The sequence below is a fragment of the Pithys albifrons genome, chromosome 24 (assembly GCF_047495875.1).
Source record: "Pithys albifrons albifrons isolate INPA30051 chromosome 24, PitAlb_v1, whole genome shotgun sequence".
NCBI classification, from domain to species: Eukaryota; Metazoa; Chordata; class Aves; order Passeriformes; family Thamnophilidae; genus Pithys; species Pithys albifrons.
In genome coordinates this window covers 5198056-5319951 of record NC_092481.1, presented here as the reverse complement: position 1 = coordinate 5319951, position 121896 = coordinate 5198056, and the positions used below count along the sequence as shown (strand labels likewise).

General features: G+C 54.8%; 11 protein-coding genes across 24 annotated transcripts; 4 read left to right on the top strand and 7 right to left on the bottom strand.

Moving 5' to 3' along the window:
* Nucleotides 1-593: 593 nt before the first annotated feature.
* TRAPPC3 (trafficking protein particle complex subunit 3) lies at nucleotides 594-6363 on the bottom strand. 2 transcript variants are annotated; one of them, XM_071576865.1, is made up of 6 exons: nucleotides 6237-6363; nucleotides 4784-4831; nucleotides 3796-3893; nucleotides 3010-3109; nucleotides 2592-2774; nucleotides 594-2126 (listed from the first exon to the last, which is right to left on the bottom strand). In XM_071576865.1, the coding sequence occupies exons 1-6, from the start codon at nucleotides 6276-6278 to the stop codon at nucleotides 2007-2009; spliced, it is 591 nt and encodes a 196-aa protein (XP_071432966.1). In that variant the 5' UTR covers nucleotides 6279-6363; the 3' UTR covers nucleotides 594-2006. The 2 variants fall into 2 exon arrangements, with proteins under 2 accessions (XP_071432966.1, XP_071432967.1); XM_071576866.1 differs by lacking the exon at nucleotides 4784-4831.
* A 2559-nt stretch (nucleotides 6364-8922) lies between these two features.
* LOC139682353 (uncharacterized) lies at nucleotides 8923-13352 on the top strand. Its single transcript, XM_071576635.1, has 14 exons — nucleotides 8923-9284; nucleotides 9353-9513; nucleotides 9621-9780; nucleotides 9915-10085; nucleotides 10502-10593; nucleotides 10685-10842; nucleotides 10969-11072; nucleotides 11166-11390; nucleotides 11513-11598; nucleotides 11766-11902; nucleotides 12073-12162; nucleotides 12279-12487; nucleotides 12621-12827; nucleotides 12946-13352. The coding sequence occupies exons 1-14, from the start codon at nucleotides 8967-8969 to the stop codon at nucleotides 13231-13233; spliced, it is 2406 nt and encodes an 801-aa protein (XP_071432736.1). The 5' UTR covers nucleotides 8923-8966; the 3' UTR covers nucleotides 13234-13352.
* A 2325-nt stretch (nucleotides 13353-15677) lies between these two features.
* On the top strand, nucleotides 15678-32822 carry MAP7D1 (MAP7 domain containing 1). Of its 3 annotated transcripts, none has more exons than XM_071576999.1 (18): nucleotides 15678-15770; nucleotides 22693-23352; nucleotides 23459-23527; nucleotides 24200-24363; nucleotides 24847-24961; nucleotides 26770-26880; nucleotides 28358-28480; nucleotides 28612-28754; nucleotides 28869-29002; nucleotides 29088-29437; nucleotides 29512-29686; nucleotides 29752-29902; nucleotides 30265-30378; nucleotides 30484-30537; nucleotides 30643-30700; nucleotides 31384-31501; nucleotides 31574-31764; nucleotides 32323-32822. In XM_071576999.1, the coding sequence occupies exons 2-18, from the start codon at nucleotides 22710-22712 to the stop codon at nucleotides 32331-32333; spliced, it is 2724 nt and encodes a 907-aa protein (XP_071433100.1). In that variant the 5' UTR covers nucleotides 15678-15770; nucleotides 22693-22709; the 3' UTR covers nucleotides 32334-32822. The 3 variants fall into 3 exon arrangements, with proteins under 3 accessions (XP_071433100.1, XP_071433102.1, XP_071433101.1); XM_071577001.1 differs by lacking the exon at nucleotides 15678-15770 and adding an exon at nucleotides 16423-16768; XM_071577000.1 differs by lacking the exons at nucleotides 15678-15770; nucleotides 26770-26880 and adding an exon at nucleotides 16623-16768.
* Nucleotides 32823-34064: 1242 nt separating this feature from the next.
* On the top strand, nucleotides 34065-60643 carry THRAP3 (thyroid hormone receptor associated protein 3). 3 transcript variants are annotated; one of them, XM_071576958.1, is made up of 13 exons: nucleotides 34065-34131; nucleotides 38984-39048; nucleotides 43573-43650; nucleotides 47021-47181; nucleotides 50206-51111; nucleotides 52473-53213; nucleotides 53945-54117; nucleotides 54528-54639; nucleotides 54880-54964; nucleotides 57189-57373; nucleotides 57926-58118; nucleotides 58738-58884; nucleotides 59160-60643. In XM_071576958.1, exons 4-13 carry the CDS (start codon nucleotides 47045-47047, stop codon nucleotides 59379-59381), a joined length of 2901 nt encoding a protein of 966 aa, XP_071433059.1. In that variant the 5' UTR covers nucleotides 34065-34131; nucleotides 38984-39048; nucleotides 43573-43650; nucleotides 47021-47044; the 3' UTR covers nucleotides 59382-60643. The 3 variants fall into 3 exon arrangements, with proteins under 3 accessions (XP_071433059.1, XP_071433057.1, XP_071433058.1); XM_071576956.1 differs by having other exon boundaries at nucleotides 58735-58884; XM_071576957.1 differs by having other exon boundaries at nucleotides 43573-43681; nucleotides 58735-58884.
* EVA1B (eva-1 homolog B) lies at nucleotides 60309-66596 on the bottom strand. The gene is given in 4 exon segments (XM_071576961.1): nucleotides 60309-64834; nucleotides 64952-65032; nucleotides 65035-65067; nucleotides 66471-66596. Coding segments are annotated over 4 exon segments (600 nt in total). The 5' UTR covers nucleotides 66550-66596; the 3' UTR covers nucleotides 60309-64427.
* LOC139682528 (SH3 domain-containing kinase-binding protein 1-like) lies at nucleotides 61992-63379 on the top strand. The gene is made up of 5 exons (XM_071576960.1): nucleotides 61992-62347; nucleotides 62477-62538; nucleotides 62626-62944; nucleotides 63039-63102; nucleotides 63176-63379. Exons 1-5 carry the CDS (start codon nucleotides 62034-62036, stop codon nucleotides 63212-63214), a joined length of 798 nt encoding a protein of 265 aa, XP_071433061.1. The 5' UTR covers nucleotides 61992-62033; the 3' UTR covers nucleotides 63215-63379.
* Nucleotides 66597-67948: 1352 nt separating the features above from the next.
* STK40 (serine/threonine kinase 40) lies at nucleotides 67949-85741 on the bottom strand. 4 transcript variants are annotated; one of them, XM_071576755.1, is made up of 12 exons: nucleotides 85638-85741; nucleotides 81849-81961; nucleotides 80287-80406; nucleotides 79247-79332; nucleotides 78677-78820; nucleotides 77279-77506; nucleotides 76440-76492; nucleotides 74204-74319; nucleotides 71499-71643; nucleotides 71048-71167; nucleotides 70699-70783; nucleotides 67949-70021 (listed from the first exon to the last, which is right to left on the bottom strand). In XM_071576755.1, the coding sequence occupies exons 3-12, from the start codon at nucleotides 80396-80398 to the stop codon at nucleotides 69803-69805; spliced, it is 1308 nt and encodes a 435-aa protein (XP_071432856.1). In that variant the 5' UTR covers nucleotides 80399-80406; nucleotides 81849-81961; nucleotides 85638-85741; the 3' UTR covers nucleotides 67949-69802. The 4 variants fall into 4 exon arrangements, with proteins under 4 accessions (XP_071432856.1, XP_071432858.1, XP_071432857.1 ...); XM_071576757.1 differs by lacking the exon at nucleotides 85638-85741 and adding an exon at nucleotides 85556-85590; XM_071576756.1 differs by lacking the exon at nucleotides 85638-85741 and adding an exon at nucleotides 85474-85494.
* A 677-nt stretch (nucleotides 85742-86418) lies between these two features.
* Nucleotides 86419-88748, bottom strand: LSM10 (LSM10, U7 small nuclear RNA associated). Of its 4 annotated transcripts, none has more exons than XM_071576880.1 (2): nucleotides 88689-88748; nucleotides 86419-87010 (listed from the first exon to the last, which is right to left on the bottom strand). In XM_071576880.1, the coding sequence occupies exon 2, from the start codon at nucleotides 87003-87005 to the stop codon at nucleotides 86634-86636; it is 372 nt and encodes a 123-aa protein (XP_071432981.1). In that variant the 5' UTR covers nucleotides 87006-87010; nucleotides 88689-88748; the 3' UTR covers nucleotides 86419-86633. The 4 variants fall into 4 exon arrangements, with proteins under 4 accessions (XP_071432981.1, XP_071432980.1, XP_071432978.1 ...); XM_071576879.1 differs by having other exon boundaries at nucleotides 86419-87080; nucleotides 88689-88744; XM_071576877.1 differs by having other exon boundaries at nucleotides 86419-87065; nucleotides 88689-88742.
* A 211-nt stretch (nucleotides 88749-88959) lies between these two features.
* OSCP1 (organic solute carrier partner 1) lies at nucleotides 88960-98134 on the bottom strand. 2 transcript variants are annotated; one of them, XM_071576875.1, is made up of 11 exons: nucleotides 98000-98134; nucleotides 96523-96552; nucleotides 93597-93751; nucleotides 92628-92795; nucleotides 92158-92238; nucleotides 91535-91638; nucleotides 91076-91204; nucleotides 90647-90716; nucleotides 90035-90174; nucleotides 89423-89486; nucleotides 88960-89163 (listed from the first exon to the last, which is right to left on the bottom strand). In XM_071576875.1, the coding sequence occupies exons 1-11, from the start codon at nucleotides 98109-98111 to the stop codon at nucleotides 89053-89055; spliced, it is 1164 nt and encodes a 387-aa protein (XP_071432976.1). In that variant the 5' UTR covers nucleotides 98112-98134; the 3' UTR covers nucleotides 88960-89052. The 2 variants fall into 2 exon arrangements, with proteins under 2 accessions (XP_071432976.1, XP_071432977.1); XM_071576876.1 differs by lacking the exon at nucleotides 96523-96552.
* A 977-nt stretch (nucleotides 98135-99111) lies between these two features.
* Nucleotides 99112-105044, bottom strand: MRPS15 (mitochondrial ribosomal protein S15). Its single transcript, XM_071576694.1, has 8 exons — nucleotides 104911-105044; nucleotides 104033-104095; nucleotides 103365-103440; nucleotides 102616-102664; nucleotides 101996-102080; nucleotides 101082-101140; nucleotides 99730-99921; nucleotides 99112-99350 (listed from the first exon to the last, which is right to left on the bottom strand). Exons 1-8 carry the CDS (start codon nucleotides 104984-104986, stop codon nucleotides 99150-99152), a joined length of 801 nt encoding a protein of 266 aa, XP_071432795.1. The 5' UTR covers nucleotides 104987-105044; the 3' UTR covers nucleotides 99112-99149.
* A 539-nt stretch (nucleotides 105045-105583) lies between these two features.
* Nucleotides 105584-111541, bottom strand: CSF3R (colony stimulating factor 3 receptor). 2 transcript variants are annotated; one of them, XM_071576729.1, is made up of 16 exons: nucleotides 111425-111541; nucleotides 110510-110602; nucleotides 109929-110228; nucleotides 109722-109845; nucleotides 109458-109627; nucleotides 108613-108767; nucleotides 108306-108459; nucleotides 108115-108197; nucleotides 107805-108018; nucleotides 107441-107629; nucleotides 107135-107236; nucleotides 106887-107033; nucleotides 106544-106684; nucleotides 106322-106412; nucleotides 106082-106163; nucleotides 105584-105977 (listed from the first exon to the last, which is right to left on the bottom strand). In XM_071576729.1, exons 2-16 carry the CDS (start codon nucleotides 110577-110579, stop codon nucleotides 105600-105602), a joined length of 2400 nt encoding a protein of 799 aa, XP_071432830.1. In that variant the 5' UTR covers nucleotides 110580-110602; nucleotides 111425-111541; the 3' UTR covers nucleotides 105584-105599. The 2 variants fall into 2 exon arrangements, with proteins under 2 accessions (XP_071432830.1, XP_071432831.1); XM_071576730.1 differs by having other exon boundaries at nucleotides 111413-111517.
* Nucleotides 111542-121896: the final 10355 nt, after the last annotated feature.

The window sequence follows — 121896 nt, the reverse complement described above, 5'->3', positions numbered from 1 at the left end:
CTGCAGGGTGACCCCTGGAGTGAGAGATGCCCACCAGCACAAAGCAGAGATGCCCACTGGCACGGAGTAGGGCTCCTGGGGGGCACTTACACAAGCAAGAGAGGCACAAACTCTTGCTCCTGGAGAGCAGCCATTGCTGTTCCTTGTCTCCACGCTCCTGGCAGCAGCCCCATGGGGCTGATGCCAGCAGTGAGCGGGCATGGGGGGCACAGATGCCTCTCGAGGTGATTTTTGACCACTGGGAATGCCCACAAACGGGCCCTGCACCAGCTGCCTCAGGCTGACAGCACGTCCTGGCCACTGGGCACACAGGAGCATTCACAGGGCAGAGAAAGGCCAGTCCCCAAACCAGCCACACTGAGTGTCTGCTGGCCCCAATGTCACCCTGGCCACATCCCTCCGTGTGTGGAATACTGGGCAGGTTCCTCCAGGCAGCAGCTCCCAGGAGTGCCAGCAGCCAGGAATTCTTGCTGTGGTGCTGCCGTTGCCCTGCCAGCCCTGGGCATCCCATCACCACTGTCACCCTGCCAGCCCTGGCTGCCACTCCACACCAGCACCCGCCACCAGAACAAAGGCAAGAGGAGACCAAAGAGTTGACACTGGGATTCTTTTAATGCAATTGCTTCTAAAATGTAGCTTTAAAGTGATGTGGAATGGTCAACAATGAGAAACAAGGGATGGTTTTGAGCTCTGCAACGTGGCTGTGCAGCACCTCTGCTCCCAACACCCACCAGCCACCACTGCACCTTCACATCAGTGACTCACTGTCCCTTCACAGGGCACACGTCACATGGGGCATCCAAAGGGACTCATTTGGGCCAAAAAGGGACAGGATGAGTCATTCAGTGCCAGATGACCCAAAAATCCTCCAGAGAACCCAAACAAGAGCAGCACAAGCAGCAGGTCACTCCCTCTCACCTCACACTCGGGCATCGACCAACACAGGTCCTGGAGCTCCCCTTGGGCCCTGTGGGGCTGTGCCTTCATGCTACATAAAGTGATTTGGGAACCCAATTTCTTACTGTGTTGTCTGGCATTGGGCAGCAGAGGAAGCTGATTTTCCAAACTCCTGATTTTTGTTATCTAACACTACTTTTGTGGATGTATTTTACAGAGCTGCAGGTGCCAGAAGCTGCCAGTCACGTAACAGGGGAAATTCTGTTCTATCCTGAACACAGGTGAGAACAAACCCCAGCACTGCCTCTGCACATGGTGTTTACACACCCCAACAGCAGAAGAGAGTATAAAGTGCTTTTAACACCTCCCAGGACTGAGCCTGAGTTTAGTTCTCACTCCAGGTCTCCCCACATAGCCCTGGGTTGTGCCCACTGTAGACCCCCAATGCCATTTGAGCCACTCTTTCCTTCTTCACATAAAGTACTTCCTGCTGCTCCACTCCCAAGAGGCTGCTGGGGAAAGGACACTGGAAAGGTCACAGGACTCCCAAATCAGCCCCCTGAGCAGAGCAGCCCCTGACCCAGTGCCAGCACTCCAACAGCTCTCCTGGGTCACCCTTTGGGTCAAGCTTGCATTTACCAGTAACCTCAGAATCAAGTGCAGAAGCCAGTTTGGTCTACAGACACACTACATGCTTATCTCCAAATTGATTTTAAACATCTCATTTAAGGAAGGACAGGGTTTAGCAGGGAATTGTGGGCTCCTGTGCCAATTCTGGCCATCCAGCACCGATCCAGATGTGAACAAACCAGAGCTCTCCTGGAGTCTGAGCAGGTGTTCTCACACAACCCAGGTCACAACTGGAAACTGAGGGTAGGAGCCTCCAGGGAGTAGGAAAAGGACATTACATTACCTGATGAAAAAGCTTTAGAATGAACCTGGGAAATAAACACCAACCAGAAAAATCATCTTCTACAGAGAAAATAACATCTGAAACAGTCTGAGTCAGTCTGAGAGTGCAGGGGCAGGAAATCCCTGCGGATCTGTGAGGAAAGCTCATGGCCAAGCCCAGCTGGTCCCTCCAGTTCCCAGGGAGATGGGGCTGTGGATCACTCTTCCCCAGCTGGAAGGTTGTCTTCAATCCTCCTGATGAACTTCATCCGTATTTCTGTGACACTGTCACCCTTCAGCGTGTCCTGAACGAACTTCACATCAACAGCCATCTGCACCTGGGGGAGGGAGAGGGGAGAGGAGCTGGGATCTCCCTTTCCACAGCAGCTTCTCCAGGCACTGAATGATCCTGGAGCACCAGCTTAAAGACTCTGTGGGCATGACATGCCATGCAGGGATCTACAGACTCTGAAATTTGAGACATGGTTGTTCTTTCATCCCATCCAGTTCCCAGCCTGGGGCTCACAGCAGTTACAGAGCGAGGATTTGGGAGCTTCATGCAAATTCAGGGAGATACAAGTGCTTGTACTCGTGTCATGAGCTGAGGGGGCTCAGGCAGCACCTCTGGGCCTCACAGCTGCCACACACAGCAGCAGCTGAGCTCCTGCAGCTCTGCTCCTCTCCTGGGAATGCACTCCAAGTCCAGAGCAAACCCAGAAGTCACAAACATGGACTAGAATCAAAGTACCTGCTGATACCTGGCTATGCACAGACCCATCCCATGGGAGAGGGGGGTGGCTCACCATTTCCAGGGCACCTCGCAGCACCCCACAGAGCAGGTTGGAGTAGATGAGGGTTGAGTGGTTGTCAGGGAGCTCCACAAAGTCCACTAAGGGATTGTTTTCCAGGATCAGGGAGAACTCGTCACCCCCAGGGCTCCAGTTGGTGATGCTGGGAGTGATGCCCAGGTACATCTTAAATGCAATCTGTTTTGTCAGAGGAGGAACAAGAACAGGTGAGGCAACAGCACAGCTTTATCTCTGTAAAATTACTGAAGAGGATTCCAAACACCTCTCCTCCCTCCCAATTCCCACCAGACAGCAGCAGTTGGGCTAAATGTCTTTTTTGACCCCAAAATCTCAAGCCAGATTCTCAGAACAGTCCCATGAGCAGTAAATAAAACCACAAGAAAACCTGAGAAGGCTGTGCTTGGACATTTACCTTTGCAATGACATCAGCAGTCTCACGGAAATCGTGGCATCTCCCAACATTGGAGCGGGCCAGGAAGTCCTCGATGAGCCGGACCCCGATGTTGTAACCCCTGGGAAGGGACCAAACAGCTTTTAGAAGGACAACAAACATTTATTATAAAATAAGGCAGCTGAGAAGAAAAATTAAATCAGAGAAATGACAGTATAAAATCACAGAACCATAGAATGGATTGGGTTGGAAAAGATCTGTGAGATCATCAAGTCCAACCCTTGGTCCAACTCCAGTCCCTTTACCAGATCAGCAAGTCCAACCCTTGATCCAACCCCACTGTGATCACCAGCCCAGGGCACTCTGTGCCCTGGGCTGGTGATCACAGTAGGGTTGGATCAAGACATGGTGGATTCTCACTCACTGCCACATCCATAGAATGACAGAATCATAGGATGGATTGGGTTGGAAAAGCCCTCCGAGATCATCAAGTCCAACCCTTGGTCCAACTCCAGTCCCTTTACCAGATCATGGCACTCAGTGCCACGGTCAATCTCAGTTTAAAAAAGTGAATCCACCCCCTCTCTGGGCAGCCCATTCCAATGCCTGATTACTCTCTCTGGAAAGAATTTTTTCCTGATCTCCAACTTAAACTTCCCCTGGCAGAGCTTGAGCCCCCTTGTCCTATTGCTGAGTGCCTGGAAGACAACTCTGGCCTGCCAGGATTCTGCTCCTGGAGCAGCACACAGGGATGTGCCTGCTGTGATTCTGGCATGGCAGATCCACTCCCACTGTGCATCCACTCACATTTTGTCCAGCTGCTTGTTGACGTCGTCGTCGTTCTCGTAGTCCTTGCAGAGCTGCGTCACCAGCGCGCCGTAGGTGAGCGTGAACAGCTCCGAGTTCTGCACAGGAAAAGGGACTCACCCAACAGAACCTCAGCCCCAGCTCCCTTGGCACAGAGAGGGGACAGAGACCTGCTGCATTCCCAAAGGAATCTCGTGCTTAATCGGGAGAGATCCCAGCTCCAAATCTGGCAACACGTTCAGTCTCCTCAGAACAGGGCTCTGAGCAACGTGGGACAGTGAAGGTGTCCCTGCCCATGGCAGGGGGTGGAACTGGATGAACTTTAAGGTCCTTTCCAAACCAAACCACTCTTGGATTCTGGGAAAAAGCTCCTGGATGGCTGGAGGTGTCATGCCAGGGTCCTGAATTTACCTGAGGTCTGGTTTAACCTGAGTGCACCAACATGTTACAAATGGGCCGTGCTCATTGGGCTCCAGCTCTGGTCCTTTCAACAGGCCAAAAATGCTCCTCCAGCCAGGGATTTACAACATTCTGTTCCAAGAAAAAAAGACTCATATGGTCCCCAGAAAGTCCTCTGGGCACAGAATTTGCTCCACAGACTAAATTCAGCTCCTCAGACCCAGCAGAGGATGTTCCCAGGCCAGCTCAGCACTCGGGTGCTGTGCATGTCCACTCTGGGCCCAGCCAGGACCAAAGTCACTCAGGTTTTCTTTGCACAGTTGTCAGATTTGCAGAAAATTTGCAGAAAAAGGGAAAAGTTCTCCATTCCCAGCCACCACCTTTGATCCTCACCCTGAAATGATGTCAAAGAGCATTTTTTGGGAGCCATCATGCCAGAGCAGTGACTAACAAGGTTGATACAGGCTGCAGAACAAAACTCTGCAAAAGGAAGTGTTTTGGGGGACAGAGAAAGCCCCAGCACTGGTTTCTGCTGTCAGTTTTGGCATGCAGGGGGATCAGAGAGGCTGACCTGGGATCTGTCACCTACCATGAGCTGCAGAGAGGCAGAAGGTGAAATGAATGGCAAATACCAATACTAGAGAATGAAAGCAGCAGCAGGCAGGAAGGGAAAAGAGACAAGATCAGAGTTAAGTGACAACACAGATCATGACAAGTTCACACAAAGCCACAACAAACACACGGAGGAATCACCCCCAAACAAACAGAAACTGGGTGTGTAGAGGACACAGGAAATTCCACCTTGTCTTATTCCTTGATTAGGAAGAAATTCCTCCCTGGGAGGTTTCCCAGAGGAGCTGGGGCTGCCCCATTCCTGGGATTGTCCAAGGCCAGAATGGAGCAACCTGGGATAGGGAAAGGTGTCCCTGCCCATGGCAGGGGGTGGAATTAAATACTCTTTAAGGTCCCTTCCAACCCAAACCATTCTGGGATTCTGGGACTGCCAATCACAAGGACAACAATGACCAAAAGGATTCAGGTAACAAAAGAACTATTTGGACTCCTTGGAATTTTTGCTCCACTTTGGATCTAAAGAATTGACACATTTGTTGTTTTTTACAGAAAATTCTGCTTTTTTTTCTTGGAAAACTAAAGCTTGGGCAAGTTCACATCATTTGGAAAGACGAGGTGGAAGTTCCTTTGGCTCAGCTGGACTCAGACACTTGGCAGAGAATTTAACAGACATGCAGAACAGGTTGTAAGGGTGTCAGTAGTTTTAGTACAGACAGAGGTGGAGGGCAGGGGATGGATGGGGGGATCCAGCTGTGCCCAGTCCAAGGCCTGGCACTGTGTGAGCCCATGGAGGGGTCACCTGCTGCTGTCAGCCCCAACACACCCAAACTGGGCACAGCTGCTGCTGTTCACTCAACTCCAAACCAGGCAAACTCCTAAATTTGTATTTGTACAGGAATCCTTCATTTTCAGCCCACTTGATGGAATTAAAGTGCCCAAAGCTTTTCCTCTTATTTGTATTATTTTCTGCTGCAGAACAGTGTCCACTCTTTGTGTCTGTTCTGCGGCTACGAAAGTGTCAGAACTCCAACGAATTAACGCCAATTCCTTAAATAATTGTATTTAAGGAGCTCAATCCTTAGAAGAGAATCTCCCACGGCACAGAGGAGCAGCCGAGCCTGACCTAGTCCCTCCACACGACCAAAGAGGGAGAAAAAACAACCCCAGATTTAATTTTTTATTACTGATTTTGCATTAAACTCCGCTTAATTCCACCTGGCTTGGCCCCGAATCCGAGCTGAGCTCTGCGCTCCATCCCTCAGCTCCCGGCTCAGCGGATAACGCGGAATGAGGTTGGAGAGGGGAAAAAGAGACGCGCCAGGGAAGCGTTTTGGGTGTGAAATCCCCAGGAACGGGAGCGCCCGGTGCCGGTGAGCGCTGATCGGGCCCCGCCGCACCGGGCCTGTTCACCCCCGCCCCGGGCCGCGCTCTGCGCTCGCCGCCCCGGCCCCGCCGGGTCCCGCCGTTACCATTTTCTTGCTCTCGGTGCCGCGCCCGCCCTGTCGCGACATCGTGTCCACCCGGCCCGGCCCGACCCGGCCCGGCCTCACCGCTCCGCTGCGTCCGCCGCGCGCGGGCACGCCGGGGGCGCGCGGAGCATCATGGGACTCGTAGTTCTCACCGCGCCGCCGCCCGCGTCCCGACAGCGCCAGCGAACTACAAATCCCAGCGTGCACCGCGCGCAAGACTGAGGGGGGCTGGCCCACCTTGGATACCGACCAATCGCGACGTGCGTCGAGGGTCAGGTGACCGCTCTGCGCAGGCCGCAAGGGGGCGCCCTCGTCTCACGTCGGGCCTGGTCGGTGCCGCTCCCCCCAAAGGCGGATTGAGCAGTAAAACAGGATAATAAAACCTCCTTTGAGTCATAGAATCATAGAATGAACTGGGCTGGAAGAGACCTCTCAGATCATCAAGTCCATCCCATGCTCCAACACCACTGTGATTACCAGATCATGGCACTAAATCGCCCCTGGAGCACATCCCGCCCATCACCTCCTTACGAACTGTATTCCACTCAATTATTTAATATAAAACCAAACTAAAGGTGAGGTAAGTCGTTTCAAGACGTAGCTATAGTAACAAAGCATTCAGCTTACACCTGAAATAATTTGCCACCCACTAGATAATCTTGAAGCCAAACTCCAGCCCAGCCATGGCTTAATCCAACCAAACCTGCTCAACCACTAAAACAAAACAATTTAATCAACCCAGTATAGGTGACAGAAAAGTTCAATCAAGGCACTACAGAGATCAGGCACTGCAAGGGAGAGATGAAACAACAATGACAAACCAAGCCACAAAGAGCAGAGAGAAACCCTTGTGTCTTTTGCATGATGATTTAGTGAGAATACCAAGCAAAATGACAATTTAAATTTGCCACTCTGAAACCCAAGTAAAAGCAGCTCTTTCCTGAGCAAACCTGTCTCTGTTGCAAAAGAGTGGGAAAACTTGTCAGTAGAGGTGAAAAGCCAACCAAGCTCACCCCTGCTCCTGCTCCACACCCACTCCCCCCTGTCCCATTCCACACCCCAGGCTCTCTTCCCTCTTTCCCACATCCCTCCCTGTTCCATTCACCCCCTGGTCCTGCTTCCAGCATGGTCCTACACTGCCACCTTGGAATGAGAGTCGAGTCATGGAATGGCCTGAGCTGGAAGGGTCCCACAAGGATTGAGTCCAACAATCCCACCTTGTGCCTGGGAGGGTTGTACAAATGCTCCTTGAGCTCTGGCAGGGTCAGGGCCGTGAGTGCTGCCCTGGGGAGCTGTTCCAGCACCTTCCCTGCCCAGCTGCCTGCTCGGGGCTGGTTCCCAGGGCAAGGGCAGCTGCTGTTCCTGGGGGGCACAGACTGAGCCCGGGCCAGGCAGGCTCAGAGCCTCAGGCTGCAGCTCAGTGTGGAACAGGAGCTGCTCAGAGCAGGTTTTCCTCCTCCATGAGACACAAACGGCCCTGCAGGAACACGGCAGGGGATGGGGTGCCACGGAAACCAGCCTGGCCCCAGCACCAGGCTGTGCTCCCAGACAGGCTCTGCCTGGTGTTCTCCCTTTCTTTCCTTCTTTCTGTCTTTCTCTCTTTCTCCCCTTCTCTCCTTCCTTCTCTCTTTCTCTCCTTCTCTTTTTCTTTCTCTCTCTTTCTCTCCCCCTCTCTCATTCTCTCACTTTCTTCCTCTCTCCCTCTCCCCCTCTCTCATTCTTTCTCTCTCTTTCTTTCCTTCTTTCTTCATTTATTTGTTTTCTATTCCACCCTGTCCCTGAGCAAGTCCTGCTTGCTGGGGCTGTGTCCTGGGGGCAGGACGTGCTCTGGAGTGCAGAGGGGCTGCCCCCCACCCGCTCCCTCCGGCTGCTCAGGAATCCAGCAGCTGGGAGCTGGGATCGTGGGGACTGGCTGTGCTGTGGTGACCCACTGGCATTGCCTTACATGGCTGGGACACACTGGTGGCTCTGGTGTGCTGGTGGCCACTGGAGATCATAGAATCATGGAATGTCCTGAGTTGGGAGGGACCCACAAGGATCATCCAGTCCAACTCCTGGCCCTGCACAGGAACATCCCCAACAATCCCACTGTATTCCTGAGAGGATCATCCAAACCCTCCTTGAGCTCTGGCAGCCTTGGGGCCGTGCCCACTGTCCTGTTCAGTGCCCACCACCCTCTGGGGGAAGAACCTTTTCCTGCTACCTGGACTAAGAAGACACCATGTCCCTGGTCAGGGCAGGGGTCCCTGGCAGTGTCCTGCCAAGCTGTGCTGGGGGGACATGTGGGTCACACAGGGCCACCTGCGCTGGCATCTCGCTCCTTGGATCTCCTGGACGCCCAGTGGGCACACGAGATCTTTCCCAGGTGGTGCAACTGCCCGGCCCCCGCTGAGGGCACTGGGAACCGGTTTGGCGGCGACGGGCGGCTCTGCCGGTCCGCGCTCTCAGACGGGAGATGCTCGAGGGGTGCAAAGCCGAGACCTGTCCCCGCGCGGAGCTCGGGGCTCGGCGCCCCCCAACCAAATACAGACCCCAACGCACGGGCTGCATCGGTCCGGGGGGCGGGCAGGATCTGACGGAGCCCCGCGACCACCGTCCCGTCCGGTCCTGTCCCATCCCATCCCTTCCCAGCGCGCTCCGCCCCGTCCGGGGGCGCAGGACCGGCTGCGCTGCGCTCCGCCCCGCCGCGCCCATCGCCGTGGCCTCGGTGTGCGGGGGCCGAGCTGTGCCATGCCGTGCGGGTCCCGGGGGCCGAGCCGTGCCGTGCCGTGTGGGTCCCGGGGGCCGAGCCGTGCCATGCCGTGCGGGTCCCGGGGGCCGAGCCGTGCCGTGCCGTGCGGGTCCCGGGGGCCGAGCCGGGCCGTGCCGTGCGGGGCCGGCCCGAGAGCGGCGCTGGGGTTGCGGGTCCTGGTGCTGTGCGCGGCGCTGTGCGCGGGGCCGGCCCGGGCGGGGCCGCCCCCCTTCCCCTTCTGGGACCCCTCGCTGCCCTGGCACCGCCGCCTCGACGACCTCCTGGAGCGGCTGAGCCCCGCCGAGCTGGTGCTGCAGGTGAGGGGGTAGCGGGACCCTCCCGGGGACCCCCGCGGGACCCCCCGCTCAGCGCCGCTGCCCCGCAGGTGGCGAGGGGGGGCACGATGGGCAACGGCCCCGCGCCCCCCATCCCGCGGTTGGGCATCGCGCCCTACAACTGGAACACGGAGTGTCTGCGGGGCGATGCCGAGGCGCCTGGATGGGCCACAGCCTTCCCGCAGGCGCTGGGGCTCGCTGCTGCCTTCAGGTACCGGCACTGGGGATGGGGCACACCGGGGATGCGGGATATGACCTTGTGCGACAGGCCCCCCCTGCCATCCACACCACACTGACACCCTCGTGCTGTCCCCGCAGCCCTGAGCTCATCTACCGGGTGGCCAACGCCACGGCCACCGAGGTGAGAGCCAAGCACAACAGCTTCGCTGCCGCCGGCCGCTACGGTGACCACACCGGGCTCAGCTGCTTCAGCCCCGTCCTGAACATCATGAGGCACCCGCTGTGGGGCAGGAACCAGGTGCCAGCATGGAGGGTGACCCCTGGCCAGAATAGGGCCATGCAGGACTGTGGCTGAGCAGCCGGACGTGGCAGTGGCTCAAGGGGGTGTTGGGCTATGGGGTCTCAGTGGTCACCTGCCTGCACCTCGGCCAGGAGACCTACGGGGAGGACCCGTTCCTGAGCGGGGAGCTGGCCCGCAGCTTCGTGCAGGGGCTGCAGGGCCAGCACCCTCGCTATGTCAAGGCCAGCGCCGGCTGCAAACACTTCAGCGTGCACGGGGGCCCCGAGAACATCCCCGTCTCCAGGCTCAGCTTTGACGCCAAGGTGAGCACGGCGGGGTCGGAGGTGGCAGGTGGGCAAATGGTGCTCCAGGTGCTGACCTGTCGGGATAGGGATGAGTTATGGCAGACAGAAGAGGTCAAAACAGGTTCAAGCAGCCGCAGAACAAAGAACAAAGAACTTTATTTTTAGTTACAACTTCACTTTTACCTACTCTTTTTCAACACCGTGTCATCACATAATTGGCTAGTCAGTTCTCTAAGCATAGATGGAAATGTTTTATTGGCTATAAGGTCTGCTACATTCTTCAGGTGGGTTCCTCTTCCTTAAGGGTGCACTCCAAACTGCTCTTCTTTCAAGGATACACCTTATCAATTTCCTTATCAATTACCTCAGACATTAGAGGATCTACAGACTCGCTGTCACCCCCACACTGACCCCGCTCTGCCACGGTGTTGCAGGTGCTGGAGCGGGACTGGCGCATGACCTTCCTGCCCCAGTTCCAGGCGTGTGTCCGTGCTGGTTCCTACAGCTTCATGTGCAGCTACAACAGGTTCGGAGCACGGCAGGGGCCGTGTGGGCTGCGCCGCCTGTGGTGTGTCCAGTGCCTGGCTCTCCAGGCTGCCCCATCCCCTCTCCAACAGGATCAATGGTGTTCCTGCCTGTGCCAACAAGAAGCTGCTGACAGACATCCTGCGTGGCGAGTGGGGCTTCGAGGGGTACGTGGTGAGCGATGAGGGGGCCATTGAGCTCATTATGCTGGGGCACCGCTACACACACACCTTCCTGGAGACGGCAGTCGGTGAGCTCGTGGGCTGGGTGTGGGGTCCCCGGGCGTGTCATCCCTGAGTGTGGGGTCCCTGAGTGTGGGGTCCCCAGGCGTTCCCACAGCCGTGACGGGTGTCCTCCCTTCTCTCCGGCACGGCAGCCTCGGTGAACGCTGGCTGCAACCTGGAGCTCTCCTACGGCATGAGGAACAATGTCTTCATGCACATCCCTCAGGCCCTGGCCATGGGCAACATCACACTGCAGGTGAGCTGAGGGGAGCAGGGGCAGGGGTGTGGGCAGGGAGCCTGGGTGTCCCTGCCAAGCACAAACGAGGTTTTGGGGTTGGGTTCTCCGCAGATGCTGCGTGACCGTGTCCGGCCCCTCTTCTACACACGGATGCGGCTGGGGGAGTTTGACCCCCCAGCCATGAACCCCTACAGTGCCCTGGACCTGAGCGTGGTGCAGAGCCCCGAGCACCGCAACCTCTCGTTGGAAGCCGCTGTCAAGAGCTTTGTGCTGCTGAAGAACATCCGGGGGACGCTGCCCATGCGGGCCCGGGACCTTCCCAGCCAGCGCCTCGTGGTGAGCCCCTGCACGGGGCGGGCAGGGGGACATGGTGACCAGGGGGCTGCTGGCTCTGTACCCCAGGCACACAGGTCACCCAGGGCTACCAGTGCCCACTGTCACTCCTCTGCCCTGTGCAGGTGGTGGGTCCTTTTGCTGACAACCCCAAGGTGCTGTTTGGGGACTATGCACCGGTGCCAGAGCCTCAGTACATCTACACTCCCCGGTGAGACAACATGGTGCCACCTCATGTATCCCTGTCCTTGGCACTGCTTGAGGCTGCTGCTGAAGCTGCTCATCCCTTCACTGGGAGCCAGGATAGGGGAGTCCCCCCAATGTGCCCTGACCCTGAGGTAAAGCAGCCCCCATGCCCTCTGCTCTTCCCTGGCACAGGAGGGGGCTGGAGACGCTGGGGACCAATGTCAGCTTCGCAGCGGGCTGCAGCAAGCCCCAGTGCCAGTGGTACTCCCGGGCAGAGGTGGTGAGGGCAGTGGGGATGGCTGACGTGGTGGTAGTCTGCCTGGGGACAGGTAGGTGGGAGTGTGAGGATGCTGGGTGGGCACTGCCAGGGAATGGGATGTGCTCTGGGAGAGGAGCAATGCCCATGAGCCCCCTCTGAGGCAGTCTTGCCCCTCTGCCCTGTCCACCTGCGATGGCCCGTGTGGGTGTAAGAGGCTGTTCTTTGGCTGTCCCCACGCAGGAGTGGATGTGGAGACAGAGTCAAAGGACCGGCGTGACCTGTCCCTGCCGGGGCACCAGCTGGAGCTGCTGCAGGATGCCGTGCAGGCAGGTAGGGGCCCATGGAGTGGGGCCATAATCCTTCTGGGTGTTCCTCATCCATGAGACACCCTGGAGTCATCCCAGCAGTGCCAGCTGGGGCTCTCAGTGACAGCCACCTCCCTGCAGCCGCTGGGCGCCCCGTCATCCTGCTGCTGTTCAACGCGGGGCCCCTGGATGTGAGCTGGGCACAGGCACACGATGGCGTGGGGGCCATCCTGGCCTGCTTCTTCCCTGCCCAGGCCACTGGCTTGGCCATCGCCAGGGTCCTGCTGGGTGAGGGAGGGGCCAGCCCAGCAGGGCGGCTGCCAGCCACGTGGCCTGCGGGCATGCACCAGGTAAGGCCAGGGGTGCTGGTGGCACCTGTAGCCCTTCCCTACATCGGTGGCCAGAGCAGTGGCAGGATGCTGGCCTGGTGCTTGCCCATGCCCGCCTAGCCCTGCCCTGCTCCACCTGCCCTGTATACCGCAGGTTCCGCCAATGGAGAACTACACCATGGAGGGGCGGACGTACCGGTACTATGGGCAGGAGGCCCCGCTCTACCCCTTTGGGTACGGGCTGTCCTACACCACCTTCAGCTATCGGGACCTGGTGCTGAGCCCCTCAGTGCTGCCTGTCTGTGCCAACCTCACCGTGTCTGTGGTGCTGGAGAACACGGGTCCACGGGATGGCGAGGAGGTGGGAACAGCTGCTCTGCACTGAGCTGGCTGTATGGGGCATGGATTTGCCTAGGCTCGCCTCTGCCAGGGGGCTGCTGGGGGGTCCTATTGGCACTGATTCCCATCCCTCTGGGCAGGTGGTGCAGCTGTACCTGCGCTGGGAGCAGTCGTCCGTGCCAGTGCCGCGCTGGCAGCTGGTGGCTTTCCGTCGCATGGCTGTGCTGGCCGGCCAGGAGACCAAGCTGTCCTTCCAGGTGCTGGCTGAGCAGCGTGCGGTGTGGGCACAGGGCTGGCTCCTGGAGCCTGGCACCTTCACCCTCTTTGCGGGTGGGCAGCAGCCGGGCCAGCGGACACGGGTGCCCTCGGAGGTGCTGAGCGCACAGTTCAGCGTCACCGGCGCGGCGCGGCCCCTGCGCGGGTGCTGATGGTGGGGTGGCAGTGGGGCACTGGCAGAGGGAAGGGGTGCACGGTGCCTTGTGTGCCATGGAGGACAGGGGGGTTGTCTACCCTGCAATAAAATGCTGGTGCTCCATGGTGGCTTTGTGGAGCCTCCCTTCCACCCCTGTGGCAGAAGGGCCACAGTGCCCTTGCTGTGTGTAGTTTTTTCACACTCCTCCTGTCCCTGTCCCATCCCAGGGTGCCACTGCAGCCCCAGACCCTGCCCATGCCCCACACTGGCCACCGGGCAGCAGCCGCCTGGACCCACGTGTGCCACGGCCGCACATGCCTGTGCCTCTCGCTCTATTTATAGCTGCCAGGCTGCTCCAGCGCATTCCCTGTGCAGAGGGAGCGGGTGACTGGCAGCCCGGGGAGGCTCGGGAGGGCAGGGGCTGGCCTCTCTCTTGTGCAGGCAGGATCTGTCCCTAGCAGGGTACAGCCAGGGCAGAGGTGGAGCTGTGGGAGTGACCAAGCCTTGTGCTGGCCAGAGGGACAGATCCAGCTCTACAGCAGCTCGGGGGCTGTGGGACAGGGCTGGGAATCATGATTCCTGCAGCAGTGCTGGCAGGGAGCCGGAGCCAGGCAGGAACTCCTCCGGATGGTGTTGGAGGACTCTGATCTCCTTCAGCCCCGGGGCCAGAGGCCAAGGTGGGGGTGGCTGGAAGCGCGTGGGGCTGCCCAGGCCTGACCCTATGACATCAGGACACTAATTACAGATGCGGCTTGGGATAATTACAGAGCGGGCGCGGGCTGCGGCAGGGCAGGGCAGGGCTCAGCCCATCGCTGGCCCATTTGTCACCAGCACCCATGGGGGATTGTCCTGCAGCAGCCAGGATTTGCCACTGGCTACGGTGTGGCCCCATGGCAAGATGCTGGGGATGGAGGGCTGGTGGCTGCCCTGGCACACTGCTGGCAACAGACTCCCACCATATCCGTCCACTCTAGGACAGGACACAGGGACAGACCCTCACCTCCAAGGTCCTGCTGGGCCACTCTCCCATGGCTGGTGGGGGTCAACTGCAGCATTTTGGGGACAGGGATTCAGATCAGTCCTTATGGCCACAGTGACACAGAGCAGCAGGGTGGGAGCAGCCTGGGGCTGGGGCAAAGTCCTGGGGCTGAGGAGAGAGGTGGGGGCAGACGGGTGGAGAGTGGGTGGGATGGGGTGTCCCATGAGGTACTTTGCCCTGAGGTGCCGGTGGGGTTTGTTTGCCATCATCATCCCTGTTTGCTCCCAGCTTCCCACTGCACCAGCTCATGCTGGTGGGGCCAAGCTGTGTCTGTAGTTGTCCTTCGACATTGGGGTGCTCAGCCCATTGGGTCTCCACAAGCAGTGTCAGGGCCAGGTGCTGGGCATGCTGTGATGGCCAGAACCATGGCTGGACCCCAGCCCTGGGGGTACAGACCCCTCCCCATGCTGGCCTGAGGGAGCCAAAGCAGTGCTGCACTGCTCGCTGCGGGGCTGAGGAGCACAGGGTGTGCTGGGACATGCAGCTGCCGTGGCTGGGCACCGTGCTCATCATGAGCTCATTGGATTTTCCATCAGAGTGACTGTTTCCAGCACCATGGGAATGGGGGGGCTGGACCCAGGAACCCCGACACAGCAGGGCTCTGCCTGCAGCGGAGCAATCGATTGATGCCCTGCTTGTATAAGCCCATCGACTTGGGCTGGTGTAGAGGCCACGAGCCCTCTCTGTCTCTCCCCACACCAGGAATGCCATCAGAACATGGCCATGGGCCCTGCACACTCATAGTTGCCCCTTCCTCACTGTGCCCCCTGCTCCAGGCTGGCCCTGCTGTGGGGAGAAGGACCATGGGTATGGCTGGATCCAGTGCCAGGCTGTCCTGGAGTCTCAGGATGTTTGTCCACTCTGGGCAATGCTGTGAGATCCATAGGGATATGGCCCTACCAAGCAGAGTGGCTTTGGAAGCCACCCAAGGGCATCCTTGGAGCAGGTCATGGGGTAGCCCCAGCCCTGCTCTGACAGGTCCCTCTGTCTACCATGGAATAAGGGACTGTGGTGTTCCTGCAGCCCCTTGGAGGCTCTGCCATGCAGCTGTGGGAGTGGGGCTATTCCCCCTCCCCATCCCGGGGTGTCCACTGGGTTTGTGGATTCACTGGGACCCTGCACCCCTGTTCCCTGCCATTCCCCCACAATGCCCAGCTCACAGAGCCAGGGCTTAGCTGCACAGCATTCCCCGGTGGGGAGTCATCCAGCGGGTGAGGCTCTGGGAGTTTCAGGAAGCCTCTGCTCTGGCTGAGCTGGGTGAGGGGGGCACAGGACCAGGGGCTGGGGGAAGGTGATGACTTTGGGATGATTTGGGGTGTAGAGTCACCTCTGCAGCATCACAGAGTGGGGCTACCCCATCTGCTGAGGAGCTTCCTATTTCTGAGTCAGGGGAATGTGCTTCCAGAGGAAAGGGCTGGGATTTCGGGAAACCTGTTTGCCTGGTAGGTGAGGCAGGATGAGAGTCAGGGGATCTCCTGGCCTGCGGTGACATCATCCCGAAACAGGCATCTCTGGTGAGTGCTGCCTGCAGGAAACTGACTGCGTTCATCCACACATCCCAGTGAACTCGGGCACTCTGCAGGATGCCCAGAGCACACTGGCTACGTGGTGGACAAGGACATGTCCCTGGCTCCTGCTGCTCCTGCAGAGCCCATAGCTCTGTTCCTCCCACTGCTGGTGCTGCCCACGTACCCCTTGCCCTGGCCGAGCCGCTGCCTGGGCAAGGACAAGGGCTGCATTCCCGACCCATCCCTGCTCCTTGTCAGCCAAGACGGGTTTCACCCCTGAGCGAGGCTGTGCCGAGGCCGCTGCTCCTGCCAGGGGAACGGTGGAAGCCTCTGTTCTGTGCCGGTTACCGGGGCAGGGTGGGATGCACGGGGCAGCACCGGGAGTGGGGGCGGCTGCGGGGGGTGACTGAGGCTCACGCGTGACGGGGAGGGGGAGCAGCAGCTCCAAGGCCTCTTGAGCAGCTGAGGTGGGGCTCGGGGACAGGAAATCGGTGTCTTTTTGGGGTGCCTGGGGCTGAGATAGCTGGTCCCGTTGGCGCTGGCTGTGCATCGCGGGGCTGCACGGGGAGGGCGGTGGCTGCTGCGGGGACAGCGCTTGGCGGGTGACCGGAGCGTCATCAAACGTGTATGCAAGCCCCAAAATCTGGGAGAGGAGGGGCTGGAGACGGGCGAGTTGCCGAGCAAAGCTGGGGGATGCTGTGCCGTTCGGGGACCGGCAGCGGGGCAGGCCCGAGGCCGCGGTGACGGGCGCGGTGTCCCAGCCCCGGTGCGGGAGGAGCGGCGCCGGGTCGGGGCTGCGGGGCCGCGCCTGGAGCCGGGGCGAGGCGGAGCATCCCCCGGCCGCTCCCCCCGGCCGGAGCCGCGGGGCCGGGGCGGGGAGCGCCGAGCGTCCTCCCCCGCGGGCCGGGGGGAGCGGGGCTGGGCCAGCCCCTGCGCCTGCCGCGCCATGGAGCGGAGCCGCGCCGGGCGGGAGCCGCAGCCCCGGCCCCAGCCCCAGCCCCTCGGTAAGGACCCGCGGCGGCACCGCCTCCGGTACCGGCTCCGGTGGCCACCCAGGTCCCCCTCCCGCACTGCGGGACCGCGCGGAGTCGGGGTGCGGGAGGCGGCCGGGGCAGGGGGGTGGTGCGGGATGCGGCCCGGGGGTGCGGGGTTCGCCGGGGTGCGGGATGCGCCCGGCGGTGCCGGCGGGGATGCGGCGGCCGCGGGGCCCGCGGGATGCGGCGGGGCGGCGGTGGAGGAGCCGCGAGTGGAAAAAGGCGCTGTCGGGGCCAGGGCGGCTTCCCGGGAGGGACAAAGCCCGGGCACGGCCCTTCCATCTTGGGGTGAGCCAGAGCGGCCCCGGCTCCGCCGCCGGGGGCGGTGCGGGGGGGCTGTCCTTGGAGAGCCCCCGGGGCGGCGGCGCCGGATCTTCCCCAGGCCGGTGGGCGATGTCCCCCCATGGGAGGCTCCCGCTGTCCCCCGCCCGCCCGTGGCCGCCCCCGCCCCACCGCGTGGACTGGGGGTCGTCCCGGCAGGGCCGGTGCCGCTGCCCCGGGATGAACCGGGGAGGGCGGCGGCGGCGGCGGCGGGGCCGCGCTCGGGGCCGGGGCTGGCGGTGCCTCCCGGGGCTCCAGCGCAGCTCTCGCTGTGACTAAGCAGAGCTCCGCGGCCGAGCCGCTTCCCACCACGGGAGGAAGAGCATAGACGGCTCCCCTCCCCCTCGCCCCGGTGCTCCATCGCCCACGGCCCTGGCCCGCGGAAAGGGAGGGATGGCGGGACGAGTGGGATGGCTGCGGCTCCCGGCGATGCTGAAAACTCGAGGCTCCTGCACCCAACCGGCCGCCGGTCCCGACATCGCTGCCCGAACGATGCGTCCTGCACCAGACATGTTGTCTGAGACCCACTCGCCGCCCTCCCACCCGCCGAGCCCTGCCCGCTCCGCGCCGTCGCTGCCCCGGGCACCTGGGCTGACTGCTCCCGGCCACGTTGGTCCCCACCCCACACCCCTCGGGTGGGTCGCTGGCAGCTCTACCGCGAGCCAAGGATGGTGTTAGAGGAGCGCAGGCATTTTTGCACGATGTCCTTTCTCAAGGACCATCCGTGGCTCATCCCATGTGGGTAGCCCATGTGGCTGGGCAACCCTGTCTTGCCACCCAGTGCCGTGGTCCCTCTGGTATGCCATGTCCTGGCTATCAGTGAGAGCGGGATTTCACTCCCAGGACCGTGTCCCACCATGGTGTGGTGTAGCCAGTGGCACTGGAGGCCAGGAACTCACAAAGGGCAGCCAAGGCAAGGTGTGACCCTGCGGAGCAGGTCATGGTGGGCAGAGGGATGAGGTGGGAGGCAGGCAGGGGTCTGTTCTTATCCGGGTTTCCTGTGGCTTCTCCAACCCTTCTCCCTTGGCATAGCGGAGAGGGAGGGTGAGCTGGTTGCCCGCCAGCGCCTGTGTTTGGGAGCAGCAGCTCGGGAGCTCTCCCAGCGCGGGAGCCACTGCTGCGAAATCATCAGAGCAACGTGATGCGACGCGCGGAGCGGTGATGTGACAGTCCCGTGGTGCCATGTCCAAAATAGTTAGCACAGCTCTCACTCCTTGAAGGGCTCCGAGCAGGGCAGGGCAGGGCAAGGCAGCCTGCCGGGAGCGGAACAGGATCCTGCGTGGCGCCAGCCCTGGTAGGTGCTGCATCCGTGTTATGAGGCATAGGCCCTGTTTTTTGGAGGGTGCCGAGCACCTGCTCCCTTGCAGGGCTGGATCCTTACAGGCACAGAGCCCTGTGCCCTGCCTTCCAGCCAGGTTTCTGTTTTCCCAATGTGATGCTAGCAGACAGGTTTTCGGGACTGTGGCTGGGCCAGCTGCCCTCGGCACTGGCAGTGCCACATGGGTCACCCCAAGGACGAGGGCACCTCCTGTCGCCACTGCTGCTGTGCCCAGATGGATGGTGGGCAGGTGTTCCTGCCCCTGCCCTTGGGCTGTTTGGGGCTGTGCTGTGACCACAGTCATAATTTGCTGTGGGGGTGTTGGGGTGCAGCAGCAGCTCTGGCTCTTTCCTCCGCATGTATTTGAAACCCTGGAAACTCCCCAGCAGCTCTGGCTCTGCTCTGGCCACGAGATCCCAAGTTCCCCTTGTTGCTCTCCAGCTCAGAGCGTCACCACTGGCTCGGCTGTGCTGCGGCCTCTGCCGTGTCCCAGGGTTGGTGCAGTTCACCCATGGCTGCTCCCTACATCTCCATTCCAGGTTCTCAGCAGGGCACAGCCTTGGGAATGGGGGCTGGATGCCCCTTCCTTCTGCCTGGCACCCACCATGGGCAACTGGCTGTGCCCTCCCAGCTGCCCTGCTGGCTGTGCCCCTCTTGCTCTGCTCCAGCTTGTCCCCAGAGGACTGTCCCTGAAGCGACACTGTGGGCAGTGGTGGGGTGCCATGGGCTGATGCTTGACCTGCCCTGGTGCTGCTGCTGTCTGTGTTTCACTGGCTCCAAGCTGGCGGGAAGAGGAGCCAGCCTTGGGTGACAGTGCCCATGTGCCTGGGGACAGGCTGCAGGTGGCTGTCCTGTGGGGAACAGGGTGTCATTGTCGATGGTAGCTACCAGGGTGGCACTGGCTGCCCCCAAGGTGGGGACTGCTGGCATTGTCTGTGTCTCCCTGCCCAGGCATGTGAGCCAGGACTGAGATTGCGTGTCAGTGATGTGCCTGCAGACAGGACATGCTGGGGACGTGTTGGGGATGTGCCAGAAACATGTTAAGGGCACTTGCTCACTGTCCTGTCATCCAGGTGTGAGGGGTGCTGCATCACAGGCAGGGCTCAGCCCCAAGGCACATCCGAGACAGGCTGAGGCAGGAGTGGGATCAGGGGCAGTGCTGGAACGTGGAGCACTTTTGTGCACTCCATGGCACTCTGGTGGCCTCAGGTAGAGCGGACACCAGAACACAGAGAGCAATCCGCAATCCCTGCCCTAGGGCTATTGCTGCCTCCCTGCCTGGCACTGGGACCTGCTGCAGACGAGAGATGTTGGGACCCATCTTTCCACTCCTGGGTGGCAGTGGGGCTGCCATCAAAGTGGGGGAGGCAGCTGTGAACAACCACAGCAAGGAGGGTCAGAGAGTGCACTGGGCACGTGGATGTCCCCATGGGCAGTAGGGAGCAGCCCTGTGGGGCTAACAGTGACTCTCAGGGCTTGGGGTCTCCTTGGGTTCATGTCTCTGGGCATGGCAGGGACTGGTGTGATGGCCAGGGTGGCTGGTGCTGTGACACCAGTACCTTTGAGTGGCTTTGCAGTGGTCACCAATGACCCCCACTGTACCCACCAGCCCTGGGGTGGGCCCTGGCTGGTGCCCCTGGCCCTGCTGGGTGCCACACGCGGAGCAGCCCGTGGCAGCCCTGGCTGTGCTGTGGAGCGGGAACACGAGATTACGGAGCTGGGGGGAGCTGAGGTGACATCAGGCGGGTGCCCTCCTCCCCGTCCTCATGGGCAGTGCCCTGCAGGGATGCGTGGCGGATGGTTAACGAGGGCCGCTGGTCCAAGCAGTGCCCGCGGGCCTCGATGTGCTCTCGCTTCACGGCACCGGGGATTTGCCTCCGCCTGGCTGAGCATCCCCGGCCATGTGCTGGCCATGGAACCGCGCTGTGCCGGGCACTGCCCTGCTGGAGGTGCCACTGGTGCTCACTGGTGCCAGAGGGATCCAGGGGAGGAGCGGGATGGGCTGAGTGGTGCAGCGTCGAGGGCAGCACCTCGCCCTGTGCTGGACACTGTGCTGTCCCAGTGCCAGCAGCGGGACCAGTGCCGCCGTCCCAGTGGGGCCGGTGCCGCGCAGGCTCGCCTGCACTGGGGGCTGTGGGACGGCCGTGCCTGCGTGTCTGGGGGGCCAGGAGCTAATCCCTGTGGAATGCCCTGGTCAGGGGAGAGGGGACGCCCGCGCCGCCTGGGCGCAGGCAGCGTTGGGTTTCAGGGCAGCTGCCGTGCTGGAGCAGCGACAGGGACAGATGGCAGCAGGGCTGGCCCAGCCCTGCACTGGGGGTCTTGGCCGTGCCTGGGAGTCTTGGTCATGCCCGTGCCCTGCCCTGCCATGGGTGCTGCTGTCTCTCTGACCAGCAGGGCAGGACAGATCCTGCCCAAGGCTCTGTGCCTGGCTGTGTGGGATGGCAGGAGGCACCCGCTGTCCCCTGCCAGCACTCCCTGCACGTCCGGGGCTCTGGGAGGTATTTCCACCTGCTCAGAAGATCAGCCTGGCCTTGGTGCTTTTTTCTCAGCCCCACAGGCTGGGTGTCACCACAGTGTTCCTTGAGTCACCCCTCCCAGATGGGACACACGTGGTGCCAGGCAGGTACCTTCCTGGGATCTGGCACCTGGAGGCTGCCAAGTCCCGCTGCCTGTGGGTGCCCACCTGGTGCAGCCCTGTGGGGACAGGGCGGGAGGACCCCCTGCTGCAGCTGCAACCCAGCATCAAAGCAATGGCCACCCTGCAGGGCACAGCACTGGGGACATGGGATGTGCAGGATCGGAGCCAGGGGATGGGCTGGCTTCCTGCAGCAGAAAATACCCGGAAGGGCTGCGGGGGGGCCGAGGCTGGCTGTGTCCCCACAGAGCCCAGGCTGGGGGAACCCTGCTGGCACGGCCGTGGCCTGGGGAACTGCAGCAGCACCCTGGAGCCTCCCATGGGACTTGTGGTGTGCTCATGGCTGCAGTGCAGGGGGGCTGATGATGTCTCCCCAGGCAGCCTGGGCTGACCTTGGCTTGTCAGGCACTGGCATGGGCTGGGTGAGAAGCCATGGGGTGGGTGAGGAGCTTGGGGTGGGTGAGGAGCTTGGGGTGGGTGTGGAGCCTGGGGTGACTAAGGAATGGCGCCGGCCATGTTTGCAGAGCCCACACTTTGCCCCTCGCTGAGGGCTGTGGAGAGCTCTGCAAATATGACTGAGCCGGCGTGTGACATCAGCCCACAGCGAGTGCTGGTCACTGGGGTCCTGCCATCCCACCCCCCAGAGCTGGGGGCTCACACTGCAGCAGTGCCAGTGGGGCTGGAACTGGGTGTCCTGAAATGGGTCAGACATCATTCTGGGGCAGGAGTGATGGCGCTGCCCGCTGTGTGGGTCTCAGGGTTGGGATCCTGGCATGTTCTTGAAGGTTTGTTTGCAGAGGGCTGATAACGGGGGGTGGGGGGGCACCACCACTGTGGTCACTGTGGGCAGTCCTGACACATCCACTTCTGCAGAGGGCACGTGCCAGGGCTTCGCCTGGGCGCTGGCACCACCTTGGCATATGCAGCAGCTCCTTCAGAGTGCCCCAGGGCTGTCCAGGATGGGGGGACAATCCCCTCTTGGTGGCACAGAGCAGCCCCGTGCCCCCCGCCTGCCCCCCGGCCGGCCCCATGCGGGGAGGGGGCTGCGTTCCCGTGGCCTCGTGTGCATTCCTGGGCTGTGAGTTCATGGCTGCGGGTCCAGCCGCATGGCGTGGGGGCCATGGGCCACCGCGGTGACGTCAGGGGGCCCGCGCCCATCCTGCCTCCGCCGTGCTGCCAGTGCCGGCGGAAGCCCCTTCATCCTCCTCCTCCAGGGAGAGCAGCGGGGTTCCTGTGCCTGTGGAGGGTCTCTGGCCCCATGGCTCTCTACGGCAGGCCCTGGTGGCAGCTGCCAGAGGATGAAGAGCAGCTTTGTGGCGGCAGTGCCTGGCAGAGCCCAGCCAGCCCCTCTGTGCATTGTGTGCCCAGCGCCTGGTACCCACTCTGAGTGCCCCCCAGGATGGGGGCAGCAGCAGCAGGTCTTGGGTGGGGATCTCACTGCCTTTCCCACAGGAACTAAGAAACCACCCCCAGCCCCTGCAGCCAGGGTTTGTTTGCTCCTGAGGGCTGTGTTTTGAGGGACAGGGCTGTGCCCTGCCAAGGGCTGTTTTTGGGGAGGACGGGGCTGGCCTGGGGCTCCCCCAGTGAGTGACTGTCTGTTCTGCTGTCCCCCTGTTGCAGGGAAGCCACCATCCCCGATGGGAGACAGCGTGCCCCTGCCCACCTCGCTGCCCCCCTCACCTGGGGATGCCCTGCAGAGCGAGCACACCCCTCCACACTGCGACCGGCCCATCCCTCCAGACGTCATTCCCTCGGAAAAGACCGTCCTACCCATCCCTGAAGCTGTCACCCCCTCCGAAAAGACCGTCTTGCCCATCCCTGGAACCATGCCCCCCTCACAGCAGCCTGTGTGCCCTCCAGCAGTGATGCCCCCCTGTAAGAGCATTCCCCCGCAGCGTGACCGACCGGCCCCTCCACCCGTGACACCACTAGGACAGCCCGTGTCCCCCAGCCCTGCAGCCGTGGCCCCCTCAGCTGAAAGTGTCCCCCCTTGGTGTGACAAGTCCCCACCTGGACCCCCCAAGCTCCCTGGGACAGAGCACCCCAAAGCAGAGGCATCGCCACACGCCACTGAACAGCTGGGCCCCGTCCATGCTGCTGCCCCATGCCCAGCAGAGACTCTGCCCCATGGGAGCCAGACCCCAGCCCCAGCTGCCAGTGAAGGGGCTCCTCCTGATGCCAAGAGCCCTCCAGGTGCCGTGGCTGGGCCCTCAAAGGACACGACTCCTCGGAGCGACCGCCCCTCGCCATCTCCTGCTGCCAGCCCCCGTCCCAAGCAAGGTGTGTGCAGGGGCGGGTTGGGGTGGTCTGGTGATGCTGTACCCCGTGGCACTGCTTGATGCCCACGAGGGCCAGGTGCTACCCTGACAGTGTGTCCCCACTGCAGATACCCAGAAAGCCCAGGCGAGGCACAAGCAGGCGAAAGAGCGGCGTGAGGAGCGGGCCAAGTACCTGGGTATGGGGTTGGGGCGGGAGGGAAAGTGGATGGTGGGAGGCAGGGGCTAAGGAGCTTTGCAGGGTCATGGACAATCCCATTAGCTGTGATGGGCTGCGACCAAGCAGGTGCTGCAGTGCTGGCAGCTCTACATCACCAGCATGGCTGCTGACCCTTGGGCACACTGCTGACTGCCTGGGCACAGCTGCTCACCCCTGGGCACATTGCTGACCCCCTGGCACACTGTTGACCCTTGGACACACTGCTGACCCCCTGGGCACATGGGCGACCTCCAGGCACATGGGTGCCCCCCAGTCTGTGCCGGTGCCCAGCTCTGCCCTGTGCAGGCAGCCCCACAGTGGCTCGGGGCTCCAGGCGAGCAGGGCCCCTGCACGCGCATGGGGCCTCCTTGTCCCCGCACTCTTTCCACCCTCATTCCCCCATTGTTCACCGCGCGGCTCGGCGGGCTCCCGGCGGGCTCCCGGCCTCCCTTTTGTCCTGGCCCAAACCCCTCCCTCGCTGGCCGGCCGGCCGTGATGCCGCCTGCCCCGCCAGCCCGGCTGCGTGCCCTGGCCACAGCCAGCCCACACCCCCCTGCCACTGGCACCACTGGCACCACTGGCACGGGCACATGGCCACAACGTGGGGCTGCCCAGGGCTGTGCCTCAGGTGCGACCCCACTGCCCCCCACAGCTGCCAAGCGGGTGCTGTGGCTGGAGAAGGAGGAGAAGGCACGGCTGCTGCGGGAGAAGCAGCTGGAGGAGCGGCGCAAGCGGCTGGAGGAGCAGCGGCTGCGGGCAGAGAAGCGCCGGGCGGTCCTGGAGGAGCGGCAGAGGCAGAAGCTGGAGAAGAACAAGGTGGGAATGGGGATCACAGGGGCAGCGGGCAGGGGCCTGGGGCAGCTTGTGGGATGTGATCCCTGTGGAGTCCATATGTCTCCAGCAGTGCTTTGGAAGGTGCTTCGTTAGCCCTTTGGAATCTGCCCACCGTGCCCATCCTTCATTGTGCAAAGCCTCCATGGTGCCCAGCATGACCCTGAGATTAGCTCAACTGGTTAAAACTTGGTTGTAATAATGCCAAGGTCATGGGTTCAATCCCACATATGGGCCATTGATTTAAGAGTTGGACTCGATGATCCTTGTGAGTCCCTTCCAACTCAGAATAGTCTGTGATTCTGTGAGCTCTGTGGCACATGTGCCCTGGCCAGGGTGGGCATCACTGCCCCATTTCCCTCCAAGCATCCCCATCACTGCAATGGCCTCATGCTGGGAGGCTCTGACCTGTCCCAGCCCTGCTCCAGGAGCCACTGGGGGCTCATCCTGTCCCTCTCCCTCGGGCAGGAGCGCTACGAGGCAGCAATCCAGCGGTCAGTCAAGAAGACGTGGGCAGAGATCCGGCAGCAGCGGTGGTCATGGGCAGGGGCCCTGCACCACGGCTCCCCCGCACACAAGGACGGTGAGTGCCGGGCTGGGCGTGGGCATCTGGGGCTCTGCCTGACCCCACTGTGGCGGGGTCCGGCTGCTGTCACCCTGGGCTGTGCCAGGGACCAGTGGGCTCCCTTGGCTTTTACGTGCTCTGGTGATGATGGGCTGCATCACAGTCCCTGTTCTTCATAGGGATATGTTTAGGAACAGCCCTGGCTACCTTGGAATTCTGTGAGCACACTACTGGGTCTCCAGCAGCTCTGAGGAGCCAGGCAGGGGCTGTGGAGATGTGCAAGGCTGCTGCAGGCTCTGGTGGGGGTCTGTGCTGCATTGTGTCCCCTTGTCCCCCAGCTGGGTGAGGCCAGAGCTTGGCTCCTCCAGCTCTAGTGTGGGGGTGACTGTGGCCACATGCATGGCCACAGAAGGTGGCTGTGCTCCTTGGGGGCTCCTCAGGGACACCCTACACAATGAGGCACCAGGGTTGAGCATGTGGAGGTCTCCACTGTCCCCTGACTGCTGAGGGCACAGGGCTGTGCTGGAAGGTGCTGGCACTGCCTGGCATGGATGGTGACAAAGAGGAGTGCTGTTGTTCCCAGGGTCTGTCTGCCCTGCTTGTGCCATGGGATGGCTGTGGTAGCCCTGGCTGTTCTGGCAGGGTTGTGTTTAGGTGTGTTCCTGGTTGTCTCTAGCCGGGTTGTGTACAGGTGTTGTGTGCCAGGCTGTGTGTCCTGGCACCATGTGCCTGGTGCCACGTGTCTTACAGGTGTGTGCCCGGCTGTATTTGGCCAGGCTGTGTGTACAGGCACCATGTTCGGGGTGCACCTGTGCAGGTGCCACATGTGGCACACTCAGGGACAGCCCTGTGTGACTGTGGTACAGCACCCAGCAGGGTCTGGCAAGGGGACACCTTCCCCTGCCACCTCCTGCAGGGATGCACTGCTGGAGCTGGCAGAGTTCTGCAAGGGGACACTTTCCTTTGCCACCTCCTGCAGGGATGCATTGCTTGAGCTGCTGTAGCTCTCACTCACCAATGTCCTGCCTCTACCAGCCCAGAGCTTCCCTGGCTGTTTTGTCCAGAGGAGCCTGGCCAGAGTGGGGAGATCCCAGCACTCTGGAGGTGCTGCCAGCCACCAGCACCCTCCTGGCATTGCCAGCACCAGTGTCATGTTGTCTTGTGTCTGTCTGGACTGCTGCCCTCACCCTGCTCCCCCAGAGTGGCTGCTTGCCAGTGCTGCTGAGGTCTCTGGTCACCCTTCTCCGTATTCCAGGATTTTTTGGGGGGAGACTGTGGTAGCAGGGCCCAGGAGCTGCCCTGGCTTCACAAGGATGAGATCCCTGCATGATCCCAGCATGACCGTGTGGGGGTTCAGACACTGCCATGCCGAATGCCAGTGCTGTGTGTCATGTCCTCAGACACCAGCATCTCCCTTGGCCCCACTCTGTGCTGTGTCCCTGGATTCCAGATCTCCTGCCCCACTCTGTGCCGTGTTTCCAGACTCCAGCATCTCCTGCCTCACTCTGTGCCGTGTTTCCAGACTCCAGCATCTCCTGCCCCACTCTGTGCCATGCCCTGGAATTCCAGCATCTCCTGCCCCACTCTGGGCTGTGTCCCTGGATTCCAGCATCTCCTGTCCCACTCTGGGCTGTGTCTCTGGATTCCAGCATCTCCTGTCCCACTCTGGGCTGTGTCCCTGGATTCCAGCATCTCCCCTGGCCCCAGTCTGTGCCATGTCCTCCCACTCCCGCCCCAGTGCCCCGGCACAGCCGTGCATGCTGCATGTGGAGGGCCCGGCCCCGGCCCCTGGACCTTAATGCCCTTGTGTCTTTTCCCTCCTCCAGGTGCGAGCCGATGCTCGGTGTCCGCTGTAAACCTCCCCAAACACGTCGACTCTATAATCAACAAGCGGCTCTCCAAATCCTCCGCCACCCTCTGGAACTCTCCCAGTAGAAGTAAGAGCCCTTTGCGTTTGCCCCAGCGCAGGGGGCACAGCCCAGCTCCTGCCCAGTGCTGGGTACCCCCAAGGCCAGGGTCCCCCATCCCCAGTGCACGCGGAGAGAGGAGAAGCCGTTTGCTGTTTGCGGGAGGAGGCTGGAACCGGCTGGCGGCTCCTTAAGGCTGCACAGGCTGGGAAAAGGAGGAGGAGGAGGAGGAGGAGAAGCAGCTGTGCGGTGGCAGCCCTGTGAGGCGCCAGGACAGGGATGGGAGCCTGGCTCCCTGCCCCTGGGCAGCTCTGGTGGGTGCAGGTGCAGCCACAGAGGGGCTGCCTGTCATTGACCCTCTCGAGGCTGGGCACAGTGACAATGTCCCCTCCCAGGGCTGGGTGCCATGGAGCGCCGAGGCCGTGGTGCTGCAAGGTCATCCTGGCCCTGGGAGTGCTGCCCAAGGCTACGGCTGTGCCGGAGGGATGTGTCCAGTGCCGCGGCCGCTGTTGTGTTTCGGGGTTGCCTGGCGATGGGCGCCTTCCCGGCCGGGTATAAATAGCCGAAGCAGCTGATGCGGATGGTGGTGACGCAGGCGGCTCCCACTGCCCCACACTGGGGCTCAGCCCAGGGGCAGCACCTGGGGGCTGTCAGCACCGCCTGGGTGGGAGCAGCATCTCCCTGGGCTGGTGCCAGACCTGCCACTCTGTGCTCCCAGCAGCACCATGGATGGCTCTGCGCTGTCTCCGCCCAGCAGCCGGTGCTGCTCCCAGCCTGACCCCTCAATGAGAGGGGCAAAGGGCCCCTGTATCTGTGGGTGCTTTCCATGCGCCGTGGGGTGTTTGGTGCTGGTGACAGGCACTAGAGGGCAGCCAGGGGCAGCCCCATGCCCAGCTTAGCCAGTGGTGTGGCTGGAGATTCTGTTCCCTGAGTGCCATGAGCCTGGCCTGGCTCCTGCAGCACATTCAGTGATTCAACAGCTCTCGTGGGGTGAGGGCACACTGTGGTGTCCCCACAGCAGCTGGCACATGCCAGGGCTTTGGTCACACAGGGCAGGGACACAGAGGGATGCACACCAGCGCCAGGCACAAGGGGAGGGCACAGTGGAGGGGCTGGAGTGAGCACCTGGAGTGGCACCTGGTCCTGTGGGTGCATGGTGACTGAGGTGTCTGCAAGACATGGGGACACCACCATTATCCTGCCACAGTGCTGTCCCACGGGGGACACCATCATTGTCCTGCTACAGTGCTGTCCCATGGACGCCCAGCTGCCCACACACACCTGTGCCCACGTGGCCCCTTGTCCTGCTCAGCTGTAGGGATCCATCTAGCCATCTGGACCTGTGGGGACTCCTTCGCAGCACGGCCGAGGTCCGGGCACTCCTGGAACCACACATGTGTCCTGGTCTTGCTGCTGCCACATGACTGTTCCCTCGCAGTGGTGGCCGTGGGGCCAGGACTGGGGCCTTGGGGTTCAGAGCGCACTAATGGCCCTTCTCCCTCCCCAGACCGGAGCTTGCAGCTGAGCCCGTGGGAGAGCAGCATTGTGGACCGGCTGATGACGCCCACCCTGTCCTTCCTGGCTCGCAGCCGGAGTGCCGTGACGCTGGCTGGGAATGGCAAGGAGCAAGGTGAGCACCTGGAGGGAACAGGGACACGTGGGTCCTGGCACAGACAGGGGATGGGGATGAGAGAGCCTGGAGCCACCAGGGGGCTGGTGTTGGTGGTGGCTCTGTCCTGACTGCGGTCACTCCTCCCATAGTGCCCGTGTGCCCTCGTTCAGCCTCTGCCAGCCCCCTCAGCCCCTGCCACAACCACCGGCTGCCGCACCGGTGCTGGGAGCGGCGGAAGGCGCCCACCGCCAGCCCCGACGTGACGCCGCGCCGCCGGACAGAGCCCTCGCCCGTGAGTGCCACCTCCATGGGGACCCCCGGGGTCTCATGGGGGTTCAGCTCCCGGCCGAGCTGAGCACCTGGTGCTTACACTGCCTCTATCTCTGTCTGTCCCTGCCTGGAGCAGAAGAAGAAGGAGAAGAAGGAGAAGGATCGGGAGAACGCCAAGGAGCGCAGCGCCCTGTCCCGCGAGCGGAGCCTCAAGAAGCGGCAGCCACTGCCAGCAGCACAGCCCCGGCTCCTGCCTGCGGCCGACAGCAGGTTGGGACCTCCCCAAAAAGGCCCCCCGACCCCTGCCTGGGGGCTGCCCCAGCCCTGCTAACACCATCTCTTGCTCCATTTGCAGCCCTGGCCCCAAGAATCGTCCCTCATCTCCTGCCACCCCCAAGAATCGTCCCTCGTCCCCAGCCACCCCCAAGAATCGTCCTTCATCTCCTGCCACCCCCAAGAACCGTCCTTCATCCCCTGCCACCCCCAAAGCCCGCCCAGCATCCCCCAGCCCAGCCCTTGGCTCTCCCCACAAGCCCCCCTTGCCCCGCAGTGCCCACTCCTCGCCCAAGGTGCGAGCCAGGGCGCGGGAGGAGCGGGGGGAGCAGGAGGGCCTGGTGAAATCACGGGAGAAGAAGGAGGAGGAGCGGGGCCTGGTGCCCTCAGCCCTTCCTGAGCCTCCCAAGGTGCCTGCAGAGCCGACAGCAGGTGGGTACAGGGTGTCCATGGGGCAGAGGGGCAGGGGCGAGCCAGAGCAGCCCTAACTCCTCCCACACCTGCAGCATCCCCAGCCCCTGCAGCCCTCGGCCCTGTGCCAGCCAGCCCCCCAGCCAGACCCCCAGCCGGCACCACGGACCGGGAGGAGGCTGCCCGGCTGCTGGCGGAGAAGCGGCGCCAGGCGCGGGAGCAGCGGGAGCGTGAGGAGCGGGAGCGCCGGGAGCAGGAGGAGCAGGAGAGGTGGGTGCTGCACCCGCAGACTGCCCAGCGCCCCCTGCCCCGTGCTAAGGGCCCCCTCCCCACAGGCGGGCGCAGGAGGAGCGGGCGGCCGAGGAGCAGAGCCGGAGGGAGGCTCTGGCACGGCGGCGGGAGGAGGAGCGGCGGCTGCAGGAGGAACGAGAGGCCCAGGAGAGAGCCCGGGCTGAGCGGGAGGAGACGGAGCGGCTGCAGAGACAGGTTGGGGTGACAGGGGCGTGGGGGCAAGGGGCTGCAGGGGATGGGAGGAAGAAATGGGATGGGAGATGAAGACGGGGTGGAGGGGGAAGGGAGGGATGGAGGGGCAAGGCAGGGATGCTCTCCTATGGTTCCTTCTCCACTGGGATGCAGGGGTGAGGACCAGCCCAGCCCCTCGATGCCCAGGGTGGCAGGAGGGGACACAGAGCAGCCTGTCCCCATGGTCTCTGCTCCATCCCATCCATCCCTGCCCCATCCCAATCGTTCCTGCCCCATCCCATCCGTCTCTGCCCCATCTCATCCCTCCCTGCCCCATCCCATCCCTCCATGCACTGTCTCATCTGTCCCTCCCTGGTGTGCCACAGAAGGAAGAGGCCGAAGCGAAAGAAGCGAAGGCGCGTGAAGAGGCCGAGCGGCAGCGCCTGGAGAGGGAGAAGCACTTCCAGCGTGAGGAGCAGGAGCGGCTGGAGAGGAAGAAGGTGAGGGCTTGGAGCACCCATGGGTGTTGGGCACAGTGGGGCTTTCCCTGGAAGGGATCCTGCCTGGCACCAGGGGCAGGTGTGTGAGCCCCTCTGTGCCCACAGCGCCTGGAGGAGATCATGAAGAGGACGCGCAAGTCGGACGCAGTGGATGCCAAGGTGGGGGCCTGTCCTCTGCCCCGAGGTGCTGGGGGTGTGCGGGGCTCTGCAGAGCCCTCCTGCCCACAGCCCCTGCTGCCCCTCACTGCTCTACTGTCCCTGCAGAAGAAGGAGGACAAGAAGGTGGTGAATGGCAAAGCAGCCGAGCAGGAGGATGCCCCAGGTGTGTGGGGTCTTGAAGCCAAAAAAGCCTTGAGATAAATAACTGCTAAGAGACATGTTTATTCTTTTAGCAGCAAAGGTATTTTATTTGTGCGCAGGGAAGTGAGGCAGTTTGCACTACACAAAACTCACTTCCAGGCACTGGTGCCAAAATGAGTGTATTTATACAAACACAGCACTTGGTTACAGTGCATATTAATTTATTACAATGTGTGATTAAAATATTCATGCTTGGGCAGTACATGGGCACGGTTAGAGGCAGAGCATTCTAGAGTCTTCTCTTGGCATTGATTCTTGGGGTGTTTTTGGATGGTCCCCCTAGTTTTCAGCCTCAGTGCATACTCTTCCTCAGTTTGACCTTCTCAACTTTCTTTCATGAATGTCCTTGCCTAAATCTTGGCTTCCTACCATTTCATCCTATTGATGTGTTTAGCTTACCTTAATTTATGACTTCTAATACATGGAATATTGGTCTCTAATAATTGCTTAGGCTTAGATATGGCTTCACCACTTCATGCTATGTTTCTTTGGTAACATGGATTAAGCAACTTTGCCACTCAGGCAGCACTTTGCAAGGCAGAATTAGGTATTTTACCAAACTGGGGTCCTCCAGGCCTTTTTTCTCTTTCAGTCCTGCTCTCCCCCAGCCACACTGGGGCTGAGCAGGGCTCTGTGACCCCCCAGGCCGTGAGAAGCACCCGGGGCCGATCCCGAAGGCGGAGGAGCTCCCGGAGACGGAGCCGCCGAGCGCGGGCACACCGGGGGGCACCAAGGGCCTGGCGGGCGAGGGGCTGCAGCCGAGGTGAGCGCGGGGACGCTGGGGGGGCCGGGGGGCAGCGGGGCCCAGGCTGAGAACCCAGCCCTCCCGCCACAGCCCCAAGGAGGCGGCGGCGCTGGTGAATGGCGTGCAGCCCGGCAAGCACGAGAACGGCTTCGCGGGCACCGAGGGCTCCAAGGAGCTGCGGGACCTCTCCCACCACAGTGGCAGCCCTGGCAGCATCATCCCCTTCGGAGACAAGGAGCCTTTCCTCAAGCAGGCTGTGGTGAAGCCCCCGCAGGTGACAGGTGAGCAGCGGGAGGGTGGTGGGGTGGGTAGAGGGGACAGGACTGTGCCCACCTCGGGCTCACCCTGTGCCCACCTGGGGTTCACCCTGCGCTCTCTGTGCTGGAGCAAGTCCAGAGAAGAGCAACGAGGCTGGTGAAGGGACTGGAGCATAAATCCTATGGGGAGAGGCTGAGGGAGCTGGGGGTGTTTAGCCTGGAGAAGAGGAGGCTCAGAGGTGACCTCAGCACTGTCTGAAACTACCTGAAGGGAAGTTCTGGAAGTGGAGGTTGGTCTCTTCTCCCAGGCACTCAGCAATAGGACAAGGGGGGCTCAAGCTCTGCCAGGGGAAACTGGAGATCAGAAAATAATTCTTTCGAGAGAGAGTAATCAGGCATTGGAATGGGCTGCCCAGAGAGGGGGTGGATTCCCCATCCCTGAAGGTTTTTCAGCTGAGATTGGCCGTGGCACTGAGTGCCATGATCTGGTAAAGGGACTGGAGTTGGCCCAAGGGTTGGGCTTGATGATCTTGGAGGTCTTTTCCAACCTAATCCATTCTATGATTCTCTCCCCACCTACAGAGGTGCTGTGAGGATCTGGCTGATGTCCCTGCAGGGCCACCACCCTTGCCCTGAGCTGCCATCACAACACAACCCTCGCTGCTCCCCCCGGGGTGGCTGCGGGAACCCCGGCAGGGACACCCAGCTCCTCTCTCTCTCTCTCTGTCCTCGTTTTAATTTCGTTTTGTTGGGTTTTTTTAATTTTATTTTAAATATGCACCTTATCAGACTGACAGCCCACCCTCGCAGCCCGCCAGAGCCGCCCCAGACGTGTGGTGTAATGATGTAGTTTATTTAACTCGCTGGGTACAACCGTCTGTGAATACTGTAAATAGTATTTACCCCCGGGGAGGGGGCTCAGGGTGGGGGTGGGCACAGCTCCCCATCCCCACGTGTCCCCCCCAGCATGTCTGTGTGCCCGGTGCCCCCCTGGGGCCTGGCTGGCACCACGCTGCTCTGTGCCCTTGTGACAGTGTTATGCATCCAGACAAACTTTGCCAACAATAAAAGTGGACAATGCCCTTGTCGTGCCTTGCTGTGTATGGGGACTGGGACTGGAGCCTGGAGGTTGTTTAGCTTGGAGAAGAGGAGGCTCAGAGGTGACCTCAGCACTGTCTGGAACTCCCTGAACGGAAGTTCTGGAAGTGGGGGTTGGTCTCTTCTCCCAGGCACTCAGCAAAAGGACAAGGGGGCACGATGGGCTCAAGCTCTGCCAGGGGAAATTGGAGATCAGAAAAAAATTCTTTGCAGAGGGAGTGCTCAGGCATTGGAATGGGCTGCCCAGACAGGGGGTGGATTCCCCATCCCTGGAGGTTTTTCAGCTGAGCTTGGCCGTGGCACTGAGTACCATGATCTGGTAAAGGGACTGGAGTTGGACCAAGGGTTGGACTTGATGATCTCAGAGGTCTTTTCCAACCCAATCAATTCTATGATTCTATGATCTCAATTCAGCACTTCATGCTGTGTCTCCTCAGTAACATGAGTTAGGCAATCCTGCCAGGCAAGCAGCACTTCTGCAAAGCAGAATAAAATATTTTACAAAACTGAGGATCTTTCAGGGGACTTTCAGGCCTTTCTCCTTTCACCTGTGCCGAGGTCTCGCCTCCAGCGCTGCCCACTCCCTCGGGGCTGGGGGGCACACTCGGACTGGGGGGCACATCCCGGGCCTGGGGGCACACTCGGGGCTGGGGGGCACACCTCAGGGCTGGGGGCACACTCGAGGCTGGGGGGCACACCTCAGGGCTGGGGGCACACCTCAGGGCTGGGGGCACACTCGGGGCTGGGGGCACACCTCAGGGCTGGGGGGCACACCTCAGGGCTGGGGGCACACCTCAGAGCTGGGGGCACACTCGGACTCGGGGGCTCGCCCCGGCCGCCCCACACGACTCTGCTTCTCGCACCCTCAGCACGTGGGGCAACCCGGAAGCGCGCGGCCGACGCCGCCAGGACCGTGCAGACAGAGCGCTGTCAGGGCCCCGGCTGTCCCCGTGGCGCAGGAGGCCGGGCAGGAGGCGGGAGAACTCCAGCACCGCCCCCGCCGCCATTTCCCGCTCCCCCTTTCCCTCCTTCCCTCCCTCCCATCCACAGGAAGCGCCGCTCCCTCCGCGGCGCCGCGCGGCAAAGCCGGGAAGTGACGCCCCGCGGCCGCGCGGGGGCCGCCGGGACTTGTAGTGCGGGGAGGGCAAGTGGGCACTGAGCGTGCCCGGAGGGGCGGACTACAACTCCCGGCGGCCCCCGCGCGCCGAGCGCGCTCGCGCGCGGGGCGGAAGTGCGTGAGGCGGGGGCGGAGGGGGCGCCTGGCGCGGAGGGGCCGCGGTGGCGGCGGGGCCGGTGAGTGCCGGGGGGGGCGGCGGTGCGGGGTCCCTGTCGCGGTCCTTGTCCTTTTCCCTGTCCCTGCGCCGTCCCGCCCGCCGCCACCGGGCTCCTCTTCCCTTTGCGGCACTCTGAGCCCTCCGGGGCCGCCCAGCTCGCCCCCCCCCCCCCCACCCCCCCCGGCACGCCCGGGCCTCCCCGGGGCGCTGTCCCCCCCACGCCGCCCGTTCGCCATCCCCGCGCTGTCCCGGCCCCGCCGAGCCCCCGGCCAGGCTCATTCGCAGCCCACGAGGCCGCCCCGGCGCGGCTCCAGCCCCGCCCCGGCCGCAGCGGCGCCTCGTGGCGGGGCCAGGCCCGGCCAGGCCGCGGCGCTTTCTCGCGGCCCCGGCACCGGTGGGGCCCGCCTGGGCTTGGGCCTGGGCCTGTCCCGCGGGCCGCCCGTGCCCCGCTGGGTCCCTGCAGGTTCATCCCCCGCCCCGTGCCGGGAGATCCCCGTTTTCCCCCCGTGCCTCCGGGCCGTGCCACCGGAGACTTCCCCCCCCCCTACTCCGCGAAGTCCCCTCCCGGTGTCCAGGCCCTTCGTTGCTGGTGCGGCTGAGGAGGTGCTGCCGGGGAAGGCGGTCGAACCCCCGGGCGTGTGTGGCTCCCGCAGGGTCACTCTCCGGCCCTCAGCACCGCCCGGTGCGGCGGGAAGGATTTGTGCTCCTCTCCCATTCCCCGCGCTGCGTTTTCTTGTTAAAGTGTGAAGTTTGGCAGAACTTCAGGTGCTGTGGCAGCCGGGGCGTTGCGGTGACCACGTGCGAGCCCAGAGTCTTCATTTCCCCCAGGCTGGTGAAGGGTTTTCTTCTCCTCATTTTTGTTGCTTTGGGGAAATGGACATGTTGGTGTTTCTACAAGTCTATTTCAAACTCTGCACGAGGCGATTGTCTCTGTATTTCCTCGTGGATGGGTTTGTGGAGGTGGTGTGTGGGAAAGTGACATAAGTCTGGAATAAGCAGTTTTCCATAGAATCACAGAATTCCAGAAGGGTTTGAGATGGAAGGGGTCTTAAAGCCCATCCAGTCCCACCCCTGCCACGGGCAGGGACACCTTCCATTATCCCAGGGTGCTCCAACCTGGCCTTGGACACTTCCAGGGATGGGGCAGCCACAGCTTCTCTGGGCAAGCTGTGCCAGGGCCTGCCCACCCTTACAGGGAAGAATTTCTCCCTAATCTCTGATCTAAAGCTCCTTTCAGTTTGAAGCCCTTCCCCTTGTCCTGCCCTGGGAGGTGAACTCACATTTCCTTGTGTGTGTGCAACAGTTTCCCCATGGGGTTGTCACCGCTGGGGAACTCCTTGATTTTTTAAGTGTGCAGTGAGTGCTGTGGAACAAACCCAGGTTTGTTCCTTGAAATAAACAACATAAACCAGTTTGGGAGATGTTCTGGATTGCCTCGTAGCTGGTGGTGGAAGAGAAGAGCCTTTATTGCTGCAGGGTCACATCAGCAGATGGATGTTTTCAGGCTGCCCTTTGCTGAGAGCACAGACAATTTAATCACCCAGTTCCTCTCTGAAATGGCTCCTGAGTGTTCCCTCCTGCGGGAGCGAGGGCAGGTGCTGTGTCAGAGCCGATGGGGTGTGACATTTGTGAGCTTTCCCGTGCCCTCTGTGGGTGCTGGGCTGGGAGAGCTGCTCCTGGGGTTTGGGTGCCATAACCAGGACTCCACTCAGCCAAGAGATGTTTGGAAACTTTGCCTCGCAGGTTGCCTTGAGGGGACAGAAAAATGAATGGCAGGACATGGCAGTGCCTTGTCCTGGGAGTGTTCTGTGGTTCCTCTGTGTCCTTCTCTAGCACAGACCAAGGAAATGGCTGACTTTGTGACCTCCCTAATGGGTTGCACAATCTCACAGCAGATCAGAGGGTGGAATATGCCAGTTATTGTATAGAACTGGCTACAATACAAGTCTGCGTGTCATAAGATCCTCTGTGGAGTCCAGGGCCTTGTGATTATGTCTGAAATCTCTTTGTGTGCTGCTGGTTTTTTTATTTGCATCCTTCATACTGGGAATTATTGTTGCTGCTTCAGTGGGGACAGGGAGGGCAGGTAAGAGAAGTCAATCTGAAATTACCTCCAAAGCCCTTAGGAAGCTGCCAATGCCCGTTGGGAATGTTATTCCCTAGAAAGGTGAACCTCGAGGTCTGTTCCACATGAAATATTCAGAGCTCAGCCCAGAGGCTGCAGAGTTTGGGGTCTGAACCCTTCCCCTCCAGCTGGGGCTCCTGCCCAGGGGGAGGAGGGAGGGCCAAGGCAGCTGAGGCCTTGCTGCCCCAGGTGATGGCATTTTCACCTCCTTTTTGTCCAGAGATCCAAAGGTGACACCTTTTTCCTGCCAGTTCACTGCAAAGGGTGCTCAGGCTTTGGAAGGGGCTGCCCAGGGAGGTGGTGGAGTCTCTGCCCCTGCAGGTGTCCAAGGAATGGCTGGAAGTGCATTCAGTGCTCTGGGCTGGGTGACAAGGTGATGATTGATGATCTTGGAGGACTTTTCCAACTCGAATGATTCCATAAAGAAAATGAGCTGGCCATGGGAAGCGGGTCCCTTGGAAGCAGGTCCCTTTCCGTGTCCTCCCTGGCCGTGCTGGCAGGAGCAGGTGTGATCCCAGAGGATCCCTGCCTGTGTTCTGTGTCTGCAGGAGTCCTGCCCATGTTTCTGCTGAGTTATGCCCTGCTGCTTCCTGCTTTTTTCCTTCCTTGCTGATTCTCTGCCTTTCTGTGTCTGGAAAATGTAGTTCTGCTGTCAGTGCCTCAGAAAGTGATTCCTGGGAAGAGGTTTCCCAGGATTTCAGAGCAGCCCAGTGCCCTGGCCTTCACCTCACTACTAATTCTCTTCCATGGAAGTAAAGTTCTGTTGTGTGCATTGTAAATAAAATGGATATTCTGCTGTTGGGGTTATGGTAATCTAATTTGTCTGCTGCCCTCTCCAGCTTGTTTAACCCAGGAAGTGTATAAAGTGTTTGAAGGAAACTGTGCTTTGGGTCAGGCCAGGCCTGGTGGGCTCAAGCTCTGCCAGGGGAAATTTAAGTTGAATATCAGAAAAAAATTCTTTGCAGAGAGAGTGCTCAGGCATTGGAATGGGCTGCCCAGAGAGGGGGTGGATTCCCCATCCCTGGAGGTTTTTCAACTGAGCTTGGCCGTGGCACTGAGTGCCATGATCTGGTAAAGGGACTGGAGTTGGCCCAAGGGTTGGACTTGATGATCTCGGAGGTCTTTTCCAACCCAATCCATCCTATGATTCTGTGATTCTGTGGATGTGGCGCTGAGTGAGAATCCACCATGTCTTGATCCAACCCTACTGTGAGAATCCACCATGTCTTGATCCAACCCTACTGTGAGAATCCACCATGTCTTGATCCAACCCTACTGTGAGAATCCACCATGTCTTGATCCAACCCTACTGTGAGAATCCACCATGTCTTGATCCAACCCTACTGTGAGAATCCACCATGTCTTGATCCAACCCTACTGTGAGAATCCACCATGTCTTGATCCAACCCTACTGTGAGAATCCACCATGTCTTGATCCAACCCTACTGGGAGAATCCACCATGTCTTGATCCAACCCTACTGTGAGAATCCACCATGTCCTGATCCAACCCTACTGGGAGAATCCACCATGTCTTGATCCAACCCCACTGTGATCACCAGCCCAGGGCACTTCGTGCCCTGGGCTGGTGATCACAGTAGGGTTGGATCAAGGGTTGGACTGATGATCTCAGAGCTCTTTTCCAACCCAATCCATTCTGTGATTCTCAGTGGTGCCTGGGAAGGAGCTGGTGCCATTTTGTTTCCAGATGACAGGCTGGGTGTGGGTCTGGAGTCTCCTGTGAAGGAAATATCCTTCCCCTCCTCACAGAGAAACTGTGTTAGCAGAGGGGAGTCACTGCTGGCAGGTTGGAAAAGTCGAGAGTTCCTGCTTAATTTAGCTTTATCATGTCAGAGCTATGAATAGTGAAATCACAGGATCAGATTTCGTGCCAGCTGGGAATGGTGTTTGTGCTGCCTCACTCCATGGTAACCGGAACTGCCGGGCCACAGTTAAAAAAAAAAACAAAAACGTTCAGATAATGGCACACTGAGATGACACCCGGCCCTGCTCGAGGTTCATTCCTCACCAAGGAAGAGTTTTCTGTCCGTGCTTTTTCTCCTGTCACAGTGAACATTCTTTGTGCCTCTCCCTGGTGTGTGTGAGCGAGGCCTCTGCTCAGCCCTGCCCGTGGCTGCTGTTCTGTGATCCCACAGCAAGTGCCCTGCTCACAATTTCACCTCCACATTCGTCACTCGGCCATTTTTAGCCTGCTGTGATTTACAGGGTGAGGTGGCTGCACAAACCCCAAAGAGCCCCTGCTGTGGCTGAGGGGTGTGGGGCTCTCTCAGCCAGAGGGTCCTCCCACTGCTGCTTCAGGTCACTCCTGACTTTGGGGGAGTGAAAAAGGAGAGAGGAAAACAGGGCAAGGAACCCCCGAGGTGTGTCTGCTCTGAGAGCACTAAAGGTGATGGGGAGTGGGGGGTGTCAGGCTGGAATTCTGCCCTCAAGGGAGCGAGGCTCAGCATTAATGATGTTAACTAACCTGTGCCTTAATGGGGCTGCACATGTGGGCATTGTGTACCTTGTAATTTACACCTAAAGTAATTGCAGTAATTGCTTCCGTGGGGCTGGGGATGAGGGTAGTTTCCTGAGTTAAGGATGTCTCTGCACTGTTTGATTAGATTAAATTATTTTGGCAGCCTGGGATGAATGGCTAAAGTCAGAATCCTTTCCTGTGCTGGTAAAATGTGAGGGTTTGTTGGTATCTGGTTTGGTCTAAATTTGATTTTCCTTTTTTTTGCTTAGGTGAGAGCTCAGTTGCTTCTAAAAAAGCAGATTCAGAACCAGAATTGATGGGACACTTGTACAAGGTATGTGAGCACAGCATGGACAGTGCTGTTCAAGTAAGTTTATTCCTTATGTCCAGGATTCCTGTGGACAGGCATTTCCCTCTGTTTTGGAGTCTGGCAGAGTGTAGGGATGGCCTGATCTGGAGCCTTGTGCTTACAATAACACCACAATTTTTAAATTTCTTTTGAAAGAACTTTAAGTGTTACACCAGGTCATGCAAATGCTTTTCCTTGTTTCCCCCTGAGGAAGCAGAATTCAAGTTAAGGCAGAGAGAAATTAAGTGCTGGCTCAAGAATATGTGAGTGGCTTGGCTTTTTTCAGCTTACAAATTAAATTTCCCAGAGCTTGTATTTCCGTAGGTTAAATGTGTGTAGAGTTGTAATCCTTCAGGACAGACTCTGTTTTGGCTGTGACTCTACTCTGTATTTCAGAAGAAATTCCAAAGAGCCTCCTATCAATTGGGCTTTATGTTTCTTGCTGTTTATTTGGAAGCAGAACTTCCATGTTTTTCAAGTGTGTCTGGAGTCCAATGTGCTCCAGCCTCAGCCACCTGAGAGGGTGGGAACCTGGAGGGCACATTTCATCTTCCCCTTGCTGAGAACTTCCCTTAAGCACAGGCTTGAATTCTCTGGGTTAACTGATTTGTGAATAGTTTTTATTTGTAACGTAAATTGGGACTTTTTTTTCCAAAACTCCAGGCACAGGCTGCTCAGAACAGGAGGGCTGTGCTGTGAGGAGGACATTGTTTTGGGGAAACACCTGAGTTTTCAGCTTCTCTCTTCCCAAGTAGTGTAAATTTGGAAGGAAAAAGCTGATGAAATAGGTTTTTGCCTTTTTTTTTTCATTATGGATGTTCTTCCTCTGTGTTTAACAGAACTTCCAGCCACCTGTTTTTCAATAACAAAAACATCCAGATTCCTAATCAGCTTTTTCTTGGATTTGTTTTCTTTGAGCTCCCTCTCATTAAACTGAACAACAACATACACTTTCTAAGCTCAAAGATATATATTTATTTTTTTTTAAGTACCAGTTTCAGGATTAAAGTCACTGATTGGTGTTTGGAATTACTTGGCAGGGGATTGTTCAGCAATCTGCAGAATCAGTCCTTTCCAGAAGGACCTGTGAATATTCCAGCCATTCCACAGAACTTGCTTCTAATTACCCAAACCCAGGGCTGGAGCTCCGGGTTAAACTTCTTGAGGGATTAATTTAGTGGTGTGAAAACCCAAACGTGCCTGAAGGAAAATCTTAATTTGAAAGCACATAGACTAGAGAGAAGCAACAGGAGGAGGGGGCACAGGCTCAAGCTCTGCCAGGGGAAATTTAAGTTGGAGAGCAGAAAAAAATTCTTTGCAGAGAGAGTGCTCAGGGATTGGAATGGGCTGCCCAGAGAGGGGGTGGATTCCCCATCCCTGGAGGCTTTTAAACTGAGCTTGGCCGTGGCACTGAGTGCCATGATCTGGTAAAGGGACTGGAGTTGGACCAAGGGTTGGACTTGATGATCTCAGAGGTCTTTTCCAACCCAATGGATTCTGTGATTCTGTGGATGTGGCACTGAATGAGAATCCACCATGTCTTGATCCAACCCTACAGTGAGAATCCACCACATCTTGATCCAACCCCACTGTGATCACCAGCCCAGGGCACTCTGTGCCCTGGGCTGGTGATCACAGTGGGATTGGATCAAGGGTTGGACTTGCTGATCTCAGAGGTCTTTTTCAACCCAATCCATTCTCTGATTCTATGGATGTGGCACTGAGTGAGAATCCACCATGTCTTGATCCAACCCTACAGTGATCACCAGCCCAGGGCACTCCATGGGATCACAGTGGGGTTGGATCAAGGATTGGACTTGCTGATCTCAGAGGTCTTTTCCAACCCAATCCATTCTATGATTCTGTGAAACTGAAGCTGCTGCTGACAAACTTGTGCTTCTCTTGCCATGACAGAATAATCTGGATGTTTTCCTCCCAAGCATGTTTGGCACATGTTACAGCAGAACAGTCTCTTTTGGGTTGGGTTTTTGGTGATTTTTTGCTGTGTTTTTCAGGACATTTTTTGCTGAGGGGCTTGGTAGGTGCAGTTGTAGCTTTAGTTAACTTTGGGCATTAATCTCCTGGAAACAAACACAGGATCCTTGATCTGGGAAGAGAACTGGTTCTGCTCTTTGTTTCCCCAATGAAGTTTGATTAGAAATAACATTTTAATTTGCTTCCTCCTGCCTGGCAGTGGGAGCTGTGCAGGTGGCTGTCACCAACATACTTCAGGTTTGGTCTTGCACCAAAAATTAGCTTGAAAAGGAAGAATCCAGTAAGAAGTGAGATGTTGGAGTTGGATTTCTGAGCTGACAAAGCCAGAGTGTGCTCTGCCCTTTCTGCTGCACTTCAGGGACATGCAGAGCTGCAGCCCTTTATAAGCTCATTTCTGCTGTGATTGCTGTTGCCTCATTGTACAGAGCACACTTTGTAAGGTGTTCTGTGGGATTATTCTTTTTTTTTTTAGAATGAACTAATCTTGTTTGGGTTTTGGGGTTTGGGATTAACAATTGTAGAGCTGTCTGAAGGAGAATTAGGTTTTTTTTTGTTCCCTGATAATGAAGGCTGTTGTGAGCAAATGAAGGAGCAGTTCAGCTGCTCCTCCCAAACTGAATGTCTGTGCTGGGGAACACAAATGGATGCCAAGAAACTCAGACAGAAATGTGCTCTCTAATGAGGTGCCACCTCGTTTGCTTTGGGTCTTACAGCAAAACAAACCCCCACAGCTTCACTCAAATGCTGGGCAGAAAGGAACAAGCAAATTTTTGTTTTCCTGCCACAATTCTGTAGAGCTTTCTACAAACCCTTTCACAAAATATTTAATATTTATGAGTTAAGTGTTTGTAAACACCGTGGGGTGAAACTGAAACTACTGCAGGGAGTTTCACAGTGCTGAGCTCAGGTCTGAGATGCACACACAAGCCATGCCATTTGTTTCCAGGTGTTTTGGTTTTATGCTCAGTGTGTTACAGACAGACCTGAACACAAATAAACAGCTGCTTTGCTTGGAAGGTTTCTGCTGTGTTTTCCCTCCAAGCTGGCAAACTGTGGCACTCCATGGTAGGGAATTCTCAGAGACACCTCGGGATGGAGTGGGCTCAGCTGTAATTTCTGTCAGCTCTGGGCAGGGCTGGGAAAGGGCTCAAATCCCAACAGTGCTGCCTGAAGGACTTCAAACAAAGGAGTGGAAGATGGAAAGAATCATAAAGTAACATGGACCAGTTGGAGAGAGGGAACAAATTCCTGGAAAAAGGCATTGTGACAACCAGCAATGTTCTTCCTTTGATATTTGGCACATGGAAATGTTCTTTACAGTGTTGTGGAATAAGAAACTCCTGCTCTGTGATTTCTGTTTCAGCAGAGAGCGTTGAGTACATTCCCTACTTTCCTTTCCCACGTTTCCTACTTTGCTTTCCCTGTCTGGAAGAAAGGTTTACTAGTCCTGCTTGTTGTGTGTTGTCTTGGTTCCTTTCCCTGTAGTAGTTCTCAAAGGACAAGAACAGTTTTCCTTTCTAAAGGAGAATCCAACTTCTGCTCTGAGGGGGATTGTACCAAAACTTGGTGGTGTTTGGGAAATAGGTGAAGAAACAAACAAAACCCCAAGTGTTCTGTCACAAAGCAAGAAAAAATGAGTATGACAAACTCTTTTCTGGCAGCCACTGTGAAAGGCTGAAAGTCAAAGGTCTTTGCAAGGTATAAGGTGAGATCTCTCTTTTTCATGGGCATTTAAATGGATGAGACTAAAGTAAAAATATAATTTTTAAAGAAGTCTGTGCATGCTTTTCTTTATGTGGCTTTTTTCCAAGATTGGTGAGCAGGACTTAAAAACCTCTAAACTTTGCAACACCACCAGAACAGACTTAACCACCAGTTCAAAGCAAGTGCAGTCTTGAAGTAGCCTTGAAACCTTTTTGAGTGAAGTAATGACAAGAACTGAGTAGCTTTAAACAAAGTTTTTGTTACTGAACACAGGTCAGTGGCATTCTTGCTGTTAGATCAGAGGTTTAATAACATGGAGTGATTTCTGGGGTTACTTTTACTATTGTTGTCTCTTGTAAAACGTCCACCCCTCCAGCATGGAAGGATTCTGAGCTGTAACTTGGAAGATGGTGGTGTGCTGATGGGTGGATTTGTCAGGAAAACAATTGTTTCTGTTGACTTGTGGATTCTCTTTAACAATATGGGAAAATCCTTAGTCCTGATCCCCAATCAGGTGGGCTGAGAGAAGTGACTGTGCAGGTGCCCTGACAGGGTGTGTGTCACAGGAGGTGGGATGGGGCAAGGAAGGAAGAAGGCTTAAAATTTTGAAAGTGTGAGTGATCACTTTATACATTTTTTATAAAAAATCATGAAGAATTCATGGTGGATTTCTGCAGCATTCTGAAATACTGAGGATCTGATGAATGTTTTGGGTGCAGCAGGAGCTTGAGGCAGCCACACTCCTGTTCATCACTAATGGTAAGCACAAAAAATGCACATACAAAGGTGTTTTTTTTTTTCTCATTGCAGGTTTTCTTCCTGATTTCATAGTTGACAAACTGAGACAAAGCTGACTGAAGGGTGTGAGGGGTGAGCCTGCTCCAGCAGGTAGGCACAACAGCCAAGGTCTGCACAGGAGGTAAAACTGCTTGCCTTGGGATTTGGAACAGACCTTCTTCTATCCCTTCTGTCCTGGGTGTGCTGCAAGTTAAACTGTTGATTGAATTCTGCTTTCATTCTTTATAATTACTGTGCAAAAAGTACAGAACAGGGTTAGAAGGAAAACCTCAACCTCATGTCTTGGAGTGTTTGGGTTTGTCTGCCCAAAGGGCTGCTAAATAGAAGGGTAAAGCAGAACAGTTTAGTGACACAATCTTGGATGTACTGAAAGAAGCAGTACATGCTTCTGGTTTTTTAGTGCTATGTTGACTAATTTTTGGATTTACACCCTGTTGGTTTTGGGGGAGAAAAGGATTGCTGCCCCCAGATCCCTTCACTGGCCAGATAATTAAATGTCACACTGGTCTAAGTGTTAAATCCCATATTGTGCTCCCGTGTCCTCCTCCAACATTTGTTTTTTGCTGGAGCATTACACTGATTTCAGTCAGTGGCCATAAAAGTTCTCCTTAACTATTGTGACTGTTTAAATTCCAAAGCTCTGGAAGCTCATGGAAATGCACAGCAGTGAGAGGCTCTCAGGGGTGACCTCTTTTATTGCTGTGGAGCAGAGCTGAGCTGCTCTTTTGAGATCTGTCAGGAGGTAAAACATTAACTTTCCTGCTACTGTTCCCTGACAATGGTTTGTCTTCCGGGCAAAGTCCATCCTGGTGGGAGCATTTGTTCCTCTGTTGTTTCCATCTCCAAATGTGTGCTGGATTGCCATGAGGATTCAGGAATGCAGAAGGCAAACTTTGCTCTATACAGTGTATTTTATGGCAGATAAAGGCCAGATAATGCCTTACCAGAACTTTGAAACTCTGCACACTCAGTGCTGGTTATTTTGGATGTGAGATTCCACTCCTTGGGAAGATCTGCTGGACAACTTAGGACTGGGGCTGCAGAAAAGGCAAACTGGAAAACAGTGCTGAAAATCCCTGGCAGTGCTTCCAGCAGGACATGCCCTCCAGATGTGTGCAGTCACCCTGGGAGAGGAGACCTGGATGGGGCAGCAGGATCAGCCCTGTCCCTTCCCAGGCAGAGATGGGGTCGGTGCCAGGGATGGTGGCAGGAAGGAAATGGGAATCTGGCAGGACAAGTCTGCACAGCACTGTGTAAATGCTCCTGCTGCAGTTCCTGCTCAGGGCCCAGACACATTTTCCCTTCTTCCAGAGTTTGAAGGAGCAGCATCCCCATGAGCTGTGTGCCTTGGGCACATCTCCCTGGGCAGGGATAAAATGGGAATGAGAGATGAGCAGCCACTGCTGTTCTCTGAGTTTGCCTTTGCTTCACTTACAGGCACCTCTTTATTTAAAAAAATATAAAATGCTTTTTATGAGAGATTCTTTCAGAGCAGGTTTTTTTGCTGAACACATTTTATCTGGGTCAGTCATTCTTAAAACCACTAAATGTACATCACAATAAGTTTACAAGTGCTGTAACTCAGGGGAGCTGACCTGACTCCAGTGTTCAGTTTTTTTAACCTTTTGAGTGCTGACAGAGCACAGCAACTTGGTTCCTATTCCAGTAGGAGTTACCTCATGAGTTAGGAATGAATCAACATTAAAAGTGTTGGCAAAGATAACAAACCATTCCAAGACATTTGGGACACTCACACAAACCAGCCTGGGAAGTGCTGTGGATCAAAGTGAAGGACAAAGACTCCTGAACAGCTCCAAGTGATTCTTCTAAAATCTATTTTGAGGTCTTTCAGGACTTCCTGGGAGTTTCTGCAACATTTTCTGTTATCCTCTAGTAATTCCTGTTACCATTTATTTCTTCTGCTTCTTTTTCTTGTTTTGGTTTCCAGTCCTCAGTGTTGGATTGTTTTGGCCAACAGAGTAGGAAATGTTGCTGGTTCAACAAATGCATTCAGTAAATTAAAGCAAATGCTTTTAACTGATCTTTTCAGATATTCTTTCCCTGAAAAATGACCAAGCACAAGAATGAATATTGTTTCTCAGTGACAGTGCCTTTTGATTTTCATCTCTGGGCTGACTTACTGTTTCCTAATACAACAGGAATGGTGTGGAATGTATTAAAGTACTTGATCTTAAGTATAGTAAAAGGGAAGAATGAGAACATGTGACCTGATTTTTTTAAAAATGAAAGCCAACTTCCCTTTGCTGAAAAGTCTCATTTTTAGTGATGAACCACCACCCACTCTCCCAACAGCCACTCCTGGGCTGGGCATTGTGCTCTTCCTGGAAGTGCCCTGGCAGAAGTTGGAGTATTTGGTAACCATATATGTAATTTTGGAGAGCAAAGTGTAGTGAAGGCATTGCAAGTCAGTCCTCTGGAATTTCCTTAAAATGGACATAACAGCAGCAGTACTTGATCAGTTGTGTTTATGTACCTGAGTGCCTCTATTTTTAATCAGTGGGTGAAAAAAAGATGAAATTATACTACTATAGTTCCTTTTTATTCCTGGCTCTTTTTCATTAGGCATTTTGCCTGAAAAGTTTGTTGATAACTTATCCAGTACTCAATTAATGCAAATTTTGCTTGTTGATAGAGGAGAGCAGATGATAGGAGGGTGTAACTGAAACATTTGTGTGGTCAAACTATTCCCTGAATCATCTTTTAAGGGACTCTTTAATCTTTACCTGGATACATGCCTGAAAATAGCCCAGGTAATTCATAATTATGGCTATTTTGAGTCATTTAATGCTACAGTGTAATCTCTGGAAGGACATTGGTTTATTTTGGCTGCAACAGAACTCCTCACTGGGTGACCCACACTGGTGACTGATCACACCAACTGCACAAGCAGAGAGGGCAGGATTGGACCTGAGCAGAGCTGTGCCAAAAGGGTCATATACCTGTATCTTGGAGTATCCATTATTTTGTGATTCCTTCTGAAAGTTTAGCTGAGAGTTTAAGAGGTAGGGTTTTGGGGTATTTTTGATGGTAAGCCTCTTTATTTCTTCCCTGTTCTTTAAAGCAGTGGCAGGTGACTGTACTGACAGTGATGTGACTGCAATGAAATGGAATTCCACCACTTTGCCTCTCCAGAGGTGGCTCTGCCTCTTCCTGGGGTTGCATTAACATGCTGCTTTTCACTGCCACGCTCACATTTGTGGTTACTCTGGGTTTAAAGCCTTTTATTCTTTTTGCAGATTTCCTCCTTAGACTGAAATAAACCTTCTATTCCGAGCCCAGCACCATTCATCTGTTCTCAGCAGGCACTTCAAACATTCCTATTTCCAGCTTATCAAGCTCCCTGTCCCTGGAATCTGTCAGCCTGCCAGGAGGTGCCTGTTCTCTCCTATCAGCCACACGCTTCATTTCTCAAATACTTTTATTTCCCTGTTTCCCTCAGGTGCACTGACAGGTGCTTGCAAAGATGTCTAAAACCAACAAATCCAAGTCTGGCTCCCGTTCCTCCCGCTCGAGGTCGGGATCGAGGTCGCGCTCCCGCTCCTTCTCCAAGTCCCGCTCCCGTTCCCGCTCTGTCTCACGCTCCAGGAAGCGCAGGCTCAGGTGAGTGTGGGCAGCCCTGGAGCCAAAGGGTGGAACAGGCTTTTCCTCCATGTGCAGATGGTTTGTCTTTTAACTCTTTCCCAGGGAAACACTTTGATTAGATCCCAGGAGAGATAAGGTTCTCTGTCCCGGGGCTGTTTCCTGCCAACTTGTGCTGTTTGGGTGTTTGCAGTGCCTTGAGGGAATAGATTGTGAATAAATAAATAAATTAGGAGTACAAAACTTTTATTGTCAAGATATTTCTTTTGAGACTTTGGCTTTTTTTTAAGCTTTTAATGTAATTGATCCCAGACTCAAGGGGCCTTTGCAGACGTCACGTTTTCCTCCCCCCTCTAAAAATGTATTGAAACAGGTTATAATGACAGGTTAAGACACTGCTATGAAAGATGGGGGCAATTCTTGTTGTTCCTTTGCCCCTCCCCTCAATGTGCAGGAGCCAGGTAACAGAAATAATCCTTGGAGGGACAAAATAGATAATTTTGCTGCAGTTAATTTTGTGAAATCATTAGTGTGCATAATAGTTGTTCTTACCTCCCTGAATTGCTTCTGAGCAGGTTAGGTAAAGACTTGTGTCTTCCCTGGATATCTGTTTTTTCCTTTCCTTTTGGCCAAGCATTCTGTAGCTGGCAAAGCCATTCCAGTTGGGTGGAGTGTCATGGTGTTCCACTGGCTTTTCACGGAAATGAATGACACGTATTCTGAAAACCACTGGGCTGAGAACACATGCAAGTGCTAACACTCAGAGATTTTTAAAATGCAGAGGCTCTTATGAATTTACAGTTGGAGAAAGAATGACATGACAAAATTAAATTAGAGGCGGAGACTTCTTGGAGGCTTCCAAGGGGGTTCTTTGCAGAAGGGAGCTGGAATGCTGGAAGGTCTGTGCTCATTTGGGAATATCTCCGAGCTGTGAAGCAACTTTGGCAGTTGAAAACAAAGGCAACTTGTGCAAACATGATTGTTTCCTCTGTGCTGCTGCTGAAGCTACTTTTGCATTGTAAATAACTTCTTCTTTATAAAAAAGAGCCTCAGAATGGAGGGGGTCAGCCCAGCCCAGCCCCCCTGCCTGGCCTTGGGATGTGCTCTGAGGTAGGTCTGGTGGGATCTCAGCTTAAAAACCCATTGCTGTGCACTTCAGGATGCACCACAAATTGTTTTACTCTTCTTCTGGTAGGTTTGCTGTTTCTTCTAAGTTAACAGAGCCATGCTGGAGTCTGCCTAATGTTTCCTGCTTTCTCTATGGCTTTATTTCTCATTTTTGCCTCTTGTAAATGCTGTGGGTTTAGCCCTGGAGTGGTGCAGTGCCAGCAGCAACAGGGGCTGGCAGAGATGGGGGAATTATCACTTGTGGTGTTTCTTTCACTATATAACTTTTACTGTATTTTTCTAAAAAGATTTCTGGTAAGTAGTGTCTGCTGCTTTTGGAGTGAAATCTTCCTGCTGCAGCCTCTAAAACACTAGACTAGATTTTGGAAGTGGAATGCAACAGGTCCTTGCTGATAATTGGTCACAGATGCAGCAGTTGTCTGAAAATTGAGTGTCTGTGTTCCTGGGGCCTTGGACTAGAGCTTGTTAAAAGTGGTTCTTGCCTCCTGCCTGTGCTTTCCCTTTCTGCCTGAATGAAGAAGTGTCTCAGATAAGTTTTTTGGTTGTTTAAAGGATGAAGCATCTGTTAAAATGATCATTAAACTGTTTGCTGGCAATGTCTGAGCTACAAATAAGTTTCCTGCTGAACTGTGACCTGTTTGGTAGGAGGGAGTGAAAACAGAATGAAATACTTCTCTGACTGTACACGTGTGTTGATGGTGTAGGAATTCTAACGGCAGGTTGTTCTCCCTTGGTTCTGGTGGTTTGGGTGTGAGAGGCAACAGAGGTCTGTAAGTCCCATGTCCATTGGAATATGACCAAGAACCAGAGCTCAGAACGTAAGAAAGGGCCATGGAAACAGTTCCAATGAGCATTATTTACTAAAATAACATTTGAAAAATTCTCTTTTCTGTTTCAGCCCCGTAGTTTGGACACTTTCTCTGTTTTACTAACACAAATTTGCTAAAATTTGAGATTTTTGCGTGGAAGTTTGGTTTTCCAATAGCTACAAAATCCTTCCTGTAACTCTGGATCTGAGCTACAGTGGGGCCATCAAACCGTTACACAGCCGCAGCTCCAGCAGTTTAATGGAAGAGACTGTTAGGACAATTAGCCCTTAATGCCTGGCCGCTGAAATCCGTGCTTTTCCAGGGTTTTGCATTCCTGGATTCGGGTTTTGTGGATGCGGGCGGGGTGCCCACAGCGCTCCCTGGCGGCGCCAGCGTGTCCCACCATTGTCCTGCTCATCCAGAGCTCCAGCTCCGGGACTGTGCTGTGGGATGCACCTTTGGGAGCTCAGAACTGTAGAGCAGCAAGCCCTGTGCTCCAGGGCTGCCCTTCTCCTCTTGAGCTGTACCAATTTATTTAACTCATCTGGCAAAGAAGTGGGGTTTCATCTTGATTATCAGAATTTCAAAGTACAACAGAGGGTGGGGCACAAGAGGAACATTTAGGATCTGTTCCAATAACAGGAGCATGACATGCATAAAAAATACTTTTGTGGATGAGGTATAACATTGGCCTTGAGCTGTAAATGGCTGGAAGTCTGAGATCTGTCACTTTTTCTAAAGCTGGACAGCACCATGTTCATCCCAGAAAAATGGAGAGCAACGTGTGCTTATTAATTTCTCTGAAATGATCCTGAAGTCAAATATTTGACAGTATCACAGGTACAAGTTCCACTGCGGTGTATTTGTGGCAAAGTGTAATACCTCAGTCAGATAAGGGTAAACCAAAGAAATTACTTTTGGAATCTTGGAAATTAGTTTTTCAAGTTCTTTTTTTATGAGGCTTCAAATACAAAATTGGAGAAATAAACTATAAATATAAACTAATATAAAAATTAATATAAAAATAAACTAATCTAAAAACAAACTGACATAAAATCCAACTAATATAAAAATATTTGTGTGATTTTTTTTTTCTCTTTTCTGTCAGTTCTAGGTCTCGTTCAAGATCATACTCTCCATCTCATAACAGGGAAAGGAACCATCCCAGGGTCTATCAGAACCGGGATTTCAGGGGCCATAACCGAGGGTACCGGAGGCCGTACTATTTCCGTGGCCGCAATCGAGGGTTCTACCCCTGGGGCCAGTACAACCGAGGAGGGTACGGCAACTACAGGTCCAACTGGCAGAACTACCGCCAGGCCTACAGCCCTCGCCGGGGCAGGTCGCGCTCCCGCTCGCCCAAGAGGAGGTCTCCGTCCCCACGGTCCAGGAGCCATTCCAGAAATTCCGACAAGTCATCTTCCGATCGGTCAAGGAGGTCTTCCTCTTCCCGCTCTTCCTCCAACCACAGCCGGGTTGAGTCTTCCAAGCGTAAATCTGGGAAGGAGAAGAAATCCTCCTCCAAGGATGCGCGGGCGTCCCAGGCCACGGGGGAGAACCAAGGAGACGAGTCCAAGGAGCAGCCCTTCTCGGGAGCAGGGGCTCAGGACACCAAGGCATCGGAGGGATCTAAACCATGGCAGGATGTGAGCGGTTACGGCACCGGCTCGGCGTCGCGCGGCTCCGTGTCGGAGCTGAGCCCGCGGGAGCGCAGCCCTGCCCTCAAGAGCCCGCTGCAGTCGGTCGTGGTGCGGCGCCGCTCGCCCCGGCCCAGCCCCGTGCAGAAGCCGAGCCCGCCACGCTCCAGCCCGTCCCCCATGGGCTCTGCCGCCCAGAGCGGCTCCAGCTCCTTCCAGGGGGGCTCCCACCAGAGCCCCTTCGAGCACAGCTCGGCAGGATTGAGCCCCACCAGGAAGAGCCCGGTGTGCAAAAGCCCCACGCCGGTCAGTTCTCTGTACGGGGCTGCTCCGAAGGAGGAAGGCACAGCTCCCGGGGGAGGAGCGTTCTCCAAGAGGCAAGTGATGTGTTTTGTGGTGCTGGGTTGCTTTTTGTGTTGTTTTTGAAGAGCCAGATGCACGTGTGGGTGTTCTCTGAGCAGGGAGAGGGGTCTGGGACAGGCTTCAGCTGGGGGGCCTGGTCCTGTCTAAGTTACAGAGAGAAATACAGACCAAGCCCTGAGTGGTAGGAATTTGGAATTGCTTTTCCAACTCGCATAGTTCTAGAGATTATATATGTTCCCTGCAAAAGTATTCATAGCCCATGAATACTTGAAGATGTGCCTAAGGAGATTTTCTGGCAGCTGAAAGCTGCATTTCCCAAGTTATTTATGTGTCAGTAAAAGGCATTTTTGGTGTTGCATTCTGGAATTGCCTTAGATACTATAAAGTAGAAGAAATTAATGAAATCCTACTGCATGTCCTGCTGCAAACAGCCCGAGGCAGGTGCAGCTGCAATGCTTGTGCCTGTGTATGTGGGTAGGATGGGAAACTGAAGCACCAAGATTGTCCCTAAAATGAAGACTTCCTTCCATGCAGAAGGCATCTGCTTCCATGATTCTCTTGGGTAGCCCACTGCAGAGTGTGCCTGAAGGTGATGTTTTGTTTTAAAAGATGTGGCACAATTCACAAATGATTTCAGATCTTTATTATTTTTAAGGTTGTCTTGATCTGATTCAATATCAAGGATGTCTGAAATTTATAAAGAAAAGGGGAAGAAAAACCCTGTGACTGTTGTTTGGCCTTTCCAGAGCACTAGGCTGAAATCCATGGGCTTTCCTGCTGTTCCTCAAAGCCAGGGTTTGCTTTGTAATGCCTTAAAACTGTTCTGATATAAACCACCTGAATTGTTCTCACCAGAAGTGTTTTATCTCTCCAGCAGCATATTCTCCTCTGTTAACCTGTTTGCTTTTATTTGTATTTGCAGTCTGTCATGAAATATTTAGCTTACCTATGAAACTTGCATCCCAAATTTGAAGTAGCTTTTGAGGCTTTTATTTCCAGTGTGTTGTTTAAAGCAGAACAGCCCAGTTTGAAAGGTTTGATGTGTTGTTCTTCTGAACCAGGTTTGTAAGTAAATAAACGGAGTGGGTAAGATGTTCCTCTTTTCCTTCCAATGCATCTGTGGGTCAGCTGGGTTTGGTTTGTTCTTGAGCCTCATTTCATCCGTCCTGCATATCCATTTCCTTGTACTTTTGCTGAATTTAGTGAGAACTAAAGTCTAAATCCAGGCTGAGTTTGACATTTTAAATATTTTAGGGCCTAGAGGCAGCTTTCTGTACATTAATAGCTTAGTGTTCTCTGAAGTTTGACTCTTTGAACTGCCTTACTGACCTCATTGATCTCTAATAAAAAAACTCCTGTAATGTTTTATAACCAGGTACCTGGAAGAGCAGAAGGCTGAGAATGGCAAAGACAAAGACCAGAAAGTAACAAATGTTGAGAAAGAAAAAAGTAAAGAGAAAGGGAATTTCTCTGAGTTGGGATCAACAGATGGAAAGGCAAAATCTGATTCGTATGGATCCAAAGGTGACTCGGAGAAGGGATACCGTGGCAGCCAGTCACCCAAGCGCTACAAGTTCCGGGATGACTTTGACAAGATTAAGGTGCCAGAGTTCCACAAGGAAGGTCATTATGGCAAAGAGGAAACAGATGAGCAGGACAAGAAAGACAAGGCAAAAGGCCGGAAAGATTCGGAATTTGATGATGAGCCCAAATTTATGTCTAAAGTTGTCGCGACTTCGAGTAAAAATCAAGAGGAGGATCGGTCAGGAAAATGGGAAGGTGTGGTGTTCCTGCCACCTGGGAAGGAGAAGCAAAGGAAACCTGATGAAATGGAGGAGGAAAGCTATTCTGAAAGATCCAAAAAGGAAGAGAGAGCAGGATCCAAGAGAGCTGAACCTGGTCACAGGGGGTTTGTTCCCGAAAAGAATTTTAGAGTGACCACTTACAAATCAAGCCAGGAAAAAAGCTCTTCCCCCCCTCCAAGGAAGGCTTCTGAGGTGAAGGAAAAGCCAGGCACCAAAGTGGAGGGGCTGACTCCTGGCAAATCCTCCTTTTCCATTACCCGTGAGGCTCAGGTCAACATTCGAATGGATTCCTTCGATGAGGATCTTGCACGGTAAGGATCTGCTGGCGTTTGAGCAGTCTCAGTAGTGGTGTTTTTTCCTGTTTCTCTTCCTGAGATTCCCCATGTGCTTGCCAAGTGTGAGGAAGGCTGAGCAATATTGCATCACAGTTTGTGGGCTTGGGAGCTAGAGATTAACTTTTTCCTAACTTTTTCTGTGACTGGATGTAAGATTAGTTCAGATTGTCAATGCTTCTGCATCCAGTTCTGTGCCGCCCTGGGCTGTGGGAAGAGTCCCAGGTTGAGGCAAGTACTCAGTGGCTTCTGGCTGTGAGAAGCTGAGTTGTGCAGTGAAGTTACTGTGCTGCTTAAATCCACTTGATTCTCTCCAGTGTGTTTCACTGCTCTCATCTCCTTGCAGCATTACAGAGTAACAGTGACCTGAATTATCACAGTAAACTGGATCAGTGTGTTTTGGGATGTTCAGGAAGCTCCTGGCTCACACTGTTGAGTGTTCTCAGCTGCCTTCCTAATACTACATAAAACACTAGGCAGCTTCCAGCTCCTCCTGCAGCATCAATCACCTTAAACTGCTCCCCTTCACCTGTTCTTCTATTCTTTATTCCTTCACCTTCCCTGGAGATTTTTAAACTGAGCTTGGCCGTGGCACTGAGTGCCCTGATCTGGTAAAGGGACTGGAGTTGGATCAAGGGTTGGACTTGCTGATCTCAGAGGTATTTTCCAACTCAATCAAGTCTATGATTCTTGTGCTCTTCTCTTTCCAGTCCCAGTGGCATTTTGGCTCAAGAGCGCAAGCTCTGCCGGGACCTTGTGCACAGCAACAAGAAAGAGCAGGAATTCCGTTCCATTTTCCATCATATCCAGTCGGCTCAGTCGCAGCGAAGCCCTTCTGAACTGTTTGCTCAGCACATTGTGACCATAGTCCATCATGTAAGAGGTGGGTCAGGAGTCCGTGTGTGCTCAGGGGAAGGTTCACTCCTCCCTTGTCCAAATAATTGGGGTTTGTGCACTCTGGTTGATGCTCAGAGTTGTTTTCCAGCAGATATTCCAGGGATGAAACCAACAGCCTGATCACGATCATCTTTATTTACATAAATACCTTTCTGCACAGGCAGAAGGTGTTCTTGTTTTTACCTGAGAAATACTCAGAGTCTGTGACTTAGAATTGTGTGTTTTGCTGAATTGGTGACTCAGTGGAAGAAATTTCACTGAAACACTAAAGATTGAAACTGGAATTTGTCAGCAGCATTAGAGCTCATCCCACGGTGCTTCACTGTCCTGCATCTGGGATGGGCTTTGTCTTTTTGCAAAACTGGCACTAACATTTTGGCACTGTTTCCTCAACAGAGCATCACTTTGGGTCCTCAGCAATGACACTGAATGAACGCTTTACCAAATATCTAAAGAAAGGAATGGAACAAGATGCAGCTAAAAACAAGAAGAGCCCTGAAATCCACAGGTTGGTGCCATTAGACGCTGTCTTAACATTGCAGAGGTATTTCAGATCTCATTTTCTCAAACTCTGGAATAATTTCAGAATAATTCGAGTGCATAAGTAGCTTCAGCCAAAAAAAATAATGGAAAAATATGGGGAGTTTTAAGTGCCTTTGGAAATACTGGTATGCTTTAAATGGCATTTGATTAAAAACTTAGATACTTGTTACAAGCAAGGTAATACCTGTGTTTTCTTTGCTTTTAGGAGGATAGATATATCTCCCAGTACTTTTAGAAAACATGGATTCTCTCAAGAGGAATCGAAAAGCTCCAGAGATCCTGGCTTCAAGGTGAACTGTTACTCTGATTAGTTTAATTCAACAAAATGAGTGCATTGGGCATGAACTTAACAGTGATGTTTTTGTTTAAATTACTCTCTACTTAAGTTTGTGTTTTTCTTTTAAGGATGGGCATAATTCTAAAAATGAACTACAAAGGGTTAATTTTTATTAAAAATGTATCAACAACCTTTGTGAAGTGGTTAGACTATGGTAAATGACCCCAAAGTCAATTGAGGTGAGCTTGAGAAAAATGAGAGGATTTTTGGAACAAGTGCCCATGATGAGAGAAGAGACTTTTTGTGATATTTTTCTGCTTGTAAGTATGATTAACTCCATTGTTACGTGCAATATTGCCAACCATGTTTTCAAAGACATGCATGTCAAAAAGAGGAAAGTAAAACTAAATGCTGAGCTAAAGCAGATACACTATTAAGCAGATGATAAATTTTATTCTAACAACTTACTGTACCATTTCTGTTGATTGCTGTTACTTTAACATTCAGCACTTGTCTTAGATCCAGAGCATTTGGAATTGAGTGTTTTAGCTTTGCTGAGTAGATGAATGTTAAGCCATTGCACTCACTGTAAACAGTCATAAAAAAGGCTTAACGTAAAATGTTTGAGATTTTAACCTTTGTTTATTCACCTTCATACATATTTACATTGAAGAGATTTTAACCAGTCCTGCTGAAACCTTACTTGTTTCATATTTGTTTTCGATTTTTTCCAAACACACTTGTGGCTTGACATGGACGATGGTGAGATGGATTTGATGAGCCTGAACTCTGAGCATCAGCTTGGCAGAGTGTGTTATAAACGTGGTTTCCAAACAGCTCGCCAGCCTTCCGTGAAACAGACGTGCCCTCCCAAACCCAAATAGGTGTTTGCTGTGCCACATAAGGGAGCTGCTGCCGATTTTGTCACTTATCTGTCATCCATCGTGTTGGGAGCAGTTTTATTCTCAGAGTAGAAATTAAAGCTCTTTGCCTGGGGAAAGTAGAAGAGCAAAATACCAAAACAAAATGCCTGCTCTCACTCCTGCGTTATTTGATATATTTATTTAAACAAAAAAGTGGTTAGAAACTCATGTAAGTAAAAAATTTAACAGCTAGAGAATTACTAATCCTTTTGTATTTAATTGAAGACGATTAATGTGATGTATGTTGCATATCAAGTCGTACAGTTCCCAGGATGAGTGTTGTGTAAATGCAGTAGCAATGGCTGAGGCTGGATGTTGTTACCAACATGGTTTAAGGCTTCCCACAGCCCTCCTGCTGCTTGTCAGAATCACAGCCACTTGTGGGCAGGCAGCAGAATCTCACCCAGGTACCACAGGGCTCAGAGGAGACACAGGGAACACAACTGCTCATTTCCCAAAGAAACTCCCAATCCGTTCCTGAAGCACCAATTTAAATACAGCTCAGAGCAAGCATTGCCAGGTGGTTTTTGTGTTTGTTTTTAATTAGCAATGTAAATTTATTTTTAATTTTTCCTGCAGCTGGTGGGGTTTTGCTCTGTGAAACACCAGCTTGCTTTAAGCAGACTTGACAGGGCTGTGTGGAGAAACACCCAGTGTGTCTGATGGGGACATGGTGACACCTGTCACACAGTGCCCTCCAGCCCAGGGGAAGGAGCTGTAGGTGATGTCTGCACTGAATCAACCTCCCTGACACGTAGTAAAGCTTCCCTCTCCATGGGGTGTTGGTCTTCTCCCAGACCCCTTGGATGCTGCATTTCCATGGCCTCCATCTCTTGCCCTTAGGATCAGTAATTACAATTTTGGGTATTTCCAAGCAGCAAACAGCTTTTACTTCTCATGAAGTGCCACTTCCAGGGCTGGGGTCCACGGGCTGTTGGTCAGCTCTGCCACGCTGTAGTGGTGATGCATAACCAGCTGGATGGGATTCCCAGGTTGTTCCCATCTCTTCCTGGCTGTGGTGTGCAATAAATGTCAGCTTCCATGTCTCTCCCTCCCCTTTTCCATGCTGTTTATTCTGATACTGTTTAAAGAGGAGATTAAAAAGCAGTGATCTTAAGTGTAGGAACTGAATTCTGAGAAATGAAAACTTATTTTAATAGTGCATTGTTTTGCATCTTAAAATGGAATGTTGATTAGAGTTCAGTTAAACTCCTGTTCTCCAGAAGTCTGTGCAGTCAGTAGCAAAGTAAATGGTGCTGAGCTGGGGCACTGCAGACCTTGTGTTCACCTCTCCCCTCTCCCCTGCCTTTGTAGGCCGAAGGGAAATATAAGGACGACCCTGTTGATCTGCGCCTTGATATTGAACGCCGTAAAAAACATAAGGAAAGAGATCTTAAACGGGATAAATCCAGGGAGTCGGTGGACTCGAGAGATTCAAGTCACTCAAGGGAAAGATCAACTGAGAAAACGGAGAAAAGTCACAAAGGCTCAAAGAAAAAGTATGTAGGAAACCCAGTAGCCATTTCCTTCTGCCTCTCGTGTCTCTGCTGCTCAGGTTGGAGACGACATCGTGTACACACAGTTGTACACAGGTGACATAACTGCTCCAGAGGCTTGAGTTACCCCTCTGCGTGTCTTCTCGATACCATTTTATCTGTCTGAAACACTAAATAATTGTAAAAGGTAAATGGGAAGGCTCCATGTGTCAGGATGGGTGAGTCACTTTTGCTTCTTGTTCTCATTGTGTCAGAACAGCCACGTAGAAATGACTTGGCTTTGATGCTAATTTAATAATTCTCTATTAGCCTAATTTTCCATTTGCCTAAAACTCCAGGATGCATGCTTAGCTGGGAGCAGATGGTGTGAACACCTCAGGAAAGGAGCAACAAGTTCCTTCTGGAGAGCTCTTGGGCTCTGTGTTAGAGCCTGAGCTTTTACTGTGGCATTGATAAGGGAGTGATAACGCAGGGGGTTCTGTATTGGTTGGGCCACAGCTGATTTCCTGACCCCTGTTGGTGTCCCCCTCCCTGCATTTCCCATCACTGAAACAGGAAACACCGACGGGTGCGTGAGAGATCCAGATCCAGTTCGTCGTCCTCGTGGTCCTCTCACTCAGTCAAAGCAGAGGAGTATCCCGAGGAGACTGAGGAGAGGGAGGAGAGCTCCACAGGCTTCGACAAGTCCCGGCTTGGGACTAAGGAATTCACTGGTCCAAACGAGAGAGGAAGAGCCAGAGGGACCTTTGTAAGTGTTCTCCACCCCCTGCCCCGAGGGTTGATTCCCAAAGTGAGCAGGAAGTGGCCCTTGTGTGTTGCTCCTTCAGTTAAACTGCCCTGGAGGAGAACCCCCCAGGGAACGTCTGGATATGGATGATGAGCCCCCAGTGGGATCACTCCAGGTCCAGGGCACAAACCAGGCTGCTGGGGATGTGCTGTGGGCAGTGAACTCCAGATTGGAGCAGCAGGACCAGGCCTGGGAGGTTCTGTGTGTTAGTGATGGCTGAGCACATGAAGTGCCTCAGTCCTTGGGGTGTGACCACCCCAGTGACTGACGTGGGCACGGCCACGCTGGTGTTTGCAGCCACTGTGCCTCAGGTACAGAGGGGTTTCACCTGCTGGTTGTGTCTGCCAGGTGCTTTCTGGGATTCTCTGAAAATGCCTCTGTTTGATCTTCAGCAGCTTTACAGGAACTGAAATATGCTGTGTGTTCAGATGAACCTCTTGCTTTAATGATAGTGTAAAGATGGTTTGGATGTCAGAGAAGGGATGTTGGATCTCCTGGAAGCCCTGGAAGGTGGCTGGGGTTGGAGGGCACTGCCTCTGAAACCTTACTGGTTTTGTGCTGTGTGTTGCTGTTGCAGCAGTTCAGAGCTCGAGGGAGAGGATGGGGCAGAGGCAACTTTTCAGGCAACAACAACAGCAACAGTGGTGGCAACAACGACTTCCAGAAGCGGAGCAGAGAGGAGGATTGGGATCCTGAGTACACACCTAAGAGCAAGAAGTACTACTTGGTACGTACCTGGTGCTGAAACATCTGTGTGGAAACATCTGTGTGCTCCAGGTGTGTCTGGTCTCAGATGCTTCAGAGGTGAAAGCACCAGCTGTCACTCACCCACCAGGGAAGGCTTCGGGTGACACTTGACAGGAAGCTGCTGGCTCTGCTCAAAGAGAGCTTGTTCCTGCTGCTTGTAGAGCGGATGGCACTAAGTGGCTCCCACAGGGCAGTGGGGGGCAGGTGTCAGGGTGGTGTCAGCCTCTCACCCGCTGTCCTTGGCTTCCCCTGCAGCACGACGACCGCGAGGGCGAGGCCGCGGACAAGTGGGTGAACCGTGGCCGTGGTCGTGGCGCGTTCCCCCGGGGCAGGGGCCGCTTCATGTTCCGCAAGTCCAGCACCAGCCCTAAGTGGGCTCACGACAAGTTCAGCGGGGAGGAAGGGGAGATCGAGGACGACGAAAGCGGGACGGAAAACCGGGAGGAAAAGGACAACCTGCAGACGACGGCCGAGTAGCCGCAGGGTCCGCGCGGTTCCGGGAGCCCCGGCGGGAGGGGAGGGGTCAGGCTGGTGCTGGGGTACCAGGGGGATCCCCACGGGCTGAGCAGAGGCCTGGAGAGGAGCTCAGAAACGATCCCACCGTTAGCGAACCGCGTTGCCAGAGCTCAGCCTCCCCAAGCACGGACTGGGACTGATCCATCAGTTATGCTCGGATCCAATCGTGGAGTTTCTCTTCCCAAAGACTTCCCTTCTGGACTGGATGTGGTCAAGCGCTGGGTGAGATCCCAGATTTTCCCTTCTCTGTGACCTTACGGATGGTCGGTTATTTTTTTGGTAACAGGCTTTGAGGACGATGTGGTTTCAGTTTGTGCCCACCTGACCCCACCAGTCCTGACATTTGTTTGTCTTTTATAATTTGACCCAGTGATGGTCGGGGTTCACTCACCCGCTCAAATTTTCCTCCCCTATTGTGTATTCACTTTTCTAAATTCATACTCTGCTTCTTTTAGGCCTTTACGTACGTAGCAACATCAGTTCAAAGAGAATTTTGGAAACTATTTTTGGTTCTTATAAATAAGAAAACAATGAAGCATGTGAGTAAACATCTTAAGTGTTCACTTGTTGGGACCAAACTGCTATGACTTTTTTTTTAAATTTTTTTTTAATGTAACAGTTGAGTTTAGGGCCTTTTAAAAATTATTGTTTTCCTTTTATGTTGGAAGTTAACAAAATTAGCATGGTTTAAATGAGAAAAAAAAATTACACCCTACTTCTGGCCACTGTTTGTGTTCACTGTTAGGCCTGGTGTGTGCTGGACCCCAAACTGCTTGTAGCATTTGTGTCTCCTCCCTTCAGCTGGTTGTGACCTCAGTGCCCTTTCCAAGACAGTTTTCTAAGGAACTTCCGAATTCTACTTGGGGAAAAATATAAACGGAGATGAGAATTTTTCAATATTTTTTATTAATCTTTTTATAAAACCAAAAGGCAGATCCCTCCTGAGCTGATTGAGGACAGCCCTTAGGATGTGTTTCTTTTTATTTTCTGCTGTAAAAAAAATATTCTGGAGCAGTTTGCAGGTGGTTCCCGGCCGGTTTTGAGCCTGGGCAGGGAGGCACAGCCGTGCCCGCTCTCCCCCTGTCCCCCTCCCCAGGATTGCTGTGCTGTTCCCCACACACCAGCTAGAGTTTGGTTTGTTTTGACTTGAACAGTTCCTGTTTAGCAAAGCCCCGAAGTTTGTTTATGCAAATAAAATACAATAAAATAAGTAGTAGGTGTAACTCTGCTTGGTTTGTGTCCTGAGTCACCAGAGAAGGCTGAAAGACTCGAGTGCTGGAACTTCAGGGGACTGGGGGACAAGATGGTCCTGGAGGAGATGTTGGAGGGAGATCTTGCCCAGTGGCAGAGCAGCTTTCCAGCTTCTGTGGGGTAACTGTGTTGGCCAAGAGCTGTTGGGACAGAGTTAACGGCTGGTGCTTCCCCTCCTGCTTGACCCTGAGCCTGCCTGAGGAAAGGGCTGCCTGGTGTTCCCAGCTCCTTACCCTGAGTGGTCACAGCAGTGAAACCTCCATTCCACTGCCCTTCTCTTCCTGGGGCTGATCCCCAGCCCTTCCCTGCTCCATGTTCACTGTTGCTGGGTCGGATGGGTTTGGCCAAAAGGAGTATCTGCTGCCTCCTGGTCCAGGTCCTGGTGTGTCCCACCAGGATGGTGTGGCAGCTCTGCAGCCTGGGGAGAGGTGGATCAGGCAGCTGGGGAGCCAGCTGGGCTGTGGGACAGGGGGAGCCCTGTGGGGCACAGGGATGTGGTGTGGACCAGCACCGAGGTTCTCTCTGCTTTGACTTCCTTCTGAGCACGGAGCTGGTTTCCTCCAGCATCACGTGCATGATATGGGGCCGGGGAGCCCTGGCACAGCACGGCACAGCTCGACCTCGTGGGCAACCCTGCACAGGCAGGTAGGAGGGAGCAGGAGGGCAGGTGGGAGGGAGCAGCTGTGGGTCTGGGGGTCCTGCATGTGGGAACCATCCCAACAGCAGCACCTGTGTGTGGCAGAGCTGCTCAAGGGCTGGGCTGTGCCCTGGGATCCAGGGGAGCTGCCAATGAGGGGCAGGGGCTGGTGGGATGCTGGGCATCTCCTGCCACCATCAGCCATGTGCTGCTGGGAGTGAAGGAGCCCCAGGGCCTCCAGAGCAGCCCCCTGTGCCCCTGTGGGTGGGCATCATCCACTACAGCCCTCAAGGTGCAGCTGTTACCTTTTGGGTGGGTGCTATCAGCTCCATTTTCGGTGCCTGCAAGGCCTTCACAGCAAGGGATGTGCTGGTGGAAACAGAGTCCAGGCAGCACTGGGGCTGCTGGCCCACCATGGGGACAGTATGGCCCAACAGAGGCACAGGGTGCCCCGCCAGCAGCCAGGGGAGCCCAGCAAGGGAACAGAGTGGTCCATAGGCTCATGTCCATGGCCTGATGCCCTGGTGTGACCCCGGGGCTGGGTGGTGCAGGGATGCTGCTGTGCTGGAGCCGGTGTGGGATGACATCCTGCCTGTGCTGCGGGGCTGGCGCTCGGGGTTGGTTCGTGGCCGCCTGCTCTGCCGCGCACAGAGGAAGCGCCAACCGCAGCAGGGCTGGTGCAGGGATGGGTGTGGGGCTGGGAGAGGGTCCTTCCCTAGTGCCCGATGAGCCTCTTTGCTCCCTGGCAGCTGGAACCACAGCAGAGGACTAGGAGGACGAGGACAGCGAGCTCCTGGGTGAGTCCTGCGCTGGGGGAAAAGAAAAGCACAGGGATGTGCCTGGGACAGGTCCCCCATGCTGGGGCAGGAAGAGCTTCCTGCCCTGCTCTGGCCTGGCCCCAGCCCTGCTCCTGCCTCCTCTCCACAGAGCTCCCGGCACTGGCGAGGATGGAGGCGGCCAAGCTGCCACTCACCAAGAGGATGGCTCCTGCTCCCCCTGTCCCTGCCAAGGCCAAACCAGTCCCCGTGCTGGCCACCAAGTAAGACATGTGGCCATGCTGGGGTGTCGGGCCACCATGCACCAGGACTGTGCCCATGGCCATGCCTGGGCCCTGGAGCAGGATTGGCATCTCCCTGGCTGTGCCATGTCACATCTCTGCTGTCCCCAGGCCCGGTGACCCCCAGCCCAGCGCCACAGCTGATACAGAATGGGGCAGAACTGGTGACCCAGGTAGGGTGCAGGGGCCACACTGGGGGCTGCAGGATGGCCAGGCCTTGCCCAGTGCTGGGTGCCAATTCCTGCTCTCTGTTTTGGCAGATGCTGATGGCTTCAATGTGGTGTCAGTCACCACAGCCAGACTGAGCCACCCCACAGCCACACGGCCACGGGTACCCGGCCAGCGGCCACCCAGCCTTGTCCTGGGGAGCACAGGGGGTCCCTCTTGGACAGAGCAGCCCCGGGGGCTGCTCCATGCTGGGCTCTGTGTGCCCATCCCCAGCGTACGGCAGGCGCCTGCCCCGCCATGGGGCGCGGAGGGACCAGAGGGGCCAGAGGGGCGGTTGCTGGCCCTGGAGGACCTGAAGGCCGAGGTCCGGACCCTGCACATCCTCGTGGACCTGATGCGGGTCCAGCACCTGTGAGTGGGGACGGGGCTGTTGGGGGGTCCCCGGTGGCTCCCAGCTGTTCCCTGCTGGGTCCGGAGCCTGCTGAGCCATCCCTGTGGGTTCCAGGCGGGACCTGCAGGACCTGCGACTGGAGCTGTGCCAGGAGCGGACCCAGCGCCAGGCACTGCAGGTGAGTCCCTGGCAGGGGCTGCCCCATCCTGAGGTGCCCTGTGCCCCCCAACACCCACAGTGTCTCCCCACAGGCAGAGATCGAGCGTATGAGAAAGGGGCTGCCCTGTTAGAGCAGTGGGGGCTGCGGTGCCCACCTGGGACAGCTGGGTAGCACTTTGTGGCCTGTGTTCCCCAGTCCTGCTGCCCCCCAGCCCAGATCTGCATACATTGGGCACAAATGCCCACCCTGTGCCCAGGCACTGCTCCCTGTGGCACAACAGCCCTTGAGTATATAGAAATTGTTTTAAATAAACTGTTTTGGGTATGGATCTCTGCGTGGGGGCTGCTCAGGATGCTGCTGTGGGCTGCCACATCCCTGGGGGGCTGGGCTGGTCTTCCATGGCACAGGGGGTCCCACCATGGCACAGAGGATCCAGCCATGGCACTGAGGGTCCTGTCAGTGCCCGCAGCAGGGCTGGAACAGGGCCTCCTCCTCTTCCTCCTCCTCCTCCAGCCCCCGCATAGTTTCCCAGGCCAGCCCCAGTCCCAGCCCCTGCACATCCTGGCCTCCAGCCACTGGAGAACATCTGGAAAACATCTGGACCCTGCTGGCTCTGGCGGCGGGGAGGGGGAACCAGCCTGGGAAGAAGCTATTTTTATAAAGCTGCTGGGGAGGGGGCAGTGGGGCCCCTGCACTCCGGGGGGCTGTGCTGGGGCTGGGAGCCGGGCAGGATGCGGCTCAGCCTGGTGGGAGCAGCTGCATCCCTGGGGAGCAGCAGCCGCCCCAGAGTCCAGCGGGAACATCCGCCCTGGCCCCGCTGGGAGGGCGCTGGGTCACAGCGGGCGGTGCCGGAAAGGACCCGGCTAAATTTAGTGGGGCTGAAGAAGGAATTGTCCTGGGGAGGGGCTGTGGCTGTCCCGGTGTCCAGAGCCCCTCAGACCGCAGGACCCCACCACACTGTGCTACAGCTCGTGTATAACAGCACCATCTTTCTGGGGCTGGACCCCATGGCTCACACAGATGCAAAGAGGGGCCGTGCCCCATGGGGTGACCCCTCTGCCAATCCTGGCTGAGATGGGCCAGCAAGGTGAGCTCTGTCCATGTCCCTGTCCCCAAGTGTCCTGGGGCTGCTTGGCTGGTGCCAGCTGTCGTACCAATGGCTCAAAGTGCATCATGTCCCACAGTAGTGAAAGTCCAGCCCTGGTCGTGCCCATGGCACCAGGGTCCGGTTATCTGTGGTCAGTCCAGGGCAGCTTTGCCAGAGCAGCCCCTGTGCGTCCTCCTGGTCCCTCCTGGCACGGTGTGGGATCAGCTCCCAGGAGACCAGGCACTGTGCCAAGGGCTCAGTAGTAGTGGACGCGGCCCAGGGTGCCAATGGTGCCGGAGCCCAGGATGTCGGGCTGCCCGTTGCGCCAGATCTCGCGGATGATGCGCTCGCGCTCCTCGAGCCGCTGTGCCCGCTCCAGTTCCTCGGCTGATGCAAACACATTCACGGCCAGAGCCCCGTCCCCAGGGCTGTGGCTCTCCAGCGGGATCTCCGTCACTGGCAGCAGCGACTCGGACACTGCGCGGTCCACTGTGTCCTCCTCTTCATCCTCATCCTCATCGTCCTCATCCTCGTCCTCGCTGGGATGGGCCGGGGGGCGCGGGGGGGACTGGCAGGACAAGCGCAGCACCAGCAGGCACAGGGTGAGCACCAGCCCGAAGCACACGCCCAGCACGAAGTAGAGCCCGAAGCTCTCGGGGTTGGCTGCGGGAGAGCAGAGGGGTGAGGGACTGGCCTGTGCTGCCAAGGCCCACAGTGGCCCTGGGGTGGCCTTGGGGTCCCCCAGACACCTCCTGGGGTCCTCTGCCCGTCCTCGCTCACCTCGGATATGGGCGTACGCGGCCATGCTGTTACTGAGCAGCTCCATGTCCCTCCTGGGACTCTCCATCCTGTGCCCAGCGATTTTAGCAGCTCTAGGGATGGCACATGTTCCACATCTGCGGGACACGGGGGCTGAGCAAGGCCCTACAAGGGGGATGGGAACCCCCCTCAAGTGCCCCTGTCCCTTTCAAGGCTGTGCCTGGGTGTGCCCAGGGATTTCTTGCTGAGCAGGGGCTGGTGCCTGGGCTGGAACCCACAGATGCTGAACTGGAGCTGTCCCACTCAGATCACCCTCCAGCCTTCCTGAGAGACCAGAGCGGATACAGCTCCTCCTGGACACGGCATCAGGCAGATCTGTGGCACTGGGCCAGGCTTTCTATGCCATGCTCTGGCCACGGGATGGGTCATGGGGCAGAGTGGGATCCCAACACACAACTGGCTGTGCCAGCCACTCACAGGAGCTGGAACTGCCTGTGGTCATGTGCACACACGTGTGACACACACACACACCCACACACACACACACACACACACACACACACACACACACACACACCCACCCACCCCCACACCCACACCCACACCCACCCACACACACACACACACACACACCCCCTCAGGGCAGTGTCCCCATCCTTGTCCCTCCATGGCTCTGGCTCAGCTCCAGCCTTGGCCTGTTGCCGAGGGGCCCTGCAGTGCAGGGACAAGGACGGGCACAGTGCAAAGGCCACCAGGACAGCAGGAAGGATGGGCAGTAGGACAGCGGGAAGGATGGGAGGCAGAACAGCGGGCAGGGCATGGAGAGGGCGGGAGGCTATTTGGCCCTGGCAGGGGACGAACTCGTTTCCCAGAAACGGCTCCAGGGAGAGAGGAATGAGGAAAAAAATGCAGAAAATGTGACACATCAGCAGAACCATCACGGACAGTCCTGGGCTGTGGGGCTGCAGCACATCCTGGAGCTGGGCAGCCCCTCCAGTGGGACCCCCAAAACAAGGCCAACAAGGTCCCCAGCAGGGGTGGGTGCTCTCCCTGTGGAGCAGCTGCACCACAATCCCTGTCCCACCAAGGGGCTGCTGTGGGGCTGGAGGAGCACAGCCCTGCCATGGGGCCCCAGGGCCGCCCAGAGCCCTGCTGGTGGCAGGGCCGCCCAGAGCCCTGCTGGTGGCAGGGTGCTGATGTGGTGTGGGCACTGCAGGGCTGATGCAGGGACTCGGGGTCCCCAAGCGTCCCCAGGCATTCAGCTCTGTGTCCCCCAGCGCTGTGTCTGCGAGTGCCACACTCTGTGCCCCTGGACTGCCAGCCCCACATCCCCAACTGCTGCATCCCCACACCGAGCTCTCTATTCCCAGTCACCCAACCCCGCAGGCTCAGACCCTGCAGCCTGCCCTGCTCCCGTGTCCCCCAAAACCTCGAGCAGGGACCGGGCAGAGCCACGACACCCACTGTGCCCTCGGAGCTGGGTAGCCGCGGGTCCCTCGGGGTGCCCTGAGCCCACGCGGTGCCCGGCGCTGGTACTCACCGGGGTGGGAAGGCGGTGGCGGCAGAGCCGCTGCACTTTGGCTGGAGCGAGGGAAGAGAGAAAAAGGTCTGTTTAGCATTAACGCTGCAGCAACAGGAAATAGTTTGGAGGCGGCTGGCGGTCAGCGCTCCCGAGCCAATGGCAGCTCCGGCCGGTGCTGAGCGGGGCTGGGGCCGGGGCTCGTCCTGCTCCCCCGGGACCCTGCGCTTGGCCTGGCTGTGGAGCCGCCCCAGAGCAGGGCCATGGGCGGCACCAGGGCCAGCCTGGCCTTGCCCAGCGCCTGTCAAGGCTAGGCCAGGCCTGGCTGTGCTGGGCTGGTGGTCTCAGACCTTGGTCAAGCCCCCCTGAGCTCAGCTCAGGCCCAGGTGGTCCCACTGGGGTGGGTGTTGTGGTGGCTGCAGAGCTGTGGGACATGTCAACGTCCTGCCATGATGGCCCTGGAGCAGCCCAGACATGGGCATTGCCTGGCCCTGATCAGCTCCCCTGGCACTGGCATGACACAATCCCGACCCGTTCTCAGCCAGTAAGTAGGAGGAATATGTTGTTGGCAATAGAATTGTTGTTGGCGATAGTTAGAATCATTATGGCAATTAAGAAGGTCAGAAGGAAAGAGGTTTGTGATTTGGGGCTCTGATGCTCTGTATCTGTTGCGAATTTTAGGATGGACCATTGTTACAAATAACGCAATGGGGAACAGTATTAGTGACTATTGGTCTATTTTGAAGCTCAAGGGGATTTTGAAATTTGTGGAGAATTTTCATTCCCAGTAGTAGGTGAAGTTTTCTGTGCCTATATACATGATAAGGGTTATTGGACTAGGCTGATTTAGAAAGGTTTTGACAAGTTTGTATGATGGTAGAAGGGGAGTTTTGGTAATTCTTGATTGAAAGTGGGAGTAGGATTGGGGTGAGTAGGGTTATTAAGGGTAGGAACATGGAGATGTTAAGGATTAATGGGAGGTCCATTCCTTTTACTTGGATTTGTACCAAGCCATGTGATTCCCTCATGTCAGGCCTGCACATGCCAGGACTGGTGGGGCTGGACCTTGGGGACATGAGGCTTCGCATCCCACCACTGATCCCAAGGATGGTGGTGCCGGACCTTGGAGACATGAGGGCTCTGCATCCCACCACTGTCCCCAGTGGCCACTCCAGGGAGGGATGGGCTCAGAGGTACCCCTGGGGCAGGACAGGGCTGGGGGTCCCCATGGGGGCTGCTGCTCTGTGAGTCCAGCCCCACTCCCCTACAGCTCCCAGAGCACATCAGCCCCCCCAGTCCCCCTCCCCACCCCCCTCCCACCCCTTCCCCGTGGGGGCACCGGGATCTCGTATGAAGTTTTATTGCCGACATGCAGGAGTAGTTCCCATGTAGTACAAAAATAACGTCTTTATACAAATTTTTTTCCTCTTTTTTTTTTTTCTTTTTTCTTTTTTTTCCTTACAACAGGCTCTGTCCCACCACAGCCCCTCAGCCCCCCATCCTGCCCCCCACACCATCCCCTTCCAGTTTGCCTTAGCACAAGTGGGATTGACCGGCGCTGCCCAGGGCACAGGATCCTGGTGTGATACAGCCTCAGGGAGTCCCAGAATATTGCTTTTTGCTTTAACTTTGGGGGAAGAAATAAAACCCAAAAATAAAGAGGTGGGAGTGAGGCAGGAGAGAACCAGAAGGAGAGAACAGGGGCCTGGTGGGGTGATCAAATGGCACTGCTGCTGGTGGCACAGGGGGTAATGGGACCACACTGGGGTGTGCCAGGACAGACCCACCATCTTCAAAATAAATAAGGCAAAAGAGTTGGGGCTCAGCTGGGGATGGTGCAGGGTGCTGGTCTGTGTTAGTGTTCACGAGGCCCTGCCTGCCCATGGGGCCTTGGCGAGGTGCAGGCAGGACATAATGCCCAACGTGGCCAGGGATGCTTCAGGTCCATCCCTGTCCCCACAAAGCCACCTGGTGGGGTGGCCCAGCTTAGACCTCGTCCCCTTCCCCAGCCTGGGGCAAGAGAAGGCAACAACATGCTACAAACATCTGCTACTTGCTCCCTGCCCGCACCCACCATGAGCAGGACAGCCCCAAAAAGCACGGCAGCCCCCCAGCTCTGACCCTCCCTGCTCACAGGGCTGGAAGGAGGGTGATACCAGGGCTGGGAGCAGCTTGGAGAAGGGAAAGAGGCAGCTGGAGAGCCGCTGCCTCAAGCAGGAGCCCTGGCATGGTGAGCCCTGGGAGCTCTGTGTGAGAACAGTCCATCTGGCAAGACAGGCATCCAGTTCATAAATGAGGCTCAGAAACAATCACTCCTGTTCTCAGCACAGTCCAAAGCTCTTCCAGTGGCAGCAGGTGACAAACCAGGACATCCTTCCCCCACCTCGGCACGTGGGGAGGCAGAGGCAGCCCTGATGTGGGGCTGGGATGGCAAGAAAAGTGGAAACAAATACAGTAGAGACTTCAGCCTGCCCCTTCCTACCTCTAGGTGGATAATTTTGGGAAGCTTTTCACATTATAACTCATATATTACATCTGTACCACAACTGAGGGGGGAAAACGCTAAATCAGAATTAATGCAACTGTAACTGCACCTGGGACAAGCTACTGAAAAATAAGATTAAATCATAGATCCTTATAAACCAAAGGAATCAGTGAAAGGTGGGTGAGGGGGTGGAGGCCCTGGGGGCCAAGTCCTGTGAAACCTCTGAACTGGGGACAGGATCCCACCGCTGCAGCTGGTGCTGCTGGGACACCTCCTCAGCTCCTGCCCAAGGCAGGGGCCAGGCTCTCTGGTCACAGCAGTGGCCACAGGGCTGGTCAGCACTGCCAGACCAGGCGGCACATAAGGACAGAAACAGATTTGATGCAGATGAAGGGAAGTGGAAGGTTTCAAGAAATTCTTCCTTTCAAGAAACCCTGGTAAATCCAAGCTTATTCAAACCACAGGGGGTGGGCGCCACGGGTGGGCCCCGCGCTGCACGGGGCTGCTCTGTGCCAGCAGCTTCACCCTCGAAGTCTCCTCTTTTTCCCACAGGCTTTGCTCGATCCAGAGAACAGCACGGTTAAAAAGACAAGAGAGGTAGATTACAGTCATGATTAAAAGCAGATTAGTCATCTAGGCTTCGATTTTTAAAAAAACAGATTCCAGAAGACGCCAAGAGGTTGCTGCTTCCAAAACTAGCTTTTCCAAAAGTCTTCTCCCTCCGGAGCGCTGTGAGTGCGTGTCCCTGGACAGAGCTTGGGATTGCTACATTATTCCCCGTCGTGGGACACCGGTATTGCTGTAGGCTGGAGCAGGCGAGGTGAAGGCAGACTGCAGGGTGGTGCTCGTGCTCTCGGGGCATGGGAAGCTACTTCCGGAGGTACCTCTGGGCCAGGATGGCCGCGTCCAAAGGGTTCATGGGCTGCGCGTCGTGGCCCAGGCGCCGCACCGGGGGGATGTTCCCAAACTGCCGCTTCTGCAGGAAGCTCTTGGCCTCATGCAAAGTGTTCTTCTCCTCAGCCAAGAGCAGCTGCTGCCTCATGTAGTTCTCGAACTCGTACTGGGAGCACTCCTCTGTCACCTTCACCTGCAGAGACCAACCTGTCAGAGCCATGCCTGCAGCCCCACAGCTCTTCCGATGGGCCTAAGCTACCACGGGATAACAGGGGTCCTAATGCAGAAATAGGACCTGCTGCTGGGCATGCAAGCAGGACTCCCTGTGAGCCATTTCTGCCACCAGGACAGAGCTTTGTCCTGACATGGCTCATCCCAACCCTGCCAGGCCCTGAGGCTGCAGCTGCCTGACCCCTGTCCCTGCAGCACCGCTGCACATCCTGCATGGCCGTCCCTGGGCAGCCAGGCCACAGCCAGCACTTCCAGCATGAAACACACCGGCAGGAAAACAGGATGTTTGCTCCCATGGTGGAGCTCACCAGAAGCCTGAGCCAAGCCTGCTGCCTCCTCCCAGCATTCCCAGCTGTGTAAGAGAGTGAGCACTGCTGGGAGCGGACTGAACTGCCCCTCATCGGCTCCAGGGCCAGCGAGTCACTTCCCAGCAGCTCGGCCAGCTGGATGTGAGTGCTGGTCCCAGCAGCATCAGCCTTTCCTTCCGTTGCACAAGGTGATGAGGGACTTGGTCACGTCCTCCCCACCCTGCCCTTCCCAGCTTGGGTGCACAAGGGCTGCCATCCCTTCCCATTACACACAGATTTGGCACAGCAGCATGGAAAAGAAGTTCTTGGAAAGGAAAGCAGGAAAACCTACCTCCTGGGGGTTTTCAGGATTAGCCACTTGGTCATCGATGTCCGGCACCACTTGCAAAGGACCACTCAGTGAGGACATGGACTGCCTGGAGGAGAGCACAGTGTTGGCATCCAGAGCTTGGCATCAGCTCACTCACCCTCACCCACCCTCTGGGTGATCCCATTGGGAGGGCCATGGCTGCACCAGCATTTGCACAGGCCTCTCCAGCTGTATCCACCAGCACACACCAGTGGACGTAAAGACTTCCTGCAGTTCCCAGACTCTCCTCTGGTGAGCTGAGCCGGCCACAGCTGGAACAACACAGCCTGTGGCCAGGGACAGCATGTCCTGCCTCTCCCCTTGCACATACCAGGACGCTATGATGGAGCTGAGGGAGTCCAGCACTTCAGAAGCTGTCAGCCGCTGCTGCGGGTCCAGGACCAGCAGTTTCCGGATCAAGCACACAGTGTTTTCCGAGACACGGCCATCCCTGGGGACAGAGTGTGTGGTGAGCCTGGGGCAGGCAAGACAGATGCACTGGAAGCACAGCCCAGGAATTACTGGAGTCACCAGTGCTCTGACCCAGAGACCCCCAAATTAACCGAGGTCCATTCCCTGTCCCTGAATTAAAGACCTACCTCATCTTCCCACAGGCTGCCCCAGCACTGCTACTGCTCCTCAGTGTCCACTATACAGGGACACTTTGTTCTCAGGGCTGCAGTGACCCTGGGGGCATTGAGGTGAGCCTCTCCAGCTGCAGCTGTCCCAGTAAGGCCCAGCAAGCCCTGCCTGCCCAGGTGGGAGGGGAAGGCTGTACTCACTCGGGGACGGTGTACTCGGCAGCCTTGATTTTGCGGAAGAGCTCCTGAGGTATGCTGTCGTAGAAGGGGAACTGGCCGTAGAGCATGGTGAACAGCACCACCCCCAGTGCCCACATGTCGCTGGGCTTCCCGCGGTACGGCCGACCTGCAGGGACAAGGGACACACACCCTGAAGATCCTGCACAGCACAGGCCTGGCAACTCCACTCACCTCCACATGAAGGCACTGGAGTAACCTCTGCATGGGAGCCTTTCACCAAGTGTTAGCCAAAACACTTGAGGTTTCTTATCACAAGACATCAAAACTCCCTCCAAGGTGCACGTCCACACAGGTGCCCTCCTGTCCCCTACAGAGCAGGAATATCTCTGTGCTGAAGGACAGAGACATGATCCAAGGCCATGTAGTGACCTGAACTGCTGTGACCTGTGCTGGAGTTCCCAGGTCACTGTCCCTCACCATCCCTACAGCCTGGCAGCTTCCAGAGATCCATCCAGCTGCAAGTCCAGACCAAGGGAGGAGAAATTCAAAAGTCAGGGAGCACAGAGCCAGGGGAGGCAGGGAAGAAGCCCAAGACTGAGATGGGACTTGCCTCTGGGATGGATCCAGCACACAACCACTGGAGCAGTCTGTAAAGTCATGGAGGGCGCAGGAAGGCGTTTCCCTGCACAAAGACATTCCCAAGGCTATTGCTGCCCCAGGATTCACCTGATGGAAATGCTGCTTCAAAGACCCTTCAGACACAGCAATCAGCACACAGCAGCAGGGACAAGGGTCACCAAATCAAACTCCAGTGCTCAGCACAGCACAGGACTGAGGAAACGACTTCCTCTGACTCACACAGTGAGTCACTGCTGCAGCATTTGGTATTTGTACTAATTATTCTTTTCTTTATATGCTCATAAAAAGGCACCTCTCTCCTCCCTCTCCAACTTTTCCTGCTGTTACATTTCAGCAGCCATCCCTCAGCAGAGACAGCTTCTCCTGGAGACCCACAACAATGATTAATTCCTCAGGCGTTCCAGCTTCCCCTGCACAGGAGCACCAGCAATACAGAGGGATGCTCCAAGCCTGGAGTGGTGGTGGCACCTGGAATGTCCTCAAGTAACTTTTCCCTCGATGCTTGGGGGGGAACTGCAGACTGAGCCATTTTGGAAGAACACTTTGGAGATCATAGGATGGTCCGAGAGGAAAGGGCTGATGACAGAGCCAGTGCAATGGCAGTGAGGGCCAGGCTGGGCAGTGCAGGATGAGTCCTGAGCTAAAGCTGTGCCTTGCAGGGTCTCACAAAGCTTCAGCTGTCACAGATCAGCCAGGACAACCTGTTCAGTGCCCTGCAGCCTCCAGGCAGCCAGTTCCACCATTGAGAAAGCCCTTGGAAGAAACATGGGAGGGTAGCTGGGCTGAAGTCCTGGACAGATCAGCACCCTGGCACAGGAAGGAGCAGCTCCCTGCAGCCTCTTCCAGCCACTTGAGCCACAACTGCTCTAACCTTCTGCACAGCAGTTGGCTTCTATCATCCATGTGGTCACAAGGGCCTCAGGATATCCTGCAGAACAGGAAAGGCCTGCAAAAAACCCAGGATCCACCTCCCTGCCTCTGCTCCCTTCCTGGCTCTGCCCTGGTCAGGAGGGAAGTGTCTTGAACCTGTCTGGTGGATCTCAGCTACATTTATTGCTGCTGCCTGTAAACAAAACTCCTGAGGGGAGACCAGTGGGGCTGGACATCCCAGGACTGACACCCTCCGAGGGCCTTTCTGAAATACAGTCAGTGGGGATACCAGGAACAAGTAACTCAGGAGCTAATGCCGAATATCTGGATCTACAGAGGGAGGTTTCACACACACAGTCCAACCTGTATGTGCAGCCTTCAACACTAGGCCAGCTCACCTGGATGAGAAGAAAAACCCCCCCCAGAATGATGCCTGGGACACTACACACACCACCAGGACCACCACTCCCTGCTCAAAGGCTGGTACAGGAGCAGCACTTAGAGGTCATGGAAAAGACACCTCCTGAAGCAACTGAACAGACAGAAACCACAGCTGTTTTCAACAGCCTCATGCACTGGGAACAGTTAAAAGCAGGAGGACATAATGGAATGCTGTTCTGTGCCAGACTCTGCTTAAGGCCTCTGCTGGAGACAAGGCACAGGCCAGGCTGCTGGAGAGTGGATCCAACCCAGACAGACAGCTCTGGCCTGCCATCACCATTCCTTTATTTTTAAGTAATTCGTCTCTGTTGGCCCAGAAGCTGCTGAGAGGGTCACCAGTTCCCTGGTGGAAAGGAGCAGCAGCTGCAGGAACTGCTCCTCTTAGTGCACAGCTGGAATACTCTGACATCCTGGTGGGATCTGGGCTGGCTGCCCTTTAGGTCCAGGGATTTACCTGCAGCTTAAGAGAAACCTTAGAAATAAGATTCAGACGTGGGAAAGTGAACGTCTTGTCTGCAGTCAGACTTGCTTGGGAACAGGCAGGAGCTTTGAATTAGCTTTGAAGTTCAGACAAGCCCTATGAAAAAAAGTCACGTTCACTCCTTCCCTCCAACTTTCCCAGCTGGAAGAGCAGATCAAGTCTCCTAACTGGACCCTAATTATGAGGCTCTCATGAAGGAAGGTACATATGGGAACACAACAGGTGGTTTTATTTATTGTCAGGAGGCACAAATGACTGCAACAAGCCTTGAGGTGAGGCTGGGGGGAATTCCTACCGCTGAGCACATCCGGGCTGATGTAGGCAGGGCTCCCACGCTGGTCCTTCAGCAGGTCGTCCTCACTCACCAGGTGCTTCCCCAGGCAGAAGTTGGTGATGGTGATCCGATGAGTCCTGGGCAGAAGCACAAGGTGTCAAGGAACACAGGCCACAGAATTTCTCTATTAAGACATTCCTACTTCCCTACAGTACTGCCAGCTCCCATTAATGAATTTTTCCATTTCTCATTACAAAAATACTGTCACATTAAATCTTCCACATCACTCAGATAATTTGGATTTTAACTTACAACTTCAAGGTGTGAGTAGAAAAACAATGTCTGGAAGATTTCTATATTCTTGAAAAGTATTTCACAACTAGAGCCTGAGAGAATGGATTAAGTCAGTCACAATAACCCAGAAACATTCCCAGCCAGTCTTATAGACAAGTGAAATAGAACCACGTGTGGGCTGGAAATGGAGAGCTGGTTATTAGAACAGACAGACTGGTGTTTAAGAAGTGTTAGCTACAACTGTCAGGAGACTTCCCTGGCTGAATAACAAGCTGCAGGATTTACTGAAGATTTAAAAGACTAAGTGTTCTACAGGACACAAAAACGTTCAGGGTTGCTTGGTTTTATTTAGTCCCTGAAATGTGATCTAATCTGTAATCACCCAACTCCTGCACTGCCTAATGGGGAAACCTGAGAGGCTTTAATGTCTCATGGGGGACAAGTTCTGAGGGACCCTCAGGTGGGACATGCCTGCCATGACCTTGCAGTGGCACCTTCACTCCCCACCATGAGAAGGGACCTGGCTCTTGTGAGCTCAGATCTTTGTTCCTGCTCCGGCTGGTCCTCTCCATGGAGATGGTTCTTACGCCTCTCCCACCCTTCCCCATGACTCACTGCTGCACAGGCTACAGCCCTCCCTCATCAAAGCTTGTCAGTAAAAACCAAAAACAGAGATATAACACAAGGAATGACTCCAGCCAGTGTGTTGACAGAGCTTCAAATACCTCCTGCCTGCTAGTGGGGCCCTGGGTGCAGCCCCATCCATGGGGTGCTCCCCTGCACTCTGTGCCCAGAAAAGAGGGGAAGTTCTGCATGGATCCTTCAAAGCACCAACCTTTGTCTGCCTCTTAAGCAAGGAGGAGTATCAAAGCAGCAAGCAGAAGAGATCTATCTTACAACAGCTCTACAGAAAGAACTTGAAACAACTCAGAGGTGGCCCCGAGAGGCACCAGCTGCTGTGTGTGTGTGTCTGTGTGGGAAACCAAGTTCAACCTCTGTAGGTAAAATCCATTTGCTTTCAGTGTTAGGGAGGAGAAGAAGCAAGCTGTGAGCCCAGTGAGCCTGCAAGCTTTGTACAACAGACTCAGAGACTGCAGACCTCCAGCCTTCCAGTTTCTTATTCATTCCACAGAAAACCAGCCAGTGTGCAAAGGATGAATTCCACTCATTCTTCAAGTTAGTGCAAAATATTTAGTCAGTAATGTAATACTGGAGGACAGAGCAGAGTATCTGAGCTGGACTAGGTGCCAGCTAAATAACACAGAACCCAAGACACTGAGCAGCTCCAGGGAGCCAGCAAGCAGGGCCAGGCCATGACCCACTGCCCTGAACTCCTGCCCCTCTGCCCTGCATCCAGCACCCACCAGACACCAGCACATCACAAAGAGAGGCTCCCATCAAACCAGCCCATGGAACAAGGGAACTATTTCATACACAAACACACACTGGACAGAAGAGCTTTTGTTTAGATAAGTCAATATTTTACTACTAGCAAAAACACAGCAGTACAACAGTCAGATCCTAACACTGATGTGATTGTGGGACAGCCTGCAAGGGTGGGAATGCCTTTGGCACGATGCAGAGTGAATGATGGGAACAGAACCAATCACTACATTGAATTCTTCTTTTCTTAAATATATGTAAAGTCAGTACTTCTCTTTCAGGTTTCTGAATTACTACAAAGTTCAGTTTTCAGCAGTTAGAATCCAAAAGGAAGTGCTAACAAGCAGTCATAAAGCTGAGGGGAAGTGTGAACTATGTATGTGGGGCTCAATCCATTTCTGGACATGAACTGATATAACTTTGGGCTGGATCTGTATTTTTGCATGGTCTGTTCCCTTTCCCTCACCCTCCTCCATGAGAGCACTCAACAAGTGCTGCCTTTGACTGTGTTTCTATTAGAAATCTGCTTTGGGGAAGAAGCAAGAGGACTGCCAGGACAGCAGCTCTCCAGCACACTTACCTTTTATTTAGCACCATGTTTCCTAGTTTCAAGTCTCTGTGCACAATATTTTTCTGTAAAAAATATAGGAATGTAACGTAAGCAAAAGCCTATTTGTTATAAAAGTACAAATTCCATACTTGGACAAGAACACTAAAAGGAAATCAAGGCATCTTCATTCTCAGAAACAACCCAGGCCAAGGTCATAGGTCAGGTTCCATTGTGGGTACTTTGTGCATTTCACTTTGATTCTGATCAGGACAGAACAAGCAAATTTACTACTTTGAACACAAAGACAGACTGGAGAGACCAGAAACTGAAGTGTACAGGCTCAGTAAGACCACTATGATGAGCATTCCCTCACCAGACCCACACTGTGCTGCCCTGTCAAGGCAGCACAGGTGTCATGGTGTAAGAAATCAAACATACACAGATCCATTTTTACTACAAGTTTCTAGCTCATTGATCTCAAACTTACAGCTTGAGGTTCTGATCCTACCAATGAATTCTTATGTTGTCATTTATTTTGCTTCAAAAGGAAACAAACTTGTGTTTCCTGTGTATGATCAGGCTCTGCTCTCCTCTTTGACTGCCCCTGGCTGAGGTTACCACACTGTGGTTCACCTGCCCTGCACTCAGCCCACAAACACCACGTTATCAGCCAAAAACGTGATTAGCAGAGAGGGAAAGGGGAGAGAATGCTCTTTAGGGCTTGGGGCATGAGGTTTTATGCAGAACACTGTCAACATCCATCCCCTGTAACCTGGCCACTGCCTGCACCAGGAAGTTTGGAAGCACCTATTATGCTAATGTGGGGAAACTGAGCCTCCCAGCAGTGCAAGGAGTAACGAAGCTCTCACCTTGTGTAATGCTTCTACCACTCGTACCACGTCATAAAATATCACCACTGTCTCCCGCTCGCTGAGTCTCTTCTCCTTAATGACATAATGCTGCAGATTGATCAGATCTGCTGTTTTGTCACTGAAATCGTGAGCACAGAGACAGTCCAGCACCAGGCAAATGCGCTTCTTCATCTTTCTGACCATCCTGTTGGCTTCGAGATCTTCTATAATTTCACAAGCCCGGTCCTGCGGGGAAGCAAACACAGGAGCAACACTTCAGGGCATGTGTACACAGCTGGGAGAATAAATAACTGCAGGGTGATCTCAAAGTAAGCAAATGCAATCACAGTGTTTGGTCTTTGCCCTGAGATGGGATTTCAAAAAGATACAGGAACTCTACTTAACGAATCACACAGAATTGGTTTGGGTTGGAAGGTGTTTAGAGCCCATCCAGTTTTGCCCCCCTGCCATGGGCAGGGACACCTTCCACTAGCCCAGGTTGCTCCAAGCCCCATTTAACCTGGCCTTGGACACTTCCAGGGATGGGGCAGCCACAGCTTCTCTGGGCAACCTGTGCCAGGGCCTGCCCACCCTCACAGGGAACAATTTCTTCCTTAGAGGAGTAAAGAAGGCAGAGGAAGCCTGTGCTGTCTGGCTCTGAGCCTGCGTCAGTGCTGATGCTGTTCATACACACAGACACCTGGAGCTGAACCCAGGAAAGCTCTGCAGCAGAGCAGCCTCTGGGAACAGCAGGGATCCAACACACCATTCATGAGCACAACAGAAATTTTCAGACACAATTAGCAGTTCTTCCACAACATTAAACAAGACACAGCTGAGTTGGACATTTGGCTTATTTCAGATCTAGTACAGATGGTCTCAAGTGAAAAGTGTGTTGACAAAATGTAACGAGCAAGTCAGGCAATACCAACACCCAAACCAGTAATTCCCATCAGCCCCTCGTATCAGTGAAGAGTTCTGAAGGCATCAAAAGCAACACAGTGCACTCACACAAAAACTGACCAGCACAGTGACTGGTAACGTGCTGAAACAGTTCCTTGGCTATATATCCCCTTCTTAAAAGTCATCTTGAACAGTACAGAGACCAGAAAGCACAAATTTAGTTCTAAAAGGTGTTAATTAATTTGCCAGTGCAGCAGCTGTTGTCCTGTTTGAAGGGGACAGTGCTGAGTGCCTGTCCCACTGGGGAATGTTCTCACATTTCCCAAATAAAAAATCTGCTACAGCCCCCTGAACTCTGCACATCCCCTTTTTGAAGCATCAGTGGTTAATCTCAGAGTGCTGAAACTCTGGATACACGAGAACAGGGTCAGCACAAACTGTACATTAAACAAAAGCAGCTCAATCCATCAGCAATCCCTGGCACTGCCCCAGCCTGGACAGTGACCAGCATACCTGGAAAAGCCCGTGATGATGGACAACTCCTTCCTGGTTGTGGAGCAGGGAAAGGAGAGAATATTCTGTGTGCAGCAGCATCTTGCCCTGTCGCTCCTCCTGGGTTTCTATTCCTTTATCACCCCTTTCTTCTAAGGTGAGAATCTTCAGGAAAAGGAAAAAGATCTTTACAGTTCCCATAAAAACCCACATGTCCCCAGCCCTCTCTCATTTTTGGCATCCCCATGTGTTTAACAGCTGATGGAATTCCTCTCATGATTGTGTCCTTGCCACAGACCTGGCTGAACTCAGTACCACAGAAAGGTGGTTCAGGTGGCTGTTTGCAAATATCCCAGGTGATTTTTCCCTGCCTTATTTCAGGCACAAATCCAAGGGCTCTGGGAGGGCAGCAGAAGCCTTGTTTCAGTGCTGATGTGGACGCAGATCTGTGCCTGGCAGCACTGCCCTGCCAAGGGGAAGCTCCAGCAGCTGTTTCTGACTGCTCTGGTTCAGCTCACCCCACTCCCTGCCCAAGTGCTTCTGCACAAGGGCTGAAGAGCCCTGGGGATCTGGGAGCTGCAGTTTGCTTACCTTCAGCTGATAAAAGTCATCTGTCCCGTCCTTTCTTGCCAAACACTGAACAATACTTGGCACAGGGGAGTTACCTAAACGTGGACCTACAGCACAAAGCAGAGAGAGAGACTTGTTTTCCCTCCAGCAGCAGTGACTAACCCGGGTTACATCAGCATCACGCAGTTACATTTGCTTAAACCAAGTTCCCTTTTTCCAGGAGCCTGAGTGCATTTCCACAAATTTAACGCAAAAAACCCAAAGGTCTTAAACTCTGAAACCTTTTAGGACAATGTTTCACTTGTTCCCTGAAGAAACACTTACTCAAAGCCCAAACAGGGCCCAGCTGTTTGCAGAAATCCTCATTTCTGCATGTCTGAACCACGCAGCTCTTGCACTCACAGCAACACCCATGGCAACTGCTGCTGCCACACCTGGGAACCAGCTGCAACCTCTGCAGGGACAGCTCACATGTGTCCAAATCTGCCCAAATTTCAAGTTAACATACAGTCTCCACTTCTCAGTTTAAATAAATCAGCTCCCATGGATCACCCATTGGTTTCCACTGTAAAGTCCACAGTTTCTGAGAGTTTATATAACTAGCTCTGAACCAACAACTATTCTAGCAACTCTCCACAGCTGTTAGAGTGGCCTTGCCTTGGCACATACCACTTCTAGTGGCCACTAGTGCAGTATTACATTGCCCTTGTACTGATGTGACAGCACATTCCAGGCCAGCAGGGTTGAACATCTTTCCAGGGCTCTAACCAAAAAGGCACCAAATGAATTTGCTCTTAAACAAAGCTTAAGAATGTAGTTTAAAAAACAAAAGGAGGTAAAAAAAAGGGCTCATGTTTGTTTCCAAAGCTCTGCCTGCCTTTCTGCATTGGCATCCCACACCTCCTCAGCTCAACCAAGGCTGCTCTGCACATCCAGTGACTCGCACTCTTGGGTAAGACACTGAGTTACACACCCGCCTTCCCTCATTCCACGGTGCCCTGTGTGTTCAGTTCTGCCACCAGCAGCTCCACTGACAAGTGCAGAGCCCCCTCCCTGCTTACCCAGGATGAAAGGACCTGCTCTCTTGGCGTTATTCCCAGAAATCCCCGCGCACAGAGCCTTTGCCTTGGCGGATGTTTCCCCAGCTCCTCTGTCCGATGCTCGACGCTTCATCCTCAGCTCTTGAAAGGGAAGAGAGACCACATCTGATGAGCCACCGAGTTATTTTCTCCTGCTCTCTCTGATTGGTACTGTAAGGCTCTCACCTACAGATGCACTGGAGGCTCTGCCTACTTGTGTCTACACACAGCCCTGACTCCCTGGCAGACCAGGGGTGGGCTGGAGGCTCTGAGCATTTCTCAAGGCATAAATCAGTCTTGTTATTCAGAGCAACATTTCTTACAACAGTTGTTTGAGAGACATAGTGGGAACATGTCAAGATAATTAAAGCTTGTTTTACAGCAAAAACAAGTTTGCAAATTAACATATTCCAAAAAACTCTGACAGAAGATGCCCAAGTTATCCCTCTGTATGAGTGGCTGCTGCTGCCACTGAGGGCCTTTGGGGGATCCTCACAAGACATCACAGCTGAGTCTCTCAGAGGTTTGAGTCTGTTCCTCAAACAGCCAAGAATGCCCAAAACTGACCATAAAAATTAGTATCTTTCACCTTTCCTAACAAGGGCATAGAAAACAAATGTTTGTTATTCTGAGGTTCAATTAGTTTCACAATGACTTTTCAAAAATCTATTTTTAGCCTTGAAAAAAGTCCCCTCTCTCTTTGTACCTCTTTATGTTCCGACCTTGTTACATCTCCATCTACCTACATCCAATGCAGCTGAAATTTGGAGTTCAGCATCCATCAGCTCCAGCCAATGGAAGCTTTGTTCCCAGCACACCTTCTCTTCACCTTTAGCCCTTGGAAAACAGCTTCAAAGACCTTCACAAACATCACCACATTCAATATTTGTGCTCTCACTTTATTTAAGGATATTTTGGGGGGTGAGGATGAAGAGGAACCGAGCACAGCAAAATTTCCTTACTGAAAGCAAACCATTCTTCCCTAAGAAGTTACTACAGCAGAGTGGAAAACAGTTTTTGGGCTGCACTTATCTGTTTTGAAAGAGTCTCACTGTTTCTCCACTCAAGAGACTGATAAAGCACCTCGCTCTGAGTGCACTCCCCCTCTGGCAGTCCTGCCCTTTCTGTGGACACAGGCTGATCTCACTGCTTTGACTCATCCAGTAGCACCTGCCCCAGGAGCAGCAACAGCCAGGGAGATAAGGGGAGGAGTCTTGCAGCAGACTTTGCATTCCTGCACTCCCAACTCCCACTGCCTTCCCTGCCTCAACAGAGCAGTGACACCAGACCCAAAGGGCTGGACACAACAGAGTCCTGAGCCCCATGTGCTCCTTGCTCCCTTCATTCCACATCCCTGACCCAACATCTGATTGTGCCTTATAAACTCCTCCACTGTTGCACATCATCATCTCTGCTGGAAAAGTGTGAGTAACATTTCCACTGGAGAAACCCCCCTGCACAGGAACTCTGGGATAAACCCATTGTGCAATCCGGGCTGGATGAGCTCACTGGTGCAAGTGGTGTTATTGTAAACACAGACTCACGTAGTTCAGCATCAACTGTATCGTTGCTCTTCTTCCAAACTAGGTTTTCCAACGTCTCAGGAGACAGGAGTCATCACCTTGGAGAAGGCTGGATGGGCAAAAGGTCGAGGACTCTGCAATATGAAACAGGAGACCCTCGATGCTGTGGTTCTGGATTATTCTGATTATGATATGCATTTGGGATGAAGCTGGACACCTGGTCCAGAGGGATTTGTCCCACTCTGCTCCCTCTCTGTGCAGCCTTTGTGTTTGCAAATGCGGAGTTAAAAAATGGAACCACAGGAGCAGCATCTGGCTGCACCTTTTAACACCCAAATACCACACTGGGCAGCACTTATCAGTGAGGCTTAGCCCAAGTTCACATTTAAACCTGGCTCATGGCAAATCTGAGCTCATGGAAACTTGTGTGGGACACAACCAAAAGCCCTCCATGAACACAACATTAAATGGGTAAAAGCTGGAGCATGTCCCAGCTTCCTGCACAAGAAGGCAGGTCCCAGTGTTGCCTCATTCCTTCCCGGGCAAACCCGGCCAGGGACAGCTCAGACCCGAGTCATCAGTGCTCCCAGGGACAGAGCCTCAGTTCCCATTGGAAAGGCTTCCCTGAGAACAGGCGGAGTTTGGATCAGGCAGGCTTGCGGAGGAGTCACTGGCTGGGGGATTACAGGGAATGTTTGCAGGGCAGATCCCAAGGAAAGCAGGCTCTTGCGTTAAGTGTATGAAATTTGGCCAAAAACACACTCCTTGTGTCCCAGCTGGTCCTGTCCTTGGAGACCAGGATCATCCCATCCTGGAAGCAGGGATAGGAACTCTCCCACCAACTGTCTCCAAGGGTTTTTGGTTCTTCCTCCTCACCAGAGGAAATTTCTGCCCCCTCATACACAGCCCAGTGTTCTCCTCCTCCATGTCACACACAGCATGATCTATGTGGGCAGTTGAGTAAGAGAGTCATATGTGGTAGCATGAACTTCATTAAGCTGATTATCATATGCAGGGTGTATGTTTTAATATATAAGTGACCCCTAACCAGGAAAAAGTTACTTTTTTGCCATAGTGTCCTTCAAAGTTTCAGCCACAGGACTTTGTTTTGTTCTTCAGCACCAAACCATTCCCATCCTGTCTGCACTGTTCCTCCTCCCATGGCCAGCTCAGCCTTCCCAACACTAGCCAGGCACAGTTCCATCCCCAGAGATAACATGGAATGCGCAGGGGAAGCCTCAGCCCTTCCCAGGCTCCTCACTCATTATCCACATGGGCTTTGGGGAGGAGGAGCCGGGGCCAGCAGGGTGGGCTCTGCTCCCCTCCCTCTGCACAGCACCAGGGAGGTCCCCTGTACAGGAGTGTTAATGTTACCAGAGGCTCAGGAAGCTGAACCATTCTCCAAGATTAATTATATATATATATTTATATCTATCTATCCATGTATATATAGAAAGCCCCTTGGATGAGTCAGTGCAGCCTGTGTTCCGCTGCGCTGCCCTTCCGGGAAGGGAAGCCGGCTCCCAAAACGGAGCCCTGACTCACAGGCTTCTTGGAAACACACGGACACTCATTCAACTTCTTCCCTAAGCAAGAAGTTTGCTCAAAACCAGGCAAAGAATTTCTCTGACCAGAGGAGAAGGAAAAAAATCCCGGAGCACTGGTGAAGCACGAGGGGCTGGGGCACCACTGGAAGGCACCTGGGAAAGCAGGGACTGGCTGAGCTTTGCCAGCTGAGAGACAGGAACAGCTCTGGCAGCCCCTGCTGAACTCCCCACTGGAAAAACTCCTTCCAAACCCAACCTGCCGATCAGTTGAATCCCGGGAACATGAGCAAGGCAGAGCCAGCACCTGGGAGTACAGGAGCCCAGCACACCTTACCTCCACCCACAGCCAGCTGTGGCCAGTCTCCAGCTCCTCAGGGACAGAAAAGGCTTCCACAGTCCAAGTCACACATCAGGGAAAGCCAATTCCATCGCTGCCCACCCCCCGCAGGCAGCCGGGGAAACTCTGAGGCACAGGATGATTCCAGGACGCGAGTTCAGCACGAGCCACAAGCCGGGCTTTCTTCAAGCCCTTCTGATGCATCAACACATGAGATAGCCAAGGACTCATCTCTGGGAGTTCCCTCTTCGGTTACATAAACACCAACCTCAGCTTAACCCTTTCATGCTGAAGCACAGGCCACATCCCCTGGGAAAAATCCCTGTTCCAGCACAACACGCTCCCAGCAGGAGCCTGGAAATGCAGCTGCAGCACCCGAGGCTCAACCACTGCCCCAGCACACGAGTCCCCAACAAGGGGCTGCTCCCAGGTCAGGCCCTGCTCACCTTCCAGACCCCACCACAGGAGGGGTGTGGTGTATTCCAAGGTTTGATTTCTCATTTATTGCTTATGCCACTATTGATATGCCACAACCCCCCTGCAGCAGGACCTCTGTGCTCAGGGCACAGCACGACCCACACACGTGCTGACACTTCCAGCGAGGTGTGGCTGCAGTTTCTCCCAGCAGTGACTCACCTGGCCCTGAGTGGAGAGGAATGAAGTTCCCTGCACACCGTGCCGGGCCAGCCTTGCTGGGGTTTGCAGTGTGACAATACACTGACAGGCTCACCAAAAAAGAGACTGACCAAAAAAAGGCATTTCACATAGAAAACGACCACAGGCACACAGAGCTTCCTCTGTCCAGCAACAGCTTCCAGCTGGAGCTCCCAGGCAGGAGGGAGGCACATGCTGGACCAGCACAGAGCAGCCTGAACCTCTGTACTGATAACACCCCCCTTTATTCCACCTGAGCAGGGTGGGCAGCTCAGGCACAAGTGATAAGACTGTCCCTAAGCCCAGGATGGTTTGGGTTGGAAGGGATCTTAAAGCTCATCTCATTCTACCCTCTGCCATAGACAGGGACACCTTCCACCAGACCAGGTTGCTCCAAGCCCTGTCCAACCTGGCCTTGGACACTTCCAGGGATGTGGCAGCCACAGCTGCTCTCGGCACCCTGTGCCAGGGCCTGCCCATCCTTACAGGGAAGAATTTCTTTCCAATATCCCACTGAACTCTGAACTTTGGCTGTGGGAAGCCATTCCCCTTGTTCTGTCACTCCAGGTCCTTGTAAATAGTCTCTCTCCATCTTTCTTGTCAGCTCCTCTCAGGTACTGGAAGGCCACAACTGGTTCACCCTAAAGCCTTCTCTTCTCCAAGCTGAACAATCCCAACTCAGCCTTTCCCCCCAGCAGAGCTGCTCCAGCCCTCTGACCAACTTGGTGCCTTCTCTGCACTCGCTCCAACAGGTCCATGTCCTTCCAGTGCTAAACCACAGCACAGCTCGGTGCCTCCAAGGCTTATCCTGTCTCTTCCAAGGAGACAATTCCGTAACAATCTGAGGACAAAACCCTGCTGAACTCTGCTTTTAAGGAACACAATGACGTGACCAAACCCTCAGCACAGATGCCACAGAGAAACAATCAAAGGATGCAGCACAAGCTCCTGAGCACAGGGGAAACACTCAACCATGGCCTCGGTTCCTGGTCGCGTTCCCCTCTCACTCACCTATAGCTCCGGTGCAGGTTTCCCCTCACAAAACCCTGGCCCCGGTCCCGCTCCCCTCACAGACTCACCCACGGCCCGGTTCCCCTCACAGACTCACCCATGGCCCCGCTCCCGGCCCCGCTCCCCTCACAGACTCACCCATGGCTCCGCTCCCGGCCCTGCTCCCCTCACAGACTCACCCATGGCCCCGCTCCCGGCCCTGTTCCCCTCACAGACTCACCCATGGCCCCGCTCCCGGCCCTGTTCCCCTCACAGACTCACCCATGGCCCCGCTCCCGGCCCTGTTCCCCTCACAGTCCCGTCCATGGCCCCGGGCCCGGCCCGGCCCGGCCTCGCTCCGCTCCGGCGGCCGCCTGGCACCGGAAGTGACGCACGGCCACCGCCCCCCCTCCGCGACCAGCCCGTCCCCTGCCGGCCGCGATGGGGCAGCGGCGGCGCTGATTGGCTCTGGGGGGGCAGCGCGGGCTGTGATTGGAGGAGGGCGCGGGGCCGGGCCGGGCTTTGCGGCGGACTCTGATTGGCTGAGGAGCGTGGAGGTGAGGCAAGAGCGAAGGCTGATTGGCTCGCGCCGGCGCCCTGGGGTGGGCGGGCACGTGGGCGAGTCGAGTGCGCGCTGATTGGCGGGGGGCGGGGCCTGTCCCACTGGCCACGCCCACAGAGCCCACTCCCGGGGACCCCCGGGATGGGGACCCCCGGGATAGGAAACGCCAAACTGGGACCCTCGGGCCGGGGAACCCCGAATTGGAACCTCTGGGATGGAGAACCCCAAACTGAGACCCCTGGGTGAGGGAACCCCGAAATGGGACCCTCAGGCTGGAACCCCTTGGGTTGTGAAACCCCAGACTGGGACCCCCCAAGCTGGGGAGCCCCCCAGACAGGGACCCCCCCGGACCAGGACCCTCGGTCTGGAATGCCCATGGACAGAGACAGGCCGAGCTGGGGGCAGTGGGAGGGTGGCTCTGGCCAAAGGGTCCTTTGGCCCATCAGAGCAGGGACACGAGCAGCTGCCAACAGAGCAGGAGACGAGCAGAGACACCACAGAGCCTTTCAAAACAGGGTTATTTGGGTGATTCATTACAAAAACTGGTCCCTGCTCCTCCACAGGCACCGGCCCTGGGAGCAGCAGAGCCTGGAGTCCCGGGGTGGGGTGTTCCCGGGTGGGATGTTCCTGGGGGGATGTCCCCGGGTGGGATGTCTGGCGTGGAGGCAGCTGGCAGTCCATCAGAGGGGCAGGTCCGTGCCGGGAGCGCTGGGCTCTCACTTGTGCTTGGCCCGAGGGAACTCGCTGCGTCCCTTGTCACGGCCCCCGAAGTAGCGCACCCTGTGGATGGCCTGGAGCTGCTCCTCGATGGTGGCCCGGATGTCCATGTCGTCGGGGATGTGCACGTAGCGGACGTTCCTGCCGGTGACAAACAGCTCGTCCAGGTGGGACACGGCGCCGTGCCGGTCCGTGAGCGTCACCTCGGCCAGGCGCACGTTCATGAAGGCGTCCACGCTGGTGACGGACCCCACGGCCGCGCTCTCGTCACGCAGCTCCACCGTGGTGACGCGGCCCCGCAGGCCCTGCAGCAGGATCACCAGGCTGTTCTCGGCGATGGTGCGCTCCTTCAGCGAGTGGCTCACCTCCATGGCGGCTGGAGGGACAGGCCGGGGAATGGGGACAGGGCACGGCACGCCTCGCACGCCCACCTGCACGTGTACAACCTGTTACACACAGACCTGCCCATGTACAACCTGTTACACACAGACCTGCACATGTACAACCTGTCACACACCCATGTCCACATGTACCACCTGTCAGACGCTCACCTGCACACGTACAACCTGTTACACACTCACCCGCACATGTATCACCCCTGCATACACACCTGCTCATGTACCACCTGTCACACACACACACCTGGTGCACATGTACCACCCCTGCATGCACACCTGCACACACACCTGCACATGTACCACCTGTCACACGCTCACCTGCACATGTATCACCCCTGCATACACACCTGCACATGTACCACCTGTCAGACGCTCACCTGCACATGTTATCAGCCCTGCACATGTACCACCCTTGCACACCCACCTGCACATGTACCACCTGTCACACACAGACCTACACATGTACAACCTGTCACACACACACCTGCACATGTACAACCTGTTACACACAGACCTGCACATGTACAACCTGTCACACACCCATGTCCACATGTACCACCTGTCAGACGCTCACCTGCACACGTACAACCTGTTACACACACACCTGGTGCACATGTACCACCCCTGCATACACACCTGCACACACACCTGCACATGTACCACCTGTCACACGCTCACCTGCACATGTATCACCCCTGCATACACACCTGCACATGTACCACCTGTCACACACACACACCTGGTGCACATGTACCACCCCTGCATACACACCTGCATACACACCTGCACATGTACCACCTGTCAGACGCTCACCTGCACATGTTATCAGCCCTGCACATGTACCACCCTTGCACACCCACCTGCACATGTACCACCTGTCACACACAGACCTACACATGTACAACCTGTCACACACACACCTGCACATGTACAACCTGTTACACACAGACCTGCACATGTACAACCTGTCACACACCCATGTCCACATGTACCACCTGTCAGACGCTCACCTGCACACGTACAACCTGTTACACACACACCTGGTGCACATGTACCACCCCTGCATACACACCTGCACACACACCTGCACATGTACCACCTGTCACACGCCCACCTGCACATGTATCACCCCTGCACATGTACCACCTGTCACACACACACACCTGGTGCACATGTACCACACCTGCACATCCACCTGCATGTGCACCACCCCTTGCACTCGCTTAAACTCGCACCTGCACACGTACCACCCTTGGCACATTCACCTCTTTATACACCACCTCTCTCACGCTCACCTGCTCTGACCTGCATTCGCACCACTCCCCGCACACTCACCAGCACATGTACCACCCCTGCACACACACTTGCACAAGTACCATTCCTTGCAGGCTCACCAGCACTTACACCCCCTCCTTGCACACTCACCGCACTCTGCCCTCTCTCCAGTCACTCCCATTCTCCCCGCAAACCCCTCCTTGCGCGCTGGGGTCCTCCGCGCCTCCCCCCGCACTCTCCCCTGCACACACACTCACAGCCCCCCCCACCCCGCACACTCTCCGTCCCTCTCCCAGGTCACCCCCATTCTATCCTTGCCCCCCATCCCGATACACCGCGGGTCGCGTTTCCCGCCCCCGCACGCGCCCCCCGCGCACTCACGCGGCCCTTCCCGCGCGACCGCGCGCGCCGCCCCGCCCCTGCGCACGCGCGGCCCCGGCCCCTGCCGGGAAAGGGCGGGAAAGACACGCCCCCCTCCCCGCCCGGTGCTGTCCCGGTATTCCCGGCGCTGTCCTGGTGTTTTCGGTGCTATCCCGGTATTTCCGGCGCTGTCCTGTTGTTCCTGGTGCTGTCCCGGTGTTCTTGGTGCTGTCCTGGTGTCCCCGGTGCTGTCCCGGTATTCCCGGTGCTGTCCCGGTGTTGCCCCGGTATTCCCGGTGCTGTCCCGGTATTCCCGGTGCTGTCCCGGTGTTGCCCCGGTATTCCCGGTGCTCTCCCGGTGCCGTCCCGGTGTTCCCGGTACTGGTCACAGCCCGTCCATCAGCGCCAGCAGGTCCTCGCCCTTCCCGGCGCTGTCCGGGCGCGGCTCCGCCACCTCCATCTCCCCCAGGATTCGGGACAGCTCCGCCTGCCGCTCCTGCGGGACACACACCGCGCTCAGACCCCCGCGCCCGGCACTGGGACGTGCCCCTTCACCACCCAACCTGCCCTGGTGTTTGTCAGGATTCGAGTTCTCTTAGTGAATAATCACCAGTTCCACTGGCTTGGTGGAAAATTTATGAGTTATTTATGAGCTTAAGTGAAATGGGGTAATGTTATTTTCAAGTCACTGTTCTGGGTGAAATTCAACTCTTAGCAAGGCAGGAATGGTGAGAACCAGTGGTGGGAAACGGTACCTGTGTGGCTTCGATGTTGATAACCTTGTAGGACAACTCCTCTGGTCTAGTCTGTGCAGCGTGTCTGTATGAAAAACATGGAAAGGGTGGTTTATTCCATGAAGACATGCAAGGCAATGATAGAAAACAGGTTTCATGAGGCTCCTGTAGGCATGAAGGATGCCCAGAGGAAGCCTACAGGGCCTGGGTGGACAGAGCCTGGAGCCACCATGGCAGGGTGGACCTAAAGGATCCTTAAGGTCCCTCCCAACCCAAATCATCCTTGGATTCTATGAAGTTTTGACAGTGACCCTAATCCTACTTGTCAAATTAATGTATTGACCCCAGTTTGGAGGCTTTTCCCTGTTAAGTGTAGAAGAGCAGGAATATCTCTGTAGTTGAGATTCAAAGTAGGTAAAAGCATCTTTCTAAAGGCTGGAGGGATCTCTCTGTCCCTCCAGACAGACCCAAGCACAGATCCAGCCAGTGGCACTGGGAGCAAGGCTGTGCATCACAGGAGACACCTGGAGCAGAACAACACAAGGGCTAAACCCTGCTGGTCTGTCCTTGAAGCTGTTGAGGGTCAGCTTTGGTCTCCATGTGGCCCCCAAACCAATCAGGACTAGAACATACTCTTCCTCCTCGTCGGTGGTGAACAAATTCAGCCGAAATCCCGACTCGCCACCACCAGGTTTCTGGATGTCCAAACCCCCCAGCAGCCGGGCCAGGAAGTTCAGCTCTTCCTTAGCAAGAGGGTTGGGGGCTGTGTTCTCCTGCAGGAAACAGCAACAGGCCCACAGGGCATTTATCAGGGAGATGAAGCCTGGAAGGAGTTTTGTTTTCTCATATTCCATAAATGTCCTTCAGAGGGATATAAACATTTCTGTGTGGTTCCCAGGGACAGGTTGTGCAGGTAACCAGTAACCACCAGCCATACATTGGGAATGGCTGCTTGAATTTACAGACCCAGGACAAGGTGAATTAATTCTAATACAAGCTAAATGAAACAGCTGAGAAATCTGTAAGCCCAGCTTTGTTTTCTGAGGAGACTAAAATAGAAGCAAGCACACCCTTGCATAAGCCTGTGGGTTCTTTGGGAAAATGTGCCCTTCCCCTGGCTCCAAAGAGACTGGGAGGACTGGATGAGGCCCTAAGAAGGACAGAAGAGCTTCCCTGAAATTATCCCATACCTGGAGACAAAGAAGTTGGCCAATTCAACCAGTGACAGACCATGACAACACTGACCTTTGCATGGGATGCCATGTTTTTGGATGATCCTGCCATGTGTGTCTCCACTGGCCGACTCACACTGTACCTGGAGGGAAAAACACACAAGGAAGAAGTTACTGGGATGAGGGACAGGAATTGGAGGGATCAGCACAGGATCCAGAACTTTAGGATATTTTTCTGAAGACTGTGAACAGCTGCAATGAGAAGTTACAGCTCAGCTTGGTGCAGTATTGAGGCACTCAGGTGTGTGAGGGACATAAAACTAAGTTTTGCTCTTTCCCACAGCTCTTTAGAGACACTGTCCACTTGTGTCCTGGTGCAGGGCAGCACTTTGTGACAAAGTCATGCTGATAATGGCAAAAGAGGCAAAGCCACACAGCTTCTGAACAATCCATATCCATCAACTTTTCATTCAGGTTTCTACACAGGACAAAAGTTACTTACATATTTGTTCCAAGTTTGAGGACTCTGTCTCCATAAAGCTCAAAAGATCCTTCTCTTTGTGGAGTAACGTAATTCCCAGCAGTGGTGAACTCAGTCCTTTTAACTTCCACTCCTTTGTGATTGAACATCCTTAAAACCAAGACATTATTGAAACAGTTAGTAGTTTTATCCTGATTTTCAGCACCTACTTCCTCTGCTTCCTGAATAAGGGCAATAAAACCCTGTTTTGTATATTGGTAAATCCCTTTTACAGGGTAAATGACTAATAGCCCATTTACTGGGATAGAGAATTCCAGAAGCAGCTCAGCATTTTATTGCTTGGTGACTTAGTCACAGATTCTGCCCTTTAAATAGTATTTACTGGAGTTCAGCTATCCCTGCAACAGGAATGGCACTTTGAGCTGGATTCCTGAGTCCTCTGGGCACTCCCTGAGCAGCCCCACAAAGGCACAGACTCACCTGATGAGCCCTGGGACCTCTGTGCCCCACGGGACAGGACCTGAGATGGGCAGCACGAAGCGACCGTTCGAGTTTTGCACTTTGTCCTTCAGGAAGATGGAGACCTGCAAAAGAACATCAGACCCTGGGGAAAATCAGCCACCTGCCTCCTGATCCCAGTTCTCTGAAGTCTGAGCTTAAGCCTCCCTGCCTAGGCTGGGGGGTTTGGGTGTGTATGTAGAGACTATGATAGGAAGCCTGTAATGTGGAGTTGTGGTCCAGAGGGTGGGAACTGATCTAAGATTAAAAAAATTATATTAAAAAGTATTTCCTGTTTATGCACTTGAGTGTGGTTGGTTAACTTAGAGAATATCAAGGCTTCAAACTCAGGTTCTTTCTTATCAAGTTTCTAAAAGGAAAAACAGATTTATCAACAATCATACCAGCAGAGATTCCTTTGTTCATAACATTTTGGAATTATTCAGTATTATTGCAGTAGATGTGCTTCATTTGTGAAATTTGAGTGCAATTACAAGCACATCAAGACAACTGAAAAGCACAAGTAACAAACCAAAACCAAACCCCTTTGTATTCCAGTCCAAACTCCCTGTCATTCTCCCTGCCTGGTTTTATTGGGTTCTTACCCTGATGTGCATGTCCTGAAAGAAAATGAGGAGTGTTTGCCTGATGAGCTGGAATTCACCATCAGAGAGACAGCTGTAGGTCTGGAAAAGGAAAACCATCATGCAAGGCTTTGCAAATGTTCCAAGTCCCACCCAGGGAAAGGGGGAAACAAGTATTTCAGAATACTCTGATACACAGAATATACAGTATATTCTGACCCACTTGCAGGGGAAGCAGAGATGCTGCAAGGGGGCTGCTGGTCATTATCAGTAATTATTGTCTGTGACTCAAGTTTGACTTAATTTCTGCTGGAGCCAGTGGAGACTTAAATCAGGCTGAATAAGCAATATATTGATTTAAACTGGGCCAGTGGAAAAACACCACTTGACTCATAGACATGTCCAATGCAGTATTTAGTCTCTAAGGTTAACTGGAAAGATGTAAAAAACCATAAAATCAAACCACAGTTGGATTTTCTGAGGATTCTCACTTCGATCAGCTGCCGGAAGGTCTCATCCACCTGGTTCAGAATGGCAGGGGACTCGTAGACAAAATCCTTGATGGCATCCAGGTGGTTGAATGTGATCAGCAGAATGTCCCTGGGCCGAGGGCACAGCAGCACTTGGTACTTGAAGGCCATGGTCATGAGGTCGTAGAGCTGCAAGGGAAAGAATCAGAGTTGGGAAGGGGCTGGAGCAGCTGAAGGAGCTGGGGGGCTCAGCCTGGAGAAAAGGAGGCTCAGGGTAGTTCGGGCTCTGCTCCAGGAACAGGGACAGGAGGAGAAGGAATGGCCTCAGGCTGTGCCAGAGAAGGTTCAGGTTGGACATCAGGAGGATTTTTTTCCTGGAAAAGGCAGTCAGGCATTGGAAGGGGCTGTCCAGGGAGGTTTGGAGTGCCCACATTTGGAGGTGTCCAAGGCAGGACTGGCCATGGCACTCAGTGCTGGGGGACAAGGTGGGCATCGGGCACAGGGTGGATTCAGTGATCTTGGAGGGCTTTTCCAACCTGACTGGTTCTATGAATTTCAGCAGCCCAGACACCCAGGTGGATGGCTCTCTGGCAGTCTCATTCCTGCCACTTTTACCTAAATTGGCTACTTTTTTCCTAAAGTAGTACCTGCAGCTGCCAGACCATGAGTATCAGTACAGAAATACAGATATTTATAGGCACCCACAGACATGTATATTTTTAATACTTATGAAAACATCTGATAAACAAAGCTTAGTGAACTTCTTAAAATCAAACACTGAGCTACTAAAGCAGAAATATTCAGTTCTGAAGTAGCTGATACCACCATGGATCTCCCAAAAGCTTCTGTGTCCGAGAGCCATTTTCACAAAGAAAGCAAATGGAAAGGGGGCTCTTCTAAAGTGCTAAAGCCATGGGCTAATTATCACGATGGAAACTCATGAGGGGCTGCAGGGGAGCACAGCCAGGCTGGGCAGGAGGTCCCTGGTACCTTGTCCATGCTGGCCTGGTTCAGTCTCATGATGGAGGCGTGAGCCAGCCGGTCGTACACGGTCCTCAGGGCTTTCTTGGAATAGAGTTCCTGGGGCTTGAACAGCTCCTCCATGAACTTCTTATTGAACATGGTGGCAATTATGTCGTTCATAACTGCAAAGACAGAGAGGATCTGTTGTTTGCTTCACAACAGCCCGTCCCTGGGGTCCATCCCACACAGACACGGAGCTCACACTGGAGCTGCCCTGTGAGAGCAGGGACAGAGCACAGGAGAGGGGGAACAGCATCTCCCAATCCAACACACCCCTCACTCCTGCCTGGGCTGAGCCAGCTGATGTCCCCCGGGGCACAAACCACCTGAGCTGAAGGCAGCAGTCCCTGTTTCCCAGTGGGAATAAGGCTGGCTTTGTTGCCTTGGTTTTACAGCTGGAGGTTGTTACTCTTCACTTTTAAATCACATTGTTATAGGCTGTTCTGACATGTCATTATCTAGAAAAGCTCCAGTTCTGCTTCCTAAGGAAACTATTTTGCATCACTCTTGAGTTCTGCAGACTGCAACTACCTGGCTGTGCCTGTCCCTTGTTCCCCTCTGACACTGCCAGTCTATTTTTTCCCCTCTCAACAGAAGCTCCTGAATGACTCAGGGCTCTCTGTAGTCTTTATTCCAAACGGATTAAAACTGGCAGGTATTAAAGGAAGCATTTATATCCCTGGGGTCTGTGTCAGCCCATTCAGGGCTCTCACAGCTGCAACACCTGCAGGCACTGGAGCAGCTCAAAGGCAGAACTCCAAAATTCCTCATTTTTAAGGTGTAAATTTAGACATGGAACTGGTTTGTGACATACTGAGGGGTTTGCAGAGCTCAGGAGTGCTGAGGGTGAGGGCTGTGCTCTGGACAGTCAGCTTTTAATGCACAGAAAATAGAAAACATTTTGCAGTGGTTCAGGCAAATGCAGCATCTGAGCTTTTGTGCTGGATCAGATATTTTATTATCTCCCTGATAGACTTTACAGAGTTATCACCAATAAACATTTATTTCTATATCAAAAGAATGGTAAATGAAAATGTCAGGTCACACAGATTACTGTACAAACATGGATTTTCCTAAGCAGCTGACTATTACTGAAGCCCATAATGTCAGGCAATTCTTGTGGATTAAAAAAAATCGCAGAATAAGTAATAAAAAGAAAAGGAGAAAGAGAAAAAGTGAACATAGAGGTAGTGGTGGTGATCAGTGGTTTGAATTGCTGCCTTAATGATTCCCTGGGGGGTCAAAGACGTGGCTTTTCACACCTGTCCTACACCAACAGCCAAAAGAAAGGTCATGTCCCTGTCACTTCACCTCTTCCCACAGGATTAACTCCCTGGGAACATTGCTGGGAGTCTGGGCAGGGTTCCTGAGGGCAGGGGCCTCCTGAGGTGCTTCTCCCTCCTCACTAAACCTGCTGGTTACAGGTTCCTCCTGCACTGGTCACACACAGCTCAGCACCTGACAGGGCTCACTAGTCCTGGTTTAAGTACCCAAACCCCACAGATTCTCAGCTCCCAAAGAGTGGAATACAAATACACCTAAGTATAAACAAGAAAAAAAGTCCCTCCTTCCTCCCTTCCTTTCAAATAAACTGTCCATGAAACAATCCCTACTTGCAATCTGAGGCAGAAATCCTCACTTTTCTGAGTGGAGAAAATCAAACATTATTAGTATCTGTTTCATTTTGCAAGGAATCAATTATGACCAAAAAAAGAACTTTAGCCTTATACTGATATCAAGAGAAGCATTTTTAAGCTGCTTGTGTGTGCTGCCCACACAAAGGCTCCTCCTGTCTTTGGAGAGTCACAAATAACCCAAAACACCACCAGGAGACAGACACCTCCCAGTCCAGTGATTTCTCAAGGGAACTGAAGCTCTGTGTGAACCACACACCCAGCCTGACATAAATTACCTTCTGGAATTAAAACCTCTTATGTGGGCTATAAAAAGAACTGAGAAAGACATAAAAAATCTCAGTAAAGGGCAAATCTCATACAGTTTGATAATAAATCTGTCACATGTTGGGTAATGACACAGAAAAGGTCTTAGGGAGGCCCTGGGGAGCTGCTCACACTGCCATGGCAGGTGACACTGGAGTGCTGGCCTGGGGACAGGGCACAAGCAACACAGCAGAAAGCAGAGAGGGGGATCATCAGCTGGGGTGGGAAACCAGTACAGGCAACCAGGCAACTCCTCATTGTTTTGGATGGGATAATATGGAATATGTTATTAGACTTGTGAGATGCTAAAGGTTGGGAAAAGGTGTTCTTGGGAAACAGGAAAATAAGCTGGGACAAACTCCAGGCTAACAGTGTCTAAATATTAAAACCTACCAATGATGCTTATTTTGAAAAGCATGAATTATAACCCTGATCTCTGGTAAAAAAGGGCTGCTCAGGACACTGGAAGTTCTGCTCATGCTCACTTAGCAAAAAACTTGGTGGGGAAGTAGATAGGATGGGAATGCCTTCAGTCTTCCCTGGAGTTCACCTGTCCAAACCCTGAGCAGTGAATTAGATAAAACCTTAGGAAAATGGAGTGTACCCAATATTCCTGCATTTAAGCAGGAAAACAACCTTCACAATGCTCACACAATTACATGCTTGCATTAAAACAATGCTAGAGAAACACAAATTATTGTGACAGGAAAGACCACTGGGATAATAAGTTTTGATCCATTTATTAATTAACAACTGATTTTTGAGGCCGTATGACTTTGAGACGCTGTTTTCTCTCAGACCTACAAAGTGCATTTTAAGGAGCAGGTGAGCATTACTGTTCATTTGTGGCACTGCCTGAAGGCTGCAGGAGCAGCCCTGGGGGGGTTCAGGCAGGGTGAGCCCCAGGTGAGCACGTGGGGTTGGACTGTGCATGCAGCCAGCAGTTACTGTACCTCGTTTCCTGTCCACATCTGTCCATTCATCTACACGAAGCATAAAACAAAACATCATTCAAGAAGTAAGAACAAGAGTAGTAAGGAGAAGAAAAGAAATAAATTAAAAAAAAAAGAAAGAAAAAGCTAACTAATGGATTTTGCCTCTTCTCATCAGCATTTAGCACTGGAGAATCCTGCCCTCCCCTTGGATAAACTCCTGCTGCTTCAACGCACATCAATTTTTACCCTTTGCATCGAGCTTGGGAAGTTTTCAGTTGTATTTTGCACTTACAAGTGAACAATATTTCAGTGAACAGCTTTAAGCATTAACAAACATTTCAGTGTGGATGAACCACATCTCAGTGAAATTAACACCCAGTTCTTTGGAAGATAAAAATCCACGTGTGGATAAACTAGAACAGATCCAATTCTCGTGCTGAGCTACTCCACCAAGATGAAATTTAGTTTGAACTCTAAACTCGGCCCTGTATGAGCAGCAGTAAACTTTTGTCAGATCATTCTCTCAGGACACAAATGAATAATTACAAATTGCACCCTCACAACAATACAATAATTACCCTTTGTTGTTTGGCACTTTATGCAGGACAGGCAGAAAGGATAAACATAACAATCTCTTTAATACCGAGCTCAAATCAATTTGATCTTTTATTAGAATATCCCGGAGCTTCCCCAGGCACATTCCCCATCCCATGACAGGGAGCTGCAAGGACTGGGAAAGCGAAGCTGTGGTCATTTAAAGTGGAAACCCAAGGGGTGTTGGGCTGGGAGCTGGAGTTTTGTGCCGCAGGTGAAGGCACAGGGTGGTACAAGGATTGTACCAAGGATGTACCAAATGCAGCTTGAGAGATTGTATAAAAGCCAGACAAGGGCTTCAGGAGCCATGTTTGTGTTATTTGAATTTAACACAACTGCCTGTGCTGCTTCTGCACAGGCTTTACAAATTTATTCTTGGACACTCCTTCCTGTTGCAAATCCACCTGAACCGTCCAAAGCAGTCCAGGATCTGGGCTGGCATAACCAAACCCTGAGCTCTGTTGAGTCCAAAAAGCACATTTTTGAAGCTTTAACCCCCGAACCAAGCACAAAAACACCGACGCAGGCTCCGATCCCTCCTTGTCTGCGAGAATCTCCCAAACCTGCCCCAGCAGCACCTTCGGGAGCTGCTCCCGCTGAAACTTCCCAGAGCCCACCAACTCAGGGCAGCGCTCCCCATTCGGGACGAGGAAACACAGAGGATTAATTAGTGCGGTAATCACTGCGGCAATTACTGCGGCGGAGCCGTCAAACCGGGGCGAGGAACTCCCGCCCCGGACCGACGCCCGGCAGCATCCCCGGTGACAGCGCAGCGAGTCCGTGTGTCCCGCAGCGACATCCCGGGAACCGGGAGCGGCCCCAGAGGAGGCAGAGCCCTGCCCGGGGCACCGGAGCGACCCCCGGGGCGGGGGTGCAGGACCGGCCGCCGCCCGGCGCTCACCTTTGCGCGCCTTCTCCCCGGGGATGCTCTGTGCGCGCAGCCGCTGGTCCAGGATGTAGAGCATCTCTCCGCCCAGGTTCAGGAAGAGCAGCGGCAGCGTCCGCGAAGACATGGCCCCGGTCCCCGCTCGCAGCCGCCGCCGCTGCCCGGCAACCAAGCGCCAATCGGGCCGCGCCGTCTTGGCCGGGCGGGACACGCGTGCGCATCGTGCGGGGCCCCGTGCGGGGCATCCCGCGTTGGGAGGGACCTTAAAGGCCATCCCGTTCTACCCACCTGCCATGGGCAGCGACACCTCCCACTAGACCAGGTTGCTCCGATCTGGCCGTGGACGCTTCCTGGGAATGGGGGCAGCCACAGCTTGTCTGGGCAACCTGTGCTGATGTCAGTTTAGAGGTGTAAGAACTGATAGTATTTACAGTCTGAAACTACATGGATAGCTGAGCTAAGTGATTTAAAGAAACAACGAGGAGGGGAACTGAGGCAGCCAGCAAGGCAACACCTGGTTGCTTTTTAACCATGTGCTTGAAGAAGCTTACAAAACTTCTTGAAGAAGTTCACACTTAGAACTTGGGGGGGCTTCAAACAGAGAAGACCACCAAGACCCCTGATGAAGACACTCAGAGACCTTATAAGGATATGCATAATGCTAATAAGTGTTAGGAAATGTCATGAATATGTAACAGGAATGCAGAGAACAAAAAAGGAATCATCATGTAATGTTGACAAATCACCTTCAGTAGAGACACGTCAGTGTGCACTTTGGTGAATCAATTCCCAGTGCACTGGGTGTGCTGTGACTGTGCAGCACATCATGATACAGGAACGATGCATTTCTAGAACTCACAAACTGAGTCTTGGGAGTTTAAGTGCCACTTTTAGGCAACAGTGCCAGGGCCTCACCACCCCCACCTTCCAGGACACTGGCAGACCCTGAGCTGCTCCCACTGATAGACTCTCTGCACCCCATGCTGCAGCCCCCAGGTCCCCTCACAGACAACCCTGCCCAGCACACCAGCCTGAAATTCAACGTCCAAACCACTTGGACCACTCACTGTCCTCCCCAGGTGCTCACCACAGCGCAGACCACACTACACAAGCAAAGAGGCCTCAGGTCTTTGGGCAAGTGTTTATTGTCCGACTGGCTGTGCTGCTACACAGGTGTCCCCTCTTGTGCTGGCTTCTCCTGCCCCTGCTGCTCCTGCTGCTTCTGCCCCTGCTTCTCCTGCTCCTGCCTCTGCTTCTCCTGCTCCTCCTTCTCCTTCTGTTCTCGTGCAGCCCTTGCTCTTGCCTGCCACTCTCTCCTCTGCTTCAGTTTCTCCGGTGCTTTCAGCTTCTGTGCCTCCTGGTACACCTGTGGGAGCAAAAGGTAAGAAAAGGACTGATGGAGCTGCCTGCAGAGCTGCTCCCCATGCTGCTGCCTCCACCACAGGCCAGATCAACTCCTTCCCTCTGTACTTTCTCAGGGCTCCAGCCAGCCCTGCTCTAGGGAACCATCCTGGGTTATTCCACTACAGCCGCCCAGTCCCAGAATCACAGAATCACTGAGGCTGGAAAAGACCTCTGAGATCACCAAGTCCTACATTCCTTCCACTGCCTGGCACTTCAGGGGTACCTGTGTATTGTCTTACTTCACACCTGGATCAGAACTCGGTGGTCAGGTGTTTCTGCCTTAACTGTGCCCTTCTCTAAGCTGGTGTTCTCACAGTCCAGCCCTCCAGCCTGCTCCATACCTTCATGCAGAAGGCCTTCTTCACCAGCCAGCGCTTGGTGACGCGCCGTCTGTAGGCTGGGGGGAGGCTGTACTGGATGCCCAGCTGTTTGCAGGTGTTCTCGAAGGTGTCGTAGCGCACCCGCCGCAGGTACGAGAGCAGCTTCTTGCGCCGGTCCACGGCCATCAGCATCTGCCGCCGGTTGTTCTTGTCCTGCAAAGCACCCAGTGCTCACTCGCTGAAGGGGGATTGTCCTGCTATTCCAGTAAGTTACTGAGAACAGACAAGATTAGGGCTGAAAGGGAATGAGCAGGTTAAGGGTGGAGGCTTGGAACAGCTTTTCTTGGCAGATCCAGTGAGTGCGTCAGGTCAGCACACCGAGATCCCAGAAGATTTAATTTACTTTGCGCTGGAATTGCTTTCTCCATTCTGTGGCTGCACCTTCACCTTCCTCCCTGACCCTGAACACTGTTTGCAGCTCACATGCAGTTTCAGGTGGTAGCAAAAGCTGCAAGGAAGGTGTGCTGGCTAAAACCTGCTTCCCCTGAAGTGTACTGCTCCAGAATAACAGAGAGGCATTTACTTTTGTTTTGCCAGAAATCAAATGTGAAAAGAACCTGTGACTTGGCTCTGTCTGACTGAGCCATACCATTCAGGCCAATCCCTCACGGGAGACATTTCCCTGTCCTATAGGAGTGATTTGTGTAAAGCACAGGTTCCAAGACAAGGAATTCCAAAAGCTGTCTTTGCTGGAACCCTTGGTACAAGTCCTGGCTTGTAATAAAAGCTGAATTCTGTTCTGTTTTACCCGCCAAGTTTTCATGTTTAACAATTACACACTTGTTAATCCACTTCCCACTTTTTGCCCTGCATAAAGAACCTTTAATAATTTTTGTTCATTAACTTAGTTGTGATGTTTCAGAGTTGGGCCTGAACCCAGGTAGATGGAGGCAGGGAAGTGGCTGCTGGGACATTCACACAGTCCTGCCACCACACGTTTCCATGAACACAACAAGGAGAGGCTTTGCTCTTTGTTTCTCACTGCAGCTGCTGCAGTGATACATTAATTAGTGAAAACTAAGCAGCAAAGCCCCATCTACAGGGAGGAGAAATGGAGCTCCACTCTGCTGCAAGGACTCTGCCTGGCCATTTCCTCCAGTACAGTAACAAACCAGAACACCTTCCATGCTGAATCAGTGAGAATCTGGCTATGTCTGAGCCAGCAGCTCCCCACACTGGCACCAGGGAACAGCTGTAACTATTTTATAAGCCTCCTTAGGGAAACTACAATCCCCAGAATTAAAATCCTTTTGTTCTAAACTGAGAAAACCACCTGAGCAGCTGCTGCATGTGGGCTCAGATCCCTGAGTTACCTTGGGATGCCTCTGGAGGTGCTCCTCAAGCATGCGGATCTTGGCAGTCAGAATAGCAACTGTGAAGAAGGGATTGAGAAGCTGTGTGAGAGCAGCAGCTTTCCCAGGAATTCCAGGATCATCTGCCTCCCCTGAAGCTGCCAGCTGAGCGCTGCTGCTCCTGAGTGACCCACAGCACCACAGCAGACACTGCCCAAAAAACCACAACACACAACCTGCAGAGCTGTTACTGTTATGAGGCTGCTTAATTAAAAGGGAAAAATTTAACAACAGATCATATAAATGTATCTGTGAAATTCTTCCTGCACTCACTTATTTCCCAGTGATTTTACATTCTTTTCACCTCACGTGGTTCAAGCTCTGGAAAAGCAGAAATCAATACAGGTTTTTTTATTCCAAGAGCACCAGGCCAGTTCTTTGGGATTCTGGGCTCTGGAGAGAGCTGCTGGTGCATCCTGAGGAGCTGAAGGACTTTGCTGATGATAAGCAAGTGCATCTTGATCAGTGTGGCCTTTGCCCCTGCACTGTCCCCACACTGTGCTTCAGCCCCAGCTCTCTGATGCAAAGGGAAATTTGGGTTCCATGGCTAAATCTGGTTCATTCTGGTGACAGATGCAGCTCAATGCCTCATGTCCCAGGGGCACTGCAAGCAGGATAATGCACACGCTGCCTCTGGAGGGTGGATGTGGAGCAGCAGTTTGAAAGCACCCCAGCAGACTGTGCCAGTGAGCACCCCCTGCCTCTGCAATGCTCCCAAACCCCCAGCAGTCCTGCAGGGCATCCTGCCTCTCAGGTGCTCTCCTGGAGAAGATTCTCCTAAATTATACGGCAAACTGGAAATGCTGAGGTGGGAACAGCTGAATAAAAGCAGAGATGTTTAATCTGGAACAATATTCTTCCTGTTTTTCACTTGCCTTGCACCTCAAAGGAGCCATTGTCACTGGGAGACCTCCTGACCTTCTCCACCAGCTGCTGGATCTTGACTTTCATCTTCTCCTTCTGTGGGACACAGGAAAGGGCTTGTCACTGTCTCAGGAACACTAAAAGTCAGAGACACACAGCTCTCTTCACAAACACCCAGGAAAAGGCTCTGCAATTAAGAGCTTTACTCAGTGGTTTTACATCCTTTGAAGTGACAAACAGCAAGGAACAGTGAGATCTTTGTGTCACTTTATTATCTGTTTACTTTGTTGTCTGGGCATACAAAAGTAAAAATAACTCCAAAGAACATCTGCTGTTCAGTGCACTGGCTTCTAGAACATATGAGGCCAACCACAGGCTGCAACAGAACACAACTCATCACCCTGGCACTACTGAATACTTTATTCCATTTTAATATGCAATTATTATCATAAAGAAGACTGTGGGATAAATTCTAGAAGCACACAAGAATCATCATTCTCATGTATTTAATCACCCCAGATTTGCAATCACTTAAAATACAGTGACTTGAAGGTATTTCACAACACAGACAAGTCTCACACAAATGTGCTCACTAAATTTCTTTTTTTCACACAAACAGAATGGCACTGACCTGACTTGCCATTTCCAGGGACAACAGCCTTTTCACTACATCATCCACACTGCAAGGAGATGGAAGATTAGTTTATATGATAGAAGCAAGTCTATCTAACAACAGAAGTGAGCTCAGGTTTCCAGAACATGCTCACTTTTCTCAGCTTTAATTTACTCTACAAATTTACAGGGACTCTCCTCCTCTCCCAAACCCATTAACCATAAACTGCTTCTTGCATTCCTGAGAAAAATCATGGCTCAGATTACAGAAGCATCAAGTAGTTTTGCAGCAAAATTAATTAATTTCAAGACTGGCTCCTTGAGAGATGAGTGAAGGTCCAAGTTGGGCCACTGGAGGCCCTCCCTGCACCACACAGTGATGCAAAACCCCAGACCCCAAATTCAGCAGCAGCCATTCATGCTGAGTCGTTTAATGACACACACCTGACTTCAAGACAGGCACAGATTATTTGCAAGATGATTATTTCTAGTATTTCAAGATTATTTCCTTTTTTTTCCTATGGATTACAAAGCCCACAGAGCTCTGTGGGCAACCAGCACTTGATCTCACATGGAGAAAACAAAGACCTCCCACAGCCCTAATCACTGTGTCTGTAAATCTGACTTTCAAACTTGACTTTGTATTTTTAGAGCCCAGAGAGCATTAATTAATTAATTACTGGGCAGGTGACAGCATCCATGTGTCGTGGTTATATGGGAGATACAAACCTGAGGAGAGAACAGGGATTTCCTTTCCCTGTGTCATACCTGTTCATTACTGGGAGATTGGCATAATCCTTCTTCAGCATGGTGGGAGGAAGGTCATCCAGTTGGCTGGGGATGTCTAAAAAGAGGAGACAAACATTTGAGGAAGAGGAGGACACAGTCAGAGCTCTGAGCTGGCAAACTAGATCAGAGGGAAAATGCTGCAAAGAAAACTGCGTGCTCCAAACAAGAAGGAAGAACTGAACAGATCCAGCCAAAGAGGCAGGAATTGAGTAAATAAAGTAGGTTCAGCCTCTTCCTTTCAGCACTGTGGACTTACAATGTGGTGTACATGGATTTACAGAGTCCACTGAGCTCAGAGATCACAGAATGGTTTGGGTTGGAAGGCACCATAAATATTATCCAGTCCCAGCCCCTGCCATGGGCAGGGACACTTTCCACTATCCCAGGTTGCTCCAAGCCCTGTCCAACCTGGCCTTGGACACTTCAGGGCTGGGGCAGCCACAGCTTCTCTGCCCAACCTGTGCCAGGGCCTGCCCACCCTCACAGAGCTCCAACTGACAATCACTGATTCCCCCACATTCAGAAGCTGCTGAATCTTCTGGGTAACTTTTCAGCATGGAATTATTTCTGGAATGATTTCTGTGCCAGGAGGGTACATCTTTGAGCATGACAACAGTAACACATTTGGCCCCATGGTCCTGACCTACCTTTCTTCTTCCTTGTGACAGGTCTGGCATAACCTCTGGCTGCCTGGAGAGCAGGGCTGCAGGCTGGGTGGGACAAACAAAGACTTATCAGGCTTGTGTGCACATCCCATACTGCTCAGTCTGTACAAGGTCAGAGCACTGAGCCCCTGATGTGCTCAGTGCCCAGGTTTTTAGTCCCAGAGCAGTGTGGAACAGCTCAGTGTGGGTCTCACAAAGCTGTGCTGCTTCAGGCTGACCTGAGCCCCAAAGCTGAGGACAGGGCAGCAGGACAGACTGCAGACACTGAGCAAAATGTGAGGGCCCCTCTGTAGAGTTTTGACTATGAAAAGGGTTTAAACTGAAGAATTAACTCAAGAAATCACATGAGCGAGGTGGAGGGGCTGCTCTGGGCCACGCCAGTGTCAGAGCTCGGGGCAGGGACAGCCTCTGCCTGACACAGCCCGGTACAGACGTGAATATTCATCATCCGCCTGGGCTGAGTCATTCTTTGACCTTTCAGGAACAAACCCTTCCCGCTGCTCTTCCAGGCCGCTGCTGCTGGAATCAGGGACAGCCTCAGGCCGTTCCCCTGAGCCTCCAGCGTGTTTCCAGGCACAGACTCGCCAGTCCGTGACCTGCCTGCACTGCGGGGCGGGGGCAGCGAGCACGGCCAGGCTCAGGGGGCTCAGCCCGGCCACCGCAAGGTCACCCGGCCACCTGCCCCTCTCAGGGGACGCCCTGAGATGCCGGTGTGTGGTGCCGGTGTGTGGTCCCGAGTGGCTCCGGCCACCCCCGGCCCCCCATCCCCACCGCCCATTCCCCAACTCCCCACGGGGCCCTGCTTGCTCTTCCACCCTCCGTCGCTGGCAGCGGCCTGCCGAGCCCCCCGCGCCCCTCACCGGGCTGTGCCCTGCCCATGGCGGCGGCCCCGACGCGGACCGGCCCCGCCAGGCCGCGGCCCAGGAGCGCCAGCATGGCCCGCGCTCACCCACACCGCGCCCTGGGCGCCGCCATCTTGCCCAGCCACGGCAGGCGAGCGCCGAGACAGGGCGGCGCGAGCGAGCGCCGAGCGAGTCGATGGGAGTCCCAGTCCCCCTCCCAGTCTTGATCCAGCCTCTGTCCCAGTCCCATCGCAGTCCCGTCCTCATCTCCATCTCCATCATCTCCATCTCCATCTCCCATCCCTATCTTCATCTCGGTCTCCATCCCCATCCCCATCTCCATCCCCATCCCCATCCCCATCTCTATCCCCATCCCCATCCCTATCCCCATCCCCATGCCCATCTCGATCTCCATCTTCATCTCATCTCCATCCCCAACCCCATCTCCATCTCCATCTCCATCCCCATCTTCCTCTCTATCCCATGCCCATCTCCATCCCCATGCTCATGCCTATCTCCACCTCCATCCCCATCCCCATCTCCCTCTCTATCCCATGCCCATGCCCATGCCCATCTCCATCCCCATGCTCATGCCTATCTCCACCTCCATCCCCATCCCCATGCCCATCTCCACCCCGTCCCCATCCCCGTCCCGGTCCCGCAGAGGCGCACGCAGGGCTGTTCTCAGCACGTCCCCGTTTATTCCGCTAGTCCGCCCGGCACTCGTGCAGCTCGTCGGCGCCGCCGATGCGGAGCCCCTGCAGCAGCGGGAATGTGGCGGGCGGCTCCTCGGGGACCCCCCAGTCCTCGCCGCCGTCCCCGCGGCCCCGCAGGTTCTCGTAGAAGCGGGGGACAGGCTCGGGGAGCAGCCGTTGCCCCCGGTACCCCGCGCCGCCCACCCGCGCGTACTGCACGGGCCCCCCGGGACCCTCCTGCCGCACGTAGGGCCGGGGCAGCACCGTGGGGACGTTGGGCAGGGTGGAGGGCTCCTTCCCTGGCAGCTTCCTCGGTGTCCCTTCCAGCACGGTGACGGTGGAGATGGCAGCCGGGCCGGGCTCCCTCGCGGCGAGGACCAGGAGCGGCTCCTGGGGACAGGGAGAGATCACAGCCGGTGCCACCTGCCCCGGGTGCCCCTCACCGTGGCCTCGGTGGGGAGCGGGGCCGGGAGAGCAGCCGCCCCCAGTCTCACCTGCGGCAGCGCTGCTGGCATCCACTTGCCCAGGCTGCTGTTGGCAGGGTCGGGGACGCTGGGCCAGAGCTGCTCCTTCATCCTGGGGACCAGGGCACGAGGGTGCTCAGGAACTGGTGGGCTCGAGGCTGGAGTGGCTCCTGCCAAGCTCATAGTGGGATGTCACTGTTCCCTGAGACCACCTCATCCCACCGGCGGGCACCGGGACAGGGGCACCGGGACAGGGCTCCTGGTACTCACCGCTCGTTCTTCTGGAAGCAGATGAGCAACAGTATGAGCAGGAGGAAGACCAGCGCCAGGGTCAGGAACAGGAACTGGATCTCGGTGTCATCTGGGAAGTGGGACAGGGTCACAGGGAACTGTGGTGGGCACTGCCAGCTGCACTGTGCCACAAGGCCATGGCAGGATTCTGGGTTTGGGGATCCCCTCATATCCCACCCCCCATGTGGCTGCCCATCTCACCAAGCACTGTGGTCACCAGGGTCAGGCTGGTGCCATTGGTGCCACCAGCCACAGTGGATGCCATGATGTGCACCTTGTACAGGGTTGAGGGTTTCAGCCCTCGGATGACAAAGGAGCTGAGAGAGGGATTCACGGTGGCACCTGGGGACATACGGGGCTGTTGGTGTGATGGAATCCCCTCCTCTGTACAGCCTCTTGGGTCTCTGCTAGCTGAGGGTCCTGTGAGGGACCCACAGACCCCCCCCGACCCTCTCTGAGGAGGACACAAAGTCTGCTGACATCCACACCAGCATATCGAGGTGGGATGGAGGGCAGGCCCAGTGGTGCTGTGGGCAGGACTCACTGGCCACGTCAGCAATGCTGTTGGCCCAGAAGATGGTGTAGCTGGTGATGAAACCGTTCTGTATCTCCACTGGCAGCGAATCCCAGCACAGCTCGGCCTCTGATTTGCTGATTCTCCTCAGGTGGAGCTTTGGGGCATGGGACGGTGCTGAAAGGAGCAGGACAAGGGACCAAAAAGGTCCCATCTTTAGGAAGGGCAAAAGCTTCATAGTGGGGGGCCTGGGGGACAGCTCCTGGGGCCTCACTTACCCTTCTGCTGGGAGTAGGCTGTGGTGTGGATGGGTATCCCAACGGCATCCTTGTAGAGGGGGTACAGTGAGATGTTGTACCGCTGGAAAGGCTCGATGCCATCTGCAATGGAGAGCAGAGGGGTCAGGCATTCAGGGTACTGGCAGCCAAGACCCCCCAGCTGTACCGCCCCTGCCCCACAGTGCCAGCCCACCTTGCCCTGGGAGTGGATCCAGAAGAAGAAGGGAGGGTGTGGAGTGGGCTTGGGGCAGGGTTTGGTGTGCCAGCCCCCGGGTCAGCCAACTAGGAGGGCAGGGACCTGCTTACAGTGGATGAGAGCTGTGGTGGCTGCCCCGTCGCGCTCCATCTGCCAGCAGGCGCTGCAGTGGCCGGGCTCTGATGTCACTCTCTGCCACTCCAGGACATAGGCGGCCACCGGGGCCAGCGGTGCCTCCCAGTGCACCCATAGGCTGCTTTTGTCCCTGGACACTGCCCAGAGTCCGGCAGGGGGCTGACCTGCATGGGACAAGCAGCTGGGATAATGGGAAACAGGAGCATCCTGCATCACCCCTGCTGTGCCCCCACCCCAGAGCTTTCCCTGCTCCTTGCCCTGGTTGTGCACTCCATGGCAGCCTGTTCGGGGGGAGCAGAGCCCCGAGGGGCACACAAAGCTTTTGGGCACTGCCCTTACCTTTCCTCTCCAGGAGGACGACCTCGGTTGCTGCTGACTCACCAGCAGCGTTGTAGACTGAGAGATAGACCCTCCTAGTTCCCATGGGCACTGAGAAGTTGCACTGGGTGTGGGTGGTGTTGCAGACAGTGGGCGGGTCCCTGCCCCTCTTCTTGGGGCTCAGGGTGACGCGATATCCCAGCACTCGCCCGTTGGCCTCGTACCGCTGTGGGGCCTGGGGGCAGGTAGAGGGATGTTGGTCCCTGAAGGGTTCTCGGTCCCTGGGACGATGCCCCAGCACCCTTCATTCTCCCTGCCCACCCTTGCTCACCTTCCAGCGCAGCTGCACCTCCAGCCACCCCCCTGCCCTGGCTGGCTGAGCCCCCCACCACGTGTCCAGCTTTGCCGTGGGGGCTGCAAAACAAGGAGGGTGGGAGGAGCTGAGAGATGCCAGCATGGCCGTGCCCCGGCACTGTGCCACCTGCCTGGGCAGAGGGGACCCCTGGGTGACTCTACACACACCTTTCTCATGGGTGGTGTAATTCCTGGCTGGACTCCACTCACTCCAGTAAGCCAATGCTGAGCTCCGCCGACACCGCATCTGGAAGTGGTACTGTGTGCCAAAGAGGAAGCCACAGTGCTGCGCGGTGCCAGCCCGGCTGACGATGCCAGTGACCTGGTGGCAGCCAGAAAAAGGGCTGTGCTGGCTCCTGCCTCAAGCAGGCACATTGCCATCCTCCTCCCACACAGACACCCTGCTGCTCCCACTGCTCAGAGCAGACAGAGGGTCCTGGCTCCTGCCTGGTCCCACCATCCCAGCAACACTCACCAGGGACCAGGCAGTGTCTTCGGGTGCCCGGTAGCGCAGCTCACACTGCAGTTCCATGTGCTCCGTGCCCTGTGCCATATCCCAGGCCAGGGCCACGCAGTTGGTCTGGAAGGGGATAGACTGGATGCTCTTCAGGGTTGGGGGGTCCAGCTTGGCTGGAGGAAGAGCAGGGGAGAGCTGGAGAGGTGCCATGGTGGGCACTGCCCAAGACCATGTCCTCACACGTGCCTCTTGTTAATGTCAGGAGCTGCAGCTGGTGTGCTGCAGCAAGAAATGGTAAGAAACCATGCCAAAACTTAGGAAAATGCTTTGTGGCTAGGGTCAGGAGCTGATGGATGCCCCTGTCTGGGATGGGGCAATGCTTGTGAACACAGCACTGGCAGTGCTCTGCATTAATGCTTACATAGGGAAAACAGATTCTGTGGGTTCTGGTGTCTGGAATACCCCAGGGGTGAGAGCATGGCACAACCATGGGAAGGCTCAGTTTATTCCTGGGCAGCCCTTCCCTGAGCTCAGAATAGGCAGGAAAGTCACTCCATCTGGGAAGGCTCCTTTTATAAATAGTTTATAGGCACTGGATCCATTATTAATAGACCTGCTGAATAAATGGGTAATCAATTGCTGGAGGAGCTGTGGAGTGCAGCAGGTCAACTGGCAGCTCATAACCCGCCACACGTGCTGCTCGAGTAACACAGCTCTGGCACCGATTCATCCTGGCAGGACATTCATCATGGAACCCGCCCATAAAATGTGACCTAAAAGCCCGATGTGCTTTAATGGCACTTTAATACCCCTTTCACCACTGAGGAGCTCCCCTGGCCCCTGACCTCTGTGCTGTCACTCACCGACGTCCATGGGGTCGATGCAGAGATGCTCCGACTCAGCCGTGCCGAGGGCGTTGGTGACGGACACCCAGATCTCCATTTCCCGGTACAGCTGGAGCAGCCGGCGTGGCACCGTGCAGTGGCTGTGCCCACTTTGCGGGGTGCAGCCTGTCACCACCTGGGTTCTGCTCCTACAGCAGCCAGAGGAGTGGGCTCAGGGTCCCTCCGGCAGAGGAGGAGGCTTGGCATGGGTTCAGCAGGGGGACCCACAGCCCCAGGGCTTACCCGGCACACTTCAGTGTGACGCTGGTGGGGAGATGGCTGTTTTCTCCCTGCTCCCACTGGCATGTCAGCCCATAGTCACCAAGGTTCAGGATGCAGCTGAGGTTGAGAGGCTTTGCAGGAGGGTCTGAGGGAGAGTGGTCAGGGAAGAGTCTGAGTGAGTGCCCATCCCGGGTGGGGAGGAGGGTGACCCATGGCAGCAACACTTACAGCCTGCCCTGATTTCGGCCATGCCAACACGCTGCTTGGTCCCATTCCACTCCACACAGCACCACAGCCTGGCCTGTGTGTGGTTGAACTGGGGCAGGGTGAGGTTGGACACCTCTGTGCCCCCTGGCCCCTGGCGCTGGCTCCCAGCCACGGGCTTGTTGTCCAGCATCCAGCTGATCTGGACCTTCCCCTGCTCCAAGCCGTGGCAGAGTTCACTCTGGATGGTGCAGGTTGCGGTGACAGCTGAACCCAGAGGCACAACTGGTGAACCCACAGCCACCGAGGCACAGCTCAGTGTCCCTGCAGGCAGGAAAAGCGTGTCACATCCTGGGCATGGCTGTGACAAAGCCATCTCAGCTCCCTGGTGCCCAGGCAGGACAAAGAGTTGAGCCTCTTCCCTTAGATGGGCCCCCCAGCCCTGGAGAGGAAGAGCCGGGCGTTGGGCAAGCTGCGGGCACATGCCAGGCCCCATCCTGCCCGTGCCTGCCATGCCACTCCTGGCAGGCAGGGTGGGCGTGGGGTGCTGGGGACAGCACGGGCCACACTCTGTGGGGGGACAGCACAGGATGGGCCCCACTCACCGCCAGGGCAGAGGAGCAGGAGCAGGGAGAGCTGGAGCAGGAAGGGTGTCCCAGCACCGCGCCTGGCCATGGTCTCTGTGGCTTTGGCATCACCTGGAATGGAGAGAGCGGCTTGTCCCGGGGGTCGGCAAGGGTTGGGGACGAGGCGGGCTGGAGGAGCCGGGCTCCATCGTCACCGGCGCTTCCCGGAGCAGAATGTCCTATTGCTGTCAGCGCCAGCCTCTCCCGTTGCCCTCCCGACACCTCCGCCCCCGGCTCGGCCGTCCCCGCTGCCGCAGGCGCTGCCGTGGGAAGCGCAGCGGCGGCTCTGGAACGGCGGTCCCTCCGCATGGTGGGCACCGTCCCGGACCCGGATCCCATCCCGGGCACAGCACCCCCCGCCGCAGGCAATGGCTGATTTTATCTCCGCTATCTCCGGCCGCTGCTGGGCAGAGATTTGCGGTTTGAGGGCGGGTGAGCGCTGGGGCGGCGGAGGGTGATAAGCTGGGAGGGGGAAGCAAATGACCGACGGCAGCACCGCGGAGCTGGCCAGAGCTTCGGGGTCCTGCCCACGCCCCCACAGCTGTCCCCGACACCTGCACCTCCTGCCTGGTGCTGGGAACGGCCCTGGGAGCGGCGGCTGCCTCTGTCCCTGCGGGTGCCGGCTCATCCTTCTGCCCCGGCCGGGTCCCAGCCGTCCCAGGAGGGGCTATCCATGCTGCGGCCAGCTCTGGGTGACCACAATTTCTCACACCACCGAGCCAACATCCAGAGGGAGATGAAGGACTTGTGTGTGGGAAATGGGACAGCAGCAACCCCATAACACTCAGCAATTGCGGCTGTCCCAGGCAGGAGATAGGGTAGAGCAGCCAGAGACAAGGGGCTCTGTGGGACCTGAGCACCACACAATCATCCCTACCTCACCTCCATCCCTACCTTGCTTCCATCTCTGCCTCTCCTCTGTGCCTGGTGTGTCTGGCCGCTGCTCACCGCCTGCTCTGAGTGCTGGGCTCCGGCTGCCGGCGGCTGGCCGTGCTCAGCCTGTTTGTTAACATGCTGCTTTCCCTGTTAGTTCCTCAAAACCAGGGCCGTTAATTGCTGTGACGCTCTAAAGAAGGTGATTGCAAAACACTTCCCTCAAGGCTGCGACCCCCTCGCTCGTCACAGGCAGGAAAGCCCAGTGGCACACCGACATCCCGAGCAGTGCCAGCCTCCACCCTGCTGGCTCCAGTGGCTGGAACTTGGCACAGCTGGGACCAGTTCTTCACTGCTGCTGCCCTGGGGCCACCAGACTGGGCTGGTGGACATGGTGGTGGACTTTGGGTGACATGGGCTGGGGATGTGGGCCTCAAGGAGCAGGAGGGAAACCCAGTTGTGGCTGCCAGCACAATGTGGTGCTGCCTGGGTGCAGCTCACATCCCCCAGCCCGTGTCCATGTCCACATTCATGTGGTCCAGCTCGTCCCAGAGTGAGGGAACCCACAAGATGCCTAAGGGCAGACCATGACCTGACCTTCCCACCAGTACCTCCCAGTGCTGACTGTTAACATAGGTTATTCCAGCAGCTCCTTGCCCAGGGCTGTGCCCAGCAAGGCCCAGGACCACAGAAGGGAACCCTCTATCTGGTGGGACAGGGCTGGTGTGGGGGGGTAAACAAGGAGTTGCCCAACCCACCACGCACTCACAGCCTTTGCAACCGCAGTGTCTGTTATGCAAACAGCTGTTTACTCCAGGGCTGGGACTGTGTTCCACCTCCATGGTGCATTACAGCACTCATGCAGCCCCATGCTGCCAAAAACTGGTGGGCCAGCACAACCTCCTGTCAGCAGAGTGCCTTGGGGTGGTGGAAGATCAGCCTGGGAGATCTGGCGTTGCCTCCTGCAGAGCCAGGCACTGGGTGGAGGAGCATGGCCAGGGCTCTGACCACCATCTCACAGTCCCAACAGTCCAAGCAAAGACATTTTCCCCCAGATCTGCCCACCCAGAGCAAGCTGGGCTGTTGGCAGGGCTGAGGTGGGGGCTCAGTACACTGGGCTGGGGCATGGGGCTGATGCCCACCACTGGCCTGGGCTGAGCGAGCTGTCCTCGCAACCTTTCCCTGGGGTGTAGCAACCCCCAGCATTTGGAGAAGGAAGCACAGACCATATAGGCTGTTTACAAGCGGAGCAGGAATATCCATGGGTAGCCATGGCGACGTTGGCATCTCCGTGGGAACCGAGGGCGTAGTGCTGCAAACACCCAGCTGGACACCAGCAAACACCTGCTGCTGATGGGGCCCCACCAGTGGGTCTGTGTGGTGGGATCTGATGTCCCAGTGTGCAGAGAGGACCCTGCCTCTCTCTGGTCTTGCCTTGCCTCTGCTCCACAGGAAAAGGGCTTGTCCCAGGAGGCTCCAAGCATGCCAATGTTCCACAGAGTTCCCTGTGAGCAGGGATGGAGCAGACGTGCCTCCATGACAGCGCTCTCGGTTCCCCTTCAGCTCTGAGTCACCCTCACAAGCCATGGGATGGGACAGGGAATGAGGGAGGGTGCAGGGTCCCATCCCTGCAAGGCACCTGCAGTCAGAGCTGTGGGTCCCAGCTAGCCCAGTGTAGGGTCTGGGGCAGGAGAATGTGTGGGGAGGGAGTTGCCAGGGTGCAAGAGCCCACTGGGTGACAGAGGGTCCCGCGGTGAGGCTGTGGCTGTGCAGAGGGAGGTGGTGATACGAGCCATAGTGTGGGATAGCACAGGGAGCATGGTTTGCATTGAGGATGGGTGGGTGCTCATAAAGCAGGTTTTGGGGTGGATGGTGGGACAGTGGGCTCCCAGTCTGCAGCACAAGAGCCTCCCAAGTCCCAGGCCACTGGGCAAGGGGGAAGGTGGAAAGGGGAAGTGGGGCTTTTCCTGGGTTGCAGAGTGTGGGACGGGGACTGATGGTGCTGGGCAGCAGGCCCTGGACACAGCCAAGCCCCAGGGGCAGCTCTGGTTGTAATCCACAGGCAACAGCCCCACATTAAGTGCTGGGGGGCTCTCAGCAGCCTCCGTGTTCCCAGTGCCTCTGACTCCATCCCTGCTGGGAGGATTATTGCTATTAAGCAGAATAAAGTACATTCCTGCAGTGTATCAGCTCCACTTGCAGCAAGAACCAGCCCCCAAAGGGATTTTCCCTTTCTTATTTTCATTCCCTAAAAAAATAAAATATTGGCAGTCATGTAAGATGCAAGATCTGAGTGCAAAACCTGCTGCAGTCTCTAATGGATCAGGAGAGCTGGTTAATTGCTGCTCAACAAGATTAATTCAAACAAACCCCCCTGCTCAGCCTCAGCAGTGCGGGAGAGAGCAGAGGGCTCCTACCAAGCTGCCCCTTGGGTGGGCAGAGGTGGTTGGGAAGGGACCCTCGACTTGGGACAGCAGCACAGGAGGACACAGGGGAACATGGGGAGCCCTGGTCGCCAGAACGGAGATGTTCCAGGGACAGGAGTCCATCGGGGTCCCTCCTTTGTCTCCAGGCTCTGGTCACCCAAACACCAGGGTGCTTCCCATGCTCATCCCTGCCATGTGCCACCACTGGTTCCTTCCCAATGTGGCGGCTGCAAATCAGAGAGGATTGATGGCAGGGGTCTGAGGGGCTGACCTTGAACAGCTCCCAGCACTGCAACTAATGAGCCAGGAGGATTAATTTCTGTGTGACAGATCTGGGTAGGCCCTGGTGGGCATGGGAAGGGGGAGGAGGGTGAGATGTGCTGCCATTATTCTTCTGTAATCTGCGAGATGCCAAAGGGATGCCAGGGGGCTGCAGCTCCAGCTTGGCAGAGCAATCAAACCAGTGGAGGGACAAGAGAGAGAGGCTTTTTGTGGGACCACCTACAGCTTGCCTTTCCCTAAACTCCTGGCTCTGTTGCCCAGGTGTCTGTGGCAGAGGAACCTCCCCATGTCCAACGGCTGAGCCCCGTGCCAGCACCTCACCCCCTGATGTTACTGGAAATTCCCACTCCTTTCTGCTGAGACACTCCAGAGTTCAGACCTATGAAGTATCTTCTTCTGCCATTGCTGAAAAGAAATTTTCCCCCATCAAACCACCAGGGCAGAGGGTTTTTTTCCCTGCCTCCAGTTCCTCACCCTGCTGTGCTCATGGTGCCAGGCAGCACCTTTGAGTTTGATCCCAGCTGCCTGGGCTGCACGGCCACTCCTGACACTTCCCGGCAATCAGGCTGCAAGCACAGCACTATTATTTTTCTGCTCTAATAAACACCTCTGACAATAATAGAAAAAAATCAGCTTTCATCGGGAGAAAAGGATACCTGGGAATTATTTACTCAGAGTCAATAGTCGCAGGTGGGGGCTGCCAGCTCAGGCAGGTGCCAGAAGCTGCTTGTGGCTGCAGCAGTGCATGGAAAAGGGGCAAAGCCCTCCCAAATGATCCCCCCTTGCTCCTGCTACCCCATCTCAGCTGCACTCCACAGAGAAACCCCCTCTTTCTCTGTCCGTGTCACCCTGGGACTGCCTGACCCCTGGAAGGCACGAAGGGCTCTGAGTGCTTGAGCTGTGGGGTGGGAGCCCAGCTTGGAGCTGACACCTCTCCTCTGCCTCTGCTTGGGTCTGTGAGAGCAAGAAATCCATGGTCAATTGAGCTAATCACAAAGGCAATGAAATGTCTGCTTCTGAGGCTCTAAACATCCTCACTTAGACCCAGTGACACGAGGAAATAGGAATCCAACCAAGCAGCCTCCAGAAGTGCTTTATTCCCCATTATTTTCATTAGCTGCCTTGTAATTTGATTTGTCCCTCTCCTGCTGTTGGCTTTTTCCATGGCCAAGAGGAGCGACAAATGAGACACCCTCAGATGAGCCCCAGCGGTGTCCGGGGAGGGGGGAACAGGAGTGACGCAGCTCCCCCAGCTCTGGGGCTGTGTCTGTGCCCTGTGAGAGGGGACTGAGGGGTGGGGGTGCCCAGACCACCCCACCGGCTCTGATACTGCCCAGATCCCTTGGCTAAAATCCCCCGAGGCTCAGGCTGTGGTTGCCAGCACTGTCAGTGCTCTCTGCCTGTGGGGCACAGGGTGAGGGCCCCGGGGCTGGCACCGCATCAGCATCTCCCGCCTCCGGGTGCTCCTGTGCCCCCTGCTCCTGCTGATGTCCTGTCCCCATTATCCACAATTTCCTTGAAAGCTGTCAGGCCTTGCCAGGGCCCCTTTGCAAATGAAGAGAGGAGGAAACAACCAGGTCTACATTTATCCCACTAGAAATTAATCCCCCCTTCTTATTTAAAGGTATCAGTGAATGAGGCCAAGTTGTTAAGTGACAAAAGAAAAATGATTCTTGGCTTCCAGGGTTATTAAAATCATGTTCTACAATTTTAGCAGCCACAAGGAAGCCCAGATAATGACAGATGATGATAATCCATCTCCAGCACAGCCTGGTCTATAATGATACTGCCCATATCTCTTGTATTACCACCAATTACTCAGCGTATAATGAAAATGTACATCCATTCTGGGGAGTTGCATTTGCTGCCTCTGAATCCAATTTCTCCCTCTCCTTCTCCCAGCCCTTGCCTGCTGCAGCTGGAGCCCCCACCGTGCCTGGCTCTGGGATCTGGGCTGGGGGAGCCAACCTGTCCTGTGACGTGCCCCTCACCCTGGCCTTGTGCCACTGCAGGACGGGAGCGCCTGTCTGGGGACACAGGTAGGACAGAAGAGGCTTTAACATGCAAATTGCAGGAAGAACACGAAAAGGCACAAAGCAAAATGAATCCTCTCTTCTGCATCGAGGTGGCAGCTCACAGGTAACCCAGCTGGGGCTGGGGCAGCCCTCAGGAGCTCACGGCAGCTGCCAAAATCCACTGTGAAGGTGCCTGTCCAAGTGCTGAGTTGGCATAATATTGCTCAGCACAGCATCATCTTGCTCAGAACAGCATCCTCCCAACCAGCAGAGCACAATTCTGCTCAGCACAGCATAATCCTGCCCAGCACAGCATCATTCTGCCCAGCACAGCATCCTCCCAACCAGCACAGCTTCCTCCCAACCAGCACAGCATTCTCCCAACCAGCACAGCATCCTCCCAACCAGAACAGCATAATCCTGCCCAGCACAGCATCATTCTGCCCAGCCCAGCATCCTCCCACCCAGCCAGCAGCACCTGTGGGCCCCAGCCCAGAGCAGAACTTCCATCACACCCTCAGTGTCACCTCTGGGCATTGGGAAGTGGCAGGTCACACACCTTCACCCCACCCATAGCAGTGTCTTGGGGAAAATGCACCTCTGAGCTCTTCCACCACCCTCCCTGGACGCAGTTGCTGGGACCAGCAGCATCCCACAGCAGGGTTTAATACCATTAAATCAGAGTGGGAATCACTCAGACCCAGATGAGCATCTGATTGCAACTGGATCTGCTCCTGCCACAGCACCTGGAAGCTGCACAAAGCCCTCCCTGTGTAAGATTAATGTAGATATATATTTCATCTGGATTCTATTATCTTTCACTTTATTCAGGTCAAAAAGCAGGAGACAACATCTTTTAAGATGAAAACATAATCTTTCGGAAAATTGAAAATATAGATCATTGTTTGGGCAGGAGTCTGTGTGTGTGGTGCCAGTGGGGCCTCCAGCCCTGCTCCAGAGACCCTCAGCCCATGTGGGGGGCGGCTTCATGGGGATTTCTGGAGCAGAGGAGCATCTTGTGCTGATGGAGAGCAGCTGGAAGTGGGAAAGCTCCAAAAAAGTCTTTGGGATTGTGTATTTTTTTGCATGTGCACCCCATGTGTGCAGGGCTGGCACTGGGGGGACCCTGCCCGCCCTTCCTGACACCCCCTTTGGTGAGCACCAAATCTCCCACCAAAAGAACCACCTCATCACAACAGGGCCAGGCGTCCCTGGAAGTGTTTTTCCTTGGAGCAGAACTCCACAGTCAGTTGGCTCATTAACTGGGTCTCCAGCTAGCAGAACTTGCCTCGTTATTTCTTAAATTAAATGCTTTTATTTTTTCATAACTTTGTGTAATAAATCTGTGTGCGTTTAATCATAATTAAGGGCCCCTCCTGCTCTGAGCTGCTCTGGCACCACCTTCCCCAGCACAACTTTACATGAGTTATTAAAGAACAGAGGTGCATCTATTAATTATTTCATAAATATTAACAAGCCCTTAATGGCTGGAATCTTGGAATAACAAGCTCCCAGGGAGTTAATTTTCAAAAAGATTGTTAACTACACTGACCCCAAGGCTCTGGGAGCCCACAGGACTCCATGCCATGGGTGATGGCAACAAGATGAGCCAGGGCCAGCCCCACACAGGACTAGGGCTGTGCTTCCAGAGGTGGGAGCAAGGAAGGGGATCCACAGCTGCCAGTTTTGGAACCCCTTTGGAAATACATCTCCAGTCCAGGCTGCCAATGGATCTGGTGTGCAGTGGGTGAAGTGGTGATGTCTTGGAAACCTGCAATGACACTGATTCATTGAAGCAATTAAAATGCTTTCTGGCCTTTCCTCAGTGGCATTTTGGCATTTGACTCTTCATGAGTTACAGCACCATCTTCTCGTGGAGAAATTTACAGCCAGGAATTTTGCAGATCCCAGTAGAGCATAATTACCTTCTGAGGTGAGGCAGGAGCCCTGGGCAGCAGGAGGTGGAGGTGGCTCCAGCTCCAGGCAGGGGTGTTCCAGCCAGGAGCCCCAGTGAATTCCCAAGGGTTTCAGCTTCTGAAAGCAAGAAACACCGAGTCAAAGCCTTGGGGTTTGGCATGTTCTCATTCCACCCTGAAAATGATCTTTTGTTGAGGGCAGATCCCATGGAGTTCCCTGCAGAGCATCGCAGGGATGCCGGTCTGGCAGCATCTCTGCCCCGCCGGACGCCCGAGGCTGGAGCGAGGGATGCTCCGGCACCGTCGGGGGTACAACCACTCCCTGATCAGCTCCCGTATCCCGCATCCCATGGCCGAGGCTGCTTCATGTCCCGGCCATCAGGCAGCAAAGCCCCGTCCTCGCAGCACACCCCGCCATGAATATTAATGACATGCGGGGAGGACATGCACTAATTAAATCAGGGTGACAGGAGCGGGGCTCCCCGGAGGCGCCGCGCTGCCGCTCGCTGACATTAATGTTACTTTGTGTCATAAGGCATTTTTTAATGTAGTTTGCCAGTAAAATAATCAGCCTTCTCCGGGGTACAGAGGCATTTGTTTCTCATCTATTATGATACAGACGTCGCTCCTCAGCTGTCATTAGCACACGAGAGGAGAGTTGGGGCAACATGTCTGGTATTTTTAGAAGTGTGACATGGATGACAAACATATTCTTGCCTTTCAAAGGCAGTAAACAAACTCTGCTGTTGTGCTTCCCTCAGGGGACATGGGGGTGATGGGTGCTGTGGAGCCCACCCAGCCCCACGGTCTGCCCCTGACCCCCAGGCCCCAGTACTGGGAGAGGAGGGGTGTTTGGGGAGGTCTGGGGAGTTTGGAGAACACCCTTTTCAGTCCCCAGGAGGGCACTGCAGGGCCTGGCAGGGATGTCTTGGACCAGAGCAGACTCAGCCCTGGCAGTAAGTCAGGGTACCTTCACCCACTTGGCAGTGCCAGGGCTGACCTGAACCAGGGACAGGGCTGGGGGGGCCCAGTCTAAAGCCCCCCAGGTGCAACAAGGTTTGAAGGCAGCTGCCCATGCTCTCCTGACTGGAGATCTGAGGCAGTTTATCAATTTATGTAGTGAGCTTTCAGCTCACCTTCAAAGACCCTGACTCCATGGTGAGCAGCCCTGCTCAATTCTGCTCATGCATCTTTAATCTCGAGTGAAAAACGAGGGTTTTTTTCTTTTCTTCTCACTGTTTGGCTTCAGAGACTGAGATAACAATAGATCTTCTCCTCAAGCAGACCCAGAGGGGCAGATGCAGCTCTGTTTCTCCAAAAACACCTTGTTGCCCTCCGGGGCTGTGCCCAGTGGCACAAAAAGGGCACAGAGAGACCAAAGGTGAGAGAGCAGGACCCAGGCAGCTCCTGTGTGGTGCAGGGATCATCTCCCCATCAGGGTCACTTAGGCATATTATGGGCATAAAGCACTAAGAGGAGCCAGACAAACACTTAAAGAGCGTTAAACCCACCAGCAGATCAAAATGCAACTTCAGCTCCTGCCTCAGTGGGGTCCAGTCAAGGCCTTGGCATCAGCAGGGAGAGCACCAGCATCTGACAGGAGCACAAGGATGTGCTGGTTTGTTTTGGGTGTATTTTATTACAGTTTTTTCCCAGAGGAAAAAATTGCTATGGCAACTTCTGCAACCACAGCGCTCCTGGGAGTTGGGCTGGAGTGAGACTTGCCACTCAGCAACTGACAATGTTAATCTGCAGGATTTACATAGTAATTAATGTCAAGAGGCAATCTACAACTTGAGCAATCAGAGTTTCTGTGCATTAAGTCAGACTCTGCAGACAGCAATTCATAATTGTGTGCAAGAAAGGCATTTAACCCCTCATGGGCTTTCCCTGGGGAGCAGGAGGGCTGAGCCAGCTCCCCTTGCCCTGCCACCAACGTGGTGTACGAAGATTCTTGGATTTCCCCAGCCCTGACTCTGCTGAGCTCAGGGCTCTCCAAGCTGCAGCTCCCAAATTCTGCAAATTCCTCATTGTCCCTGAACTTCACCGGCTGATTCCTGCTCAGGTTGGGTCTTTCCTGCCCAAGCCACACTGTGTGTTTTCCCTGGATGCATCATTACCTCAGACCCTTCAGGATCTACCTCTAAGACAGCTGCTGTCAGACCCCACTGCCAGCAACAACCCTCCTCTCCCAGCAGCACCAGAGCCACTCCCAGCTCTGAGCTGAGGAGTTCCCCCAGCCCCAGGGCAGTCCTCCTCTATCCCCCATCCCACTCCAGCCATTCCCATCCCAAATTCCAGGCTCTCTGGGAAAGCCACCATCAGACCCAGGCAGTTCAGGGTAGGGGGCTTTGGGAAAGGGCAGTGAGACACCTGGAACTTGGCCCTGGAGGAGAATATGAGGGAATCAAGGGAGGACAGGGAAGATTTGCACCACAACCCACCCAGTGTCAACGGGCTGCTCTTGTCCTCTGCTGCATCCTGAGTCAGGGTTCAGTCCTTGCCTCCCCAAAACCCTGCAAAACCCTGCCTGGAGCTGTTCCTGCAACCTCCTCTGTAAAGGACAAAGCTCCACTGAATCCCAGCATCCTTTCTCCCTCCATCCTTTTGGCTGAAGCCTAAAACTTCAGAGGAGGAATAATAAAAAAAAAATCTAATTGATTTCTTCCGTACTAACAAGTCAATCATTAGGGTGGGTTTTTTTTAATGACTCATAAGCAAGCTTGACATGTCTGTTAATTAAATAGCCATACCAGCTCTAATCTGCTGCAAGTTAATCATTTGGGGAATTAAAAGTTGTCAGTGCTGAATTCCTCATTATTGTAAGTGCTCTCCTGCCCTTGCTGGTGGGAGGAGCTGGGACCTGAGCTCAGGGCAGGGAGGGGACTGAGCCCTGAACACCCCAACTCTTGAACCCCCCAAACCTGCCCACCCACCCTGGACCACTTGCCCACTGTTTCTTCTTACTAAGCCAAACCACCTCCCCAGCACCAACACTCCAGCAGCTCTCCCAAGGTGGCAGAGAGATGTTCCTGCCATGGGCTGACCCAGATGAAATGGGACAACATTAGGGATATCAAACTGGTCCTTTTTCATTTTGAGAGCAAGGCTGATACCCCTGCTCAGGCTCTTCTGAGTAGCATCAAAATCAATATTGATGAAGCCACCACCATTTAATTTATTGCCTCAGTGCACAGTCCTCATGACCAGCCATGTGCTGGAACTGATGGCTGAGGCAATGGAACAGGGTGAAAGTGGGTCCTTCCCAGCCACATGGGAGAAGCTATGGGGAAAGAAACCTGTGGAAAGCAAATAAAGAAATTTTTCTCCTTCTTCTGGAAATTGTCTTGTTGGGGGTCAAGACCTTTTGGTTTAAAAATCCTCCTGCAGGGTGTCTGCAGGCCACAGGCTATGCTGGTCGTGTAGAGGGTCAGAGGATTTACAAGTCCATTGGAGGCTCCTGTGTATTAAATCTTGATTATAAATTCCTTAGAGCCAGTTCTCCTGCCCCCAGAAGATCCTGGCCCCACCCTATTGCCCCTTTGCCTTCCCAGCTGCTCATCCAACAGCAAATACTGATTCCTTGCATTTCCCGCCTTTCTTACCAATGTTTTTAAGCTAAACAACAAGAGGGCAAACGGGATAACTGGTGGTGAATGAAGGATGCAGCTTCATGTTGCTGTGTGTGTTGTATTAATCACTTAGTGACATGCTGGCTACTGGCCTGATGCAAGATAACAAGAGGTAATTAGTTACAAAAATTAGGAGGTGGGCAGATTGCCAGTTGTTTACAGGAGCCTTGGCAACAGGGGCAGCCAGGAGAATTGCCTTTTCCAAGGGATCAAAGCTTGTTT

Bases quoted from the DNA above. Each gene is read 5' to 3' on its own strand.
- TRAPPC3 (XM_071576865.1), bottom strand. From the start codon at position 6,278: ATGTCGCGACAGGGCGGGCGCGGCACCGAGAGCAAGAAAATG. The intron at 4,832-6,236 runs GTAACGGCGGGA...TTCATTCTCTAG, and splicing joins GCACCGAGAGCAAGAAAATG to TATTGGTATTTGCCATTCAT. The intron at 2,775-3,009 runs GTAAATGTCCAA...CTGACAAAACAG, and splicing joins CTGCTGATGTCATTGCAAAG to ATTGCATTTAAGATGTACCT.
- LOC139682353 (XM_071576635.1), top strand. From the start codon at position 8,967: ATGCCGTGCGGGTCCCGGGGGCCGAGCCGTGCCGTGCCGTGTGGGTCC. The intron at 12,488-12,620 runs GTAAGGCCAGGG...TGTATACCGCAG, and splicing joins GGCCTGCGGGCATGCACCAG to GTTCCGCCAATGGAGAACTA. The intron at 12,828-12,945 runs GTGGGAACAGCT...CCCTCTGGGCAG, and splicing joins GTCCACGGGATGGCGAGGAG to GTGGTGCAGCTGTACCTGCG.
- MAP7D1 (XM_071577001.1), top strand. From the start codon at position 16,711: ATGGAGCGGAGCCGCGCCGGGCGGGAGCCGCAGCCCCGGCCCCAGCCC. The intron at 23,353-23,458 runs GTGTGTGCAGGG...TCCCCACTGCAG, and splicing joins CAGCCCCCGTCCCAAGCAAG to ATACCCAGAAAGCCCAGGCG. The intron at 28,481-28,611 runs GTGAGCACCTGG...CTCCTCCCATAG, and splicing joins TGGGAATGGCAAGGAGCAAG to TGCCCGTGTGCCCTCGTTCA.
- THRAP3 (XM_071576956.1), top strand. From the start codon at position 47,045: ATGTCTAAAACCAACAAATCCAAGTCTGGCTCCCGTTCCTCCCGCTCG. The intron at 47,182-50,205 runs GTGAGTGTGGGC...CTTTTCTGTCAG, and splicing joins TCCAGGAAGCGCAGGCTCAG to TTCTAGGTCTCGTTCAAGAT. The intron at 58,119-58,734 runs GTAAGTGTTCTC...TTGCTGTTGCAG, and splicing joins GAAGAGCCAGAGGGACCTTT to CAGTTCAGAGCTCGAGGGAG.
- LOC139682528 (XM_071576960.1), top strand. From the start codon at position 62,034: ATGAGCCTCTTTGCTCCCTGGCAGCTGGAACCACAGCAGAGGACTAGG. The intron at 62,348-62,476 runs GTAAGACATGTG...TGCTGTCCCCAG, and splicing joins GTCCCCGTGCTGGCCACCAA to GCCCGGTGACCCCCAGCCCA. The intron at 62,539-62,625 runs GTAGGGTGCAGG...CTGTTTTGGCAG, and splicing joins GGGCAGAACTGGTGACCCAG to ATGCTGATGGCTTCAATGTG.
- STK40 (XM_071576755.1), bottom strand. From the start codon at position 80,398: ATGAAGCGTCGAGCATCGGACAGAGGAGCTGGGGAAACATCCGCCAAG. The intron at 79,333-80,286 runs GTAAGCAGGGAG...TTTGTGCTGTAG, and splicing joins AGCAGGTCCTTTCATCCTGG to GTCCACGTTTAGGTAACTCC. The intron at 78,821-79,246 runs GTAAGCAAACTG...CTTTTCCTGAAG, and splicing joins ATGACTTTTATCAGCTGAAG to ATTCTCACCTTAGAAGAAAG.
- LSM10 (XM_071576880.1), bottom strand. From the start codon at position 87,005: ATGGAGGTGAGCCACTCGCTGAAGGAGCGCACCATCGCCGAGAACAGC.
- OSCP1 (XM_071576875.1), bottom strand. From the start codon at position 98,111: ATGTCTTCGCGGACGCTGCCGCTGCTCTTCCTGAACCTGGGCGGAGAG. The intron at 93,752-96,522 runs GTACAGTAACTG...CTGTCTTTGCAG, and splicing joins AGATGTGGACAGGAAACGAG to TTATGAACGACATAATTGCC. The intron at 90,175-90,646 runs GTCAGTGTTGTC...TGTTTCCTGCAG, and splicing joins ACATGGCATCCCATGCAAAG to GAGAACACAGCCCCCAACCC.
- MRPS15 (XM_071576694.1), bottom strand. From the start codon at position 104,986: ATGCTGGCGCTCCTGGGCCGCGGCCTGGCGGGGCCGGTCCGCGTCGGG. The intron at 104,096-104,910 runs GTGAGGGGCGCG...TGTCCCACCCAG, and splicing joins CATGGGCAGGGCACAGCCCG to CCTGCAGCCCTGCTCTCCAG. The intron at 99,922-101,081 runs GTAACTCAGGGA...GGTGCTTTGCAG, and splicing joins ACCTCCAGAGGCATCCCAAG to GACAAGAACAACCGGCGGCA.
- CSF3R (XM_071576729.1), bottom strand. From the start codon at position 110,579: ATGGCCAGGCGCGGTGCTGGGACACCCTTCCTGCTCCAGCTCTCCCTG. The intron at 109,628-109,721 runs GTAAGCCCTGGG...TGGCTGCTGTAG, and splicing joins GTCACACTGAAGTGTGCCGG to GAGCAGAACCCAGGTGGTGA. The intron at 107,237-107,440 runs GTAAGCAGGTCC...TCTCCATTGCAG, and splicing joins CACCACAGCTCTCATCCACT to ATGGCATCGAGCCTTTCCAG.